At 35.9% G+C, this 144,179-nt stretch overlaps 2 protein-coding genes across 5 annotated transcripts; both read right to left on the bottom strand.

Moving 5' to 3' along the window:
• Positions 1–33,882: 33,882 nt before the first annotated feature.
• Positions 33,883–44,321, bottom strand: LOC150095972 (uncharacterized). Its single transcript, XM_090408984.1, has 2 exons — positions 44,195–44,321; positions 33,883–35,586 (listed from the first exon to the last, which is right to left on the bottom strand). The coding sequence occupies exon 2, from the start codon at positions 35,428–35,430 to the stop codon at positions 34,189–34,191; it is 1,242 nt and encodes a 413-aa protein (XP_090265110.1). The 5' UTR covers positions 35,431–35,586; positions 44,195–44,321; the 3' UTR covers positions 33,883–34,188.
• A 22,845-nt stretch (positions 44,322–67,166) lies between these two features.
• Positions 67,167–117,945, bottom strand: LOC150095971 (uncharacterized). 4 transcript variants are annotated; one of them, XM_090409142.1, is made up of 3 exons: positions 117,677–117,691; positions 94,564–94,861; positions 67,167–68,864 (listed from the first exon to the last, which is right to left on the bottom strand). In XM_090409142.1, the coding sequence occupies exon 3, from the start codon at positions 68,774–68,776 to the stop codon at positions 67,463–67,465; it is 1,314 nt and encodes a 437-aa protein (XP_090265268.1). In that variant the 5' UTR covers positions 68,777–68,864; positions 94,564–94,861; positions 117,677–117,691; the 3' UTR covers positions 67,167–67,462. The 4 variants fall into 4 exon arrangements, with proteins under 4 accessions (XP_090265268.1, XP_090265266.1, XP_090265269.1 ...); XM_090409140.1 differs by lacking the exon at positions 117,677–117,691 and adding an exon at positions 116,916–117,125; XM_090409143.1 differs by lacking the exons at positions 94,564–94,861; positions 117,677–117,691 and adding an exon at positions 117,786–117,945.
• Positions 117,946–144,179: the final 26,234 nt, after the last annotated feature.

Here is a 144,179-nt window from a genome sequence, read left to right as displayed (position 1 = left end):
TCAGCTTTTTTTAAAGTTCGTTCATTCAATCTTTCAAATCCTTTTCAAAGTTCAGTAATATGTCGATAAAAGAGCAAATTACCAAGACAATATCTTCATTCCACAACAAAAACACTGATCGAGTTTTAATTTATTAACTGCCTTGGAGTCTCCTTCAAATTGGAATAAGTTTCTACTCTTCCACTTCCCGTGTGAGTGTTCTAGTAGTGCTGAGACAAAGAATCTGGTCACAGATAATGCCAGTTCTCTCTCTCTCTATATATATATATATATATATTGACTCCCTAGTAATCTGCAAATATATTTAATGGCCCTCCTGCAATAAGTCTTTGAACTCTTTAGAGGTCTCAAATAATAATATAATACAATGTCAATCCTAATTCTCTGCCCACATCGAGATTTTGCAACATCCTGAGCATCAAGTTCCTCTACCTCTTGGCAACAGATCAGTTACTGGATCACTCAGTAATTCAGTTACTTCTTTTAGCTATTACTTTCCTGCTAAAGATGTACTGGAGGCACGACGTTTGCCCTTTGGTTGAAAAGCACTGGATTCGAATTCTAAGATGCAAAGAACCTTTATAAAATTCTTCAACATCCTATACTGCTAACCTATCTTCAAGTGGAGATAAGTTAGCCAGTCTCAGTATGATAATAATAAATGATAGTGCCAAAGTTCTTCATTCTGCAAATGGTCGAACAAACAATGCTCTTGCCTCATAGTTGTTTTAATTTCAACCAAGCCAACCTTTCTACCATCGGTATTCATTTAAGTCATCCTTCTATAATCTTTTCTTTTATTTGCTACTTAGCGAAAGGACTCTTCCCGATGAAATTCCATAGTTCTTTCGCTGTGTGGTAAAGAAAATCTGGCATTTCATCTACTTGACCAAGTCCCCTTCATAAATCGATTTCGGATTTCTTACCAAACCGCTCTCTTCTAGCTTGTGCTTTGCTGATTATGCGTTTATGCATAGCATATTTCTACCTATTACTACCATGTATATCTATGCAGCTAAGTCCTTGAAATGGTTTTGCTCCAATCTTGTCAAAACTATTTTCTCTGCGGTTTTACATATACTGCTTCTTAATAGAATACTCCAAAAATATATATAGAACAAAATTTCGGATGCAGCAAAGCACATATCTTCACCTATCTAAGAATAATTACAAAAGAAGATAGCATAAAGAACTCAAAACTCTTCTAAAAGTCATACTATCCTTACATAACTGGAAGGATAGTATACAAATGAAATTACAGGTTTATTGGCTGGGTTCCAAATTAAATGTCAAGCAAGTCGCAGCTGCATCACCTCTCTTGCCTAATATGAATATTTTGCAAGTTTAATTTGGGATTATTTTATTTCTCTCTAGTGGTAGGATTTTTTTGGCACCACAATATATCTCCGTACTTAATTCAAACGACAGAGAAATCATATCTCATTGTAATGTATGTTATTTTCCAAGAGTACCGATCATCAGATGTTCGATGAGTGGAGGGGAATTTATTCGTTTATAAATTCTCGTAATCCTAGCTAAAATAACCTTCTGGAAACTCGTTTTTTTTTTTTTTTACTCCCAAAATGAGCAAATTGCTATAACACATCCGATTAACAGACTGTTACTTGTCACATAGCCTTAATCGCTTTAGCCATAATTTAAGATAACCTAAATCCTGGGTTCATGTGTTTTACAAGAGCATGTTATTTACTTCTGGAGATTTCAACATGTTTCGGTGAGAGAAAAAAAAAGAAGTTCGAATTGGACAAGGAATAAAAATGGTTCCAGGCTTAGTTTCTGTGAAATTGTATACTGATAAATATAAGGTAAGCTTACGTGGTTGTCCTATTGTGTAATCTTGTTGGCATGGGGATAATTTTCTAACTTAATAGCATGGAGGTAGGCCATTCCCTTTTCTAACATGCATTGTTTTTTAGAGTAAAACTTAACGGAGCATTCCTCTTAGATTTAGTTGTTTCGTGCATTATTCAGTGTGAAGAAATCTGGCTTTCCACAAGAGTTCACATGATGCCTCTGCAAAGCAACTGAATATTCTAAGTGGAACATTTCCATCAAAATAGTGTTTGACTATTTTAATCAGGATGGAATGAATAGTTGTAATTAGTATTTATGGACTCGTGAAGTTCCTTATGCAACGATAGATCTTACAAGACATTTTTGGTAAATATACTGTGTGGACTTATTGTGAACTAGACTATGTATTCAAGACCATCTCAGTGGAGCAACATACGTTAATTTCTTCAACCACAAAATGAGCTGCCAAGCCTTTTGGAGGATGTTTCTTTATTAATACGATGGCATATTACCATCATGCTACAGATCTTTATCCCTTGCTAATCTTCAGGACTTTATCCTTGTGTCTGAGGTCACAGAAAGTATTATTTGGATAGCCTGTTACAATAGAGACAGTGCTATTTGATCAAAAATATCCACAGGCATGGCTCATACCAGGTATCAAAAGTAGCACGTAGTCTTGCAATCTTCATAAACATTAACAATAAAATGGACTGTGCCGAAGAGCTCGAATGTGTAGAAAGGCTTATGTGTTCACAGTACATGTTATTTATTTTCACGGTATTGATGACAACACAATGATAAATAATGTTTATAGATAAATGAAAAATATTTATTAACTTATTCATTCTGTGTTGTCATCAGTACTATAAAAATGAATAATTTTGAAGAGTTCGGTATGTCTTGACATGGCATTATCATCATATGCCATCTGTACAACTCAGCTCTCCCAGTCAAGTAGAAGCACCCATTCAGAATAACAATATTCGCAACCTGTTAGGCAACATAAAATCACAGAATGGGACCGCTGAGGGGGGCCAAAGCACGTCTTCGGATGAAACACTCACCACCAGTTCCAAAATGTCCTGTGAGCAATGCCAGCACCACAACTGTTTGTTGAGAGCTGAAGACTATGGATTTCCACAGCCACACAGAAGCCTAACATCAGCAGGGGCACCACCAAGTGTCAGGCAGAATGAAGTAAAGCTGCTGGAGTCTTGATCACGAATGAGTCTGGATTTGGCAGATGCAGAGATCATTACTGCCTGAATGTGTTGTGCCAACCATGAAGTTTAATGGAGGAGACATGGTCTGGAGCTCAGGCTGTAACCCCCCCCCCCTTAGTTCCAGTGATAGGGAATCACTTGCAATCTATTAATTTTTTCCAAGGATGAAACTCATTTGGATATCTACAGAAAACCAGACCAAAAATCAATGAAAACCAACATTTTAGAAATAGCTAACATTACAACATCAAAGAAAACCTAAAAAGAGGATATGCTGGAGGGGGGATTACAAAATGAACGCAGCAAAGTAAATGATGGTTGGAGCCTTAAAGCAAAGTATGGAAAGCAATGAGACTAGATCATATTGCTTTCCATACTTTGCTATGATCTAGTCTCTCATTAAGTTTTGAGTTATATGAAGATGAAACAGGTGCCATGATATGATAAAGTTTGTTTAAAGTTATGTTACATTGAAATTAAGTTAAACCTTAGGCAACAGGGGCAGCTATTCATTTGAATTTTCACCAGCAACAATAGTGCTGAGTGATCTCTCTGAAATCTCATGGTCATGAGAGTGGCGAGCTATGGAAATTTTAACAAAGGGCTCGCATCGTCGAGCAACAAAAAAAAAAAAAAAAAAAAAAAAAAAAACCTATCTTAGCCCTTATAATACTTATATTGCAACTTTGTAGAGTTTCTGACAGATGTGATAAATGCTGTAGGATATCAATCATTAATGCTAGATCTTTTAAAAATTCGAAATTGAGAAGTCAGTTTAAAAAGCCCTATTATTTATCGTTCGATGCAAAATGCTTGCATAAAGTTGGGTAATTTCTCCACAAAACAAGAGCCATTCATAAACTGCAAGCTGCCCATCATGGTCTAAACACATGGTCGATCTTTAAAATTTCGATACCAAGGTCTTTTGCAACCATATTTAATTCTAGTTGATTTTTTGGTGATTGATGATAAAAAGCATATAATTTATCCATAAATATTTCAAAATGATTTATTTCTTTAATGCTTTTTTTTTTTTTTTTATCGAATCATCTAATGCTAAGTGTGAACGATGAGTGCAATGCCAAATCACAACGTTGGGAAATTTTTGTAGAAGTTTGATTGCAATACCCGATTTGTTTCCTAACATTACACTGCTAATATAGCTCCATCAGAACAGAATGCAATGAGATGATTTTTTATATAGTTATCAGAAAATCCATACGAATTTAAAGTAGCAATTATAGTAGCATGTACACATTCCATGGTGGTATTTTCTAGTTCTACAAGATTATTAAAGAAGATGAACAAGGGGCTCGGCAAATTTGAGAAAAACTTAACAAAGGGCTTGCACGAGTCCCCTATAGCTCACCACTGGTCACGAGACATTCAGAACATGTGTTTATAAGATATTTCATCTAAAGGTGAATTAACTATCTGATATGAGCAGTTTTTCCTCTAGGAATCTAAGATTTTTTGAAGTGCATCTAGCATGCATTTTGAAAATAGCCAAAGAACAGATGTAATCTTCCAAGAAAAATACACTCCCCTCTTATATAGCAATGTGGAATAATGTAGAAAACCAACCGTGATGCAAAAGTAGGGAAAATGGCGAGATAAAAAAATGAATTTTTACCCCTGTGACAACTGTCAGCTTAGCATCTACTGGAATTGTAATTCCATCAGCATCTATGTATTTCTCATAATATTGTTGCCAGAAGTTCCATAAATTATGCAGTGCCTTGTTTATAGTTTGAAAATAAATTATGCATGCTTTTATATAGTTATATACACTCTTCTTCTTGCTCCTGGAAACAGGCAATATTCAGTAGTTGAAAAATGCATGTGATACTTAATTTAACATTTTAAACTCTGCAAGGTACATTTTGAGATAATGAAGTTAATATATAGCGATAATTTTATGGCCTATTGCATGTTTATAGCATGTTAAATATACTTTCAAAACTGGTGTGATAATCATTTATATTATTTTTTGATATGGTTTAAAGATTAAATTTATCACTTAAAAGCATAAATAATGCCTAAAAAATACTGGTAGTGCAAATTATTACCAGTGTCATTTCTAAACAGCATTTTTACTGCAGACTTATGACTATCAGATACATTTTTTTACAGTCTCAAACAAAGTTAGTTTACACAGCTTACTTTTAGCCATAGTTATTAACATACTGCAAATACAATCACTGGACTTCGGCTTATTTTTGATGGTTTAATTTTTAAAGGGCAAATAAAATATTCATATGTATAGAATAATCTTACTTGTACAAATCTCAAATGTGTCTCATGATGAAAACACTCAAACAGTGATAAACACCTTTATTGTTCTATTATTTACATGGCAATTCTCATGTGCTGAAAATCTGTCAAAATATTCACTAGCCATCTCCATTGCTACTATCTCCCTTGCCTGTGAAATAATGTCCCTTTACAAAATATTTTCCAGAAATTAAGTGCGTTCCATTCAAAAATTGGAAACCTAAAATACATCAGTACAGTGAATAGCCTAAGAATTAGATTTTAAACTCGTAAGCCACTTCAGGCTTCCAAGAGGCAGAGTAGTAGTGGTGGTGGTGGTTGGATGGGATTATGATCAAAGGAGATAAGACTGTAACAGTTATCTTAAACTGTTTTCTTTCTGTTTAGTATGCCTATTTTGCACAAACAACCCAGACATCTCTGGGTTGTTTGTGCAAAATAGGCATATCCCAGATAGTTCACATCCCAGATAGAATTTCAAACCACATCTTGTTGTGATCTCACACCACACAATGAAATTAATCAACCTTAAATTTAAATTTACTTATGGCAAATGTCTCTTTTCTACTCAACCTATACATACCATACGAATAAATTCTAAATTTCTGTTACATGGGATTGCTTGTTTCTCTCTCTTGTTTAAGAAAGCATTTTGGCTATGGATATACAGTGAATATTATTGATTTTGAATGATACATTGTTTGAAAATATAGAGTGGGGGGATGCCAATTTTTTGTTGTATGTTGGGTATTTGAAGACATTTCAGCACTTGTTATCCTCTTGACCAGGTCAATATGACAACAGCCAAATTTGTTCATGGATGCTATTATCCGCTCTTCTGACTTCAGAATTGGTTTCCATTTTCACAAAGTCTTTTCTTTGTGCCTCCCATCTCAACCAAATTACTTGGCTTCCTATAAATGCAGTGAATGCAAAAGAGGATGACTAATTCTATCTATGTCTGTCAGAGTGCATTTTTATGGCAGCACGTCTGTTTTGTAGGAAGAAAACCCTGTCATCTTTATGAGACTAGCTAACTTACCTTCAACTGAAAATCCCTTGGAAAATATTCTTTTCATCCTAGGAAGGATTCAAACCAAAAAAGGACATCACCAATACCAAGTGAGCTACAGGGACTATTTGATTTTTTGATGTTAGTAAAATGAAATGTAAATATTGTAATCAAATGAATGCATTCATGGTTTCTCTTTATAAACTTACATATGCAAAATTCTGTTACAGACTAAATCATGGAATGTAAAAGCAAATATCAAATAGTGTATCCAGTTGGCCAGGGTTCAAGAAACTATTTTTTTAAAGCACATGAAAAAAGCAGAAATTCTTGGAAATTTTAAGCTGGAAGTAATAACTTCTCATTTCTTTTCTAGCTGATGGAATTTTATTGTTATGAAGATATATATCTTGGTGTATACCAGCAGTGATCAAAAATAGTAAACATATACAAGTTACTTTGAATTTATCTCCCTTCAACATACAAATCTCCCAATGTTATGCAAATTATTCCATTGTTCAAATGCATTGCTGATAGATCTGTGCCTGCAACTATTTCATATTCAGCTGTATATCTTCAACATCTTGAAACCGTTTTTCCTCAGCAGCAAACTTTGCCATCACCAGTAAAGTTCATTTGAAACAATGTTTCTACAAAGAACCAAATCTAGTTAAGGCAAGAGATACTGTGCTGGTCCTGAACACTCATGACTGTGTAGCATGACATGTGATAGAAACTACATACTGGAAGACCACAAGACACTGAAGAAAATCTGTGCACAACTGGGTCTGCCTTGAAGAAAGAAGTTCTGATTCATCAGACCCTCCACATTATTTAGAAAAATAATAATAAATAAAAAAATCTACACTGCCCTGACTGGGCTTGCTTTCTTTGGCTAACATTTCTCAAAACAGCTACACTTCATGTTCAAATAAATTTACAGAACTTGACATTCATGTACACACACACACATACACATTCAATTTCACAGTGAAAGTAAAATATGAAGTCATGAGTGATCAAAGCTCACTCTTGAATTCATCAGTGCAATCACAAATGTCTTATTATTTCAACACTAACAGGACTGGGGGGGGGGGGAACTAGTGCATGTGGAATAATGACAAAATGCACCCTTCAATTGGAAGACCTAGGTTCAATTTTCATCATGTAGGCTGCTTTTCAAATAGCAAGATAGCCCATGTCATACATAGGTAGCAGGAGTTTTTCTCCTGCATACAAGCAAATCACCCAAAGAACACGTGCAATTAACAGGCAAAAATAGTTACTTGTGTGGTAGTGTAAGTGGTGGATTATGAGGTGTACTGTTGTGTGGAATGCCCACTCATGATGAGTCCTTAGACTCCATGGAAGTATCATGTAATAATAATGCAACCAACAATTTTTGAAGATTAAGAGCTAATGTGATGAAACACTGAACCATCCTCTAAAACCTATTTATTCCCCAAAGTGAGTTAAAGTAATGCCCCTTTTATGCTAACTATTGGAGATGTGTTTTGAATCTCCTTACTTTGCCATCACCAGTAAAGTTCATTTGAAGCAATGTTTCTAAGTAGGCAAGATGAGTGGAATGCAGTATACTACTACTACATCATATTCCTAATCCTAAACAGTATTACTGCATGAATGCTATGCAAGTTCTTCCATCAATATTTTTTTAATTCTGAGTTGTAAGAAACTCATTACCAGGGGAAAAAAAATAATTTTCCATGACAAAATCAACTAGCTATGGAATCAACTGAAGAAGGATCTAGGAAAAAATTCCTCTGGCCAAGAGAAGAAAACCTAGCATCATAGAAGTAACAAAGCTATGTAGATACCTTACTTCCAGCATTATAGTACTATGACAATTCATCCCACAGACAACCTGTTTTGAACCATCATCATTCTACTATACCTACATGCATAAAACACCTTAATACTGTGGCAGCATATGAAAACTGCATACAATTAACTGTTTTTAATGACTCTCCTCTTAATCCCAAAATGTAAACAGATTATTATGAAGCTCATCTCACTGATTATGAAGTCAGAAAGGAATTGACTAAGCAAATATTCAATCTCAGAGAGGGATTAGTCGCAAAAGACTTCAGTTTAAAAGTCTGAATGTATAATCTCTAAAAGAGCATACGACATTGGCAGCTTATAAATATAAATAAATAAAAAAAAAAAAGAAAAGTGAAATTTTAATTAAAAATCAAATGGGATGCTTACTATGGAATAGGAAAAATAACAGAATGCCCACTAGTACATTTATATGCTATTTAATAATTCTTAACATTGACGCTCAGGAAATGTGAGCATCAGTGCTCACATTTCTTGATGGTATCCTCTCCACTGAGATCAGAAAGATACTCTTTGGCAGCCAGCATGGATTTGTTAAAGGAAAATTGTGTTTCAGCAATCTACTAATCTTTTTATGATAAAGTGACAAATGCATTGGATAAGGATGTTGCACACACAGTGGTATATTTAGATTTTGCAAAGACCATTGATAAATTGCCACATGACAAGCTGGTAATTAAATTGGAATGGCTAAGGCTGAACAGCAGATTAGCTGTCTGATAGGTATCAGTGAGTTGTCTATGGAGGAGCGATATCCCAGAAAAGAAAGTACCCCAAGGATCTGTTTGGGGTCTATTGCTGTTTAATTAGTATGTAAATGATATTGGGAGAGGTCTGAATGGTGATATGCAGTTGTGTGTAGATTATGCAAAGTTGGGAAGAACTATCAAGAGTAGAGTGGATGCTGTGGCTTTGCAAGAGGACTCGAATACATTGGCCGAATGGGTAAATGAGTGAGGATATCAATTCAATGTGGCCAAGTGTAAGGTTTTGAAATTTGGGGAGAGATGGAATGTAGAGTACACAGTCGATGGAAATATCTTGGAAGAGGTATAGGAGAAGAGAGAAAAATTTTGGGGATATGTTGCTAAAATTATGAGAACAGCACAGCAGATAATGGGAATGAAGTGGCAGGCACTGACCTGTAGAAGTAAGGATGTTATGGTTCCCTTGTATAAGGCTTTGATCAGGCCACATGAATTACTGCACACAGATCTGGTCACCTGGTTTTCAAAAAGATGAAGATGTATTGGAAAAATTCAGAGACGATTGACTAAGGTGGTTTCTGGTCTCTGGAATGTTGAGTATGAAGACAGATTGACAAAATGCAATTTGCAGAAATTGGTGGATAGAAACAGGGGAGGGGAATATGATTGAGACATTAAAGCTGTTAAGAGGTTATTACCAAATTAATGTGGATCAGGTTTTGCATAGAATGGGTGAAGATGGGGAGAAAACAAGAGGTCACCCCTAGAAGCTGCATAAGGAAAGTATGAGGAAGGGGGAGTGAGGAACAGGTTTTTTGCATGGAGTGGTAATTGGAATGTATTGCCCTAAAGAGTGTGGCGAGCACAGAGACAGTGAACATATTCAAGGCGCAGTATGATAAATTGTGTAACAGTGGACCTCATGCAATGAGTCTTTTGACTCCATGGAGGTTTTAATAATAAGTGTGCTCCAAAACTAACACACATCTTATATCTTTTCTATGCTCCTACATGCCTGAGTATCTGCTAGAGCAGTGCTTCCCAAACTTCTGGATGTCAGGGCCCCCTTTGCAAAAATTAAAATCTTTCACGGCCCCCCTCGAAAAAAAAAAACGTAATAGAGAGATATATTATTATTTTATTCTCATCACGACGGGAGGAATCTTTATCTAGTCGATTTCAATAGAAGGCGAGTTAGCCGATCTCATACGGAGGTAGCAAGGTTTTTCATCCCGCATACATACAAATCAGCCCTTCAGAACACACGCAATTTACAGACAAAAATTACTAGTTGTGGTGGTGTTGGAGTTGGGTGGTAGATGGCGTTGATGGAGATGATTCATAGTAGAGGTTAGGTGTAGAGACAGTTGTAGATGTCCTCCCACGATGAGTCTTCGGACTCCTTGGAGGTATCAGGAATAATAATAATTATAATATTTATTGTATTTATATTCAATACAAAACATACACAGCGAATATTGCAAAAATCAAATACATATACAGGGTGTTCGGGATAAATTTGACATATTTATAATTAATTATATTTTTCTGTAAGTTACATGTATTAACACACACTTCTCTTCATTTAAAAGGTTGGACCCTTCTTCATTCATATACAAGATGTCAGAAAGGATGGATAGCTGGAACCCACCTGAATCATGGAAGAGAATAACTTGTATCATGATGATTCGTGCCCGCCATCAAAATAAGGATATTTCGACTGCTGCCCAATGCTCCCTGAATACAGTAAAAACAATCAGGCATGAACTAGAGACTTGCAATGGTGACTACGAGGATGTAGCAAGAAGAAAGATCCCTAGCAGACGATCTGATTGCGTTCGTACAGCAGAATTCCTCGCAAATCTGCAGGAACAGGTGTTGAAGATCCCTGGCATTGGAATTCGGGCTTTGTCACGTGAAATGAATGTTGCAGCCTCTACTATGAAGCTTGCACTCAATGAAGACCTCTGCTACTACTCATACAAGCGCCGCAAAGGTCAGCTGCTTACAGAAAAGGCCCGTGAAAAATGTTTGATAAACGCGAAGAAACTTCTAAGCAAAGTGAAACATCCTGCGGAACCACAAACAATCTGGTTCTTTTCCGATGAGAAAAACTTTTGCCAGGATCAAAAACACAACACGCAGAATAACAGATGGCTTGCATACAGTACAAAGGACATTCCTCGTGTAATGCAGACTAAATTTCCCCAAACTGTGATGGTTTTCGGATGTGTATCCTCTGAAGGCAATGTGATGCCTCCGCATTTTTTCCAAGAGGGCCTCAGGTTGACTTCAGATGGCTACGTGGAGTTGCTAAACACTGTAGTCAAGCCCTGGATAACAAGGGTAGCCAATGGTAGGCCGTATGTATGGCAGCAGGATTCGGCCCCTTGCCACACCTCTGGGAAAAGTCAAAAATGGTTGTCTGAAAATTTCTACGACTTCACCAGTCCAAATGTTTGGCCTCCAAACTCCCCAGACCTTAACCCCATGGATTATTTTGTATGGGGTGCAGTTGAAAAAGTCACCAATCGCACTTCCAGTAATACAAAAGCCCAGTTAATGGATAAAATTAAAACAGTTTTTGCGGCCCTTCCCAGGGAGACTGTAGCATCAGCTTGTTCGAGGTTCCGAAGCAGGATTGAAGCTGTGATCGATGCTAATGGTGGTTATTTTGAGTAAATCTTGTTGATAGTATTGTAATTAACTCTGCCTGTAATGTTTTTTGTCAATTCATTAAATTTAATAGATACAAAGAAGATTTTCTTTTTCCTTACGAAACTGTCAAATTTATCCCGAACACCCTGTATTACATTTTTTGCCTCTTACCGTTTGGTTCTGAAGACGATGTGGGCTGTTCTGGTAAAATATGAAATACTGTCCTTTTTTTTAGTGTTTCTTCTTCTTCTGATTGTTCGCGGGATTTTTTTTATCAGTCACTTATTCATCTCAGGGTTAAATTTTTTTAACGTAGAATAGATCAAATAACATCACCACTTACCGATACTGGCACACCACAGACTGATAACATGAAATTAGTGAATATTACCTGAATAAGGGAATCCCCCCCGGACCAGGAACATTTTTCACTTTTGTGACTTTTCTCCTTTTACGGTAATTAAGCCTAACGCGAAACAATCAGCAAAGGCAGTCTGTTTATTAAAACGTGCATATGATTGGTGCGGTATTAACAAAAGATCGTGCAACCGAAAGATAAAAGCATAGCTGAAAATTGAGTTGAAATGCTAACTCTCTTCAACCGAATTCCATATGTGAAACTGCCATAACATTCATTATATATATATATATATATTACTTAGTTTTAATACTTTTACGAATTTTAACACGTTCGGTTGAATTTTATTGCTGCCTTGGGAAATCGAACTCACATACATCTAATTAATAATGAATGAATTGTTTCATTCATTATTCACAATTAAATGAATTGTTGGAGGTAGCAAAAGAAAAGAGTGAGAGAGTTAGAATGATTAGTCTTTTGCCACGGTATGACAGTGAAATGTTTAAAAGGAGGGCTATAATTGCGAATGACTTTATGCGTGAGTTATGTATGACGCGTGGTGTGGAATTTGTGGATGTGTGGAGCGAGTTTGATGGGCGAAAGGATCTATATAAGATGGATGGCTTGCAATTGAATGGTTACGGTGTAAGAAGACTTGAGAAAGTGTTGCTGAATGTAGTGGATGTGCAAATTCAGGGAAACTAGATTTGTTAAGGGGGGGGGGGGGGAAGTAGAGATACAGTCCTTATGGAGGCAGTTGAATGTAAGAATGAATATAATATGCCAGAGCAAATAAGGACAACAAATCTGAGTGGGATAGTTAATATAAAGCATCAAGGTAGGGTTGGGGCTAATGGGGGTCTTAAATTCATGTACACTAATACTAGGAGTATTAGGAACAAGAAGGAAGAGTTTTTTGGCCATGGTTGGCACTTCCAGACCACAGGTTATAGGTATTAGTGAAACATGGCTGACTGTAGATGATATAACTAGTGGGATTGAATGTGATGGGTATAGTGTGTTCAGGAATGACAGAGAGAATAAAATGGGGGGAGGAGTATTGTTGATGATAGCTGATGAGCTCCAGCCAAGGAGAATAGAAGTTGAATTGCAGGATAGAGAAAAGAGCACATTTGAGGCCATTTGGTGCGAGATTGTGGCTAGCAGAACTAAATATACAATTGGGTGCTGCTATAGACCAGGTGATGGAAAAGATGGTGGTGACAGTATGCACAAGCAAATAGAAGAAATGGGTGGAAGGAGGATGATTATTATGGGAGATTTCAACTATGGTCGCATTGATTGGAGTGAGGAGAGGACACACGGGAGGAAGGAACTGGATTTTATGCGGTTATTAAGGGATAACTATCTGCGACAGCATGTAATGGAAAATACTAGGGTCAGAGAGTGCTTGACCTAGTAATTACATCTGAAGATTTGGCTGTAACAAATATGACCACATTGCCACCAATCGGTGAGAGTGATCATAGGGTCTTAACTTGGGAGGTGGCTAAAGGTGTAGAATTTTCAATTAAGACAGGGTACATGTGGAATTATCGGGCTGGAAAGTATGACAAGCTTAGGAGTTTGATTGGTTCAGTGCCATGGCATGTACAACTGCAAGGACTAGAAGTTGATAGTGCATGGGAGGTAGTTAAGAAGTGCTTGCATGAAGCAATGGCTGACTGTATACCTAGAGTCTGAATAATAAATCAAGTAGGGGTTAAATGGATGAATAACACCATTAAGCTTGAGTTGCAAAAAAAGAAACAACTATGGAGGGAATTTAAGGAGAAGGGTGACCGGCAGGCACATGAACGGTATAAAGCGCAGGCCAGAAGGGTGACGAGTGTGGTAAGAAAAGCAAAAAAGGATTACGAAAGAACATTGGCCATGCAGGCTAAAGAGAATCCTAAACAGTTTTTTAAATATGTAGCAAGTAAAAGGAAAAATGTACATGGCAGATTGATTTTAAAGAATGCCGATGGTAGGGAGGTAACTGAATCAGTTGAGATAGTTGAGTTACTGAGTGAGCACTTTGCAAAAGTATATCATCCAGGTGGTGACATTGCAGAAACGAATAAACCAGTAGATTATACGGGAATTGTGGTTAATGAAGTGGAGGTGAGTAGTCTATTGCATAACCTCAATGTCAATACATCTGTGGGATTGGATGGTATACCAGCTAGTGTTGTACGAGAAGCAGCTAAAGAACTGTCAGTACCCTTGACCATTTTGTTTAATTTGAGTCTCGGGTCTGGGTTAGTCCCGAGCGGGTGGAAAGAGGGAAAAATAGTTCCACTGCATAAAGGTGGTCGGTTGTAAATTACCGACCGATTAGCATATCAGGAATCATTGTCAAGGTCTTAGAGAAATTAGTCAAGAAAAGAATACAGGATTGGATAGATGAAAATGGGATATTGTATGGGGGACAACATGGTTTTGTGAAAGGTAGATCATGCCTCAGCAACTTGCTCACGTTTTATAACACAGTGATGGCTGAACTGGATAGGGGTAATGGGTTTACAGTGATACTACTGGACCTTGCCAAGGCCTTTGATAGGATACCACATAGAACCCTAATCAGTAAACTGGAGCAGATGGGTATAGATATAGGGTTGGTGAGATGGATAAGAGGGTGGTTGAAGGAGAGATATCAAAGAGTGGTTTATTCAGGAGTGGAGTCTAAAAGACGTCTTGTGACTAGTGGAGTGCCACAGGGCTCTGTTCTTGGACCACTGCTTTTCAATTTGTTCATCAATGATATTGGAAAGGATCCGAGAGGAAGTGTTCACTTGTTTGCTGATGATGCAAAGTTGGGTAGAGCAATTGTGAGTGCACAGGATGTCAAAATTTTACAGGATGATTTGGATAGTTTGGAGGACTGGGCTAGGAAAAATGGATGTCAATTTAATGTGGCAAAGTGTAAGGTTATGCACTTTGGGGTGAAAAGAATAGCAGCAGTATATCGCATTGGTGGAACCATACTCCAGGAGATTGATGAGGCCAGGGATTTGGGAGTGTTGGTGGATAGGGAATTGAAGTTTAGGGGGCACATCGCAAAAGTAACTAAAACAGCTCACCAAATCACTTGGCTTCTGAAAAATACTTTAACATGCAGAGATGAACAAGTTGTTCCTCTGTATCGAGCCTTGATAAAACCCCATCTGGACTTCTGTGCCCAGCTATGGGCACCAGGGTTTCTTCGTGATGGGGAGGAAGTGGAGAGGGTCCAGAGACGAGTGACCAAGATGATAGCAGGTCTGTGGAATGAACCTTATGAGAATAGGTTGAAGATTTGTGGGTTGCAGAAATTGGACGATAGGCGAAGGAGGGGTGATATGATTGAGACATTCAAATTACTGAAGGGTTTTTATAAGATTGATCCAGAAGATATTTTTGAAAATATGACTGGTGGTGGGAGGACTAGGGGCCATGCATGGAAGCTGGGCAAGAGCGTGGTTGACAAGGGTGTTAGAGCTAGGTTCTTTACTTGGAGAGTGGTAAATGAGTGGAATAAGCTTCCAGAGTCTGTTGTGGGTGCTACGACCGTGAATGAGTTCAAGGCAAGGTATGATAGATACTGTGTGAATGTTGAATAGTTGTTCTTGACATGATGTTAGGGGCTCCCTCGATGAGTCTGTCGACTCCTTGGAGTTTCCCAGAACAATAATAATAATAATAATTAATAACAATAGTTTTTAGTTAGATACTGTGTTTGTCCATGCAACATATGGTTTTGTTTCAGTCTATACAGCATAGTTTCTGTATAAGGGGACATGTGATTCATTAATTAGTGTGTTTTTATCCCAGTTGTCTCTAATTGCACTATTTGTTGAGAAATATATACCAAATATATTTTTATAAAGGTAGATATAGAACACACCATTTGTCTACCTTAGACTATAATAGAAGTATTATTGCCGATCCCAAAGTTGTTGCAGACACTTTGGAAGAAAATTTTGCCAGCATCTCAGCAGATTCATATCCTTCTGAATTTTTAATACTGAAAGAGCAGCAAAAGAAAGGCCAAATTTTTCTACCAATGGGCTTGAGCCAAACAATCAGCCATTTGTTGAGAAACTAAAAACAGCTCTTTTACTGTCTCACCCTAGTGCATGATGACACCCATTATGAAATGATAAAACATCTTTGATGGATCACCATCTCTTAATATACAATACTTGCAGAAGAAGACTTTCCAGATTCTTGGCATAAGTCAATTGTCATTGCTATCCCAACACAAGCAAATAATTATTGACCTATTGCTCTGACCAACTGTCTTTGTAAGATACTAGAGAAAATGGTTAATGCCAGACTTCTCTGGTATTTAAAAAGCAACAATCTTCTCTCCAATACACAACGTGGGTTCCGTAGACATCGCTCAACTTTGGACAATTTGGTTAGTTTAGAAACTTGTATAAGAGATGCATATCTGAAGCAAGAATATTTGGTTTCAGTTTTCTTCAACATGGAAAAAGCTTATGACACAGCCTGGAGATATGCCATATTAAATGACCTCTATAACCTAGGTCTCAGAAGACATCTTGTTTTTATTAAAAACTTTCTGCTCAGGCATAAGATTGGGAAGTAATCCATCTCTGCCATATCATGAAGAGCAGGGTTATCACTAAAGCTCCACCTTGAGTATGACACTTTTTGCTATCAAAGTTAACTCAATCACTGAAGAGCTTCCTCCCACTGTAGACAATGCCCTATATGTTGATGACCGAATTTACTGTCACTCTCGTAACATGAGGGTAATTAAAAGACAACTTCAGCAACTAATGGGTTCAACTTTTCAACCAAAAAAAAGTGTCTATGTACACTTCTGTTGAAATTGTATCTTTCACCCAGATCCTGAATTAAGAATGGAATGAACTGTTGCTCCAGCAACAACAGAAGCCTTGTACAAAATGAAAAGCCTTAATTTTGGTGTTCGGTTGCGATGAATTTCCAGCCACATTGAGATTAAAGGAAATGGGACTGCAGGTGCAGCTGCTAGATCAGCTCATACTTTCTTCATGTACTGTTTGATAGTACCATATACAGACTATGGACAGCTTATAAGATCAAAGCTAATTGCTCAATGGTACTCAATGAGAATGCAATACGTGTCTTACTATTTGTCACATTCTGGGAGTGCCAGTACTTTACACAAGACAAATGAAATTTTTACCTATCTAGACAAACCACATACATTCAGGCAGATGTTATCAGACTCCGAATTGCGTGATGTTTTTAACCTAAGAATTAATTTGTACATTTGACTGTAATTTTGTTTATATGTCGATACTGCATTGCTAAACTTAATTTTTGGGCATGCATATAGTTTACTAATTTCTCTTTGATCATTTATGTACTGCTGTAATTTTATTTGTGTGTTGCCTGGCTTGGTTTTTGTACATGCATGTTTACTAGTTAGTCTATGTATTGCTGTAACCTTTGACATTAAACCTGAAATTTTTGTGACCCTTCATTTGTGTATTTTGCGACCCAATACATAGTGTATTGCTGTAACCTTTCCTATGGTGCAGTAGGACCTTTGCTATTCTTGCACCAATAAATCAACCAACCTGGACTGTTGTGGGATGGACATCCCTTGTCAACCAATGTTCCAGTTCATTTTAAAGATGTTCATATCCAGAAAACACACAGTTATAGCAACAGTGTTATGACATGGTGCGTTGTACTTCTGAAAGAGACAATGGTCAATTCTGTAGAAATGACAAAAAGCAGGAATGATTGCATTGTCCAGAATGATACTTTTCAGGGTTAATTAATAAATTTATTTATTAATAGGGCATCTGCCACACCTTCACCTGTCCACCTGCTCGGTAGAGGGTGTAGCACGATTCATCGCACACAGCTTTCCAAGCTTCCATGCCCCACTGTACATGTTCTTTATACCATGGAAAACAATGATGCATGTTGATTCGGTTAATATGGGACTTGCATATTGCAGTCCTATCATAGAAGCCAATGTTCTGAATGTGCGTGTGCAGATTTGTGTTTGAGTCAATGCCCAGAACTCCACATTCAACACGTCGGCCAACGAATAGCAGTTTTTACATATCCTTCTTTTAGTGAGTGGTGGGCCCTCCACTGTGGGTAGCACTTAGTTGACTCCCTGCACTTTCATCTCAATATAGTATCACTGATTGTTGACCTGGGATGGCCCAAATTGTCAAAAATTTGCCAGATAGGCCTGCAACTTGGGAATCCTATCACAATGCCTCTTTCAAACTCAGTTCTTTTCTCACAGCCATTTCACCTGGACACAGATGCACTGACTTGGGAGCATCATATTCCTCCAATTTATACTGGCTAATACGACTTGTTACAGGACACGATGCACCTTGCCCGTGAGGATGTCCACTATTCTATTTCTTGTATAATGCATGTAGCATGTTATAAAGTTACTGATGCAAATATAGACCTTTGGTGCCTGCCAATAACATTTTCCATCAAAATTTTAAGGACTGGGACAATGCAGAGAAAGAAAAATGCAAATTAAAAATCATTTTAGTTTAGCTTAAAAAAATTCTTGAATAACTTAATACCGTTGTGATTGATATTAGCAGAAAATACTACATTGCTTTTCTGATTAAATCACTTTGCTTTGTCAGCCAAATCCTGAATTCTTTCAAACTATTTCCAGGCCCTAAGAGCAATGCAATGATCTCTCTCATTAGACCATGAAATTCATCTACCAATCAATCATGTTCTACTGATAGTGGGATTAAAACTCATATCTTGGTTGGAAAAGAAAGATGCAATCAACCATGCCAAGTGATTGTTAATCAGAGCTTTGTGCAATACAATTGAACTGAATTGCCATTTGCATGTAATGTTTACACGTAAATGGCAAAACAAAATTCATGCTGGCGAAGCTTTTCCAATACAGTATAATGCTGGCATTATACTGTAAATTTATATGATAAATTTGATAAGTGATTCTTGTTTTGCTACCAGAATAGAAGAATTTACAAACATAGCATGAAAGGAGAGAAAATGTGAAGTAAAGGAAGATTCAGGAAGTAGAAATTAATGAAAAAAGGAGTGACACATACACACACAACAATTCCATGTTTAGAGGCATACTTGAGGAGCCAAGATTCAGGATATAACTGAAGAATGTGCAAGCAAATTAAACATGTGAAAGGAGATAAGTATGAGAGAAGATATTCAAGAAGTGTAGAGTTAAGCAAAAAAGAAGAGCAAAGGAGTTAAGATTACATCTGTTGCTATGATGATAGGGTGACCGATGAGTCATAACTACAAATGATGCAAAGGTGGGCTGTGCAGGAGAAATGACATGCATTATGTTAATTATACAAGGTAAGTCCAATGGATAAAAAAAGGATTTGTATTTGCAAAATAGGTTGCACTTAAATGGTTAGTCTGATGATTAGAGAAATTATTGTTCAGTGAAAGAGCAAATGTAGTCAGGGAAACTAAATATGTTTGGGTTGGTGCATGAAAGCATGTATTAAATTAAGTGGTAGAAATTGTGGGTGTAATGATAAAGTGAGGAGAACAATAACTTGCTAGGGATGACACTGGGAAATACAAGACTAGTTCTTTCACAAAACTGTGGAAATAGAGAGAGGAGGATTTAGCTCCAGCTTCCTGTTTGAACTATTATAAGAGCTCTTTAAAGACTCACCAGGTAAATAATCAGCTATCATGTATAACCTGATAATGTATATCATGTATAACCTGTCAGAAATATCTGGAATAAAGATAGAAAGTTCTTAGCATTAGTAGATGTGGTGAAACTAAAATTATAAGCTTTAGTGAGACCTATCTGCAGTTCACTCCTAAAGAGGAATGATCTAGATAAATCTTATGAATGCAAAAGGACTACCATTTAGCATATAAGGTGAGGGAAAATGAATTTATCAATTAATATGTAATGAATGGAACTCTCTCGCAGTACAAGCACGTTGGATCTAGTAATAGTGCCTGTGATTCTGTATAATATAATAAATTTACTAAGCTGCATAAAAAGAATGTTGTGGGCCCATCATATTGTGAGAAGTGATGACAAAATTCAGAACTATAAAGAACAGCCTAGGAGAGTCTTAGTGAGGAAAGAGAAAATCTGATTTTGAAAAGTCACACCAAAAAGAAAATAAATTTTATTGTTGTGTACAGGGTTTAAAAATTGTTTTTCCAATCAGGAAAAATCTCACTAGTTTTTTTTTTTTTAAAAAAAAATTAATCCTGTAATAATTACCAATGCAGAAGCAGTTTGTTAACTTTTAGGTTGAAGATGAATTTCATTGCCTGGGTGACACCACGTTCCCACTTATGGAATGTATGGTAGAAAGAAAAAAATATGTAGACTACAGCTAAAACAAACAAACAAAAAAAAACAGTGTCAATCTTTGGGGAAAAAAAAAAAAACCTCATACATTTTATCAGATACATTAACATTACTTTTTTATTTATTAATGATAACTTGTTTTCAGTTCATTAACTTACAGTATGTTGTTCGTGAAAAAAAAGATGAAATATCATCTCTGCCAACATAAACAAATAATGAAGGTAAACACATTCAAAATCATAAAAACTGAATAAAATAAAATTATTAAGGCTACACAAACATTAACTATCCTAACGGGTTTCTTGAATTCAGAATGGTTCCAAAACATCGGCAGATGGATGGGATGAGTGATGTTGAATGATGCAACGGCAACTGAGGAAACAATGAAAAAACATTTAGGTACTATTTTTAAAATCAATATAAAGAAATTATATATTTTGGGAAAATAAAAATAAAACTGCAACAATTCTCTCTTTCTACAATTCCCGCAACAGGTACTGTGGTCAATAGCACATTTGTGGTTACTGCGTTCACATCTGGTTGGTTAGTATGCTTTGCTAGTTAGCAAAGTGGTTAGCATATCTGCAACTTGAACCAGCCTCTTGGCTGCACACTGTGCTTCCCCCTCAGTGAAACAGTTCAGAAACTTAGAAAAAATGTATCGAAAGCTTTCGGCAACACCTCACTACTATTGGCTAAACCTTCTCCCACAAAATCAAAATTGAAACCATGCTAGAACAGATCCATCAGCGATACCAACTAGCTCAACAGCCTCATCACATCACAGTGGATGACTTGCTCGAGGCCAAAACCAGAAAATATAAATGTCATTATCAACTTCTGTACCAAAAGTTATGATATACTGAAGGAAAACAAACTAATGGCAAATTCTGGTTTCAACTGCAGCAAAATCACCAGATACCACCACTTCAGACTTACAGAAAAAGAGACAGGATGACTTTTATGACTGGTGAAAGTAACCTGTGGCACACCTGCGAGTGCATCAGAACTAATGGCAGGTGTGAACAACCTTAGTTCTCCCCACTTGCATATACAAGTCAGGCCCGACCTTACCTTTACCCAGCATGAAGGTCAATGACTTTGTAAACAACTGGAAGAAAAATAACAGCACCAACGAACCATAGTACATTGATTACAAAAGAATTCTAGTGCAAAACTGAGCAGTGTTAACAGTCAACTGGAAAACCAAAGTACAAGTACTGCATAGGGAATGTGTATGACACTCAACTTAGAATCTCCTCATCACAATCTACTCTAGCTGAAAATCTCTTGGCCCAACTATGTCAAATGTATGTTGACTATATCGTTCTCCCAATGCCATCAATCACTTGGCACTCTTTGATTTCCTATCTTTGAAAGTTCTTCAATTCACCTTTCCCTGTAGTGAGGTTATCTTCCTCAGTGATATCAATGTATATAAACACCAATTGGCAACTGTACAGATCAAACAGGTAGAGATGCTATGACATTTGCTATCACAAATGACCTTGTGCAAATTGTTGACATGCCCACCAGATAATCCCAACCACTCTCCACCTCTTCCTCACCAGCAATCTCTCCAAATATATATTGAAGGCACAAGGTTGTGGTCTGAATTACCTATCTGTTCCCCAACCAAGCAACACCCAACACAGCCACTCGACCACAAGTAATATGGCATTGTAAGAACACCAAGTGGGATGACCTCTGAGATTTCTATGCCTCCTTCCAACCCAAGCATATGCACTGAACACATCACCGAAGTAATCCTCTCCAGAATGGAAGCACATATACCCCATTCTGCACTAAACTCCCATCTCCTGGTTCTCCTAAAGTTACACCAAAGCTGTACAAATGACAAGCATACTGCAACTGGCTATTATCAAGAACTCTGCCTTCTTTCACCACTTACACCAAAGGGAAACTTGCATCGAGCAGAAATGGCAGCTATGCATTTTGGTCTCTGGCCAAAGCAGTTGGCGATAACTTTTGTCCAACACTGCTCCTGCACCGTTCTCTTTGCTATCTAGGTCTAGTGCCTAGATGGCGAACCCATGGTATGCATGCCAGAAGTGGCACGTCAATGATTTACAGGTACTTGTATACACTTGTAAATTATTCAACTTTTATTTTTTTTTAATTATTACAATACTTATGTACAAGTTAAATTTTGTTTTATGAGAGAGCAGCTATGAAGACATGCATATGATTGGTGCGATATTAACAAAAGATCACGCGACCCAAAGACAACCAACAAGTGTTGAGTTGCAATGCTAATTCTCTTCAACCAAATTCCATAACATCTGAAACTGTCATAACAACATTCACTTAGTTTTAACACATTCATGACAGGGTGTAGTTTATCGTTCCAACAGAACTTCTCATTACTGGCAGGCTCAACTCACAAACTTTCAACCCTTGATTGAATTTTATATTTACTTGTTTGCATTTGAGCTGGCAGGCAAACTCACACATTATATGGCATGTTTCAATTCTTGGTAGAATTTTGTTTGAAGTTAGCCTTTGTGATTTGTCATAATGACATCGAGAATTTCAAATGCAATAAAACAAACGCTTATTTCATGTAATTTTGAAAATTGAGTCTATACAGCATAGCTTCTGTGGGAGGGGACATGTGATTCATTAGTTAGTGCTGTGTTTATTCAGTTGTCTCTAATTGCACTATTTGTTGAGAAATATATTACACAGACTGCAAAAGCCTCTGTACCTTATTCAGGGATACAATGAAACTAAATTTGTTTTTCTTGCATCTGCAGTATAATGGCTGTCAGAGAGGGTGTATTGTTACCGAGGGGAGCGAGTTACTATCGCCTCGACATGAACATGTTTAACATTTTTCGTATGCAAGGTAGATGCAAAACTTTTTAATGTCTTTTTTCATAAAGTAAAATCAGGGGTGTGAGTTACGGTAAGCATTTCGCCGACAAGTTGACATCCTTCTGCTGCTTCCCCTGCTCTGTTGACGTCTATGGTGAATTACAATGCATAAATATTTTTCTCACTGTTTTTTTCTTCCAAATCAACATCATTAAAATCAATTTTATGCCGAATAATATGATAAATTTATATATAAATAATTATAAATAAAATAAATTTATGAAATTATAAATTAATTAATTTTCTATTAATTTTTCCCCTATTAAAAACTGCCCAGCAAGTCAGCAACTTGATTTGTAAACGTTTGGCATGCGCACATAAAAAGATTCGCCACCACTGGTCTAGTGCATCATTACCCACAGAGAAAGTGTTTCCTTAAATGGCTGCATAGATGATTTCGGTATCCCCCCCAACCATTCCAAACACCCAACATTCAATACCTCTCTCTGACCCTTTGCAAAAAATGTAACAGAAAAATCCTATCCAAATTAGATATGAAAAGTCCTTGTCCTGATGACATTCCACCAATTGTCGTGAAGATTTGTGCACCTGTTGAACTCCTATGTTGCTTCTTAATGCTCTTACTCCACAGGCATCTACCGTACAACCTGGAAATTAGCCCATGTCCAACTTATTCCCAAGAGGGTAACAGACCATTGCCATCAAACTACTGCCCAATCTCTCACCTCAGTCCTCTCTAAAGTAATGGAAAGAATCAAATTCTTTGCTATCTTGAAAGTACTCAACTAATAAACGACTTATAAGTAAGCTTCCATTCGATCTGTCCTGTGACTTCTGCAACTGGGTTGCCAGTCTTCTCACTGGACGCACGTTGCATGTGACAGTTCCATCTTCAAAGTTCTGTCCCCTCACCCACCCTGTTTCTTCTATACCTCAATGACCTGCTCCAGTTGATCACCAGTCCAATACACAGTTTTGCCAATGACAGTACACTACATTCTTCCTTCTCACTTGACAAACCTTGCACGAAACAAACCACAATTCTAAGCGCAACAACCTCTGCAAGTCTAAATTCTTATCTCTAAACCATTCTTCAATGGGGACTTGGATAACCTTGTCAATTTCAAGGCCTGCAAAACAGTTCTGCCTTATTGCCAACAAAAAAGAACCATATTATACCTTGCCATTTAAACACTTGGCTTGAACACATTACTATCACTGCCTCCTCGGTATCAAAAAAATTAGGATTCTTCTTTCATTCAAGACATTATTTTACCCCATGAACAATTATTAATCCTGTACTGATTAATACACAATCACAAATCTGCCTATCCAGGGAGATGTCCCTAAGGGCTCTCTAAAAATACTCTATGCAATACAGAAGAGAGCAGTCCATGATTAACAACTGATTTCTTACCATAATAAATTAGACTTCAATAAAGGTTGAAACTGGTCTGGATAGTGGCCCTTCCCTTAATGCATAGCATTAGGCATGTCCACAAGGAGATGTGCTTTGCATTATGAGAGATACTAAGACAAGGCGGGATGAGAGCTTGGTTCACCTTTACCACGACTTGCCTCAGTCCTGAAGATACTTCAGGCAAACTTTGTTTACACTTGGATAAAGGATTAAACTAAATTTATTATAGTCTAACCAAGTGGGAAAAAACTATTAACATCTTTCTCTAAATCCACAGTAATTTAATAAGGTGAGACACCTTTTGACAACTCGTATAGGTAAAGATGACTTCTCCATTGCTCCACCTTAGTATCACCACCTCTGGGTCTGGCTCCCACTGACGAGTTCTGAATAAAGGTCGAAACCGGTCTGGGTTGTGGCCCTTCCCTTAATGCATAGCATTATGCATGTTTGCAAGGAGATGTGTTTTGCATTATGGGTAGGGATCCCAGACATCCCATAAAATACAGGATCGTCCTGTTTTTGGCTAATGCGTCCTGATAAAACTCTTCAGGACAGCTTTTTGTCCTGTATTTTAGATTTCATGACTGAATAACAAAATCGATGAGTTACAATTTCTATTCTATTACAAACATCGCTCTCCGACATTACAGGGAACTGTAGACGAGTTATTTTCTCAAGGCGAGTGATAGCAACACTGCAACGATGATAAATTCGTTAGAACAGTGCACATGTGCATTGACATTTGGGCATGTGCCGTGATATTGGCTTAGCTTTAAATAGCACGGAACAGTCCGCTTGGCCCAAACCATTTTAGAAGCTTGCTCTGAGGGAAACAGGTTGGTGCTTGCAGAGTATTAATTACTGTACAGCTGCTGTTCAAATGTATAGTTTTTCAATTCTCCTGTGGCCCTGTTGAATGTTGAAAATGCCGAAAAGGAAGTGTGATTATACAGACACTTTAAAAACTCAATTTCCATTTTTTAAAAAATCTACTAAATTGGGCGAGACAGATAAAGTGGAGTGTATGGTTTGTGGTGGCTTGTTTATCTGCAAGCATGGCAGAAAGTTCGACATTACCCAGCACATTGCTACGAAAAGACATAAATCTGCATCTTGAGCTAGTACAAGTGCAAGTCAGTGATTTCTTTACCAAGAAAGATGAGGGAAGAGGAAAAGAATCTTGCTGCAGAAGAAGCAACTTTTGCATATCACGTGTTTTCACAACCAGAGTTTTCGATCAATGGACTGTACATCTAAAATAATACACAAGTTATATGATAGAAAATTTACGTGTGGGCAAACAAAACACAAAGCATTAATTGTAAATGTTTTGGCTCCATTTGCAATTCAAACTGGAAATGGAGAAAGCAAATTATATATCTATCCTGATTGATGCTTCAAAATTAGTGCCATTCATAGTTCGATATTTTGTTCCAGAAAAAGGTGTTAAAACCACGATTCTAGAATTTACAGACCTTCCTAGTGAAAGCGCAGAACGACTTACATATGGGACGTGTTGAAATCTTGGAAGATTAAAAGATAAAGCCATAGCCTTGTCAGCGGACAATATTGATACTAACTTCGGTGGATGTTCGAGAAAGGGAAGAAACGTGTACCATAAATTGAGAACTAGGTTTGGCCAAAGACTGATTGGAGTTGGTTGCTCAGCTCATATTTTAAACAATGTTGTGCAAACTGCAGCTGATACATTGTCTGTAGACATTGAGGCTGTTATAGCTAAAATATTTCAACACATATTCTGTAAGAGTCCAGTCCCTAAAAGAATTTAGTGAATTTGTGGACAATGAGTATAAAAGTTCTAGGACACTCAAAGACAAGGTGGCTGTCATTGCATCCAGCTATCAAAGGTTGAATGAAATGTATGAAGGACTTAAAGCCTATTTTCTTTCAATATATAAATGTCCCACAATGTTGAAACTTTTTCCAGAACCCAGTGTCGAAGCTGTTTTCTACTTTTCTGGAGTTGCAATGTTAAATGTTCCATACTACTATCAGGAGCATAGAAGGCGAAATGATATATAACACAGTGACTGCTGAACTGGATAAGGGTAATGGGTTTACAGTGATTCTACTGGACCTTGCTAAGGCATTTGACAGGATACCATATGGAATTCTAATCAGTAAATTGCAGCATATGGGGATGGACATAGGGTTGGTGAGATGGATAGGAGGGTGGTTGACGGAGAGATATCAGAGTGGTTTACTCAGGAGTAGAGCCCACAAGACGGCCTGTGACCAGTGGTGTGCCACAAGGATCTGTTCTTGGACCACTGCTGTTTAATTTGTTCATTAATGATATAGGAAAGGATCTGAGAGGAACAGTTCATTTGTTTGCGGATGATGCGAAGTTGGGTAGGGCAATAGTGAATGCAGATGACGTCAAAATTTTGCAGGATGATTTGGATAGATTGGAGGTCTGGGCTACGGAGAATGGATGTCAATTTAATGTGGCAAAATGTAAGGTTATGCATTTTGGGGCAAAAAGATTGGCAGCAGTTTACTGGATTGGTGGAACTGTGCTCCAGGAAATTGATGAGGCACGAGATTTAGGAGTGTTGGTGGATAAGGAATTGAAATTTAGGGGACACATTACAAAAGTGGCCAAATCAGCTCATCAAATCACTTGGTTGTCGAAGAATACGTTGACAAGCAGGTTATTGTTCCTCTGTATCGAGCCTTGATAAGACCCCATCTCGACTACTGTGCCCAGATTTGGTCACCTAGGTTTCTTCTTGATGGGGAGGAGGTGGAGAGGATCCAGAGTCGAGTGACCAAGATGATAGCAGGTCTGTGGAATGAACCTTATGAGAACAGGTTGAGGATTTGTGGGTTGCAAAAATTGGTTGATAGGCAGAGGAGGGGAGATATGATTGAGACATTCAAATTACTGAAGGGTTTCTATAAAATTAATTCAGAAGATATTTTTGAGAACAGGGCTGGTTGTGGGAGGACTAGGGGATATCCATGGAAACTGGGCAAAAGTGTGGTTAGTAAAGGAGTTAGAGCTGGGTTCTTTACTTTTAGAGTAGTGAATGAGTGGAATGCGCTCCCTGAGTCTGTGGTGGATGCTGTGACAGTGAATGAGTTTAAGGCGAGGTATGATAGATACTGTATGAATGTTGAATAGTTGTAATGAATATGATTTGAGGCCTCCCTCGATGAGTCTAATGACTCCCTGGAGTTGCCCATAATAATAGTAATATCTTTTGTTGAAGCACAGTCAATTATACAGTCACTGGTTGGAAAAACTGAAATGAGAAGATGAAAATTTGACAGCTACCACCAAAAAGAAGCTACTTCTTGAGTTGCAAGAGGAAGGATTGATTAGTGAAAAGGCATTCTAATCTCATAAAATTGATTTCTACAACACGTGTCATATAAAAGAATGGTCTCAGTATATGCTGAAATTAGACGGTATGTCTTGGGTGAAACTGAGAACAGCATTATGTTGTGAAAATGTTCTTCAAACAATCCAAACTAGTAATCAGACGGCTGCCATATTAAACAATGTTGAATCTGATTTGTTTGATGAAGTAATGATAGTGAAAACAGCTCTGAAGTCCAAAGAAGATAGTGAAGTGAAGGACATGTTGAAATCCAAACATTCAGATGAAGTCTGGGTGGATTTCTTAAAAAATGTTAAGGAGAACTATCAAATTTAAAGAAAGTAGTGGAGTTCATTATGTGTATCCCTGGAACAAATGCGTGTGTCGAAAGATTATTTTCTTGCATGAACGCACTGTGGACTGATGAGGAAAACAAATTATCTGTAAAAATCAATCTTCAGTGAGGATTGTGTAGCTTTTCATGACATAATTCTTAAAAACAAACAATTGTTAAGTGAAATTCATTCTTCAGAAAAGTATTGCAAGAGTGAGCAAGGCTGATTGATTAATTATTATTATTATTATTTTCGGGCTACTCCAGGGAGTCCTTAGACTCATCGAGGGAGGCCCTAAACATCATGTCCACACAACTATACGACATTCTCACAGTATCTATCATACCTTGCCTTGAACTCGCTCACTGTCATAGCACCCACAACAGACTCTGGCAGCTTATTCCACTCATTTACCACTCTAAAAGTAAAGAGCCCAGCTCTAACACCCCTGCTAACCACTCTTGCCCAGCTTCCACAGGTGTCCCCTAGTTCTCCCACCACCAGTCCTGATCTCAAAAATATCCTCTGAATTAATCCTATAGAATCCCTTTAGCAATTTGAATGTCTCAATCATATCTCCCCTTTTCTGCCTATCAACTAGTTTCTGCAACCTACAAATCTTCAACCTCTTCTCATATGGTTCATTCCATAGACCTGCTATCATCTTAGTCACTCGCCTCTGGATCCTCTCCACCTCCTCCCCATCAAGAAGGAACAGAGGTGACCAAATCTGGGCACAGTAGTCAAGATGAGGTCTTATCAAGGCTCAGTACAGAGGTACAATAACTTGCTTGTCTCTGCTCGTTAAGGTATTTTTCAACAACCAAGTGAGTTGATGAGCTGATTTAGCTACTTTCACAATGTGCCCCCTAAACTTCATCTCCCTATCCACCAACACTCCCAAGTCCCTGGCCTCAATCTCTTGGAGTACAGTTCCACCTGTGTGGTATACTGCTGCTAATCTTTTCACCCCAAAATGCATAACCTTATATTTTGTCACATTAAATTGACATCCATTCTCCTTAGCCCAGAACTCCAATCTATCTAAGTCATCCTGCAAGATTTTGACATCTTCTGCATTCACTATCGCCCTCCCCAACTTTGCATCATCAGCGAACAAATGAACTGTTCCATTAGATCCTTCCCTATATCGTTAATGAACAGATTAAACAGCAGTGGTCCAAGAACAGAACCCTGCAGCACCCCACTAGTCACAGGCTGCCTTTTGGACTCCACTCCTGAATAAACCACTCTTTGATATCTCTCCGTCAACCACCCTCCTATCCATCTCACCAACCCTATATCCATTCCCATATGTTGTAGTTTACGGATTAGAATTCCATGTGGTATCCTGTCAAATGCCTTTGCCAGGTCCAGCAGTATCACTGTAAACCCATTTCCCTTATCCAGTTCAGCCGTCACCTTGTTATAAAACTTGAGCAAGTTACTCAGGCATGATCTACCCTTTACAAAGCCATGCTGTCCCCTGTACAGTATCTCATTTTCATAAATCCATTCCTGTATTTTTCTCTTGACTACTTTCTCCAAGACCTTGACAACAACTCCTGATATGCTGATCGGTCGGTAATTTGCAACCATAGTCTTGGATCCTCCTTTATGCAGTGAAACTATTTCCCCCTCTTTCCACGCCTTCGGGACTAAACCAGACCCAAGACTCAGATTAAACAACATGGTCAAGAATATTGTCAGGTGAGAAGAGCATTACTGTATTAACAATCTATTTTGTATCTATAATAGTAAGTAAAAAACCATTTGAAGGCGACTTAAAGTGGCTTAATGAAAATATGCAGACTAACAATTTGATTTACTCTTTGTTTACTTATACTTAATAAAGTGTGCATGCACACACTTGGAAAATCATTTTGTAAGACTGGCATATATGATGGATGCGCATACTAAACTTTCACCCTCAGTCATAAGTGTCCTATTTTTTTTCAATGTATCTGGGATCCCTAATTATGGGAAAATACTAAGACAAGGAGTGATGAGAGCTTGGTCCACCTTTACCACAAGTTGCCTCAGTCCTCAAGATACTTTAGGTGCAAACTTTGTTTTCTTATCAAATTTCAAATCTCATACCATCCCACTCCAACCACTGTCACACAGGTGCTCAGTATCTACTGCATGCATCTTCTATGCTATAAATATTACCATGGTAAATGGAAATCAGAACTATCCTCAATTCCATCTCCCAAGTCGATTGCGGCTACCACCCAACATCCCTTCAGTCAAACTCCATACTCATAGAACAAATTTCTCTTCCTCCTTCATTCCTACTGCTGTACTGTGGATTCCCTCATGTGTTTCCTAAGGAATATAATGCACGGGCCTTCAAATCCATTGTGAACAAAGTTTCTCATTTCCCAATTCTCTTCGCCCACTTGGTACTAATGTGCCACGGATGTATACAATTATCTTTAGATAGTAGATGAATTTCACTGCCTGGTGTGAGTTCACCACCCTGCTTGTTGAAGGCCTGATATAGCTTGAAAAAGTTCCATGTTTATTCTCTAAAGCAGGTTCAAAACCAAGTAAAATAAAGATAATATCACACGCACACACACCCTTACCTCACCAATGGTCCTAATGTATTATAGGTTTACAATCCTTTTGTCAGCGAGAATCACGTAAATGCTTGAGTTCACTTTCTTAAAGATAGAAAAATGTGTACCTATAACCTGCCTCTTATTGGATGCATTCAGTATTACAAAATCAATGATAGTTGATAAAACAAACATTTGTAATGATGGGCATGCCCTAAGAGATTCAACATAAGGTAAAAATAGAAAAACTAACTATAAAAAACAAACTCGGCATCAAGTAAATAAAATTAATGATTAAATTTTTTTACTTATATCAACCAACAATTCCAAGTCGCCACAGACTTTTCTTTATTTAAACCCAGGCTATGCGACAGGAAAAAGAATAACCTTTTAGTGAATGCAAATAGAAAAGTGACATACACAAGAAATGGCTGAGTTGTTAAGGCATATATTCTGTTTTAATAAGATAGATATTCCAGGCAGTTCTTAGCTCTCTGGATGCTGGAGAGAAACTGGACAAAAGAATAGAGGTAGACAAGTTAGAAATATTAAAGCTGTTGAAAGAGCTCGACCTGAATACAGCAGCTGGAATATATACAATATCAACATACTGCCAAAAGGAATATGCCAAAGTTAGCAATACCCTTTATATAGTTATCTTAGAATTTTAGCAGGCAAGATAATTTTATTATATGAGAGTAGAGCTAAGATGGATGCAGCAAATTATAGACTAATTGGTATGTCTGGTGTAATAAGGTACCAGAAAGTCCATGTAACAATCATAACCTAATAAGTAGGCATAATAATAAACTATAAATGGAAGAAAACTCACATTAAAACTTATTTGTAGAATTTTTTGGAAAGTTCCATAGGCATCTCAGTACATACATACACACACACAAAAAAAGCAATTAAACAGAAAATTCTAAAAAGCACCAGCTTAGTAGCTAATGAAAGATAACTAAAATAGTCAGTATTCTTCTAACTGGAAAAAAAATAATGTGTGTAAATTAGGAAAGATTAGCAAATTTAAAAAGTACTATCCCAAGGATTCCACTCTGAAGTGGAATCCTGTCATGTGCCTTGTAGAACTTAAGTTCTACAAACTTAAAAGGATGATTTTGCAAAATAAACCACAGACTGCAGAGTGGTTGACCAACAGGCATCACAAAGTGACGAGCCTAACAAAAGGAAAGTGACCAGTGATGTACCACATGGTTGTTAGGAGTGTGTACAATGGGTAGGTTAGGGTTATCAAACCACACTTGGTCACCTAGGTTCCAAGGAGGCAGTTGAAAAGATTCAGCATTGAGTAACCAAGATAGCCTATGGACATACAACTACAGCTTTATGGAATGCGGTCTCTTCAAAGTTTAGGAATAGACAGAAAGAACTGAAGGAATTTTACAGTGAAACAAGTGAGATTTTGCAGTTTATAGATGATGGAAATAGAACTCAGGATTTCAGAAGCTGACTAGGAGTGTGGTTGGGTAGCATACAAGGTCAAGGGTTCTTCTCATGACTAGTGTGGAATAGGCTACCATTAGATTGAGTTTATAAAAAAAAAAAAACTTACATAGTCGAATTTGAAAGTAACAAATACTACAATTACCTTTACCTTCAAGACTACTTGTTTTTTGGTGAATAATCTATTAACATTCAACGGTTATTTGGTCAATAGCCTGTTTTGCACTACTTTTAAAAAGGAGCAACTTAATTTTCAGAAATTAAAACGACTAATTTTCTGTTTTCAGAATCAAAGCAGCCAAGGACAATATTTTTCAACTGCTCTCTGAAACCTGTCCTGTCCAAGACTGCCAGCTTTGTATCAGTTAAAAAAAAAAGGCCAAGTAAATCTTGCATCTCTGACATAACTATAAGCATAGGTTGTTCCAAAAAGGTATCATATATTCTGAGTGCAACTATGGAAAGGATTGCTATTAGAATAAAGCAATATTATTCAACATAAATTTTAATATACATGATTAAGTTATCTTACTGAACAAAATTTTCAACATTTGGTTTTTAAACAGCACTGACCATTAGCAATAAACACTACAGGAGGTGAAGGGAAAAAAAGTATTAAAAATGTGATATTTCAATTGCAACCATGCACGTTGAGCATTATTTCTTCAAGGATATCTATGGAAGCATTCCAAACTGCAGATTTCAAGTCATACTAGATATTCCACTTAGCAGATCTCTCTCTCTCTCTCTCACACACACACACACACACAAAGGATACTTGCTTTTTGCTAAATTAAGTAGGTTTCATTAAATAATCAATACTGCATGTGGAAGATAACACACATTTAAAAAAATTGTGACAGGATTTGTAATCTTGACTGAAACATCTTATCTTATCAAACTTTCTATAATACAGTAAACCCTCAATTTAACGGACAAAATTTCCGGTTCTGTATGTCACGTGAAAATTAACACCCTGTTAATTTTAAAATGCTTTTAACCAAGATTTGTTTATGATTAAATTAACAGGTTATTTTTTATTAATTTCCTGTTATTTTTAACAAATTTTGCCAAATGGGCCATATGTTGGAAAAATGCTGTAGTAATTTAGCCGACATAAATGAGTCCCCACTCATAAAACATGTTCGACGAACAATTGGGAAGTGATCACACCAATCGCACTGTAATGGGTTCTTTTGTCGAGTGGCATGACCTTCTGCGGCAGTTTTATTATACATATTTTCGTAATTTTAGGGAGTTAATTATAACAAAGCAGAATTCAAAAGTTCAAAAAAACTTGATAGTTTTTTCAAAGCAGGATTAAACCAAGTGCCTCAACATCGAACATTAACTTATCTAAAATTGTGTAAAAAAAACTATTTTTTTGTTATCACAGCGCTAATATTGATAAAATTGCAGTATAACGTTAGATAATTTTATTTTAAAAAATTCGAGATTTAACAGACAACCCTTAGCCACTATTAGTCCATTAAATTGATGGTTTACTGTATATGATAAAAAATAAATATATCTGCATATGAATGGAAGCATCTGAGGTAGATCAACCAACAGGTGTCCAAATTCTACTTATGAAAAAAATTTTGGTAATTTGTTAATTTTTCCAAAATAAATTTGACCATTTTCTGAAAACAAAATCTTTTATTTCCTTTAAAGAACAAAGGTTTTACACTTAGCACGATTCATAGTTATGGGAATAATGACTGGAGAGTATACTTCAAGTAAAACAGTAAAGTGCGACATTATGGAAAATCTTAATACTACTAAAAAGAACAGAACAAAGGCTGCACACAATCACAACCTCCTTCAAACAATAAAATTTGTGATTATAATGTGAATGTGGAAAGTGAGGGAAAGTACATCTAGAATATCTAGCATACTACTTTCTTAGAACAGGCACATACAAATTTCTTCTTACGATTCACAATTATCCACTATACCAACCACCACCCTGCTGATAAAAAGGTCTTTTCCTATCAGCCCAAAAGGGATCCATGTCTTCGTATGGTCGTTTCTGTGGGCGACCTCGAAAATCATCTCTCTTTCTTGTAAAATAATCACCATCCATTCTCATTTCTTCTAATTTTAATCTTTCCCTTTCAATTTTCAATCGCTCCCTTTCAATTTCCAGACGATACATCTCTTCTCGATGTACACGCTCTGTCTGCCTATAATAATCTTGCATCTTCCGTGGATCGCTCGCTCTCATTTCTCGTTCACGTCGATATCTTAGTTCTTCAAATCTTCCTCTGAAACCAGGTCTGTCGAAGAAATCCCTTGCCGATCGCCTACTTCTTGCACCTCGACCACGTCCTCTAAATCCCATGAATCTGCCTTGTCTACCTCTAAATCTACCACCCTTTTTCTCTTCATCTGCATTCTTTTCCTTATTTTCACCATCCTCACCTGATTTCTGGGCATCTTCACCACCACTTTCCCCACTTTTTGATGATTTACCCTTCACTTTATCCTTTTTGTCACCAAATCTTGGCCTCCAAAATGGTACTTTCTGTCTTGCCCAATCAACAGATATCTGGGTTTCTTGGAATTCTGTATTATTGAGTTTCTCAATACACTGTGTTGCCTCTTCATTACTAGACATTGTAACAAAGCCATAGCAGCGGGCACTACGAGCATATTTAATAATTTTTGCTCTAACGACAGTACCATGTTTGGCAAAAAGTTCTTTCAAAGAATCTTCGGTTATTTTTTTTGGCAACCCACTAACCCAGAGTTTTTTCTTACTAACTATAACATACTTGCCATCTTTTCCCACTTCTTTTTGTACTTCATCATCATCGTCTTTTCCATCTGTTTTATTTGTGCCCTCTTCTGCTGCAGTTCCATCTTTTGTCTCTTCCTTCTCACCTTTATCTTCAGTTGCTATATCTGTTTCACCCTTATCTGTTGAAGTGTCTCCAGATTCTTTTGCTGTCTCATTGGACTCAGAGTGTTCTTTTTCCTGGTCATCTTCTGCTGGACCCTTAGTTTCCTGTTCATTGTTGGCTGTTTCAACATCACCATTACCCTGGGTCTCACTGTGCACTTCATTGTCATTGTTGCTGGCAGTAACAGTTGCTGTGGCAGTTTCCTGTTCTCCAGCTTCTTTTGGGTTTTGACTGTTTTCCATTTCTTGACTTTCAACACTGATCTGTGATTTATCCTTCATTTCACTTCAAACAAATATTTGTGAACATCCACACAACCTGCAGAAATTGGCAAGTGTTAATTTACTTAGCTACTATTAAGTCCCTCACAAGGTCTGGCAAAATTTCAGGCCATCTCCAAACAAAGCACAGTATGACCTCAATCAGTTGCTGTAGTCCTAAAAATAAATAACTCATTAGTCATATAATATTTAATCAAGTTAACAAGCAAAGTAAAACTTATGTCCAATAGCTTATTTGAATGAAATGCTATTTTAATATTTAACCTCCAATACAAAAACTTATATATTCTCATTAGCAAGAGAAATGCTGAGGACCAAAATGATCTCGCTCTATTCAAAAAACACTGATAGAATGACTTATTGAAAGTAATAAATTAGTGAAAAAGAGAGCCAAAAGGCTTCACTTCAGGCGATGCAAAATTATTCAAATTAAGTGGATATAATCCAACATTATTTCAAAGCCGAATATAGAAACTATAAGTTTCGGCAAATCCAAGCGTAAGCAAACCTTTCATGACAGGGACAACTCGTAGTAAAGGTGGATAAAGTTCTGATCACTATCCTTAGTATTTCCCATAATGTAAAACACATCTCCTAAGGATAGTGAACAGAGCTTACTCCACCTTTACTAAGAGTTGCCCCATGTCACAAAAGGTTTGCTTATGCTTGAATCCGTCAAAACTTTTATAGTTTCTATATTCGACATGAAACTCTTGTAGTTTCTCTATTCAGTTTTGAAATAATGTTGGATTCAATATCCACTGAATTTGATTAATAAATTAGTCCCAGATAGCCAACGTGTTCAAGGTTAAGAATCCATAACAAATGATAAAGTTTTTATTTATGGCATCTGATGTGGGCTTTATAAAAAAGTATGCAATAATTTAAGATCAAAACAGCTTGAAAACTCACTGTGCAGTAGGAGTTTTGACATTCATGACAAGAATTTTTTTTCTGGTGGGGGAGGGGTAGTATGTTGCAAGTAGTCTGAAGTTGAGGTTTACAAGATGATAGATCAGATTTATATGCTTGCACACCAAGAATATTTCACCAAAAGTGGGAAATATGTGAATTGAAATTAAAAATTAACAAAAAATATAGCATGTTAGCATTTCCCGCCTTGCACACACTTTAAATAAAATAACTGCTAATCAAGATATCTGCCAGTCTAATTCCATTGCAGCTACTTTCCTAAGTTCTCCTCCCTGAAAAGCTTGAAATCAAGTGCCCTTAAGTTACTAAATTGTAAAGATAACATCACTTGTGAATTCCTATTGTGCTAAGATAAAAACATTGAGAATTTTCTGATCAGACTTCTAATCAACACTAGTAGTATGGATTCTGTAACCCATCTCTACACAATGCTGTGCAGGTCTTGTTTGGTTAGAATTACAGCAAAAAACTGGAGAACAAGCGCTCCACCCACTGATGTCATCTGTTCACCCCCCCCCTAACATGATTCTCCTGTAACCAAAGAGAATAACAATATTGTGTCACTGCAAAAATTTATGAAAGGTGACAATAAGGGGAAGATCCAAGAGAAGAGCAGTATTGTTTTAGAAAAAGTTGATCAACTGTTGATTTGATTTTTGCTATGAAGGAAATTAAGAAACATTGGGAATTTGAAAGAGGCATAAGAAAAAAAATACTTATGATCAAGAATGCATATATGAAAAATTACGAATTGTGTGACTATATTTGGTAATTCTGAGTGGTTTATACTTGATAAAGTGTATTATCTCCATTTCTGTTTGCAATGAATAATGTTCTACAGTTAATAACCAGAAAGGAAAAACAGTTGTGTGCAAATGATGTTCCACTTCATTGGGACCTCACTGCCTCAAAGACAACTTAAACTCTTTACAAAAAAAAAAAAAAACTGTCTCAGTGAAATCCTCCTTGATTCACTATTTTTCAAGGCTTGCCTATTCAGTCTAACATTAATAACATGTAAATTTTCATCTACAACCACTTGCTCTCATGTTTATAGCAATAAGAGTGAGTGGTTGTAGATGAAATTTACATGTTATTAATGTTAGACTGAATAGGCAAGCCTTGAAAAATAGTGAATCAAGGAGGATTTCACTGAGATAGTTTTTTTTGTAAAGAGTGCAAGTAGTCTATTTTGAGGCAGTGAGGTCCCAACAAAGTGGGAGTTTTTGATCAACAGAAGTTACTTTTTGCCATTTTGTCTAATCCAGCAGCGACATCAAATTCCTAATGTGTACCCAAAAGGGGTTGTACAGGATATTATGATACTAATGATGTAACTTTTCATGCAGTGCTAACTTCCTATTGAAAATTTTCCTGCAAATTTGTCTGTCAAGACTCAATCTTATCTTTTGGTCTTCAAAGAAAAAGGATCCATAGGAAGAAGCACCTTTGTCCTGCCATCCTAGCAAAAAAAATACTTGTTTTGCTAACCTTTCCTCTCCTATTTAAGTAACTAGGCCATTTTAGATTAGCTTTACTCACATATTCCTGGATACCAACAATGTCGAGTTCCTTCCTATATCTTCCTTTTTAATGTGCATGCCATTGATGCCATCTGTTCACTTCCGTAATCTTTTTCAGAATTCCCATATCAGTGGTCTCCAGTCTCTGATCAAGTGTCTTAATTCTAACCCAACTCTCGCATCGTTGAACACCTGTTTTGTATACAGCTAGTTTAGTGTTTTGACTAATTTCTCTTATTCCATATAAATTTATTTAAATGGCTCCCTACCATATCAGCTATGCTAATTTTGTTTATTTCCATATTTTATTTGCCATCTTCACTAAAAATTATGCCTAAACAGCTGAAATATTTTAATTGTTCTATAGGTTCTCATGAGCCTCCGTAGCTGTCAGTATAGACAAAGCCCTTTGGTCGGAAAGACCTGGGTTCGATTCCCGTCCATGACATCAATAGTAGTCGAAAGAGATCATAAAGGGTCTCTTTTGACTAAAGGTGAGTTAGCCAGTCCCATACAGAGGTAGGGGCTGTTTCTCACTGGAAAAGAGTTTTTTGCCCTCAGAACTGGCAAACCAGCTCCATGAACACACATGATAAAATGTGGAAGAGACAGAGAGTCCTAAACACATGTCATAATGCCTGTAGTTAAATGAGTCAAATCATGGTAGTCACCCTCCTAGACAAGAGATGGCACTTGAATGGGAATGGGATAGGTTCTCCATTCAGGATGTAGTCAATGTTTTGCTCAAAGTGGTTTGTACTGATGAAAATGAATTTAGAAAAAATGCCAAGGAAGTAATGAAAATTGTGGGAAGACCAAGAGAAATACTACAGAAAAAATGAAGATCAAATAAGAGAAGATTTGAGAGGGGAGGGGTATCGACTGGAGCAGTACTTCATGAAGAAAGATTACTATCATATTCTTTCATTTCAAAATAAACAGAACTTTGATCTGTCCAAGCTGACAGTTTGTTGATAAAAAAACAAATGGTCTAACCAAAATGAAAATAGATGATTGAATTGTATATACATTTTAAATACTGAATTTGAATAAAATCTATCTGGCCAGAGTCTCTGAATGACTTGCATACAGATAGAAACCATAACTGATAAAACATGAAAGAACCTTAATTTAATGCATCTCTTAATGGGACTCATTACATCATTTTGCCACTAAAATTGGTTAACTTGAAACTAAAAGATGAATGTATGAAAAAGTGGAAATTTAGAAAAATTCCATTATTTAAATCATTTTGCCACTAAAACTTCTCAGAACTATAATCAAGAGGGTTCAAGTTTTAGTAAGGATCCCAAATACCACATAATCAAAATCTATCAATGCAGAAATAACATGCACGAGTAAAATAAATCTAATAGATGCTTATTACATATTTTTTAAACATACCTAATAATAAAGTGGCTTTTGCACTTTCTTTTAGTGGTACTATGAGCAGAAACCCACTTAAAGTACAGTACCAGTCAACTATAGGCAAAAAACTAGGAAGGAAATTAATAATTATTAACAGTATTTGAGCAACAAGTTGCCATCTCTGAAACAGTTGACAAGGAAAGCTGTTCAAGTAAGGATAGACCACATGATTACAGGTGTGAAAAATGGATAGTTGCCATTCATAAGTTTGAAGAAAATAGCAAAATTTATGCCAATGCAGTGCTTGATGAAATATATTTTTGCTTTAGAAGTATGGAAAGATTTCATGACAATTCTCAGCAATATGAAAATACAACGAGTAATGCACTCTTTGTTGGTCTGGTAAATATACTGCAGAAATGTAGTTAATACCTTGGTGTTTTGCTACAAAAAGTTGGAAAAACTATTTGCACAGCCTCCTTATATTTTTTGACAGCTGTTAAAAGAAAAGAAATGTTAATTTGGAATGAGACAAATGACCTACATCATTTTTCTTTAGTGGTGCAGAAAGCCAATCTTGAAAATTTTTTTTTCGCATGTTATGTTCACAATGTCTGGTTTGTGCCAATTGGCCTAGTTATCCAACTTAATGGTGACTTAGGCAATTAAATTATCCTATTTTGACCAAGCCATATGCATAAAAGGTTAACTGCATCTCTTGTAACTAGGATTCGCTAAACATTTTCTTGAAATGGATCATGTCTAAACATATTGTGTACTGTTATCTCAGATTGTAGCCATTTTATTAATCAACATTATTATTATTATTACGGGCAACTCCAGGGAGTCGACAGACTCGAGGGAGGCCCTAACATCATGTCAACAACTATTTGACATTTGCACAGTATCTATCATACCTCACCTTGAATTCATTCACAGTCATGGCACCCACAACAGATTCTGCCAGCTTATTCCACTCATTCACCACTCTCCAAGTAAAAAACCTAGCTCTAACGCCCTTGCTAACCACATTCTTGCCCAGCTTCCATGTATGGCCCCTAGTCCTCCCACCTCCAGTCCTATTCTCAAAAATATCTTCTGGATTAATCTTATAGAAACGCTTCAGTAATTTGAATGTCTCAATCATATCACCCCTTTTCTGCCTATCAACCAATTTCTACAACCCACAAATCTTCAATCTGTTCTCATAAGGTTCATTCCATAGACCTGCTATCATCTTGGTCACTCGTCTCTGGATCCTCCCCACCTCCTCCCAATCAAGAAGAAACCCTGGCACCCATATCTGGGCACAGTAGTCTAGATGGGGTCTTATCAAGGCTCGATACAGAGGAACAATAACCTGTTTGTCTCTGCTTGTCAAAGTATTTTTCAGCAACCAAGTGATTTGATGAGCTGATTTAGCCACTTTTGTGATGTGCCCCATAAACTTCAACTCCCTATCCACCAACACTCCCAAATCCCTGGCCTCGCCAATCTCCTGAAGTACAGTTCCACCAATGTGATATAATACTGCTAATCTTTTCACCCCTCACACTTTGCCACATTAAATTGACATCCATTCTCCTTAGTCCAGTCCTCCAAACTATCCTGCAAAATTTTGACGTCCTGTGCACTCACTATTGCTCTACCTTATCAAGGCTCGATACAGAGGAACAATAACCTGTTTGTCTCTGCTTGTCAAAGTATTTTTCAGCAACCAAGTGATTTGATGAGCTGATTTAGCCACTTTTGTGATGTGCCCCATAAACTTCAACTCCCTATCCACCAACACTCCCAAATCCCTGGCCTCGCCAATCTCCTGAAGTACAGTTCCACCAATGTGATATAATACTGCTAATCTTTTCACCCCTCACACTTTGCCACATTAAATTGACATCCATTCTCCTTAGTCCAGTCCTCCAAACTATCCTGCAAAATTTTGACGTCCTGTGCACTCACTATTGCTCTACCTAACTTTGCATCATCAGCAAACAAATGAACACTTCCTCTCAGATCCTTTCCTATATCGTTAATGAACAAACTGAACAGTAGTAGTCCAAGAACAGAACCCTGCAGCACACCACTAGTCACAGGCAGTCTTTTAGACTCTACTCCTGAATAAACCATTCTCTGATATCTCAACATCAACCACACTACTATCCATCCCCATATGCTACAGTTTACTGATTAGAATTCCATGTGGTATCTTGTCAAAGGCCTTAGCAAGATCCAATAGAATCACTGTAAACCCATCAACATATTTAAGATCCTGTTCGTTTACCATCACTTGGGATGTAACATACTGTCTTAAATGCTCTGTTCTGAGTCTTGTTTTTTGGAAGGATGGTACTGCAACATTGCATATTTTCTAATGTTAGTCTTCATAGGCAGATTTATTATTCTGAGAGATTGAGAGAACAATGAAAATGGGAAAGGTCACTTGATTCCCATTTCATGCAAACAAATTCAAGTAGTTCTGTTGAATCTAGAGTAGAAAAGCATATCACCAGATCATTTTGATATTTGTTCTTGAAATAGAAAAACATTGCTAATTACAATGGGAGTCTTGGAGCAGATACCGTTTTACTAACAATTAAATCTATGGATTCCAATACCAAGTGTTAGAATCTATTAATGAAAGTTTCTAGATTATGTCCCTTGTGACTCTACGGTGTGCCAGTAGTTCAGATAAGTATTTATCCAAATCACTGGCACTACTGACATACAAATTTAAGTAATTCTGCTGTGGAGTGGTCATGTGAGGATGCTAAGTGGGTCCTATAGCAGCTGTTCCATTTTTAATCTCTTGGTATCTATGACTACCAAGATATTAATCTGCTTCAAGCCACAATAGCTGATCGATAAGTTACTACTAAGTACTTCAGACGAAACTATCTACTTGCATTATATAACACAAGTATAGTTTAGCCTGAAGTAAGATAACAATTGTCTGTTTACAGATGATTTCATGTTTATTTCTTATGATATTACCAGAGATCTCCAGGAAGCCAGGGATATATCACCCACACCAGCTATCATGCCTTTCTTGAATTTGTTCATCCTACCTGCACTCACCACTTCCTAAGGCAAGCTACTCCAATCATGTACTGCTCTGAGAAACATTCCTTCTTAAGACCTTTTTAACGCTTGCAAAAATGAGCAAGAGTTGTGCCAAAAAATCTTACACATGAGGCACAATCCCAAACATGAGAAACGATATTTTAAAGGTTGGGAAATTTGGGATCTTAGTGTTAGGAGTTGTACAGATGAAAAATAATGTTTTGAACAGTGAAGTTTTTCCATCGTCAAATTTCCCAATATGTACCTTGAAGGAGTGTACAAACTACTATATGCACTAGATGATTAACTGTCATTTCTAATCTATCAACAATTTTTCTCCAAATTAGTCTATTATTTGTCAGCACTACAATATTGTCATATCTAACATTTCAGTCAGTCTTCTAAGGCAGTTCTGAAATTAATCCACCTGGATTTTGGTCTTCAAGTTTTTTAAAGTCAGGACAAGAAAAAATTATTTTTATTGGGAATCTGAATATCAAAAGTAAGTGAGAGTAAAGCAATATTTCTTTCAAGAAAAATGATTGTTTTGTCAGCACAGTCAACTAGATTATGGTCATTCCATACTGGAGAATGGCAAGATCAGTGTTTAAAGACACTGGTTATGGAAGGTCTTGAAGTCAGAATCATATGAATATCTGCAAGGTTTGCAGAATGAAAATGCTGATGTTAGTAAAGGGGAAGTTAGTAGCAAGTGATCACAGCTTAATTAGATTTCCACTAAGGATAACAGACCAGAGCCTGAAATTGATGTCACTGCTTATATATATATTTCGTCTGAGCAGAATATTAATCAACTGTTCCCCCCCCCCTCTATGTAAGAGCAAATATTTCATGCAAGTACATATGACTATCAGAGAAATTAATACAAACTGTTCTGCATGTGATATGTAATAAACATATTACCGAGCACAAATGAAAGCATTATTATTATTATTCGTGACACCTCCAAGGAGTCCGAAGACTCATCGCGGGAGGACACCTACTGTACAACTCTGTCTCCACTACTACACAGAACCTCATTCACCTACATCAACAAGCATATAAAATGTACTGACACTACAGGTTAAGCAACAAAACTACTTTGGAGACGGTCTAGTCTAACTACACTGACTAACCAATATATCAAGATAACTTAATACAATTCTTATCCAGTCTACAATGAAATTTGTGTAAAAATCGTTTGAAAATCTTCATAATAAGTTTAATACGAGATATTACAACTATTTTGAAATTACCATCAAGGAAATGAAGATTCTTTTACAATACTAAAAAAAAAAAATTTAAAAAAAATGCTCAATTTAATTTCGATGGGTTAAATTCAATTTTCTGGATATGTACCTAATGCTTTACTTGTATAAAGAACACTTAACCTCAAGAAAAATAGTTCGTGCTTTCATATAAACATTTATACCGAGGCACATTCTTTGTTTGTTTACACACACAAACACACGCACATACAGTATCATTTCAATTAAAAAAAAATTACACAAAGATGCCGGATCTGATAACCGCTTGAGACAATGCTCATGAATAACTTGCAACATGGCGGATTCAGTGGTTCACTCATACATTATCTAAAACATCAATGTATATTTCTAAAATAATACACATAATCTCAAAACAATGCATGTTATTTTTTTAAAAAAACCATAAAACTACTTCCAAATAAAGTTTTACACCATCGCTCAGATCCAGCATAAAAATATAAATCTAACAACCTGAAAATAAGAAATGGCTGCTACGGCGTCGCAAAGTACTTTCATTGAAGAAAGTGATAAAGTTTATAACACTGCTATATTTTCATTAAATTAACCATGCAAAACATTGAAAATAAAAGAAAGAATTACGTCAAATATTACCTTGAATCAGTTATTTTGAGCACAGAATACGAATAACAATGACAGAATTACGAAAATTGATAAAACAACAAGTAACAAAATTAGGCGCAAACTTTGCTTCTTTATGCACAACCTACCATCATCCTACAAAATATAGCGCCACCACACAATCCAAATAATAAGCTAGAATTTGTGGTGTTCAAACACGCATATTACTAAAAATGTCGAGAATGACAACGCCTAAATTTGCTTAAGGAATACAGTTTTATTTTTTTAAGAGTATATGTTTTAATCGTCTTTTGCCTAGTTAAAAATAACACTTTTAAAATATAACTTATGTAAGCCACAAAATTTCATGTAAAATTATACTGGATTTTTTTAGCCGGTATTAAATATAATGTTCAAATAGTCCTAACAATGGTGTCATCATGGTAAGGGTCACGAAGTCCTACCTCGTGACCCCCATTATTCAGCGAAGATAGCGTACTGGGTAGCCTGTATTTTTTTTTATTTATTTAGAAGATACAAAACCTATAACGCAATTAGTCTTGCGGATAGGCAATTAAAATTTGCGATAATGGGTTGCTTTCTAATTCAAAATTCGCAGAAAAATTTGGTGTAGACCTCGGAATAAAGAAACATCACTGATTGCATTAAACTCAAGTTTAATGAGTTCGTTATCACCATTCTCAAATTTAGTGATTGAAGATAATGAACGTTTCTGTTTTATTTTTCTTTCTTTCTTTCTTTCTTTTTTTTTTTTTGTTGTTGTTGTTAATCGCTGGAGATGGCATTTTGCTGACTGAGTAACGTTTTCCCTGATTCAGTGATTACTGCTTGAGTAACAAAAAAAATTTTGCAAAGAAAAATGTCTTTAGATAGATCCATCTACAAATGACACCATGAGGCATCGCCTCTGTGTCTTACCATTGTTCGTCCTTGACGTCCCTATAGTTTTCTGATGGAGTCGCTTCACTCTCTAGGTGCAGGAAAAGCTACACTTTCTTGTTTGATTATTTTATGTAACAGTGTACTTACATTTTTGATTTTGCCTTTTGGTAGCATTTTCATGACGGTTCAATAGGACGTTTTTGAAAAAGCTTCGACCATAAGCATTCAGAATTCCAGTGTCGCTAGTAATACCAGTTGTAATAATGATATTATTAACAATTGGAACTTGAGTTTCCGTGGTGTTCTAGGATTCATCATAGAAAACCCATTTTATCTTATATAAGGTTTATTGTATAGGCTAAAAACGTCCTCGCCTCCTCCCTATATATACGGGAACAAAAAAGGCGTTAGCTGATATATATTTTTTTTTAATATCTTCAAGATCATTTGCACAGAGGCATTGGAATGCTGTGGCACTGAGAGAGTTGCCAAAAGCACAGATGCCAGTGATAAAATATATTAAGTTATCAAAATTGTCATGCTGAAAAAAAAGAAAGATAGCTAAAAATTTTGTCAAAGGTGTTAATTAACATAGTTAGATTTCTGTATCCACTTGGTGCACTAACTACTTCGTCCAGCAATATAATCGGCTCATTCGTATACTGGATAGAAGAAAAATGTTCTCCTTAATCTTTCACCTACCAAACATATATTCATCTTCGAATGATAATTCTTCATTCTTTCCTCTGTACTGTGTGCTGGAATATCTTTCTTATAAACGCCTTTCTCCAATTTATTCCTTTCCACCCTTGCGTACAACATCTCTTTTTAGTGCCAATTTGCACCCTCATGTTCAAATTCCCATCATCTTTATTATCTGGTGTTTTGCTGATGCGCTTATCTCATGGCCATCATTATTACAAATAAACAATGGATTTTATGTTGTTCGTGATATTTTCCATAGAGCAATTATCCCCACATGATCATCACCACCTTTTCAGTATATCCACTTGAGCATACGTCCACAAATACAGTGCAATTGCTTAGTCCAAAATTGCAAACTTTACATTTAGTAACGTTAAACAGGCATCCATTTCTTCTTCAAGTACCAATCTATTCGAGTAGTCTTGAATCCAGATACTAAGCCATATCACTCTAATTCATCTTCTATGTACTAGTGTTTATTCTTTTAGTTAATGACCTACAGTTTTCCATATTGATTACCCTTTTCACTTTGGAGTTAAATGAATTTTTCAATTAGTATCACATTAATTCTCTTCTGTATCCTCCTTACCTGAAACGACATACCTTCATATATTTTTTCTTGTACTTACCACCATATGCTAAACATGTTTCAAACTGGATTTCCCAAATTAATTAAGTCTCTCTTCCCTTATCACCAGGACTTTAGCTATAGCTTCACCCTCCATGTCTTCTGTTTATTATTATTCGTAATGGTAGGAGTAGTTATAGTACACCCTCCGTGGAAACGACAGACACATCGTCGGAGGTTCATTCAACTGACAATATATTTATTATACTTAATCTTAAAATCTGCAATACTCGTTACATTAACCACCTCACCGGCCATTATGGATCAAATACGCAGCCTCATATGCTTCGTATCCATCATTTATTTCAATGTAATATCAATGGTATTACAATTTTAATATGCACTTAGCATCCATGAAAATCTTGACGTCTATAGACGTCTTGGGTAGTGTGGTTTTAACATCATATTTCCGTTATGCGATCGACTAACCTCTTCACCAGACTCTTACGTAATTTTCAGGGACAACATTGGAGGTATCAGGAATAATAATAATAATAATAATAATAATAATAATAATAATAATAACATCTGGTTCCTCCCCTCTCGCTTTCTATTCTTTTCATAATCTACTTTCGATTAATTAATCCGATAAAATCCCCACACTGACTTAAGTGTGTGTAACATATCATCTCTCTTATTCCTATCCACCAAACTTTGCAAACCACATTTCTTCAAACTGTCTCAATAGTATTCAATCCAAAGTCTTGATATTGTCTTAGTCACTCGTCTGGACCTTCTCCAATTTTTCTATATCACATTGAAAACTAGATAACGAAATCCGAGCACAATAATCCAAGTGTGATCTCACCAGTGCTTTATACAATCGCAGAAATATCTCCTTATCCCTACATGTTTAGAGTAGTTACTATCATCGCTGCACTGCGATGGTCGGTCTTTGCAAAATGAGCAATGTGTCCTGTAAACTTTGGTCTACTGTCAATCGTTACTTCCAAATCTGGAATTTCTTACTATTCCTGAGGTACGATACCATCAGTATAGTACACAGCTTATAATTCAGTACTGCTAAATGCAACAGCTTGCACTTATTAAAAATAAAACTATAACCCACTCCTTTGTCGAAATCAAAAGTCTATTCAAATCTTCCTGAAAGGAATTGATATCAGGTGCTACTTATAATTCTCTCCAATTCTGCATTATCAGCAAACAATTGAATATTCCCAGTCAGTCCACATGATATAATATTTGCAATCAAGTTAAATATCAGGGACCCAAGAACAGAATCCTGGAATAGGCCACTGGTTATCCTCCTTATTGGGGGTGGGAAATGCTCCATCATGCACAACTTGCAGGTATCGTCCAGAGCCAACCCATTTAAAACATATCATCTGTTCCCATCCTTTGCAGCTTCTAAACTAACAACTTATTATGTGCTAATCTATCAAACGCTTTTGAAAAATCCAAGAATATCACTGCATACGAATCTCACTCATCTAATACACTCGTTACCTTCTCATAAAATCCAAGTAAATTGCTAAAACAAAAACTACCCTTTTCAAATCCATGCTGGCCATCATAAGGAATATCATGTCCATCAACCCAATCTTGTATTCAATTCCAAAATAATCTCTCCAACAACTTCACTACAACTGTATAACGGTTGTACAGTTATGCAGACTGGTCTATAATTGGAAATTTCTGTCCAGGAACCATGCTTGCGGTGTGGTACTATGTTGCCTTCTTTCCACTCCTTAGGAAACTTACCCACTACATGACTTCGTTAAATAATCAGGTCAAGGGCATTGCTAACTATTGTGCACATTCCTTAAGAATACGCGGGGGTATATCGTTCATTCCCAAGCATTATTAATTTCTAAACAATCAACACCTGATGCACTTCTGATTCTGTCACTTTCAATTCTCCTGGTAGTTACTTCCATTCTACTGCGTATATTGCATGGTATCATTTACACCAGAATGGCATATGCTGATAAAATGCCCATTCAGTAATTCCAGCATATCCTTTACAATGGTCACTCTGGTGCCCTGACTGTCCAACAGTGTTAACCTGCCATAATTATTCTTTCTCTTGCTTGTAGTATAGCCGAAGAATTCGCTGGAATTAATCTTGGCCTGACTAGCCAATATGCTCTCATAGTACACCTTTCACCTTTTTCTTTCTTTACCATGCTCGTCATTTTCCTAGCCTTCAGTTTATACTCTGCATTGACCAGATGTAATATACCTTAACACTTTCATTGCCAAGCTGAAAATTGGAATTTCGTGTGGTGGCCAATTTTTTTTTTTTTTTATTTAGTTAGCGACGTCAACGCGATAACGCGTGATCAGCCGTTTGGTGAGAACTCGCACCGCGTGATATCGTTCATTGCCAAGCTGAAAATTGGAATTTCGTGTGGTGGCCAAATTTTTTTTATTTTTTTATTTAGTTAGCGACGTCAACGCGATAACGCGTGATCGGCCGTTTGGTGAGAACTCGCATCGCGTGATTTGCAATGAACGTGTTAAAGCGACTTCCTTCCACCTTTAGGCTCATTTGCTAACGACGATTCACCTTTGCGTATAACTGAGTCCAAATTCTGACTAGCATGCAAAGAACCTTTAAACCACGGCTTATCAACGGAAGATTTGGTGGAAAAAAAACAGAAAGTAAAGATTTTTAAAGAAAGATATGACTTTAGTAATGTAGTACTTTTCTAGTCAAGTGAAGAGAGCACTATGTAAAGAATAAGGTTACCTTGTAATACGAGGGTGGTCTGAAAAGTTCTCGACCTAACCATGAAGCAACGAATTTATAAATTCAAAATTATTTTTATTTTTCAACATAATCTCTCTTAAGACTAATACATTTATTCTAGTGATGCTTCAGTGCCATTATCCTGTCCATGTAGTGGTTCTCAATAATATCTGCAAAATACCCTAAGCTGCAATCACCTCTTAATTCGAAGAAAAATGCTCACCAACGAAGAAGAGTTTCAGTTTTCGGAAGAGATTAGAAGTCAAAGGGAGCCAAATCTGAGGAATAGGGTGGATGCTGCAACAATTCATAGTGCAAATCCCTTAATTTTTCCGATTGACAAAACATATTTGTAAGCAGGTGCATTGTCCTGATGAAAGATGATTTTTTTCTTCTGCAAACTAGGTCTTTTCTCACGATTTTTTTCGTCCAGTCTGGTTAAAAGATCTGAATAATATTCCCCAGTTATTGTTTTATCCTCCTAAAGATAATTAATAAACAATAGCATCCCAAAACACTGATGAAACCGACTTTGTCTTCTTTGGTACTGAACAACTTGTTTCTGTTCACTGTTTTGAGAGCTATTTGGATTCTGGTGTGTAATGGTGAATCCTAGTCTCATCCATAGTAATAAATTGACGCATAAAATCAGTTTTATTCTTGTTAAAACACTCCAAGCACTGTTCAGAGATTTTCATGCGAGTGCGTTTTTGATCTGCTGTGAGCAAGCGAGGCACCCATCTTGCGCAAAGCTTTTTCATTTGCAATTCTTCACGCAAAATATATCCTACACGTTCTTTTGAAATGCCTGTAGTCTCAGCAATATTACGCAGTTTGACTCGCCGGTCATCCAATATCATATCGTGCACTTGATCAATGGTTTTCTGGTGTTACACGTTTTGGACGTCATTCACGTGGATCATCTTCAAGGCGGTCCAGCCACGTATAAACTCGGCAGCCCATTTCTTAATTGTCTAAAACAAAGGAGAACAGTGCCCAGAAACTTTTATGAACTGTAAATGAATTTCTTTTGGCGTTAAACCTTCTTTTATAAGGAATATTATAACCGCATGATACTCAATTTGATCCATTTCGAGGGTTACAGACATCCCTTTTCAGATAGCTGTATAAAACAAACTACTTGATAGAATGACTTGCAATTTCACGTGGATGCTTATGACAGATGTACCAACATAGAGAAAAAAAAAATGTTGCCGATAGTGTTGCCATGTAAGGTGGAGGCCGAGAACATTTCAGACACCCTCGTATTTTCGAAAGTCACTTGTTGAAGGTCTGCACAGTGATTTGGTATTTAAACTGAGGTGCAAGGACTGATAACAGATCTGTGACAACTGGCTAAATGATAGATGTCAGCTTGATGCATATGTAGAAAAGTGATCTCTCTCTCTCTCTCTCTCTGTATAACACAGAGTCCTTTTCTAGGGGTAAGTACTATTTAACATATATATTCATAACATACAGGAGTATAGATTAAATGGAGACAGTCATTTCCCATTGCTTTGCAGGTGGCGCAGTTGAAAAAACTGTGATATATCTGTTAGTGATTTAGAGCGATTGTATCTTTAGATAGGAGAGTAGAGAGTTTCATTAATATTGCATTCGTTGCTTATTTTGAAATTACGGCCAAAAGCAATTAAGTCTATGATGGTAGTAGACTACATCTGTAAACTGCAGGTATTGTGTAGTTTGAAATCCACGTTTCCTGGAGGGATAGCTCATCTAGATAACTCAACTTCAGTTGAAGAACCCTTATAAGGGTTCTTACTTACTAGAGAGACTTTCAATGGGGTTAGTTATAAGTTTTTTTGTTTTCTTTTCATTCAAGATACCTCAAAAAGCAGAGATATGAGAGTGATGATCTTGGACAGAATGTTGAAATTCAAGAAATACATAGTAAAGATTATATATGACACACTGGATTGGATTTATTGAAAGAGCACCTGTAAGTTGCAGCATTTTGAAAGTAATTTCTTTCTTGAAAGAAGAAGAAGATGATGATGATGCAATCGCTTTAGGAATAGATTCTGGAGAGGAAAGTGAAATACGACGGGGTGCTGAAAAGTTGCAATTGAGGTAGAACGATGTAACTGACACATTATTCTACATATTTCCACGAAGTGTTATACAATTGCTACAAAGCTGCTGCATCATTTTCAATCTTCTGAGAAAAAAAGAGCCTGTACCTTGATTCAAAACCAGGGAAATATGACTTCATCATCTGAGGTAAATTTTGTTCCTTTCATGTGCTTTAAATTTGGGATAGGAAATAGTCATATGGGACAGGTCTGGCGAAAAGGTGGAAAAAAACGCACCTACTCACACTGCTTAACGCACTTACTCACGCAACAGTTAGTAAGTACGTTGTCCTGCAAAAGCATCATGTCTCTGCTTAGTTTCCCCATGCCATATTTCTTTCAGTACCTCCTTCAATTCCTCCAGAGCTGTTGAATAAACTGCTGCTGTACGTTTCACATTTTTTGAGGTACTTGGTAAGGATTATGCCATCCATATCCCTAAAAACAAAGGCAAGAACCTTCTCTGCTGACTTTCTGGGTTCGGAACTTCTTTGGCTGTGGAGAACCTTTGTTTGTCCACTCCATTCATTGTTTGGTCTTTAGGTGATAGTGATGAAGCCAATTCAATAACAGTCACAATGCGAGCCAAAAATATGGACCTGATTTCTCAAATTGACCAGAATGCTTTGAGATGACAGCACACGTTCTCTCTTTTGGTCGGCATTTAAACATTAGTGGATCCACTTCACTGAGAGCTTCTGCATTTCCAGATGTTGGTGAATAATGACCCCAACTCGTTCCCAGTCTTCGAAACGGTTTTTAGCTGTATTCGTCTATCATCAAAGATCATAGAATGCACTGCTTCGATGTTTTCAGGTGTGATCTCTGTGATAGGTCATACTGAGCTGGAGTGTCTGTTATCTCAGGATGCTTACTTTTAAACTTTGACACCCATCTGGCAACTGTTGTATATCCTGGGATACAGTTCCCTAAAGTCTCACCCAAACTTTGGGATCTCAGTTGCGGAGTTTTCTAGCAGCACGAAAAACTTGATGACGGCCTGCTTCTCTGTCTTCGAATTTCTTCAAAACCTTTATATATGTCTTCTTATATATCCTAAAATATATCCTAAAATAAAACTGATATGATTACAATTTGATGAAACATCAGCGTTTTAAGATACGTTCTTTCTTATAGTTATATCAGTTGCTTTAATATCATTTTTGTTCTTGATTTTTATCAGAACATTTCAGTCCTCTCTCATGTGGCCAAGAAGGCAGATGATGTGAATGATTCAGATGCATTACTGTCATTGTGATATTTCATCCTGGTACTTCCACCAGTTTCTTCCAAGGCTGTAAGAGAGTTACTAGTTAACATTTAATTACTGTTTAGCTTGAAGAGTGCTGAAATAATTTTCTTCCTCTTTCATTCCATGTAATTCTATCCTTATAACAACCTCAAACGAAACTCAAGACCTTTTCATTTACCCGCTTTGGTCCCTAACTTTCGGAAATTAGTAGATTTCAGTTTCATGCTTTCTTCATCACTGCAATTCGATGCATTTCTTCACGTGCTGGCCGAAAAAAAAAAAAAAAAAAAAATATATATATATATATATATATATATATATCGTGTGATACTGCCATTGAGATATTTATTTATCATTTGCATATTTATAAATGAAATAAATTCACTAATGCATTTTATTCTTCAAAGATTGTGGGTAAGGCCATTTTAGCACTAACTTTCTGAAGGTTGTGGGAGTAGGAGGAGGGGAAGCCAATCCTAACCTGTACCTGAATCTCGTGTAAGTTTAGTGGTCGGTCCTTAACACTAAAACAATATATCACTGTATATAAAGTGCAGGTTCTATTGTCAGTTTGCTTGAATTGTGAGTTAAAAGACCAAGTTTAGAGTTTCTTGAAGGAAAATCCTATGAACCTCTTTCAGAGATCGATTGACTCGAGAACTAGTTGAAAAAAGGCATTGAAAAACTTCCTGTAGTACGCTACTAGGATCGAACTTTTAATGCTGTTTCTTCTTGCAGTCTAGTGCTATGGAAGCAAGCACCATATCTATAGGACTGCAAATGCGCCACTGAATTGATGATTTCTATAAAATGTACTTACGTTTTCACTTTCCACAATTCAGGAAGGCTTCTTTGCAGTTTTTAACTGGTTTATTTATTTATATTGCTATTTTGGAAATTTCACCAATACCCATCCGATGACCTTTTCTAATCAATTCTTGCACTTTAGTTAGCAATGTGAATAACAAAAGCATTTATAACTTTATATCTAAACCAGTAATATTTATATTTTAGTCAGGTTACTGTCTTTACTTTTTACTCCCAATGCCATTCAGACTAGCTTTTATTTCATACTGTATCACATCACCTCACATTATAGTAAAAACAATTTACAGCATGTTTTCTCTCATCTTTCGAAAAATATCAGAGAAGTTCTAATACCTCAGATAAAACAAGTTTTAATCGTGATGACATCAATCCCTCCATGCTCCAGCATTAACTCTTATCCTATATCATCTTATAATCGTTCATACTCACCTAGCATCATCCTCATATATCCTTCTTTCTTCTTTGAGTGCCATCTCCTATCGGAGGTCAGCGACCACTTTGGCAAATTTTGAGCGATACTCAGCCACTGTAAACAATCTCTCAGAGCTCATGCCGGTCCACTGTCTGATGTCTGCCAGCCAAGATTTTCTTCATCTTCCTTGTCCTCTTCTTCCATTTATCTTCCCCTTTATAAGCAATTCAAGTATTTTATATTTTTCATTACGAAGTAGGTGACCAAGATATGCAGTTTTCCTTCTTTTTATGGTATCTAAAAGTTCATGTGATTTCCCCATTTGTTCCAGTACTTCCTGATTGGACGTTTTTTTTTTTATTGATGTCTTCAAGGTCCAAGTTTCTGCACCGTGCAGCAGTATAGACCATACATAGCATTTAACCATGCGTTCTCTAAGCTCTTAATTTAAGTTGCGGTTACAGTGTTGATTTCATCAGGAGAAAAGGTTTTCTTGCCATTTCAATTCTAACTTTTATTTCCATTTCTCGATTGCATTCTTCATTTAACCAGCATGCGAGATATTTAAACGTTGTCACTCTTTCTATTCGTTTCCCATTTAAAGAAAGTGATGATTTAAGAATTGGTTTCTTGCTTATGACCATGAATTTAGTTTTGGTGATATTTATTTTTAATCCCATTTTTTTCACTCTCTTTGTTCATTAGTTCCAGAAGATTTTGAAGAACCTGAATATTGTCAGCCAGGAGAGCTGTGTCATCAACGTATCGGATGTTACTGGTGATTTCACCATTTATATTAATCCCTTCCTCTTACGATTTTTCGAATTATGGCTTCTGAGTATATGTTAAAAAGAAGAGGTGAAAGCACACATCATAGCTTTCCTCCTCGTTTGATATTAATGGGGTCTGTAATAATGTCATCAACTTGAACAGATGCCTTTTGGTTTCAATATAAGTTTTGAATGATCCTGATGTCTTTACCAGCTAATCCAATTCTCTTTAATAGTGCAATCATTTTAGTATGTTAGACTTTATCAAATGCTTTCTCAAAGTCAATGAAGCAAGTGAATACTTCCTTGTTTTGATCAATACATTTTTGGAATAAGATTTGAGAGCAGAAAACAGCCTCTATTGTTCCCAAACCGTTTCTAAAGCCAAACTGGGTATCACTGATGGTGTCTTCACATTTTCTGTATATTCTTTTTTGAATTATTTTCAGGAACATTTTGAGAACATGACTCATTAGGCTAATCATTCTATGTCATTACAATTTTTCGTATTTGCATATTTAGGTAGCATGATGGTTGATTGTAACCAGTCTTGTGGGAATATGCCTGTATCGTAAACCTTATTAAATAGTTTTACTAATATAGCAATGTTGTCACCTTCTAATAACTTTACTATTTCTGCTGGCATTCTATCAGGGCCTAAGGCTTTACCATTTTTAGCTGAGTTCAGTGCACATTGTACCTCTGATCTTAGAATGCATGGACCGTCCATCTGTTCATAAGTATTTTCTGGGTTCTGTCTGTTATTTTGTCATCTTTTTCGGATATTATTTCTTCCTTTTTTTGTTTCGAAGGGCACATAGTTGTTTTTTCTTATATGTACCTGAGGTCTCTTTCATCTTTTTATGTAGATTAAAACTGTCATGCTTTTCTTGTAGAAGTTCAATTTCTCTACATTTTTCATTCATCCAGATTTCTTTTGCTTCTTTGATCTTGCCTTTAATAATTTTTTGAACCTCTGTATATTTTGTACGACTGTGATTTTTATATGATCCATGAGAGAAAGAATTTCGTCAGTTATCCAATCTTTTCTTTTTTACTGCTATATCAGGACACAAGGTATTGGTACATTTCTCTATGAAGACAGATTTTAATTTGTCCCATGATTCATCAACCCTGATGACGTCATCATTCTTGATAAGTGCTATCTCTTGATTCAGATCTTGACTCAATTTGTTTATCTCTGGGTTTTTTAACTTTCCTAAGTTAAACCTTTTTTGTTGATGTTTCTGAAGTATAGCTTTCAGTCTAATTTTTAAGTCACCAGTAGATTATGATCAGAAGCAATATCCGCACTAGGATAGGTTTTTGTGCTCTTTATGGAACTGCGAAATCGTTAATTAGCAAGTAATCAATTTGGTTTCTGACTATTTTTGTATTATTATCTTGTGGTGATCGCCAAGTATATAGCCTTCAGGATAGTAGATTAAACCATGTGTTTGTGACTATTAGCTCCTCTTCTTGGCAGAATTGAATAAGACAATCTCCTCTCATTTCTTGTTCCCAGCCACTGTTTGCCAACTATATCTCCACTTCTACCTTTCCCAACTTTAGCATTGAAATCATCCATGACGACATTAATATCATGTTTTTTTTTTGTTTTTCATTAGTCCTTTTAATTGGTCATAAAATTCTTCAATCTAGGCATCACTCTTCTCAGCAGTAGGCACATAGACCTGTATCAGATTAATATCTAGTGGTTGACCTTTTAGTTTTAATAACATCATCCTATCTGAGTAGTGGACGAAGCTCAACAGTGACTTATTGACATCTTTGTTTAATATTATTCCAACTCCATTTTGATGGTTGTTTTTACTACTTCCGGAGTGGTACATTGTCATGTTATTAACTTGAGTTTTGCCTGATCCTGGCCACCTAACTTCACTCATTCCTAAAATCTCAATTTCAAGTCTTTTCATTTCCTGAATAGCATTTCTTAGCTTACCTGCTCCATACAGGGCTCTGACATTCCAAGTTCATAGTTTTAGTGAACACACCATTTTGAGTCCAGAGATTCTTCGCACCTCTGTCCCATTTAAGGGACGCCAGGAACTCGGGGCAATTCGTGTAGATTTGCTCGCAATGATGGTTAGTCTGGTGAGAACAGCACAGTAGTTTCTCCATTTGCTTTCTGCTCCACAGTATTAGATGTACGCAATAAATTGCATTGCCATCTGCAATTTTCTAATCACAAGCTTTACAGTCATCATGAGACTGTAGTCATTACTTCCACCTTGCATCATTACTGACAAAGCTGCTTCCATTTGTCAGAGGACTGAATCCCTTAATTTTCCTTGTAACTCTAGGTAGGGGCCCTAACCAGGTAGACAGCTGGAGCCAGCTGAGCTTGGGTTGTTTATAGAGGTCTGCTCCTCTGAAGATTCTTCTGCAATTTCATCGTTGGGATATGAATCCTCCTCCGCTGATTTGTCCATTGTTCTTCACAGAGGTCCGTTAGCATCCTTATAGGGAATGTACCCTACAGGCCACAGGGAGCACGACGAGATGTGGGCTTGCCTCACTCCCCAGCATATATCCAGTCCATCTAAAAAATAGTATCACCAAGCTATTGTACCTCTGCCATTTTCTCGTCCAGATATAATGGAGGAGCTGTACAATAAACTTCTTCACCACATGGAAGCCCACCATTTACTTAATGATCACCAACAGATTCTATCATTGTTGATCCAGATCTTCTGAGCAATATTACCTATTTTAGACAATCTATGAAAATGATTATGGAAATTTTTATGATGACTCTTGATTGGATCTGACATACAGGTTTACTTACCAGGGTCTGCTTCTGCTCTTTGCAACTGGGTCATCAATTACCGATACTTTAAACACATTCTGCCATTCTCCAGCATGGTGTCAACAGCCTAGTGAACTTCACTGCCATCAAAAGATAACCCATATTTCTTATTGACAACACTCACATTTCCAGTAAAGATAACACTTCCTTTGTTAGGCTGATACACATCTAGCCTTTCCTGGGATTAATATCCATAAGTTAGCCTTCAAACACCATGCTGATATTTCCATTCAAGACGCTTCATTCCTGAACAATTTCTACAACAATATGAGTTCGAAATTCTCTCAATCTTATATTATTCTCATACTTATGGTGGAATGAAAAACTCCCCCAAAATGCTTAGATATCCAGAAGAGATCACTTACATGAACTCTTCCTGCCTTTCCCTCACACATTTCCAATTGCTTTAATAAAAACTCAATGTTCACTTTATGCCTTTCCTATAGGTATCAAAACTCGCTGTTCTTCTGAACTGACAGTCACTTCTACTTTCCTTGAAGAATGTGTACATCGATACAAAGGCCAGCTTCAAACTTCCAAAGATGAATATCGAAATACGCCAACATATAGTGTCTGCTATTTATTTAAACTTCCTACCTCCACTAAAATGTGTTCCTAAATTGCTAAAATATATGTACTCCGTGTGTGTGTGTGTGGGGGGGGGAATTTTGTCAAGGCTTTGTATACAAGCTCAGTATAGTGAGCCAAACATAACAAACAGCCAAATCTTCAGGTAAAAGTATTACGGGAACTTACTGTTACAGGACTGGAGAAAAAATCCTCTGCTTTTCCATTCCCTATAGGAAGTGTGCAACATGCTCTTAGCCCTAATTTCATTACTTAACACAACTTAAAAGAAAGTAAGTAAAGCACTTGAGGTAATTTGAAAATCAGAATTTAGTGCTTGAGGTGCATTTTCAGAGTATCGATCATTACAAATCCAAACAAAATTTCTTGATGAAAACAGTCATTGAAGGCTTCAAGGATTGTATAAGTTAAAAATAATCTATTTTAAAGCTACAGAACAGTTGCATACAATTCATGGTTATGGGTTTAAACCTATTTAAAATCATCTATTTATATATCTGTTGTCCTGGTTGGTCAAGTAGTTAACTAACAAGCCTCAGATCTGAATTCTGCCTGCAAATAGATGTTTGTTAATGTCTTTTAGGTGGATGATGAAGTTCAAAACCCAGTATAAGATCACTACCCTGCTAATTAAAGGCCTAAAAAAAAATTTGTTTCAACTCTAAAGAAGGGTTTCTGGTTTATGTAAAAGAAGTAAAAAATAAACTCTTAACCTGCATATGGAACTAATTAGTATCATAGGTTTAATCTTCTGTGGTGGGAGTCACAAAAAAAATAAATAAATACCCCCCCCCCACACACAAACCCATAATTGTATATAACTGTTTAACAGAGCGATAAACATATGCTAATCAATGAAACATCTGATAGCCAATGAAATGTTTATTTTAATTCAAATTTCTATTGCATCATTGTCACATATACTGAATAACACCTCCATATGAAATGCACCCATTTAAAACTAAATCAAAAAAGAATCTTCAGCAAATTAACGTATTTTTCATAATTCAGTAATTTCTGAAGTACCCAAACTGCCTTCTGAAATAAATGTGCTGGTCAATTAGCTGAGGGTACAGTAGGCACTCTAATCCATTTTAGGATTGGTTAAATGAGGGTTGAGTCAGATAACTGATTGATCACTGTAATTACTTTTTAGTTAAGTCTGTTATCTTTTAGTGGAACTTTTCAAATTAATTACTCCCCACACACACAAACACACATCTTTAACCATTTTATATTCAGTTTTCTTCAGCTACATACCTCACTTAACCTCAATTTTTGAATTAGGATGATACAGAAAATTTGGACCTAATGTCAGGAATAGTACGTCTATAATTCGCCTACATATTCATAAATAATTTTCTGCCTAGCACTATATCACTTTTATAGGGTTTAAGTACAATTCAAAGCCTTATATGAAAATTATCACCCTGACCTGTATTCTTAATGAGAGCAACGTCTGTGATTTAAGACTAACAGAATGCTAAATTCATATCAGTACTGTCCTCTTCCAGTGCAAGGCAAACTGTCGCATAATAAAACTGGCATACAAAAAAGAATAATAAATTTTTCATGCTTAATCTCTAGAACAGTCTTTCCAGATTATCTACCACTTAACTCATACAATCTAATGTACTATAGGTTTACATTTCATGGATACTTGGGCAGCAAGAGGATGGAAATCAATATTAGATTATTTTATATTAAATGAAAAGACATCAAAATTTTCACTAGATGTTAGAGTTCACAGAGGATACGAAATAAGCAGTGACCACTTCCTTCCTTAAAATAAAATTAAGATTACCACCTAAATGGCTACAAGTAACAAGAACAGAAAGAAAATTTGAAACATTTGTTTATAAAACTAGACTATTGAATGACACAAATATACAATGCTATATGAACAAAGAATTAACCAATATCTAATAAAATAAAACAAAATGAAGAAATAGAATGGCTTAATATAAAAACAATACTAAATGCAGCAGCAAATGAAAGCTTAGGAAAGACCAAAAAATTCAATAAAAGGAAAAAACTGAAGATCTGGGATGATACAATCAAAGAAATAATCAAAAAGAAAAAAAGAAGCCTATCACAAATGGTTAAGCAGTAAAAGATTAGAAGATGAAATGAAACGTTTTGAAACTCAGGGGCTACCCTGAGTGTCGACTCTTCAAAATTCGAGTCATCAGAATTCAAGAACTGGCCTACCAGTCTGAAACTCGGGCGGTGGGCGCCATAGACACCAGGGGGAGAATCCCCCCTCGAGTTTTCAAAATTCGAGTCATCTGAATTCAAGGAGAACCGGCCTACCAGTCCGCAACTCGGGGGGTTGAGCACCGGGGGAAGGAGGGTTAGAGTTTTCAAAATTCGAGTCATCAGAATTCATGGAGAACCGGCCTACCAGTCCGTAATTCGGGGGGGGGGGGGCGTAGAGGCATCAGAGGGAAGAGCCCCCTAGTAGAATATAAAAGAATAAGAGCCATAGCTAAAAGAGAAGTCAGAAAAAGACAGAGAATCATGGAACAAATTTGTTTCTAATTTAGAACATGATTTATATAAAATAAGACCCAATGTATATAAGATTTTGAAACACTTAAATGCAGATGCCAAAGAAAACATATTACTACACAGAATTGTGAACATACAAGTATTTAAAAAAAAAACAACTAGCAAACAATTAACAAAAATGAAAAGGAAATAACTAAAGAAGAATTAGAAATCAGCCTAAAAGAAACAAGAAACGGAAAATCATCTGGAGAAGATAAGCTAGGTCCAGAACTATATAAACACGCAGGAACAAGACCCAAAGAAAGTCTTATTATTTTTAAATAAAATTTATTCAACTGGTATCCCTCCAATAGAGTGGAAAAAAGCAATTGTGATTCTTATCTTTAAAAGAGGTAATAGAGATGACCCTAAAAACTATAGAGGTATCAGTATACTAAATTCCTGTTACAAAATATATAGCAGAATAATAATAATATCTTAAATAGCAAACTAATGAAATATTCCGAAAACTTTATTTTAGAAGTACAGAATGGATTTAGAAAAGGACGATCATGTATAGACCCGGCCTTTTGCCTAAAATTAATAATAGAGAAAAGAAGAGAATACAATTTAGAAACACATATTGCATTTATTGACTTCGAAAACGCATTTGACAAAGTTAAAAGAAACATATTATTTAACATATTAAAAGAAAGACAAATACCAAATAATATCCTAAAAGCTATCACAAGCATATATGAAAATAATCAAATACAAATAAGATTAAATCACAAGCTATCATATATGAGAGAGAGATAAACCAAGAGTTCCGACAGGGATGTCCCCTCTCAGCAACTCTTTTAATATTTATTTAAATGAAATAATAATAAAATGGAATAAAAATTTACATCAAGGAATTAAACTTTCTCCTACAGTGAACTTAAACACTCTCCTTTTTGCCGACGACCAAATAATAATTACAAATTCTGAAGATAACTTACAGAAAGCTATTGTACATCTAAATGAGATAGTCAAAGGTTATGGTATGATAATATCAACAGAAACATCAAAAACTATGGCCTTTAAAAGGACACAATCCAGCAAGAACTAAAATAGTAATAGATAACAAGATATTAGAACAGGTGAATTCATTTAACTACCTAGGATGTATGATCACATATGAAAATGAAAAAGATATAAATCTAAAAACTGCAAAATATTTAAAAATAACAGGTGTAATTAACTCTATATTTAAACCAAACCAGACTAAAAGTATACAATACATTAGTCCTACCAGTCTTAATGTATGGAAGCGAAATCTGGATAATAATAATAAAAAAAAAAAAAAAAAGAAAAAAAGATTAATAACAGCAGAAATGAAGTTTATGAGAAAAACTGCAAAGTATACCCTATTTGACCACAAAAGAAACTAAGAAATTATGAAAGAATTAAACCAAGAACCAGTAATAGAAAAAATTAAAAAATATAAACAAATGGATGGAACACATTCAAAGAATGAAAACAGAAAGATTACCAAAACAAGCCTTAAAGTACAAGCCATTAGGAAAAAGAAAACTAGGACATCCTCTTAAACGATGACTTATAAGGCCAGAACAGGCCATGCTAGGCCTAAATCCTTGATATGCATGATGATGACATTTCGTGGATGGGATCACATAAAAAGTGCTGGGCACACATGCCTAAAAAAAGTATTATAGATAGCAAAGTATTTTTTCCCACAAGAATGAATGTAACAGAAATGGACTTGTGTAGATTCCCAATCTATTCAGTACCATCCAAGTATGACTGATCTCAACTAAAACAAATTTTTGGCTATAGAAAAAAAGTCTGTGCGGTTAGCCAAGTGGCTATGCACTTCGCAACCATATGCCTGGGAAAGGAGTGTCCTGGGTTCAATTCCCATCACTGACGTGAGGAGCTTAGGATCTTTCTCAGATATAGCCAAGTTAGCAGGCCCTGGGAGTGGACAGCAGGGTTTTTCTCCCCAGTTTTTCATCCCACAAACAGGCAAACCAGCTTTGAGAACTCCACGCCTCTACAGACACAGGATACACTGGGAGGCATAAGGCTAACCACCTTATTTTGTGTACAGTTGCAGTTAAATGAATAGAAAACTCTCAAAAGAGGGAAAAAGGAAGAAGAAGAAAAGAAAAAAAAAAAAACCACATATTCTAACTATGTAACCATACAGACCATCTTAGATTATAAGGTAACTGAAATAAAACATAACTTGTTTACAATTCTTAAACAAGTTGCAATTTAAAACAATATTTTAAATACTGCATCAACAATTTGTAAATCACACCACACTGCAAAAATCTACTTGGAAAGTTCTGATAAACACCAAGAACAAAAGTGCTATTAAAGTAACTGATATAACCACATACAAGGATATAAGAACATAAGTTACTTTCATAACTTTGCTACTAGTATGTTCTTTCTTGTGGTTATATCAGTTGCTGTATTATCATTTTATTCTAGGTGTTTATCAAATCTTTCTAGACCTCCCTCGTAAGGTCCATGGTCTTGTATTGCACTTGTTTTGAAAACCTTATAAAATAGCATCTGAATGTATTTTATTTATTTATTTTGAGTCCTCTTTTCCTAGACTAAGTGGGCATGTTCAGGTCGTCTCAAACCCATTGCTTTCTTGGTCTAACAATTTTTTTTTTTGCCATTTATACAGTCATTTTGGTAATCTACTATTGATTTAAATGTTCTATTTCATTTTAGTTTATTACTTATGTAATAATTCACTGGTATATTCAGCAACTGCAAAATTTCTTTATCTGTTTTATGGTTCCGCATGTATCCAAGCTGTTTTTTTAAGAAATTTTATTGCTGCTAGTTGAATTTGTTTCTCATCTTTTTTTTTTATGGTAATTTATTTTGAGTAAATATTTTTATGCATTATTATGCCATTAAGATACTGATTACATCTAATAAAACAATAAGTATCAGTTTTAATTCCAGAAAGAATTTACACCACTATGAGTGGTTCACAAATCCATAGTACATTAGATATCACTCAAACGTGCTGTCTGTATTTTTTCATCATCATCAAATTCTCAATATGAATCCTAAAGGATATCTTATGACATAAGATATACAGGATACTATGATAATATATTTAATTTGCCATCTTTACTATAAATTGTACCCAATCAGTGGGAATGTTTTTGCTGTTCTATATATTATCCATTGAGAATGTAGTTCCTGTTTTCCACATTTCTGCCTATTTTCAGATTTTGAATTTTTTTATTATTATTATAGATTTCTATATACCAAATTATTACAGAAGTTATCCATGTGGTGAGTAGGATTTGGCATAATCTTCCTGTAATAACAGTGAAGATAAATATGTCTTCTTAAGTCTTATGCCAATTTTACATAAAAATCCCATCTTCCTTTAACTGTAATTTCTGACTTACAGCTAGCCAGAACACTCAATAGGATAATTCCTCTAGATTCAAAAAAAATTTTTTTTTTTTTACTTCTCTTTTTAAAAATAATCACTACGAGATCTTTACTCTAATTATTCCGAATTTAATAACCATGCCTTTTTAATTAAGCATAAGAGCAACTCCAAACTGCATTCCTTCAGAACATTTTTTACCACTTCATACTTGATACGAAATTATAATCTTGTTTTAATTCTTTAGCGAAGCAAAAGTTGACAAAGTGTTTTCATGACTAGGCTTATATACATATAGAGGCTGTTGACTTCTCATCAAATTTCTTAAATATTCCACTTCATTTTCCTAAATTTCTTAAATATTCCTTCATTCAAGTAGCAAAATGGAAAACACCATATTAATAAAACACTCCAGACAAGAGATAGTTGTAGCAAGTATTTTTTCACTTGGTCAGAAAACAAATTATATACACAACAAGAAACTGCACTCTTGTTTTTATCCAAGCATGAGCAAACAAAAGTTTGCATGCAAAGTACCTCTATATAGAGGCTGTTGACTTCTCATCAAACTGCCTCACAGTAGTTCAGCTGGACTACCAGTCTGGATAGTAACTTCCATAATGCATAGCAACATATATCTAAAAGTGAAATTAAAACAAATGTAACTTCTTGTCAATTATAATTAGGTGTCTGATCAATTAAAAAAAATTGCTACAATATTTTTCACACTATCACTGCTATCTCATTTAATAACCTCCAGAACAGTTCTATACTCATCTCAAAGTTTTCATACGAGGTTATGCACTTCTGAGCTACATATCCTACCTTCACACATACCCTTCTTATATTTGTTATTATTCTGTCAATGTACTGCTGCCTTACTTGCTAGGAACTTTTGATATGACGATATCATTCCAAGATTGATAGTTGAACTTTTCGAGTCAAACTATCAAATTCTGATTTTTCTGCCTAGCAAAAAAAAAAAAAAAAAAAAAAAAAAAAAAAAAAAAAAAAAAGAGAGAGAGAGACTTCAGTGAATGCTTATTTGGTGGAAACAATCAGCATTTTGCTTATTGGTCTGCAATATCTGATTGTTTGTAATTTTTTTTTTTTTTCACCCCAGTAATATTTGTATATTTGGATTTATTTGTTACAGTTCACTGCTGAAAGCTGCTCAACCTTTTGAGCAGCTTTCAGCAGATTCTTTCAACAAATTCTTTTTAAAACTTTTGTACATATTTTTCTTCTCAACATGATACTTATTTTTATCCTGCTCAAAACAAAATGATGGTTACTTCCTATATGAAATCTCCTGTATACAATTATACGAGGGTGGTCTGAAAAGTTATCGGCCTCAACCATAGATGGCAAAGCTATCAGCAAGATTTTTTTTTTTTTCTAAGTTGGTACATCTGTCATAAGCATCCATGTAAAATTGCAAGTCATTCTATCAAGTAGTTTGTTCTATACAGCTGTCTGAAACAAAAGTGTTGTCAGTATCCCTTGAAATGGATAAAATTGAGTATTGTGAGGTTATAAAATTCTTTGTAAAAGAAGGTTTAACACCAAAAGAAATTCATTCGAAGTTCATAAAAGTTTATGGGCACTCTTCAACTTCGTTTTCGACAATTAAGAAATGGGCTGCCAAGTTTAAATGTGGCCGAACCAGCCTTGAAGATGATCTAGGAGAAGGATGTCCAAAAAGTGTAACACCACCAGAAATCATTGATTGCACGATATGGTATTGGATGACCGACAAGTCAAAGTGTGTGAAATTGCTGAGGCGATAGGCATTTCAAAAGAACATGTAGAATATATTTTGCATGAAGAATTGCAAATGAAAAAGCTTTGTGCAAGATGGGTGCCATGCTTGCTCACAGCAGATCAAAAACACACTTGCATGAAAATCTATGAACAGTGCTTGGAGCGTTTTAACAAGAATAAAACTGATTTTGTGCATCGATTTATTACTATGGATTAGACTTGGATTCACCATTACACACCAGAATCCAATCAGCAGTCAAAACAGTGGACAGAAGCCAGTTGTTCAGCACAAAAGAAGACAAAGTCTGTTCCATTAGCAGAAAAGGTCATGGCATCAGTGTTTTGGGATGTTAAAGGCATTTTGTTTATTAATTATCTTGAAAAGGGTAAAACAATAACCGGGGAATATTATTCCGATCTTTTAACTAAACTACATGAAAAAAATTGTGAGAAAAGACCCGGTTTGCAGAAGAAAGAAATAATATTTCATCAGGACAATGCACCTGCCCACAAAGGTGGCAATGGGAAAATTAAGGGATGTGCACTATGAATTGTTGGAACATCTACTCTATTCACCAGATTTGACTCCCTCTGACTTCTATCTCTTCCCAAAACTAAAACTCTTCCTCACTGGTCAGAGATTTTCTTCGAATCAAGAGGTGATTGCAGCTGTAGAGGGGTATTTTGCAGATCTTACTGAGAACCGCTACAGGAACAGGATAATGGTGCTGAGTATTGCTGGAATAAATGTATTAGTCTTAAGGGAGATTATGTTGAAAAATAAAAATAATTTTGAAATTATATATTCGTTTTTTCATTGTTAGGCTGAGAACTTTTCAGACCCCACCCTCATATCTCGAACAAACACTATAAACAGTACATAGCCAATAAGACTTTTTTTTGTGTTTCTCCATCTGAATTTATGCACATTTTTATGGTGGAACATAGTGATAGTAATCAACTATTTAATGTTCTAAAGAGAAATTCACATTAATATTAATATACTTCAATCATTATTATTAGCTTTGCCACTTTTTGTCTGGTATTCATTTCCCACTGTTTAGATTACCAACAATTTCTTTTTTTTTTCTTCTGAATTCTTGTTTAATGTACTCATTAACAACCTAAAAAATTCCTCCATCTCTTTCATGTTGGAAATTTCTTGTGGAATCACATACCCGAATAAGTCTGAATAATTTTCCATTTTGAAATTTGGCAACATCACTCGTCTCTATTTGAAATTACATACCATTCAAGAAGTTTATCTTTGTGTTTTGTGGTGAATAAATACTATAACTATTTCTTACTTTCATGATCACCACAGCTAGAATATAACTTTTTATAATTATTAAACAGTATCTCACTTGTTTTAACCATCTTCCTCTCAGTTACCAATACCAATTATGCCAACATGATACTTCTCTAATTCTTCTCCTAGTTCCATTACTTTTCCAGGTTTTTGATATAAAGTGATTAATGATAACTTCAAATAAGACAAATAATAGGATGTATATGTATTTCTATTTCAATATGTAGAATAAATATTACTTATTATTCATACAATAATGTTATTAATGCACAAGAAACAAATTAACCATTTAAGATAGTTTATTATTATGCAATCAGAATAGGGGGAAAAAAGTCTGACAAGCTACATACTGTATACTTACAATAAAATAATGGCGACAAAGTTGCATATTATAAGAACCACTGATGCAACACTGATAAATGACAGCTGTATTCACAGAACATACATGGGTAGCTTATAGAACAAAACTTCAAATTTGATATGAAACTGAAATTACCATGTGAAACATATTCAAGTCTAATGAATTCCATGTAATAAGACAATCTGCTTTTGGTCACTATTTCATCATTTCTGCAAATTAATCAAACCAAGTAAACAAGAATTGTGGTTCAGCAATCGAAGTATTTTTCTTAGTAAACTGATTTGCAGAACTAATATTTCCTTCTTGCTGCTGTTGTGGCTGCTGCTGTTGCGGCTGAGGACGCTGAGGACGTGGTTTCTGCTGGCGTCTTGCAAAAGGTGGCCTTCTCATTTTCTGTTGATCTCTCATTTTCTGTTGGTATCGAATTTTTTCCTGGAACCTCATATTTTCCTCTCTGAACTGTTCGCATTCTATTTTTAAGGATTTTAACGTTTCTAGTCTTTGCTGCTCAGATATCAACCATTCTCTTTCTCTCTGAAGACAATAGAGCTCTTCACGGTATTTAAGCTCACTCTGTTCATAAAAACCAGGTGACCTACGCATATCAGCTCTCATTCGATCAACATAACGATCTCTTTCATCATCAACATATGGTCCAACAGATCGGTCAAAAGAATTTCTGGAGTCCCTGAAATTTCTGTCATTCACACGATTTCCTCTTCCTCGCATTTGACCCCGAAATCCACGAGGCCCTCTGTTCTGCTGCCTTGAAGAAAATCTAAAATTCTGGCGTTTTGAACGTAATCTTCCTTTGTTTACACCATCACTTGCTTCTTTCTGAGATTTATCTTTATCATCATTGTCATCCTTGGTAGCATTTTCATCATCTTTACCACTTTCTTCAATTAACTCTTTATCACCTGATTTCATCATCTTGGCAGCTTTGGCAACAGATATCTTTTTTCTAACATAGTCAACAGATATTTTACGACCATAGTGTTCAGATTGATTAAGTTTCTCAATGCAAAGTGAAGCATCTTTACTACTTGCCATCGTAACTACTGCATACCATGGTGAACGACGGTTAGTTAGATTTCTCCCAAACCTTGCCTGTACAACCTTTCCATAATCATTAAAAATTGCCTTCAGATAATTTAATTTTACTGTTCTTGGAAATCCAGCAACAAAAAGCTTTTTATTGTTAGATATCACACTTATAATTTTGTCACCCCTTTTATTGTAATAAGGAGCTTGACCACTAGTGGCTATTTCATCATTTATTTCAGATGTATTATCATCTTCGTTTTCTTTCTTCTCAGCAGATTTTTCTTCTGTGTCTGCAGGTCCTTCGGTATGTTCTTCCTCACCATTTGGAGTGGACTTATTCATTTCACTGTCTACTGCTCCTTCACTTGGTATATTTTCAACATTTTCAATATTTTCATTTGTCTGCTTGTCAGACTGAACTGTAGCTGACACATCTTCCGACTGACTAGGACTATTATCCTGGGTTATTACTTCACTCTCCATTGATCAATTAACACTAACTGTTGAAAGTTAAAGTAACTTCTACTTCAAAGAAATATTCAGATGAGCATTACCTTTTTTTTTGTGATCTCTAAAAGAAAAAGAAATCTGTTATTTTAACTTCGTTAAAGTAAATAAGTGAACAAGAAAAAAAACTTGCTTCCATATAGATTTAACTATATTTTTAATGTTTTGCCAGTAAACATTTTCAATGAATTAACTGTAATTTATTCAATTTAATTATATAAGAATATTGGTCAACAACAGGACTTGACAAATATGTTTCTAATTTTTTTCTACCTGGCAAGTATTTGTAGAATGGACAAAATAGTTTTTATCAGCAGTACAGAACTATTGACTTATTGAGACATATCATTAATATCATTGATCATATCATGAGACATATCATGGGGGGTAGTTTAACAAAATTTATCAGGCCCTTGTTATCAAACTTTGGAAAAATAAAAAACAAAGATGGCTGTAAATACAAAATATGTTTATTACACCATGTGAATGTATTGATAACATGCAAAAAACCACAGGCAAGATATCCACCATCCACCATGATGCAGAGTGACTGAATAGACAGAAAAGTGACAGTTGCAGAAAGTGGAAGACTGACCAAACGATAGCAATTTACTGAGCAGCCCTTGATCCCACACATGATCAAATGCTCTGCAAATTTCAAAAGCAATAGTTCAGGTTTCTTCAAACCTTTCCATGTCACATGTCGAGAGCCAGGTGATGGAGGCTAGACCTGATCTAGAGTGACTGAATCCATATTGGTGGACAGTGATTAACTGATGGGCCTTGGGGTAGTGAAAAAGAAAGCTTAACTGTTACCCTTCACCACTATTATATTACAGGATTAAGGCTAGAACGATGGTTGGTAAGTTTGATGGCAGTTTTTTTTATTTCCCTCTTTTGTGGAATACACTGAACATATGGTAGATAATTACAAAAGAATGTAGAGACAATATAGGGTGATAGTTCTGAAACAACTGGGGGAGATAAAGTCAGGACCAGAGATATAGTCGACTGTTTCTGGTATGGTAAGTGCAGAAGTTAGAGAAGTGGAATAAAATAATGACAGAAGGTCAGCTTTATCTTGAGAGTGGAGAGGGTATTTGCTGTTTTTGTGGCAGACAATTGGTAACACATCAATGCTTACAGCAAATACTTCAACATTTCTCTTCTAGTTTGATCAGTGGAACTGGGAAAAAGAAGCCAGATGGAGTTATGGTCATCTAAGAAGACGACTTTTCTGTTTGGGTAGTTTTACTTCAGAAAATTAGGCTTCAGAGATAATAAGTAAAAGAAGGAAGTAGAGTGCTTTTCAGACTTTGGAGAGCAGTAAAGACAGCAGATGATTGTTACTGAATTGGGATAAGCCAGAGAAAGTCAAAAATTATGGGATTATCATTCTTCGGCATTCTATGCCAGATCTTAAGTACAAGGGTTACTTGTGCCTCATATCTGCCAAAGAATCACAAGTTATCAACATCCCAACATCTCTGAGGTTTGGTAAAAATTAAATCAGGTCTGGATGCCTGTAAGTGGTAATGTACATCATGTTGAAATGATTTTTTTTTAGGAGGAGGGTTCTCATTTCTTAATTGCTGTTTTCAAATACAAGACTGATTTCATTAAGGCACTGTTTTCCATTAAAAAAAAAAAAAAGCTTATCTCTACTAAATTGAAATCCTTCACAATCAGACCGAATGAATGAAGAATGGAAAATAGGAACATTTTAAGCAAGGTTGATAAATAGAAAGTCACAAGCTCTAGAAAATTATGTTATAATAGCCTTAGCATGATATCCTGGAGTTCTGATGCCTCTGAGTTTCCAACCGCTGTTATATACTATAATCAATTAGCAGGTCTACATCACAATCAAGTGCACATGACATTAATTATGGATCGAATAGTTCTGATATCTCAGAAAATCAATAAAGATACATTACCTTTATGAATTAGATGTAGTATCTTTTTTTTTAACATGCTCATGTTGGTTTGTTTGTGTGTGGCATCAGATGAGCACATTTATTTTTTTACAAATTTTTCAATATCTAATGCAAATATTCAAAATGAAATATATATTTTTTAGGACTTCAAATAAAATACCATTACATTTGTGATGTGCACGCACACCTACTAATAATTGTCTGGACACCACTGTTACTTGAAGCTATAGAACATTCCAGGTTTACTGATAACATAAAAACTGGTGTACAGACAGTAGGAAGCAGTATTTCATCGTAGCAGTTGAATATAGGTGGTATGGCAACATGGCACAAACTAAGTGACTTCGAGAGAGGTGTCATGTCCATATGTGCCATTGCCGCTCGACCAAAGCATCCAAAATCAATGGTTGGTGATGTGATCAATAAATTGAGATGTTCTGGCCTCACTGTGCAGGAAAACACCCAGGGTGGATGCCGAAAATGACTGACAGGGACAGGAGGGTGTTAAAACAGGTGGCACAGACCATCTGTGATGAATTCCAGAGAATCAATAACACCATGGTGAGCGCTAATACTGTATGAAAAGAACTCCATTTACTGCATTTCCAGGGAAGGGCAGTGGCACAGAAGCCGAACATCACAACAACGAATAAGGTGGGTCATATGGCCTGATGCAAAGAGCATGTGAATGGACAATTGACCAGTGGAAAACAGTACTGGTCAACTGGACCACTTGGAAACCGATGAATCAAGGTTCACCTGTTTCCAGTCTGATGGTAGGGCATGGAGGTAGCCTGGTTAATGCTTGTTACCACAGTGAGTTGTGCCTACAGTGAAGTTTGGTGGCAGAGGAGTAATGGTATGGGGTGCATTCAGCTGGTTTGGAGTGGGACCAGTGGTCATTGTTCGTGGTTCCATTAAGGCAGCTCAGTACCTTGATATTACGGAAATCGGGTGCTGCCTACACTGTGGAGTTTTTATGGACTGGATCCATGTTACTATCAAGAAGACAACGTTCCATGCCACAAAGCTGCAGTTATTATGGAATGGTATGAAGAGATGGGTGTTAAATGACTGCCCTGGCCTGTGCAGAGTCCTCACCAAAACCCCATCAAACACCTAAGGGAAAAATTGGAGCATTGATTGCGGTCCAGAGCAGCAAGTCCTCAATCTGTCACTGAACTCAGTGCTGCTTTGATGGAGGAATGGAGATAAGTTCCACCTGATGTCTGCCCCACATTGGTGGAAAGCCTCCCTCAAAGGGTGTAGGAGGTGATTAAAGTCAAAGGTGGACATACTCAATATTAAGGTTTGCCTGCTGGTATCAACTGTAAATTGCTAAAGTGCCCAGACAACTACTGGCGCGTGCGCGTGCACACACACACACAGAGTAATCTATCACTTATCCAACCTCCAAAACAACAACCATCGAATGGCAACTGACTTCTGGTAAAGCACTATGTAATCTTCAATTATCTTTGACTCTTCGTTTAAAAGAATTTGCTGTTCTCATAATCAAAGTGTCAGATAAATGGTAGAATAACTGTGTGTGTGTGTGTGTGTATAAATATATAATGTGTCAATTTCTTGTTAGAATTTTATTTGTAGAACTGGAATTTATAACCTATATTAATTGTATAGAAAATCACAAATGTAATGTTATCTTAATGAAGTCCTAAAAAATATATATTTCATTTTGAATATTTGCATTAGATAAATCTGTTGGTTTTTACAACTGGTAAAGTATATATGAATATCTAGCAATTTTATATCATTCTACATCATCTTTTATGTGCCTCCCATCATAAAAGGTTGTAAACTTAGCATGGGCAGACTAAACAAATTTTTTATATAATTTATTTTATTTATTTATTATTGTATCTTTTTATTTATTTTTACATGGCCCAGAAACCCTGCACTAGAGACCAAACAGAACTTTTTCCAATAAGAAGGGCAGTGATCTAGCACCAGACAATGAAATTCATCTCTCAAATAAAGACAATCAATAAAACATCCCTGTTAACCACAGGATTCAAATCCACAGTCTGGTGGGTTGGAGAATGGATATATCAACTGCTCAGCCAACTAGTTCAGCAAAGGCAATTGCTAAAATCAGAAGTTCTTCCCTTACCCTCTTAACTTTAGAAATATCAAGATCTCATTGCATTACGAAGTGAATGACCAGATATTTTTTTCTACAGTTGAAGATTTTTCCTCCTTTAAATTTAAAACTGCCTTGTGTGTGTGTGTGTGTGTGTGTGTGTGTGTGTGTGTGTGTGTGTGTGTGTGTGTGTGTGTGTGAGTGAGTGAGTGAGTGAGAGAGAGAGAGAGAGAGAGAGAGAGAGAGAGAGAGATGAATTTCTTATCTCCCTTACAGTCACTGAATATGCAATTAAATATTGTATATGTATAGACAAGTTGGAAAAAAAAAAAAGAAAAGAAAATCCCATTGACTTTGGTACCTTTCCAGTTACAATTTGAATTATTTCTACAACAATCTAATTGACTGCTGTGTATTTTACCACAATTGTAATTTGTGATATGAAGTTGCTAGTTAGAAATCCAGTGAAATATTATTAAGTTTAATAAATTAATTAGTTTCTTCTGATGTTGTTTATATCATGGAGCACAGTCATGAATGCACTGTGTAAAAAATACATGACACCAAAGTCATTTATTTTTGAAAATTAATCATATACAGTAATCTACCATTTATTTGACTACACTGAGAAGGCAATTTGCCATTGTAATAACTGAAGGGTTGGCTTGTTACTAAATTGTAGATAACAGGATTCTTTCTTAAATTTTTTTTTTTTTTAGTTTGGTTTTGGAAATATTTTGCTACTAGTGATTATAATTAGCCTCCATAGCTCACTCGGTATAGACGAAGCCCTTTGGTTGGAAAGACCTGGGTGCGAATCCTGTCAGTGATGTGAGGAACCTTTATATGGACTCTTTCAATGAAAGGTGAGTTAGCCGGTCTCATATGGATGTAGAGGGTTTTTTCCACCTGGAAACTCAGGTTTTTTTTTTGTCCCCCAGAAAGGCAAACTGGCCCTGTGAACACATGCATCTCAGACATAGGACATACCGGGAAGCATAAGGGTAACCACCTTATCCCTGAGTTACAGTTGTGAAGCCCAAGAATACTTGGAAAGGTCATGGGCACTCAAGTGCCTGTTAGGACCACTGATAGGGGTAGGATTATAATTTTTTTAAAGACAACTTTGATCAGATCATTTTCTAATTTTGTTTGAGCTTTAATAATATATTCTTCTTTTATGAAAATTTACAGGGACAAGGAACTGCAAACTTTAAATCTTTATTTAGCCTTTCTCTTCCAACTAGAGAAAGTACACATTTGATCTAACTGCTTCTGCATTCAATAATTCCCAAATTTGCAGTGGTGCTCCATCCCACTGAGAAAAAGAGGAATCCTAATTTTTCAGATGTTAAGAAGGCAATAGTTGTAATGTGTTTATGCCAAGAGAGAGAGCGAGAGAGAGAGAGATTTGATTAATGACTTCACATTAATTGCCTTGTGTATCCCATAATGCAAAGCACATCCTTTTGAACATTAAGCAATTAATGTAAAGTCATTTGCCTCTACATACAAGTAGGCTAGTCATGAAGATACTTCACACAAAAGCTTTGTTTGCCTTACACTTGGATAAAGGATCAAACAAAAATATAATTTCTTCGCCAATTTAATGTAATTTATAACCAAGTGGTATTGCCAGCCTGGTTAGCATACCTGCTCTCCAACCAACAGGCTGTAGGTTTGATTCCCGCTGTGAGCATGGATGTTTGTGATTGTCTTTAGGTGGAAGATGAATTTCATTGCCCAGTGTGAGACCACCACCCTACTTATTGGAGGCCTGAAGTGGCTTGAAAAAAAGTTCCATGTTTGGACTCTAGAGCAGGATTTCTGGAATATATAAATATAATAAAAAAACACCAAAAAAATATATATAAAACTGATAAAAAATAGAAAAATCCTTAGCCCACTCACAGTACAAAATGTACTGTAGGTCTGTAAATAACTGTTCATGGGTGGGAGCAACATAAAAAAGTAAAAAATCTTTCTAAAACATTAAAACCAAATGTTCTCATATCAGGAATGCGTCTCTTACAAGTTTCTAAATAGACCCAACCAAATGGTGCCAAGTTGAACAATGTCTACGAAAGTCACATTGTATACTGGAAAGAAGACTGTTGATTTCTAAATACCAGAGAAGTCTAACATTAACCATTTTCTCTAAAATTTTATAAAGACAGCTTGGTCAGAACAATTGTTTGCCTGCAGTGGACCCTTTCCTGGTTCTGGGTAAGCAATGACAACTGACTTATGCCAAGAATCTGAAACACTTCCTTTGTTGTAAGTTATTCTATTGTATATTAAGAGAAGTAGTTTTATCATTTCAGAATGGATGCTGTCATCAGAATCTCGTGCACTGGGATGAGACAACAGAAGAGTTCTTTTTACTTCCTCCTTAACAAATAGCTGATTGTATGGCTCTAGCCCATTAGTAGAAAAATTTATTCACTATTTCTCTCATTGCTCTTTCAATATTAAAAATTCAGAAGAATATGAAACTGTTGCAGAGATTCTGGTAAAATTTTCTCCCAAAGCATTTGCAACAGCTTTCAGATCAGCAACAACATATCCTTTATGGCTAAAGTAAACAAACAGTGTATCCTGTATCTAACTTTCATTTTCCAGATTTTATCCTTTACAATTTTCTCACTGGTTGTTTCATTAATTGATGATGTAAACTAGATCCAAGATTGTTTTTGACTCTGACATCTCACATAATGTGGTTTGGCTTGAGCACATTTAAGAGTTATTAAGTTTGATTAATTAATTTGGGGTTTTCTGGTGCAAGAACAGCAAAAGTCATACTGCCCAGGACATGGCTTACAGCAGTACACAGGGTATTGGTAAGTAAATAAATAGTGACCAGGGGAGGATAACATAGTGAATAGTATAAAATATATGTACAAAGTTATTAGAACGTAAATCAGTTTAAAAAAAATGTATGTATGAAGTTTGGTATTTAAACACAGCATCTACATATATACAAATCCATAATCAAATGTCTTTGAATAAATTAATGTTTATTAAAAATCTAAAAAAATTGTGAATTCTGTCCAAGTCTGATAACATCTGACTTGGATAGAATTTGGCTGAGTGTACAGGGCTCGGCTAGATAAGTGAAAATGTAATTTCTCTTGTGTGAAGTGCTTGCACTCCACCAGAATATGTCTAATGATAAGATGGGTGTTGCATTTCCCATATATAGGTAGGTCATCACCCTCAATAAATAAGAATGTGTGAGATGACTGTGACCTATGCAGAGCCTAGCAAGAACAACCTCCTCTTTTCTGTTTCTACATTGATAGACTGCTAATGGTTATTGTGCAGCTTAATTTAAAATTTAAAGAGTTTCTCATGTAATTTGTCAGTGCTTTCTGCCATGAGTATTCCTATCGTGTAATTAACTGTGATTTTATAACCGGAGAGTAGTCAGTGAAAGGCACTGTTGAATAGTAGGTTGAGAAAGTATGAGCTGATCTAGCAGCTGCAATGTCATTTCCCTTAATTCCAGTGTGGCTGGAAATCCAACACAACCAAACATCAAAATTAAGGGTCTTTATTTTGTGCAAGAGTTGAAGAACTTCATTAAGCACTGGATGTGGATTATACATCAGAGAGAAGATATCCTGCAAAGAACTCAAAGAGTCTGTATAAATTATACACTTCTGATAGGAATTTTCTTTGATATGCACAAGGAGCTGAATGGCATACAATTCCGCTGTATAGTTACTCGGTGGGATCTGATTAGAGATTGTAATGTTAGGGAACAGCAGCACAGCCAACAGAGATCTCTGATCTTGAGCCATCACTACAGATGGACAAGAAATCAGAGTGGGCTGCTCTTTGTGCATTGAATAATTGAAGGTAGAAAGATGAGGGTGTACGAGACTTGTAGTTGACAAAGTGAGAAATTACAGGTTGGGATACAAGCCTATCATGGAGGATCGTTGTTTTGTTTGATGTAGTTAATTGTCAGCACTCATGCTAGTAGCTTCCATAGCCTCTTTAACATGCATGCCAAAAGGAAGGATGGCAATCTGGCATGTATTGATTCCAACGCACAGAAAAGAGACTAGTCCATGTAGGATGATCTAGAAGAGAATTTATTTTTAGGGCATAATTAAGAGACACGTGTTTTCATCTAAGTGATAGAATTCAACATAAAGGCTCTGAATGGGTGATGTACTAAAAGCACCGGTGGCTACTTGGATACCCTGATGATGGACCGGGTACAACAGCTGGAGCATGCTCTCCCTTGCAGAACTGTAAACCCAGGTCCCACAATCAAGCTTTGAATGTACAAAGTGCACAATAAATGGAGAGCAAGGAACATCAATCAGCATCCCTTCGGTTAGCTTATCCCATGCTGTCAGGAACAGGGTGGAGAGTGCATTTCTAACAGAAGTGTACACAGATGGTTTACAGCTCCCCACCCAACACTAAGCCACACATGGACACTGACTGACTACACTTGGGAGTGGAATGCTAGGGCTGCATTGGACGATATACTGGCACTGCAGAAAGTCATGAACCTAATCTCCATACCAGCGTTTTTCCAAACTTTTCCGACGATGGAACACTTCACAAATCCTGAAAATTTTATGGAACACGTTGGTTATTTAGTAATGTATTAATTATTAATTAATTGTTAATTTAGCTGATTTTTATTAATAATCAATTAAACATAAACATCATTAAATTAATTTGTGCTGATTTTCATTGACATATCCCATTCTGATCACCAAAAATTTATAATATTATTATAAGTACTTACAAGTGAATGCAGACTTTTTCTCCTGTGTGCTGGTAGTTTTACCCTCCTTTTGTACATCCTGAAGATCGCTTTGTAGGCTGGTGGTGGATGACTCACTATCTGTTGCGTCACAAACACCTTCAATAAGAGATATCTTAATACCAAAATTAAACAAAGTCCCTTGTCTCTTATCATATTAAAATTTAAATCTGCAGGCCTATTACTTTTAAAAAATCACAGTTTCAAAACTTTCACCCTACAATAAACTTGCGAAGAAAGTATTCAGTATTACTAGATTTGAGAACCGGATACAGATTCCTTTGATCTTCAATTTTTCTTTATACTTCCTTGCCGATTGGTCACTAACATTTGCAACACAGATGTATTTCTTTTAGTTTTGAGAACAGAGGATATGCCACCCATTGTAATCGGCTTGCAGGCAATTTTTATGACCGTTCATAAACTGCGGTATTCTCTTTCCCGATGGTTGAAAGATTTCGATGTGTGAAAATTAATGATAATTCATGAATACATCCACATTTAAAAATACATGGCATGGTCACTAACATTTGCTAAACAGATGTTATTAGATGTTCTGGGTCTGAGCTTTTCAACATATTGACGAATATTATTATCCTCAGAATATTTCCACTATAAAATATTTATTCCTGAAAAATGCTTAGAAAACTAAAATGACAAATTCCAGAGAATTTCTTGCAGAACACAGTTTGGGAAACCCTGCTCTATACCATGAAGTAGAAGACTCAACACAACACCACTGACCCTTGCAAACCCTAATACTTTGAGATACCAGTTTACATCATAAGCCACTAACAAGTGCTCACAGAGGACATCCCGACCTAATTAGGATGAGTCTTTTGTCCACATGTTTCACTTAGTTTTGTGTTGTCATTATGTGTGTGTTACAAGTCTCATATTGTACTTGTATTCCCTGATGATGTCTCACAGACTGAGACAAAATATTGGAAGAATTAAATGTTATTTTAAATCCTTTCTCAGTGCTATTTCATTCCATTAAGCCTCTAAGAGTTTCTCCCGGCACTTAAACTTCAACACGCAGAGCCTTGCAAGCAAGCACACTAGCCAATTTATCCTGGCTTGCTGAAGCAGAGGCCAAATTAGTGCAAAACTACCAGGATCCCCCTTTCTAGATGTCCACGGTTCACAGTGGCAAGGCACTGGATCCCATTGATGGTGATCTGGAAGAAAGGTTAATCGAAATGACTCGGGAGAAGTAGAATGAAGAATACAGGAAGAAAAGTAATGAAAAAGAAGAATGAAAGAGGCTAGTACCATCAATGGGAAGTCCCCTCCACCATAAATAGGTGCCCCCCCACCCCACCCCACCCACAGAGGGATATGCTTCTGTTATATACTTATAGTAATATCAAGTATAAGAGTTCTTTCATATTTAAGTAAAATTAATTTAAAAAATTTACAAGTACGTGTTAAAATGTAACATTTTAGAATTTATTGATCTTGGGGTTAAGCGACACTGGGTCACTCTATGATCCATTAAGCCTTGATTTCATGAATCTCTTCAAACATTCTAAATTATTTTACATATATATATATATATATATATAAAGATATCTCCAATGAGCTTGAGTTCATTAGCATAATTCAGAGCATTTTCACAAAAGTGCCTTATGTCATATTAAAAACCTACAACCTATTTCACTAAATAAGCAGCAGCATTTACCACTAGATTACAAGTTGAGATAAATTGCTATTGAGCGACTGTTGTATTTTTACAACTTATCATTACTGCTATAAATCTATTTATAGCAGTAATGATATTTATAAACAATTATAAAGATGAAAACTCATATGTTTGAAATGGAACAATCAGCACAGCAATATGTTACCTGTCTTTAATCAGTTATTCTGGGGAAGTTCTTGTAGATATAATTTTAGCATGTGAAGATAAGATAAGAGCCTAAAGGCTCACAGGATAGTGTTATCTGCACATAGTCCATTCTTTTTCAAATTATTTATTGACATTTCTTGTAATCATCACATTGTGATCCTCAAGTACATAAAATACATATGTCCGAAAGTGATGGCGAATTTCGTGTATAAGGGTGAAGTGAGCATCTCGCAGGGCCAGCTATCTACACCTCTTAGTGTTGCTGATAGTTTAAATATAAAAGATTTTAAACAGGTGCAGGTGAACTCCTGTACAATAGATCATGTATCTGTATCTACCAATAACTTGTACCAAGATGCTGTATTAATTCCAGCAACAAATGAACTATCCAGTCTTAACTGGTGCTATATTAGTTGACAGTCAATCTAATCTTCAGGAGGAATGTCATCTTTGCCTTGCTTCTTACTGAGCCACAACAAAACAAACTGGGGAAGATTTGCCATAGTTAAGGCAGACAGAAAAGAGGGAGACCTCAGAGAAGACTTCTTCATGATTCAAATAAATGTATAAAGGAACAGGTGAAGTCAACAACCCTACAGATGGTATCACTGAAGATATTAATGAGGCAGTGTTGATGACAAGAGAAGAAAGACTCAAGTTCTCACCATTTAATCATCCTTCAACTCAAATCTCTTTCTCATTCATATATAAACACTAGTGTGACTCAGAAATCATTCTCTAATGGTCAGTGTTCTGTAATGGTGGATGGGGTCACCATTTGGAAAAGATACAGTAATTGAAAGAGTTACCACCATTAACACAGATACTAACAAATGGTGTATCTTCTGATGAATATCATCATCAAGGGGTTATGTTAATTCCAGATAACAAGCAGCCAGTACTTACCACTTCTTAATAATCTGACACTCAAGCCCATCTTAATTAAATTATCAGGGGCATGTGAAGATTATCAAGCATTAGTCCATTGATACTCCCTGAGTTTTTCACATCAACTAAGATTGCTCATGATATAATTCAAGATTTAGAAAAACCTCATTTTGTTGATAATTTATATCAAGATAACAGTAGATTATTTCCACAATGATACATAAGGATGTGTCTGGGGTGGCTGCTAACACTCAGCAAAGTAGCAATCAGATATCTTATAGGAATGTTTCCCCTGTCAATCTACAATTCAAAATAACACCTTTGGTAGTGGGATTGTCATTTCCTTAACCTCCTATCATTTCTTTCTGGCCCTACATTGTCTACTCTTCATTCAGTGGAAAAACAAATAGAAGTATTCAGAAAGGAAGTAGAAGATATGAAGACTCAGATGAATACAGTGTAGAAGACTGAAGCATATGATTGATCATTCAGTCACACAATAATTATGTGACTGAAGCAGACGAAATAGTTGAATTATGAATTGATCATTTTGCATGGGTGCATTATAACCAGGCGATATTCACCTGGGTGTATCACCCAAGGTGAATAATACAGTAATAGATATGACAAGAGTTATGTGGAATCAGAGGTAGATGAAGTTGAGATATGCAAGATATTACAGAATCTACAGCTATGGGTTTGGACGAGATATCAACTTGCATATTATGAGAATGTGCTAAAGAATTGGTAGTGCCTTTGACCAGACTGTTTAATCTGAATTGCAGCTCTATCAGAGTCTGAAGGGAATGGAAGATGGAAGAAGGGGAAAACAATTCTATTGCATAAAGGAGGTTCCAATACAGAAGTAGCATATTACTGACCAATTAGAATTTCAGAAGTGGTTGTCAAGGTATTGGAGAAGTTGGTTAAAGACAAAATTTGGGAATGAGTGGATAGGAATGGAATACTATAGGTGAAGCAGGATGGTTTTGTGAAGGGTAGGTCAAGCTTCAGTAACATACTTTTTATAATAAAGTGAGACCTGAGTTGGATAAAAGTATTGTGCGACTACAGATGTGAGAACCCTTGACACTTCTGTGCATGGCAGAAGGCGGCAAATCCATTCCGATAATAGGGTAATCAACGTATTTCATGAATATTATTATACGCTGTTTCATGTATTATTTCATGGGATGAGTGTTTATTATTATGCGTTGGAAAATTAACTTTTACGAAAATTCTAGTTTTTAAAGTGGTAACTATTTTGCTTGTATAACTGTTGGAAAATTTTACATATAATGCATCTGATTTCACGTGTTGGTGACAAATTCATATATCGCCTTATTCCTATCTCCCCTCCAACATGAATCGACTCTTCTTGGCACATTGAAAGCTGAGGATCTCGCATCTGTGGTCGGACAGTAATGGCTACAAAGGCTTTTAACAGGATACTGCATGGAATTCTAATGATAAATGACAGCAAGAGGGGTATGGATGTGAAGTTAGTGATGTAGATAAGAGGGTTGTCATGAGAGAAAAATACCATATAGCAGTTTATTCAGGAGCAGCGTCATGTAAAATGCCTGCGACTAGTGACATACCACAAGCCACTGCTATTTACTTTGTACATTAATGATATAGATGATCTGAGGGGAAATATCAAATATTTGAAGATGATACAAAACTGGGTAGGGCAATAGTTAATAAAGATGATGTAGATATTTTACAAGATGATTTAAATAGACTGGCAGTATGGGCAAAAGGAGAATGAATGTCAATTTAATGTGACAAAGTGTAAGGTCATACATTATTATTATTACGTGACACCTCCAAAGTCTAAGAACTCATTGCCGGAGGGCACTCTACTCCACCCCGCTTACTGACATCTAACCCTACTACTACTACTACTACAACACACACCCAGTGCTTTTTTTCTGGCAGTACGCAACAGTACTCATCGCGAACAATTAACAACATTGATTGTTAATTGTTTGCATAGTTCTTCCTGAACTTTCGGCTCCCATGAGTCTTTTCCTACATTTGATCGAATTATTAGATGTAACTGCTAGAGGAATTCTAAACTCTTTAATTAGTCATCTTGAGTGTTTAGGATTATCTGAAGATTACTTAAAGGAGTATTTATTGTCTGTAACTTGTGATGGTGCAGCCGTGTTGTTTGGTGTGCATAATGGTGTAAGGAGGCTAATGCAAGAGAAGTTTCCTAGTGTTATTTTCTGGCATTGTGCTAGCCATTGTCTTGAATTGTCTGTTAGTGACACAGTGTGGCAGGAGTGAATCGCTTTAAGAGTTTCATGGACAAACTTTATGTGACTTACCATGCTTCACCTAAGAATGCTAGGGAACTACAGGAATATGCAGCAACGCTAGAACTTCAACTTCTTAAAATTGGCAGAATTTTAAGCACTCACTGGGTTGCATCTAGCTTATGCACTGTTTCTGCAGTGTGGTAAGATTTTGAAGCCCTCATCCATCCTTTCTGGAGGCAAAAGAAGACAGCAGAAGAAGCAAAACAGATCGCTTTTTTATGAGGGCCTTTTAAGAAAAACAACGTCATGTGAGTTTGTTCTTGATTTGGGCATTATGTGTGATGCTCTCCATGAACTTAGTGAACTAAGTCTAGATTTACAAGAGAGAAATATTGACGTGTACAAAGCAGACATGAAGATAAAGCATACAGTTCAACTTTTTGAAGAAAGAATTGAAAATCCTAGTCCGTACCACAGTATTTCTCTTCAAAGTCAGGAGAACATGAAGTTCAAAGGGATTGAGCTCCACAAAAATGAAAGACGCAGTCCTGCAATAAGTTCATCTGCTTTCTATAAAAGCATCTGCTTGAAGGAGATGATGCTGATTTGCCTGAATGTGCTAAGATTTTAGATTCCAAGTATTGGCCAGAAAATCCTGGGAAGCAGCATCTGACATTTGGTGAAGCTGAAATTAAAAAGTTAGCATGCAAATTTTGCTTAAATGAAGGAGAAGCAGTTCGTGGTTTCCGTGAATCTTATCTTCAAGAAAGTCCCAGACATACCACTTCCTCTAAAGCACACTTTGGGCATAATTGCAATATCTTCCAGTGAATGTGAAAGGGGTTGCTCTCAGATGAATCTTATGGTAACTTCATCTAGGTCATCTCTGCTTTTACGGAAAACTTCTGCACTGATGTTCATCAGGAGAGTAGGACCTCCTCTTACTCAGTTCAACCCTAGCAAATATGTGGACTCATGGCTGCTCTGAGGTTATCATTCTGCAGTTGATACCAAAAGCAAGAAGCGATCTAGAGACAACGAAGGTATATCGGAGATATGTTAAAAGTGTGGAAGTTACTGTAATAACATCTTCATGGTGAGTACCAGCAACTTTTTTTTCCAGAAAAAAAGCACTGCATACAACTACCATCAATGCCATCTACCACCACCAACAACAACAATATTTTTGTCTGGAAATTGCATGTGTTCTGAAGGTTGATTTGCCTGTATGTGGGATGAAAAATCTAAGTTTCCAGGAGAAAAAACCTTGCTACCAATGTATGAAATCAGCTAGCTCACCTTCAAATGAAAAGCCCATATAAAGATTCCTCTTGTAATGACAAGAATCACACTTAACCCTTTTCCAATCAAAGGGCACAATGTACCATTATTCTTCCAATTATGCTATGGAGGCACTTAGAGGAAAAAGATTACCAGTTGTGCACCTCGTGGATGGAACTGTACTCCAGAAATTTGAGGGTGTTATAGATAGGGAGATAGGCATATGACTAAAACAGCGAAGAGAATTACCTGGTTAATGAAGAACATCCTCACATGTGGAGATAAGCACATTATTATTATTCCTCTCTATAAGGCTTTAATAAGGCCTCACTGGATTACTTACACACAGATCTAGTTGCCCGGATTTCTTGGAGATGTGGATGAGGTGGAGCAGAATTAGAGACAGGTGTCCAAGATGGTAGGAGGTCTGCATGATGCTTCCCATGAGAGAGAGAGAGAGAGAGAGAGATATTGAAGATTTGTGGGTTACAGAAGCGTGAGTAGTGGATAAGAGGGAATTATAATTAGAGACATAAGATGCTTGGGAGAGAAGGTTATAGGATTGATGTAGAGGAAATATTTCAATGTATGAATACTGTGGGGAAAACCAGGGGTCATCCATGGAAATTGGGTAAGAGTGTGGATGGCATGAGGATTAGGTTTTTTTTTTTTTTTTTTTTTTTTTTTTCCCCCCTTGGAGAGTGGCAAATGAGAATGGATTGCCAGAGTCAGTAGTATGTGCTTTGTCAGTGAATGATTTCAAAGCAAAATATGACAGGTGCTGATGGTTAATGGACATGCCATGGAGATGCCCATATATAACAGTAATAATAATATATAGTAATAACTATCCAGAATGAACTATTCAGAATTAATTTTTTGAATATTTTGAAGCATCAACTATATACAGGTTATAATAACTGGTTTCAAGCTTTAACTATTTAAATAAAAAATTAAATCTCATTTCCTCAGTGTTAAAATGTCATCATCATCATCATCATCAAATTCCTGCCATGTACCCTCAAGGGGTGTACAGGATATGACAGTACTACATGAAAAATTTACATCATTACTAACTTCCTATCTACAATTTTCCTCCAAATCAGTCTGTTACTTGTCAAGACTCCAACATTATCAGATCTTATATTTCTATCGTCTAAGGCACTTTGTACCGTATCACTCCACCTATATCTTGGTCTTCCTCTGGGTTGTTTTCCCGCCAACCTGGCAGAGAACACTTGTTTTGCTAATCTTTCCTCTCCCATTCTATTTAAGTGACCATACCACCTGAGATTAGCTCCTAATGCATTCCTGGATGCTGAAAATGTCAAGTTCTTTCCTAATATCCTCATTTTTAATATGATATTGCCATTGATGCATCTGTTCACGCCTCTAATCTTTCTCAGGACTCTCATATCTGCGGTCTCTACTCTTTGGTCAAGTGTTTTACTTCTAACCCAGCTCTCAGATCCATAAGTTAAAACTGGTTTGAACACTGTCTTGTATACAGCTAATTTAGTGTTCCGACTAATTTCTCTCTTATTCCATATGAATTTATTCAATTGACTTCCCACCATACCAGCTTTGCGGATTCTGTTGTCTATTTCTATATTTAATTTACCATCTTCAGTAAAAATCGTGCCTAAGTAACTGAAATGTTTTACTTGTTCCACAGGCTCTCCATTCACAACACAGTTGACATTTTCAATGATTCTGCCTATTTTCATTGTCTTTGTCTTTTTATTGCTGACCTTCATACCATATCTATTACAAGAGCTATTCAATTTAGTCAGAGAAGATTGCAGACTTGTAGCGGATTTATTTAGAAGTATAACATCATCCGCATAAAGCAAAGAGCTGACATTAACATCTCCAATTGTGATATCAGATTTAATACCACTTTCCTTCATAATGTGATCCATATAGATAATGAATAACAGAGGGGATAACATACATCCTTGTCTCACACCAGATTTAACATTAAACCATCTTCCTGTACTTCCTTCAATTCTAACTGCTGACTTACAACTCAAATAAAGACTAAGTATTGCTTGATATAATGCCCCATTGACACCATATAACTACAGCGTATTGAATAGCTTCTCTCTTGGCACCTTGTCATATGCCTTTTCCAAATCGACAAAACTTAAATACAGATCTTTGTTATATTCCCATGCTTTCTCGACTATTTGTTGTAAAGTGAAGATCTGATCCTGACAGCCTCTATTTGGCCTGAATCCAGCTTGTTCTTCACCAAGCTTTTCTTCCACAATTCTTCTCAACCGTTTCTCAAGTATACTTGCATAGATCTTGCCAGGAACACTCAGTAGGGAAATACCTCTGTAATTCTCACATTCAGTTTTATTTCCCTTTTTATATATGGGTACTATGAGAGCTCTACTCCAATCATCGGGAATTCGTCCCTCTGTCCAGGCTTTCTGAACTATGCAGTGCAGCCACTGTAAGACTTTTATACCACCATACTTCAGCATTTCTGGTCGAATATCACCTACTCCTGCTGCCGTTCCACATTTCAAGCCTTTGATGGCTTTTTCTACTTCAAGTATGGATATGTATTCCTGACTGCATGCCTGGTCAGTGTTTTTTATCACTGTGCTGTCATCACTGCTTGTTTCATTTAGCAGTTTTTCAAATTAATTACTCCATACTTCAAGGATATCTTTTTCTCCTGTTTTCATGTCACCTTTATCATCTCTAACTCCTTTTACAGCACTCTTTCCTCCATTCCTAAGCTTCTTCAACAACCTCCAGAATATTTTGCCACCTTCTTGATATTTATTTTCTATATTCTTGCCAAAGTCCTTCCATGACTTTTGTTTAGCTAGTTTTACACACTGTTTAGCTTTCTTACATTTGTCTCTGTATTCTGTAAGAGTAAAAGTTGACTTATTTGCCAGGAACTTTTGATATGCTTTCTTCTTTTTCTTCACTGCCTCTTTAACTTCCTGTGTCCACCAGGGAGTTCTGATTTTTTTATCCTTGCACACAACCTCACCACATGCCTCTCTGGCAGAATCAATCAATGTTTTCTTCAGAGTTTGCCACTGAATCTCCAAGGTTTGATTCCTGTTCTCAAACTCTTTCATTTTCTTTTCAATAATCTTTCTGTAGTTCAGTCTACAGTTCACATCTGAGAGCTGCTCAACTTTTATTCGCTTTAAAACTTTCTTACATGTTATTCTTTTCAATATGAAATTCAATTTTATCCTGCTCAAGACTAAATAGTGATCACTTCCAATTTCAAATCCTCTGTACACTCTGGTGTCCTGCACCAGGGAGAAAACATCACTATCAACAATAACATAGTCAATGAGACTTTTCTTATTCCTAGCCTCTTCTCTCCATGTGAATTTGTGCACATTTTTATGTTGGAACATGGTGTTAGTAATAACCAGTCCATGTCCTGAACAGAAATCCAACAGATATTTGCCATTATTATTAGCTTTGCTCTTTTCTCCAAATTTTCCCAAAATATTTTTATATGTCTCACAATCATTTCCTACTCTGCTATTTAGATCCCCAACAAGGACCAACTTTTCCTTTTTCATTGTGTGAGTTGCTTTTTCTAAAGCATCAAAAAATTCTTCCGCTTCTACCTTACTAGAACCTTCTGTGGGACCATAGGCACAAATAAGTCTCATTGTCCAGTTCCCCATTCTCATATTTGCCCACATTACTCTACTTGAGACTGACTGCCATTCAAGAAGATTAGCCTCATATTTTGTGTTGAATACTATGGCTACTCCTTCTTTTCCTTGATTGTCATTGCCTGAATATAACATTTTGTATTTATTGCTCAGAAAGATCTCACCAGTTTTGGTCTTTTTTGTTTCAGTCACCCCTATTATGTCGATCTGGTACTTATCTAATTCCTCAGCTAGCTCCATTTCTTTGCCATTCAGGCTTCTTAGGTTGATAGTACCGATCTTTAACTCTGGTGATGTTGAGTTGGGGTTTGTTTTCAGATTTGTTCCAGTAGCTGACTTTTCGCTGTTCGCCCTGGTTCCCTGGCGAAAACAACGGGGGCCTTGTTTAACTGGGCGACGCCCCAGCCGGCATGAAATTTTGTCATGTTGTACCATCATTTTTTATTTTGGTTTAACCAATAAGAATACAATTTGGTCGGCTAAATCCCAAATTGCCAGCCCATCCTCGTTGTTTCAGTATCAAAGTAGATACCCAACAGGGTGCACCACGAGAAGGTGAGGATTGGACATTAGGTCAGAAGCCCTGGTCGGTTCTCCGCATTCCTTTAAAGGCTATGTGGAGGTCTCCTCTCAGTTATACAGCTTTGACCCTTAAGCACCCCTTATGATACTCAAATGCTGTAATTACAATGACTGATATAGTCATTAATCTGAAAGGCAGCCTTGCCCATGAATATTGTCCATTTTAAGTAAATTTCACTCTTAACATGAAACTGGTGACTTGACTTGTTTTAGACAATAAGTAAGTTAATTTCATTTCTCATTTTGTCATTAGGTGCTTCTGTCCTACACATACATTAAAATGGCATTGTGCAGCTATAACACACCTGAATTCAGCATATCAAAACATACTTTGCCCTCTGGCAAATAATATATAACACTAACCATGTGCTTTCACTGACAGGTGTCTTCAACACTATGCCAAAGTTATGTAGGGGGGGGGATAAAATTTAGAAAGCTATCAACAAACGCTATTTTGTCTTGATAAAATGCTGGAGGTCTTTGTCAACATCTTTATATACAGCATATACGTATAGACTAACCAAGGTATATAAACAGCTTGCTTGGAAAATGTTTTCTATAACAAAACAGTTAAACAGAATACTATAAACAAAAAGAATTAAGTACAAGAGTAATTACCATTAATCAAGAAAATCTCGCCATTTGCAGAAATGACAAGAGAGAGCAATGGAATAAATCTACATGGTTAAGAACATCTTATCAGTGGCATAATTTAATAACTTTCATAACTAAGTTATAATATGTGACTAGAAACTATCATCAAAGATTGACACGAAATCACTTTCCATATAAATTCTTGCATGGCATATGTTTATTGCAGAGATATGAAATATTGATATAGTTATAAAATTGGGCATAATGAAAACTTCAACTATTTTCACTACCAACTACAACAATCCATCTCTGCTATCCAACTGCTAGCTATGACACTGGGGTGAATCCAGACCTTATATTTTATAGGTGCTGCAAAAATGAACAAGGTTGCCCCCATGCTGCAAAATATTAAGAAAGCTAAAATTTCAGAAACTGAATTATCAATATAAAAAAAACAAAGATAATAAAAAAAACTCTTACAAATGGAAATCATACTCTGCACCCAGAAAATAATTCTCCCTGCATACAAATTAACAGCCAGTTAGCTTGTTTTCAGGAAAGAAGAAAATCATTACTCCATATGAAACAATAGTATCAATATTATGCCGATCTATAAAACAAGTCTCCACGGTTGGAACTATCTTAGTAGGCATCCTGGATTTGTCAAGGCCTTATTAACCACCCAAAATGGCTAATGCAGTGAGAATTTTCTTTAATTAAATTGATTTTTTTATCATTAACATAAAAGTCCATTTCATGGGGGTAACAATGGCATTTTAGAGAACAAGAGTGCCTACTAATTGAAGAAGGTAAAGATTCTGGCCTACATTTAAATGCAAAAAAGACTAAATTTATGAGAATCTCAAAGGAAAATAGATCCGAGCCAGAAATATTCACAAACAATATAAAAATTAAGCATACAACAGAATACAAATATTTAGGAACCTACTTTACTGCAGATAGAAAACAAGATAAAAAAATAAAAATAAGATATAGATAAAGATGCTTTCTGGAAAAATAAAGATCTGCTCAGAAGGTCTATGGGTTTTCACATATGGAAGTGAGACCTAGGTATTCAAGAGAGTAAGACAACAGATAATGGCTTTTGAAATGTGGAAGTACAGAAGAGCCCTGAAAATCTCATGGACAGAGCATGTGACAAATGCAGAGGTACTACAGAGAATGAAAACACAGAAATCTTTATTGTAAGAAATGATCTACCATATTTCCCCGAAAATAAGACCTAGCAAGGTTTTTCAGGATGCTCGTAACATAAGCCCTATCCCCAAAATAAGCACCAGTTAAGATCGTCAGCCAGATGGACGCATTTAGTACGTCTGTTGCAACACACGATGGATGTATTGAATTATAAAATAATAATATTATTGACAATAATACTTAAAATAAATGATAATATAAATTATAATTAAGTATTTGTAAATACCCAAGTGGGCGCCTTTGGACGAGAGGTAAAAGCCTATGTAAACAGATGAACTCGAGACTTATTGCCAAATGACCAATCAGAGTACAGACACAATGCATGAATAACGTGCGCACTTGATAACGAACAGATGTGGTTGTGTCTAATATGAATCTTCATAATTCGATATGCCGTATGTTGTAACAGACGTACTTAATGCACTCGCGTGAAATAAAGAAACATTTTCTGAATTTTGGTGCCTGCAATTTTTTGTCGTTTTTGTGTGGACCATCATTCTTAACTGTCATCTTTTTTGTTGTCACTCCTGTCTCGTAAGTCTTCAATTAACACTTGATTTAATGGTAGATTTAAAGGGAATAATATTTTGATCCCCAGACAAGATGAGTGCAAAAAGAAAGACCTATTCCATCGAGTACAAGAAAGGAATCGTGGAGGACTCCCAAGGCAAGAATCTTACAGCTTTCTGCAAAGAGAAGAAGTTGGATCTCCGAATGGTCCAAAAATGGTGAGCAGAGTACGATAACCTCAGTCAACAGGTGGACGAGGGAAATGCTAAGAAGCACAAGTGTGAATCAGGTCAGCAAACCATTATTTCCTGATCTGGAAGACATTATCTGTGAATGGATTGCTGACAGGGGAGCAAAGGCTTTGGTAGTGCGCAGGGCTGATATTCAAGCATTTGCCCTTGCAATGGCACCACAGTTAGAAATATCCCCAGAAGAATTCAAAGCATCACAACACTGGCTGGATGGCTTCCTTCAGCGATATGAACTGTCTCGAAGATCGACAACACTGTTCAAGCTGGAAGATACTAAAGTTATTAAACGTGCACTTGCATTCAAGTCCTTTGTTGATGGCATCGACTTTTCTACCAATATGATTGCTATGGATGAAACTGCAGTGTTTATGGGCCAAGGATCTCAAACGACAATTGATCAGAGGGGTGCCTTGTCAATCTACATTCCCTGACACGAAGAAATTAAAATTCAGGCATTTATGTTCTTGAAACCAAAAAAGCCTGGTGCACACAAGCAGTTATAAGGAAGTGGGTCAATTTAATGTTGCCACTTTTTTTGCGAGGTGGCCAAAGAGGTCTGCTAGTCTGGGATTCAGCCAGCACTCACTGTGCTAAAGACATGAAGAACTTCCTTGCAGAGAGAAGAATAGATCAAATAATGATTCCCACAGGAATGACTGACTATCTCCAGACTCTTGATATTGCAATAAACAAGCCATTCAAGGACCATTTGCACATGGAAATCAATGACTACATTGAAAATAGAATGGAGAGAAATCAGCGTGGAAACTTTGTGAAGTCTAGCCTGCAAGAGGTCGTGACTTGGGTGAAGAATTCATGGGATAAAATCACTGACAGTTGTGTTGCCAATGCACTACGAGCAGGCTACATGGACAAGAAGTGCTCATTTAAGGAGAACTCTATTGCTGGACATAAGAGATTGTGGCCAATAGTTCTACAGGAAATGGAGTTGCAAGAAATTCAGGCCAAAATTTGGAGTTTGGAGAGTTATGACGATGTTTCAGAAGAAGATATCGTGACTGTATTTGAATAAATGTATTGTTGTACATGAAAAAATAAGACATCCCCTGAAAATAAGCCCTAATGCATCTTTCGGAGCAAAAATTAATATAAGACCCGGTCTTATTTTCTGGGAAATACGGTAGAAAAAGATAAGACTAGTAGGGCATGTATTAAGGGGATCAGCAGGACACTAACAGCTTTAGAAGGAAAGGCTATGGGAAGAGGTAATAAAAAAAGAAGGACATGGTTTGATGATATAAGATCATGGACAGGATCATGTGACTATGCTGAAACAAAAAGAAGAGCTGCCAACAGAGAGGACTGGAAGGACATGGTGCTGCACCCTCACATTGAGGAAGCTACATGAAGAAATTAAAATAGACTTTTTTCTTTTCAAATGCTACTGCTAAAATTGTTCCAATATAAAAATAAGATTTTTTTTTAAAATAGGTTTTCAGATCCATTATTAAACAAATAAAATCAGTTAATCAAGCTCAGGTTAGTATGTAAAAACATGATTTCGTAAAAATTTACACACAGGATTGTTCTTCACAATCTTCACTGGACAGACCACTCAGGTGGTTAAACAGCAAATGAAGGATGCAGATTGAAAATAATTTTTAAAGTTATCTGCTTAAGACACCTATGAAACCATTCCTAATTCAATTTATGTTCTGAAAGAGAGAGATATTATGTGTCTTCATTTGTCAACAGATGTTATACAAATATTATAATAATCCATATAATTTCATTTGATTTGATAATCATTTTTCTCTTCTTAAATGTTAGCATTTAGCATCATCTAGATAAATATTCATATATGTGTGATGGAGCTAATAAAAACTTTATGTGATCATTCTAAATAGCTCTCTGTTGAGCTCAAATCAAAAACCAGATTTTTTTTTTCTCCCCTAAAAGAAATAGTTCATTTAACTACAACTTTCACTATTCCTTCGAATAAAAAGAAAATGCAATAATTTGCCACTGCGCATTGTTTCCTAACTTACTTGCTGTCTGATTATAAAAGGGGAGATCTGTAACATTATTAATACTTTTAAAATTCAATATCAAACTCTCTGACTTCATACTATACCACTGTTTATCTAAGGTGAAGAAACAACTATCATAACAAGCTGCACCTGACACAGTATAAAATTAATTTAGTTATGCAATAAACTTCTGACAGTTGGTATCAGTGACTATTTTAAGTGCAATTTCTTTTTTTTTTTCTTTTGAAGTTTTTAAATACAGTACCATGATAATCAAGCATACATTTGGTGCTACTTTTATTCCCATATCATACTACAGATAATCATTTGATCTTTATGGAAAATTTGCATGCAAGTATTTTTTAAATGGGAAGTGACTTTAGCAACTTTGTTAATTAATTTTTTATAATTTAATGTAATAAGACATTTCTGTATAAATAAAACAGGCAAAATAAAAAAAAAAAAAAAGAAAGAAGAAAATGTGGATACACACATGTTTATTACTGCATCCAAAAAAAGTACAACGGTATTGAATGAAAACTTGCATACATCTTCATTTTTTTTTTTTTTTTTAATTTATACAATTTGTCTTATTTCAATAAAGACAAAAGTTCAAATTCTAAGCCTGTGACCTCAATCTACTAGGCTGTTTTTGATATAACCACAGCCTTATAAACATTCATACAGTATCAATGAAATTAATAGATGTGCCCTATCACATGACATTTATTGTTGATTATAAATACCATGGCAGGTCACAATCTCAACATGTTTAAAGTGATGGCACAACAAAAGATACAAAACAATTAACTGATTTCCCAATATGCTTTAAAAAGGGCAGTGAGAAAAGTCAACTATCATATAACTTATTTCACTGTCTACTATAAATAGTATGACAATCTAGTTCAAGAGTGCTCAGAGCAAAAGGTTGCTGCACATCTTTAGATATCAAGATTGTCCACAGCTAATATAAATTACACTGCCAGCTTAGCAGCAGCGAATCATGATAAGAAAATATGCTAGACGTTTTCTAAACATTCAAAGAATCAAAAATAATGCAAGGCTGCTTAAAAGCTATTTAGCATTCTTTGAAGTGTCCTGGAGTAATTCCAGTTCTGAGTGGTTATATATTGAAGTGGTGCATTTGATAAGTTATTTTTCAAACATGTCACAATTACTTGGATAAGTGCAACAAGTGCAACACATCACAATGTGGGACCACATATGACTGTTTTCTTAGGAAAAGGACTGAAACACAGCCCACCATACATTACATGCTTAAAATTATCTTCCTGTACAACTTATGATCAAAAGACTGCTAGTACTTTGGTTCACCTACTGCACACATCATGAAGACAGTACATACGATACTATTCATTTAACTGGACAAAAATGGATTCCTGATGCTATGACTTAATTACAAACAAATCAAAGCATCTGTGGCAATCCTTAAAAATTTCTCAAATAAAAATGAAAGAAAGAGCACAGAACATGATAACCCAACTTTAGGTTTCTCCATCGGGAGTAAGCAGCAACCTTGCAGTCAGAATATTAGTCTGTACATTATTTTAAACACATCCACTCACTATAGCACATACAGGACAATCCTGATGAGTCAGATTACTAATCTGGACCATGGTTCATATTTCAATCAATGTAATACTTACATGGGTATTCACATATCTTTGGGCATGGCAACATTTCCAAGTTGAACTACATATCCATACTGAGTGCAATTATCAAAATATTTGTGTATATCCATTCACTTTCTCAAATGGGACCTTATACTGTTTCAGGAAGGGTAATTTTATTTTTAAGAAACTGTTTTACTTACTTTCTTTGTGAATTTAGCTTTCATCTGAGAGATCTTAACGTATGCGATTCTCAAAGCGGTTTTGTGCAATACTGCATGGACATCATCTTTTCAAGCAATGTGTCTTGAAGATGGAACTAGCAAAAACTTTTAAAACAATTGCACTAAACTCTGTTGAAAACATTGGAATTTTAATAACACAATATTTCAGCAGCATTAGTGCTGCTACTGACATAGGGATATAAATCAAATGTTGCACTAACAATGAATTTGAAAACTCCCAAATATACTGCATAATCTTTTGTTGGTCTTGCAAACACTGTTAAATATATAAATAAAGGATTACTAACTACAGAAAACTTTTTTTTTTAAAAAAAAAAAAGACTTGATATATATATACATTTTTTTAAAATGCTAAGCTTTAAGCAGTGGCCAGTCTATGGAGAAAGATAATATATGGACAAAGATCTACAACAAGTCCTTTCATCCTTACACAGATAATAAAAAAAAAGAAGTCAATAAAGATACATTAAAAAATATCATAAGTGCATTAATTTTTTTTTTTAACCAAAGATTGATAGTCATTTATTTCTTTATACTAAAGGAATACACTTAAGATATACGAAAGTTCACAAGGTCTATATAGAAAACTAAAATCCATTATAGTCAAATAATTAGAGTTCAGAAATTCACACTCTTTGAAGCTAATTTAGCAAACTGATTTTTCAATTACTGAAGGTTTATGTTTCAGTTTACTAAGAATAATCACAGTACCATTTTTTAATGTCTGTTCCGAACACTGTCCAAATATCTTTGAAATATATATTCATAATTTTGAATATGTATTTTCCATAAGGAAAATTTAATAAAAAAAAAGAACTAGGAATTCTTGCATACACAGACATTTTAATGATCTGTAATAAATTCTACAGCCAGGTGAAAAATAACTAATTGTTGCTATTGAACAAGATTAAAGCAACTCACACAAACTTAACCCACAAGAAATGAGCCACCACTTGAAATTAGCAACATCACAATCTTTGTTTGCTCACATTTGGGTAAAGTGCTAAAACAAAATATAATATAATAGTCTAGTATCATTTACTTCATTTAAGGTTGGTTTGTCTAATTCTGCATTCTAATTCATGTTCACTCAGTTCAAGAATTGAAGCCATTGGATAAGGAAAAACATGTGTACTGTAGGTGGTTTTATCATTTGTTGAAGAAACCAAAATATCCCAGTTGTTCCTCAGGGAAAGGGACTTTCCCTGAGAAATAACTAGAAAAAATAGTTAAATATCTTCTTTATAAATGCAAAACTTATTATGGATGTGAAGAATATTATTAATCCACTGTTACAGAAAGATAAACTGAAAGTTACAAATGGAGAACCAACACCTGGAAAAAGCTATTCAAATCCAGTGAAACACTAATAAAATGAGAATATATGGGTTCCTGGGCAGAGTCCTTGTCTTTAACAATGTAAGCCAACTCTGATGCTGAAAGTTATATTCTAGTAAGCTTTCTGGTGAATTCTGAAAAACATTTTAAGTTTCAGTTTTATCAGGCTATAACAACAATGGATTAATAATATTCATTATATCTATAATTAAAATTACCTGACTCTATACTGACAATGTAGTCTTTTAGACTATATTGTCAAGAAGTTCTGACATGATGTTGCTGCAAGAGGATTTGAATAGGTTGGTGCTCTAGGCTGGAAAATGGGAATACCACTTCAACATTGAAGTATAAAGTTATGCATTTTGACTAGAGAAGAAAGAATGAGGTTTATCACACTAGAGGAACTTAGATTCAGGTGGAAGAAGAGAGGAATGTGGAGATCTTAGTGGACAGGAAACCAAAGTTTGAGGGGGAGGGGGACACAAAATTGCTGCTATAATGCAAAGAACCCTAACGAGTACAAATAAGATGGTGTAATTCCACTGCATAAGGCACTAATCAGGGCACATTTAGATTTCTGTGCACATATCTAGTCATGTGGCTATATTTCCAATAAGGAACACTAGAGAGAGTGCTTAGGAGAATAACTAAGATTGTGTCCAGAACTTTGGAATGGTAAGAAGATAGACTGAGGGAATGCACTCTGCAGAGTTTGGGCAATAGGAGGAAGAGAGATGATTTGACTGAGATAGCTGATGAGAGGAGCCTATCAGATACAAGAATTACTGCATTTAACATATTAACAGAAATAGGGAATTTCTATTTGGTTTCATTGGCCTCGGATGTTTAGAACTGTTAGTTCTCATCAGAGATATGACAGAAATCTTAAGAGAATAAAAACTGTTTAATTCCATAGCAAAGCTATGTCAAAGACTTGTATTTTTCATTAGTGAACACTAGCTCAGTGCATTTTTGTAATTATTAATTTGTATTTACAATATCCCTTATTTCTACTAATTTACTTAAGTGAAATGAAGCCTTTTTTGGCACTCTTTTTCAATAATCAAAATTTATTATTTATTCTGAAATTAAATGTAACATGTAATATAACGTTATAATACAGATCCTGGATTGCTTAAGGATAGATGATTGGAAGGAAACTTCCAAATAGCTTGTATGAAATGCAAAGAGATGATCAACTTCTGAGCTCATGTCCAACCCTGACTTTCTCGTAGTGCACCACTATTAGTAGCTTCACCTGAATTCTCGCCTAGTTGACATTGTGAGATTTAACCAACCAAACTCTATTCTGTATTGGCTTAAACCAAAAGAAAATGATAGCACATGATGAAATGTCAAATGTTGGCTTGAGCGCTGTCCAGCTAAAAAAAGTCCCACCCACCCTGCTGTTTTCACCAAGGAACCAGGGCAAACCAGGTGAAGATATGACACATCAGTGAAACAAATATCAATGGAAAAGCACTGCCAGAAGAATTAGAAACAAAGAAGACAAAAACAGTTAATTCCAAATAACAATTGTGAGATGTTATATTTGATCGGAGAAAGGAGGAGTAGCTATAGTATTCAACACAACATAATCTTGAATGGTAGGCAATTTCAAGAAAAGTGATGTGGGCAAACATCAAAATACGGAACTGAACAATGAGACTTCTTTGTGCCTAGAGAAGGTTCTAATAAGGAAGAGGTAGAGGAATTATTAGGAATTGGAAGAGTTATTAGAGAAGGCAGTAACATAAAGAAGAAAATTTCAGATATTCAGACAATTTTGGGAAATAGAGAAAAACCTAATACTAATATGGTAAGTGCTTGTTGGATTTTGGCTCAAGAGAAAGACTAGTCATTACTAATACCACATTCCAACATAAAGATGTGTGTATAAATTCACAAAGAGAAGATATAAGTCTCATAAACTATGTTATTATTGATAGTGACATCTTCTGTTTACTTTCTTGTTTCCTAGTACAGGTAGTCGTCGACTTACGACCATGTTAGGTTCCAATCGACCAGTCGTAAAGCGATCTGGATGTAAGTTGGACCAATTTAGGTAAATCAGACACTGTGTACAACACAATCAGTTTACTATTTACAAAAATAAAAAATATTATGAAAAAGATATTGAATACTGTATAAAACCTAAAAAATATTTTATCTTAAAGAATTAAACAAAACATATGTAGAAAATAGATAAGAAATGTTTTACTGGCCACTCATGCTTGGCTGCAGGTCATCAATGCCGCCACTTGATGTAGTGGGAGTTGTTTTTCTCATAAACATGTTGATTTTTGTTTGAATTGTTTGTTTCCTTTTCTGCTCGTAAATTTCACGGTATGGCCAAAAAGCATCGTGTACCATTCGTTCAATGTTTGGGTCCATTTCCGCAAAATGTGTAAGAAGTTTATTTAGTGGAGAAAAATCTTCAGATAATCTTCTAGTGGTGAATTTTCTTTCTGGTTCTTCCTCATCTTTGTTTTTCTCTTCTTCCATCCTTTCTTCTTCCAAAGCGATAAGTTCTTCATTTGTAAGTTCTCCAGATTCTTGCTCTAGCAGCTCCTCAACATCTTCTGCTTCAATGTCTAAAGAAAGTCATTTGCCAGTGTTACAATATTTTCTGTAACCATTTCAAGTTCATGTTCACTATCAAATTAATCATTAACAAAATGCTGGACAGTTTTTTCAGATTCCATTCATGCATTTCTTTGTCACAGCCTCCCAAGCAGCCGCAATATTTTTGATGCATTTATAAATATCATACTGTTTCAAAAACTCTCGCAAAGATAGTTCTGGGTCGACGTTTGTTGTGGCTATAGCTTGGGCGAAAGTGGTTCGAAGATAGTGTGCCTTAAATGTGACAATCACCCCTTGGTCCATAGACTGAATGAGTGGAGTTGTATTTGGCAGCAAATAAAAAAACTTTTACATCTGGATGGAGGTGGTCTAGGTGAGGTGGATGGCCAGGTGCATTATCCAAGATTAATACAATTTTGAAAGGAATTTCTTTCTCGAAGCAATATTCAGGAACTTGAGGTACAAAACAATTTAGAAACCAGTCTTCGAACAATGTTTGAGTCATCCAGGCTTTTCGGTTTGAACAGAAGTATACAGGCAGAGTGTGCTTGTTTACATACTTGAATGCACGGGGATTTTCAGAATGATACATTAAAAAAGGCTTCAGTTTAAAACCTGCGATGTTCCCGCCAAGGAGCAAAGTCAGCCTATCTTTAAGCGCCTTAAAACCAAGTATGCTTTTGGTTTCTTGGCAGCATGTAAGTGCGTTCTGGCATTCTTTTTCCACAACAATCCAGTCTCATCCACATTGAAAAGCTGCTCTGGTTGATACCCTCCTTCCGTAATTATTTCATCCAGCCTTTTAACAAACTCTCGAGCCCCTTCCACATCCGCACTTGCTGATTCTCCAGTGACTCGAACCTATGACGGTTCGAGCCATTGGAGAATCTTCTTCTCTTTTTTCTCTTCTTTGGAGAATCAATCTTCTTCTCTTTTTTCTCTTCTTTGGAGAATCAATCTTCTTTTGAATCTTTTGAACCATCCTGTACTTGCTATAAATGTCTGAGTGTAATCTTTACCGGCACATTCCTTCAGCATCTGAAAGAGACTTCTAGCCTTCGACTGCACTGTAAGAAGGCTTGAGGGTGTTCGCTTCTGTATCTGATCTTCTATCCAAAGAAACAATAAGTTTTCCATTTCATGGATGGGCCCTGTACATTGTTTCGTTATCACTGTTGCTCGCATGGGTGCTGAACCTTTAACAACTTCACGAATCCTTTCTTTGTCTTTCAAAATCGAAACTGTAGAATGAGATAACTTAAAATCACATGCGATCGCATTCACCTTCTTCATGCTGCTTGATCACTTTCAATTTTGTGTCTAAATCAATAGGCAAAAGCACTTTCCTCTTGGTTGACATGTTTAGGGGTTTTAAAAAAATGCTAATTGTAACACAAATTATAACTGAACCAAAAATAGTGAATGTAATATGTATGCGAACAGAGATCAAGACGCATGAATCGTGCCAAACACACGTTACTGGGCAGTGGGCTGACGCTACACGCACAACCGTTCCCATTAGGCTTCAGGGACCACACAGATAGGGCGCACGAGTGTAGTAGAAAAATCTGTTAAAGTAGTTCATAATGAAACGCGGTGCGAGATGCAGTAGCAGTCGTAAGTCGATCAGTAGTAAAGCACGTAGGTCGTAAGTCGACGACTTCCTGTACAGTATACAAAAATATACAAGAGATTTGAAATGGGGAGTGATAATTTAGTTGACATGATAAAAATGACTATCACACTGAAAAGTTAAACATGTACAAAAGTTAAAAAAATAAAAAAAAGAGGGGGGGGGGGAGACAATCATGCATCTTTAAGAGATGAACTGTAAACTCAAATATAAAAATACAGAACGATCCAAAAGTTGTGCACATTAAAGTTGAAGCTAAGCTGCATCAAAGTGTTTCAATTCTAATTATTCATTTTGCTTATGGATGGCACCCTAGGACTACTGGCCGCTATTGTGTAATCCATCCACTGCATGCCAGATATTGGGCACTGATTGCATAGTTTTGTTTAAGAAAGCAAAATGGTACTTTCCCAGGAGCAATAAGTTTGATATTTTGGAATGTTATTTTGCATGTCATTCTTATGCAAATATCATGGAGGTGTTTTGTTGGAAGTATCCTGACTTTGTTGTTCCTCAAAATTCAACGATTATGAGATTAATAAAATGCTTTAGAGCAGGGGTCGACAACGTTTTCAAACTCGCGGGCCACATTCAACTTTTATTTTTAATAATCAGGCTGCACACATTTAATTAAGCGAAAATAGTGAGTGAAAAAAATACTTAATTATCAATTTTTATTATATCAATCTTAAAAAACATACAAAACACGGTTGACTTCAGCCAAGTTGCACAGCGATATCACGAAGTATAGATATAAAATTATTTTTAATTTATTATTAATATTATAAAATGCATTATTTAAATAATTCAACATACGAGCCACATGCTATGTAAGTATGGTCAACCTGTTATGGACCACCAAAAATACAAGTTTGGGCCGCATGCGGCCCACGGGCCCACTGGTTGTCCCCCTGCTTTAGAGAAACTGGATCAGTTGCAGACAAACAGCGGCATAGAGGACCTTCCATTTTGACTGAAGTTAAAGTGACTGTGGTACACAACATGTTGCAACGATCACTTTCAAAGAGTCTTGACATCACCTAGTTTGTGGCTCTCCTTGAGATTGAAAAACATGCTTGCTGTTTTCAGCAGGACGGTGTCACTTGCCATACATCAAATGAAACAATCCAATTTTTGCAAGAGTTTTTTGGTGTCAGACTGATTTCAAAAGGGCTCTGGTCCCCAAGGTTACTAGATTTGTCACCTCCAGATTTCTTGTTATGGGAATATCTGAAAGGTAAAGTGTATAAAAATAAACCTCACACAACTGATGAACATCACTGGAATAATCAGAGCAGTCAGTAATTCCGTGCTTCGAAGAGGTGCCTCCAATTTGGTAAAAAGATCACGCACCTGAGTTCAAGAATGAGGAGGTTATTTTGAACATTTGCTTTACTAATGTTATTTATTTTTGACTTTGATTATAACTGATATGATTATAAGCTTTGTTTGTAGAAATTTATTTCTATAAAGTTTATCACTAATACTGAAGAATTCAAGTTTATTTTATGATGTGCACAACTTTTGGAACATCCTGTATTATTCAAGAAAAAACATGAAAGCGTCTGAAAAGAAGAATGCATTGACATTTCAGAAGAAAATGTTGACCAATTCAGTCAGAAAGGTATGTGGTGAAGCTGTTTAATGAGAAAAATCTGAACTTCATGGTGAACTCGACAAGTTAGAGACAGTGTATTGGAAAAGAAAGTTCCTAACAAGTAAATCAAAGAGAACAGAGAAAAACACCACAAAGTTAAGCTATGTGTAAACTAAAAACTAATTAAACACAAGTCTTTGGACATCATCACATCATAATGCTAATTATGGATATAGACCATACTGGTCTATTCTGGTCTCATTATTCATCTAATATCCTCTTTTGAGGTCTATCCGGCCTTCTCTTTCCAATTGGTTTATATTTCATTTTACATATTACTTTCAAGTCTCAAAAAAATCCAAACCAGACGAAAATTGAAAAAGGTTGTCTTTGGTGAGAATATTTTATTATCTTTGTGGAAAGCTAGACGTTAGTTATGCATTCTTACTAAATAGCTTAAGGAAATTACAACGTACAATAGAAAATATATTAAAATAAATTTTAATACACTTCCAATATTTCGGCAATGTCACGTTGCCATTATCACAGGAACCTAAAAAACAAGACGCGCACACAAGCACAACACACAGTAAATGAGGAACAAAGCAGGAAGCTATTCTTTCTCCTAAAAGTCCTGATGGTATCCCCTACTGGCAATGTTGGTATTCTTGGCCGATTGGGCTGAAGGTTTTCTGATGTAAACTTCCCAAATTTCAGGCAGTCTCATGCAACCAAATTTGTTGAGGTTTGGATTGTTTCTTAGGGCTGAGGCTGATTCCATGAATAGCCTTTCGTATTTGAATTTACTACGGTGCATTATCGTGCCTTTCTTCCTCCGTATTCTATGACAGGTATCCAGTGCATGGTCTGCAAGACCGAGTGGCTGTATTGGTGAAACTGGATGTAGTCCTTGAGTTCTGAAATTCTGATATTAGCTGTCCTGCCTGTCTGGCCAAAGTAGGACAGCTTACAGCTGCAAGGGACTTGGTATACACCAGGTAGGTCTAGGAGGGGGAGGGGAGAAGTTGGTCTTTAGTGGGGAGGATAATTGATGCCAATTTTTCATAAGGTCTGTAACAAGAAGTTAAGTCATGTTTTTTTTAGGATTTTTGTAATTTTTTCCGAGGTGCCTCGGATATAGGGAATGGTGATGGATTTAGAGTAATCCTTGTTATGAGTGTGTGTGTGGGGGGGGGGGGGTAGCCATTGGCTGAGAAAGTGTTGAGAATGTAATTTAGTTCTGTGGTTAGGCCATTGTCATTTGAACAGATAAGTTTAGCCCTGTTGTGTAGTGTCTTAACGACTCCATATTGTTGTGAGGGGAGGGGGATTGTTGGTGAATGTATCTGCCTTTATAGGTGGGTTTTCTATAAACTGAGAAAACCAAGGTTCCATCAGGCTGGCAGGTGACTAGCATGTCTAAGAAAGGAAGGCAGTTGTTTTTTTCTTCTTCCAGGATGAACTTGATTCTGGGGGTGTTGGTTGTTTAAGTGTGTTAGGAAGGAGAGGAGTGCATCGAAGCCATGTGGCCAAATAGCGAACACATCAACATAGCAAAGCCATATGGTTGGTTTTTATGGTGCAGAGTTTAAGGCTTTCTCTTCAAAAGTCTCCATATAAATTTTGAGGGGAGTCCATAAATACGGGGGGGGGGGGGGTATGGAGTTAAATGGTTTTAATTTGTTTGTGACTTCTACAGGTCAAGAAGTGACCTTCTTAAGGAGCCTGTGGAGTGTTCTAATTTGTGAGTTGGTGGGATTGTACTTGATAAGGAGGTAAGTAGCCTGATCTAATAATAGAGCATTCAGCTTACTTGTGTAATCCTTTTGGTTAAGCAATACTGTGGCATTCCCTTTATCCACTTTGGTGATTATTATTTTCTTGTTTTCTTTAATTCTAGTAGAGATTTAATTTCCTTACTGGGCATGTTAGTTTTTGGTGGTTTTGCTTTGGTCAGAACACAAGCCACATAATCTAATATAAGTCTAAGTCTAATATCGTTGGGGACGTGGTTTGGAAGATGTCGTATCCCGCGTTCAATTCGTATCATAATATCTTCAACCAAATCTGAGTACAATAGTCCAAGTGTGGTCTGACCAGTGCTTTATGCAGTGGCACAACCACCTTCTTATCCCTACGTGTCAGAGTACCCTGTATCATGGCGGCATTACAATGTGCAGTCTTTGCAACACTTGCAATATATATCCTCTAACTTCAGTCTACTGTCAACCACCACTCCAAAATCTAAAATCACATACATTTTCGGCAGTACAACACCATCAATATAGTACACAGCCTTATATTTCTGCACTCCAATATGCAACACCTTGCACTTATTAATATTAAAACTAATAAATTGAAAGTCTATTCAAATCTTTCTGAAGGGAACTGATATCAGTGGTGCTACTTATAATTCTCTCCAACTTTGCATCATCAGCAAACATTTGAAGATCCCCAGTCAGTCCACATGACATATGATTTACAAACATGTAAACAGCAGAGGCACAAGAACATAATCCTGGAGCATGCCACTGGTTACCCTCCTTTTTTTTCAAGACACTGCTCATTAATACACTTGCTGGTATTGTTCAGAGAGCTAAGCTCTGATGCATCTAACTGATATACTATCTATTCCCATCATCAGCAACTTGTACACCAATTTATCAAATGCTTTTGCAAGATACAAGAATATCACTGTATGTGATTCTCCCTTATCTAACACACTCGTCATCTTATCATAAAATGGAAGTAAATTGCTAAAACAAGACCTGTCCTTTATAAATCCATGATGACCATTATAAAGAATACTGCAACCATCAACCCAATATTGTATTCTATTTCTAACTGCTCTCTCCAACACTTTGACAACTGCAGTTATACAGATTGGTCTATAATTGGAAACTTTTTTCCTAGACCATGCTTGTGGAGTGGTAATATTTTGCATTCTTTCCACTCATTATTTATCTTATCCACTGCAACACTTTTGTTAAATAACCAGGTCAAGGGCATAGCAACTGTTTTCCACATTTCTTAAGAATATGTGGCGATATGTCATCCATTCCTAATCCTTATTAACTTTTAACTCAATCGACACCTGATACACTTCTGATCGAATTCTCCTAATACCTGCCTCCCTTCTATATATGGCTTAGCATCATTTACACCAGTATGGCATACACTGATAAAGTGCCCATTCAACAATTTTCACTATATCAGTCTGCAGCCCTCACTATCTACCAGTGTAGATAGCCAGTAGAATCCCACTGCTGGGTAAAGCCCCCCCCCCCCACCATGTTATTCCATTTGGCTCTATTATGGGCTGTTCTCAACCAGGTTGGTTCCTGTTAGAGTAAGTTCATCTCTCCATCTGGTCTTCTGTCTACCTCTACTTCTCTTTCCTTCTCCAAGTATCCAGTAAGTGGCGAGTTTATCCCATATATCAGGGGTGTTCAACCTGTCGATCGCGGAGCGATTTTTGGTCAATCTCTTGGGTATTCCTCCTTACTTACAAATTTAATTAAAACTGAAAACATAATATTTTATTTATCATTATTTTGTATTATTTTTAATTCGTTTAAGTGTATTGCTATTGTTTATTTCTTTTCCATTAAAATTGTCAAATCAGTAATTTTCTTATAAGTCCGGGTAAATGAATTAATTTGGATCAGTGGAAGTCAAACAGTGAGCCGAGTGAATATGATTATAAGCAAAGTGTAAAAACTCGATTGTAGCTTAGATATTCCAAAGCACATTACATCGATTTTTTACTTAGGTTAAGTCCCATGTGAATATTGTAAAAAAATAAACTTTGTTTGTCTCGGTATAGTTTGTATTAGATGTTTTTATAAATAACTCTTTTGAAGCTAACTGTACATACTGCTTTAATAAGAATATATTAGAGTGTTAAAAACAAAAGCAATGTTTTTGTCACTGAAGCTCTACATGGCAGCATTAGAAAGATTGTTATTGAAACTTGTATGTATGAGAAAGGCTTGCAGGCTCTAAGTGTAAACATCTCCGAAGTCAGTCAGAAAGAGTTCAAACAACTTTCCGATGGCCGGCAACTTACAATCAAAAGAAAGTGGAGGATAACCAAAGGTGTGCCAAACTTGAAACTTAAGATAAAAGACTCATATCGATTCTTTGGGGGTTGCTAAACTTCATGCGAGGTCTCAGAGGAGGCCTAATAAAAAGGGACTGAAGAAAGCAGAAGGGGTCCTGGTTCCAGAATTGCTGTCAGAGAGGAGACCGCCTGGTCCAGAGTCGCCGTCAGAGAGACAGAGAGGCTGCCTGGATCCACGTTGCTTGAGAGAGGAGTTTCCCACTTCCAGAAAGGAGCTTCTCGGTTCAAGACGTTGCTAGAGAGAGACTACTTCTAGGCTGCAGACAGGGTTTCAAATTACCAAAAGGAAGAGTTCCAATTGCTGGAGAAAAGTTTCCAGGCCAGAGAGAGGGATCCAGTTAACAGCAGTTCTAGCTGTTGAAACGGCAGAAAAAGAAGGCAGTCGTCCAGGCATTTTCGGCGAGCCCAAGCAGAGGAGAAAAGGTAAAGCAAATTTCCTGAAGCACCATCGCTCGTAAGTTTTTCTTTTCACCGAGGGAGAGTAACCTTTTGCCAGAGCTGAATGAGTCCACAGCCCGCTACGTTCCTGATGACATGCAGCCGAGCCAAAATTTCCTGAAGAAGATCTGAGACTAAAGAATTGCCACAGAACTTTAAGTGAAAGACTTTTGACTGAATGTGAGATACAGAGCCTTTGTAAGTTCAAAACTTTTATATAATTCCTATTATAGTTGAAAAAAAAAAAGACTTTTAAGATATAGTGTTAAGAAATGTCCATAAGAGAATCAATTGGCATGTTAGAGGTTGATATCAAATGTGTAAAGATAACCTAACACAGATTTAGGTAACCTCTATACGAGTAAGCTTAGAGATTAATAAGTAAAAATTTGTAAACTGAGAGTATGTAACTTTATGTGTTAAAGAAAGTATTAAATGTTGAAGAAAGAAGGTTTTCTAATTTTTGCTCAAGAGTTTTTATAGATGGATAGAGAAAGCAATCTCCCTAACGTTAAAATTGTGTACATTTCATAGTAATGTAAATAACTGCCATTTGACTTTCTTGTTAAAAGAGTGCTGCCTATTTGTTTATTTACAACTGCACTGTTTCTAAAATAAATCGGACTTGTTGAGCGGGAATCTAAGTGAGTTGGCCAAAGCGTGAAATTAAGAAAAAGAATAGACCACGACTGTTTGTGAAAGTTTTAATGTAGGAATTTGTGTTAGAGAAATAGAGAAATCTACTAGCCGTATATTCGAGTTCTTTTTGTTAATCAAAGATATTAGTGGCGAAGTCTCATTTTAAATAAATTTTCTAATATCTTAGGCATAAGATTTGTAATGCAAAAGGTAGATAAACATAGCACGTAATAAGATAAACAAGAGAGATTCTGAGAGAGAGAAAGAGCGCACAGCAAATTAGAATAATGGAGAATAAAGTATAGAGTAAAAGACATCACAAGGAATTAATAGAAATTACAAGTATGCAAAGTTAAATAATAATAAAAGTTTACAATGTGGCAGTAACGACTGGATAGTAAAAGTAGACGTATAACAAAAGCACATCGTATGCATTTCGTTTAATTTGAGGATAATCATGAATGTATCAAAGAAATTGAAGACGTATCATTTTCACAAGGCATGGGAAACAGATTTTTTCTTTACAATGGTAAATGGAAAGTGTTGTTGTTTGATTTGCAATTCATCTGTACAATTCCAAAAAAGGGAATTGAGAGACATTTTTGATCGCAACATGCAAAATATGATGAAGATTTTCCCCAAAATTCCGAAATACGTAAATCAAAAATTATAAATTTAAAGGTAGGACTTTCTGGACAACAAAATATGATTTCGAAAGTAATAAATAAACCAATATCAGTCACTATTGCATCTTTGAAAGTGTGTCATTTATTAGCAAAAGCAAAAAAGCCTTTTACTGATGGAGAGTTAATAAAAGAATCGTTTCTTGCAGCAGCAGAATCTTTATTTTCTGATTTTAAAAATAAAAATGAAACCATTTCGAATATTAAAGATTTACAACTTTCCAGAACAACGGTTATGAGAAGAGTTGAAATTTTAAGTGCTGATCTGAATACTCAGTTAATGTCAGACATTCGCCAGTGTGTTGAGTTTTCATTACAATTTGATGAATCAAACGACTTCACTGATATTGCTCAGTTAATGGTATTTATTCACATGGTATTTCAAGATTATTCAAGTAAAGAAAAACTTTTGAAAATTATACCATTATTGGGAAGGACTAGGGGAGAAGTCATTTTTTCGGCATTTGATGAATTTGTGAAACAACACAAACTTTCGCTTTTTAAACTTGTGTCTAATACTACTGATGATGCTCCTGCAATGATAGGTAATAAATCGGGCTTCATTTCATTATGTAAAAACAATGACAAATATCCAGATTTTTTTAACGTACCACTGTATTATTCACCAACAAGTACTGTGTAGTAAAAGATTAAACAGAAAAGATGTTTTGGATATTACATTTAAAATTGTAAATTCTGTTCAAGGAAAAGCCCTGCAACAGCAGTTATTTAAATTACAGGCAGATGATAGGGAACTTCTGTTGCATAATAATGTTCGCTGGCTCAGCAGAAGTTAATTTTTAGAAAGATTTCTTGTATTAATTAACGATATAAAAATTTTTCTTGATGTAAAAGGGGATATTTATCCACAATTGAGTGATAAAAGATGGTTATTACACTTATCATTTTAGTAGATTTCTGTATGAAATTAAGCAATTTAAATTTAGAGTTACAAGGTAGAGATAAAAATTTAATTGACATGTTAAGTTCAATAAAAACTTTCCAACAATACTTACTTTTATTAAAGAAAAATATAAATGACTGCAAATTTAGACATCTCCCATATTTATTAAAATTTTTTGAACAAATATTTCAGACCGAAATATTTGGCAATTAAACATTATTCTTGTGCAAACGTGTATATATTTGTAATCATTATGTCACAAGTATCGTTAAAAATTCAAATTTTTTGAACAAAATCAAGAAATGCTTCACTATGATTTAAAAGAATTTATTCGTGAAATAGAATTAGTTGAGGAAGAAATAAATTCAAGATTCAAAGATTTTAATAAAACTTAAATGCTTGTATCTTTTATCAATAATCCATTTCAAGAAAACTTGAACATCAAAGAAATTTCAAATAAACTTAGTGGGCTGTTTGATATACACCAAACTGAAGTAGAACCTGAGATAATAAACATTCAGAATAGTTTACATTTAAAATCAATAAACAATGAAGTCATTTGGAAGTATGCACATGAAAAATTCCCAATATTAACTGATATTGCGTGAAAAATTCTGTCGTGTTTCGGATCGACATACTTGTCAGAAATATGAACGTCATAAAAAATCAATAAAGAAAACAAATTACAAATGATCATTTGGATGATCGTCTGCGATTGGCTACTTCTTCATATCAACTTGACTATGAAAATATTGCGAGTCCCAAACAATGGCAAATTTCACATTAACTTTTTTTTTTAATTAACCAGCATTTCCTGTAACTTGTGAGTTTGTAATCAATCTGTTGTTTTTTCTAACTTTGGTTTTCCAAAATAGAGAAATAAATATTTTATTCCAATATATTTGTTTGTTTGTTTTTTTGTTGTATTAAAATAATTAAAAGTGATAAATTAATTTTTAAATACACAAATAAAGTTTTTAGTTGTGTAATTTTTTTTTAGTTGTTTATTCGTGCATAATCAGATATCAGGTTGGGGGAAGGTGATTTACATAAGAGAGTAGATCGCTGAATAACTTTTTATAGAAAAGTAGCTCGCGTAGTAAAAAAGGTTGAACACCACTGCCATATATCATCTTGTCTTCTCATCAAGTGTCCTGCCCATTTCCAATTTAGGGATTTTACTGTTCTTATGACGTCAGTAACTTTTGTGTTCTGTCTTATTTCTATCTACCAATGTTAACCTGCTATAATTATTCTTTCTCTTACTTATGATATATTGGAAGAATTCGCTGGAATTAACCTTGGCCTGACCAGCCAATCTCTCATACTGCAGGTTTTCTTTCTTTACCATGTTCCTCATCTTCCTAGTCTGCAGTTTATATTCATGGATCCAACTGCCACCAACTGTCTTGTACCTCCTTGATAGCATTTTCTTTTCCAACAAAGCTTGCTTGATTTCACGGTTCATCAGTTTTACTCCTTCTCTATTTACTCGCTTAACTCAAAATGAATCAGAGATGAGAAAAAAATGACATGAAACTGAAAAGAAAGATATTTGGGATGGCTAGAGTCACCCCCCCCCCCAACATTTGCAGGCCCAAGGCAAGAGTGCAAATGGAGGCCCACATAGTCTGACCACAGATGCGAGACTCCCTTGACACTTCTGTGCATGGCAGAAGGCAAATCCATTCCGACAATAGAGTAATCAGCATGTTTCATGGGATGGGTGTTTATCATTACATGTCAGAAAATTAGCTTTTCTTTTATGAAAATTCTAGTTTTTAAAGTGGTAACTATTTTGCTTGTATACCAGTTGGAAAATTTTACGTATATAAAGCATGTGATTTTGCGTGTTAGTGACGAATTCATACATCATCTTATTCCTTTCTCCCCTTCAACATGAATTGACTCTTCTTGGCACTGTACCAGCTAGGGTTCTTGCAACTGTGAGCAGACTATACCATATATCTGAATATTTAAGTTACAAATCAAGCTAACAAACTGTTAAATACCTTCATAACAAAAATCAAAAAATATAGGTACGATATGGTTTCTTTAAATCAGCAAAACCTACCAAAGCACTACCAGCCCTGTTGCACATTCCCATAGTACACATGGTGATGTCCCACAGCGTTATTAGCATTAGGTTCTAAATATTCTAAACACTTCCCATTTTTGAAACTGTCAGTCTTCTGTTCTCCTTCCTATTCAACCACTCTTAACCCCCCCCACAATACACACGCACAAAATACTCACTGAACATTTCCACTGTATACAAGAAATTTCTACTATATCTTCAGCAGATGTGATTTGTGTTCTGTCTCCGGCAACTAAAGTCAGTCTTCCACATTCAGTCTTTCTTCTACTAGCAACATAACTGTAAAATTCTCTGAAGTTTTGCATTACTGTTTTGGCCAATCTCTTTACATATGCCAATTTCTCTTTTCTTGCTACATTCATCACATTCCTAGCCTGCACCATATACCCACCAAATCCTCTTTCTCAGAGGCACCTGCATAATTTCATGATTCATCCATTTTACTCCTACTTCATTCATCTTCCCAACCTTAGAAACATACAATTTAATATTTTTTTCCTCTTCCTTTTATTCTGCATAACAAATAACACATGTTGTTGTTTCAGGAAAGTGACAACATGAACCAATTTCTATTAGAAAATCATGTACAACAATCAACCTATAACCTCAAACATTAGCATGACAAATAAATTTATTTTATTATACACAGAATCTGCATCACCATGTTCATTACATATACACATTTTTATTGCTACTATTGTCTTCACTGAAATAAATGAAGACAATATATACATATTAAAAATTATATTAAAATAAAAAATGTGCATATTAAAAATGTTATTGAAAATTGTTAAATGTTAAATAATAAACTATATTTATATATATTTAAAAAATTAAAATTAAATATATTAAAATGTTATTAAAATGATATAATTTTTAATAACAGAACTGGTGATAACTGTAAACAAGTTTAAAAGAATTTTTAGTCTTGTTAACCAAAACTAAACTAAAGCACACTGACAAATTTTAGTAAAGAAAGAATGATTATGGAAGGATGACATTGATTGGACAAAATGGTATAAAGACAGCTGTTGAGGAAAGTGTGGTGGAGATACTTAATGAGCAGTTCATAAAGGTCTTTCAATCTTGTGAATGTGACTTCATGGAGAGATTGAGAGCAGTTGATGATGGGGAAGAGAGACTGACTGTAAATGAGCAAGAGGTGTATAGGGAGTTGAGTAAACTAGATGTTAATAAGGCTGTGGGACATGATAATATATCACCACGTATACTGAAGAAATGTGCCAGGAAGTTGACACCTGCCTTGACATATTTTTTTAATATGAGTCTTGCACTCGGTCAAGTTCCTAAGGAGTGGAAGGAGGGCAAGATTGTGCCACTTCATAAAGGAGGTGATCAAACTCAAGCATCAAACTATAGGCCTATATGTGTGTCAGGTGTTGCGGTTAAGTTGTTAGAGAAGCTTGTGAGAACTAGGATCCAGAGTTGGGTTGACAACAATGGTATTATCTTTGATGGACAGCATGGATTTGCTAAAGGGAGATCATGTTTTAGTAATCTACTTACTTATTATAATAAAGTGACTGCTTCCTTGGACAGAGGAGAAGGATACACAGTAATATACTTGGATTTTGCAAAGGCTTTTGATAGAGTACCTCATGATAAGTTAACAGTCAAACTAGAGCAGATGGGGTTGGATATTAGAATAGTGCATTGGATTGGAGACTGGCTATCTGATAGGTATCAACAAGTTGTGTATGGGGGAGCAATATCAAGGAAAGGGAAAGTCACTAGTGGAGCACCTCAGGGGTCTGTTTTAGGGTCATTACTGTTTAACTTGTATATTAATGATATTGGTGAAGATTTGGATGGAAATATTCAGTTGTTTGCAGATGATGCAAAGTTGGGACGAGCCATTAACAGTAGTGAAGATGTAGTGGCCTTACAAGAAGACTTGAATAAATTGAATGATTGGGCACGGAAATGGGGATGTAAGGTTTTAAAATTTGGAAAACAAAGATGGGATGCAGAATTTATGCTTGGTGAGGATATATTGTTAGAGGTGAAGGAAATAAGAGATCTGGGGGGGGGGTGATAGTGGATAACGATCTAAAATTTTAGGGGGGGCACAGCCAAAATTGTGAAGACAACACAGGCTTCTGGGAATGATGCGGAGGACACCGACACGTAGAAGTAGGGAGATTCTTGTTCCGTTCGCTTTGATAAGCCACACATGGACTATTGTGCCCAGATTTGGTCACCTGGTTTTCAGAAGGATGAAGAGATGTTGGAGAGGGTCCAAAGACGACTGACTAAAGTAGTTTCTGACCTCTAGAATGTTGAGTATGAGGAAAGATTGAATGTAATTTGCAGAGTCTGGTGAACAGGAGGAAGAGGGGAGATATGATAGAGACCTACAAGTTGGTAAGGGGTTGTTATACGATCAATGTTGGAGTAGTTCTACAGAAAATAGTGGGAGATCAGGGGAGAACCAGAGGTCATCCCTGGAAACTGTATAAAGAGGGTGTGAGTAGGGGAGTGAGAGGCAGGTTTTTTTTCGTGCAGAGTTGTAAATGATTGGAATGCCTTGCGTGAGAGTGTGGTGTCTGCAAGGAGTTTGAGTGTGTTTAAGACATGGTATGATGAGCTGTGTGTGATAAAGGGACCTCCCAGATGAGTCTTTGACTCCATGAGGTCTTGGGGATGATAATAATAATAATAATAATAATAATAATAAAGAGTTCAACTAATAAGTTAATACTAATTTGCCACAAATAGTATTATTAAGATTTTGAAAGTTGACTGGTCTTCTGCTGCCTATGAGAAAACTAACAATAATTCATAAGCAAGCAACTGATATCCTGCTATTTATATACATTAAAAGTACAAAAGGTTACTGAAAATTTTTCTCTTAAGTTTTCAGTAACCTTTTGTACTTCTGTATCGTGTCTAATTAATGATGAGACACGATGTTCAGATATAACATAGATCCTATGCATATTTCAAAAAAACACAGCATTTGTTTGCTATAGGCTCTTCCATCTTTTGCATGTGGGAGTAATAGAAAAAAAGAATATTTCTTGCATATCCTAATAACAACCTCTAACTATGATGAAAAGGCATATTGGGATTATTCTATACAAAAAAATTGTCACATAACATCTTTAAAATTAACAGAGCTGCATGCTATCTTAAATTGGTGTCACAAATCCAAATGAATCACATTTTTCCACTTTTGTCACCCTGAATATTTGAAGGATATTACTATCAATAATACCCTTTAAATGGAACCTAATTATGGTGCTACAACAGCCACTGTAAATTTTCAATTGCCTTACAAGAACAGTGTTAGCAATTTCTGTTTACTATCACAATAAATTTCAAGTTTTAGATTTCTACCTTCACACTGAGATTATCAGCTTTATTAATAATTATTAGCAGCTGAGACATTTTTGTATGTTGGTAAATGCATTAAAATTCCTTCCAGATGGCTGGGAAATCTTGCAAATTTTTGGCTGGAAAGCCAAAAATCTCGCAGTGCATGAACTCACCATACTTATGTGAGCATAGGGAAAATTTATGTCAAATATATCAAATTTTACTTGATAACAATTTAGATTTATAAACATATCTAGTGATCTCTCAATTATCCAATCTTCAATTAGCTAATCCTTGACTGAATTAGTAAGCCAGCTAACTTCTACAACAGCATCATGTAATTACATCTTCAGTTTTCCAATCCTTGAATTACCTAAGTAAACTCCCCCCCCACACAGGGTCAAATAATCAAGATTACTTGGAGGGGGGGGGAATAAACTGAAGATTTTATAAAAGCTGTATGACAAAACTTTTTAACTGTAATTTTCATATGCCTAACATAAAGTACCGTGGGTACTTTATGTTAGGCATATCTACTTTACCATTCCAAAGTTGGATCTGATCGGAGAAATTTTAAAACTCCACCAAGAAACTAAATGCATCTTCAGATATCAACTTACCTTCTAAAAGGAAAATATGTTCCACTATTATGTGACACCTCCAGAGTCCAAAGACTCAATGAGGGAGAGTGTGCCAACCCAGTGGGAGCAAGACCCAGAGGTGATACCAAGGTCGAAGCAATGCAGAACTCATATTTCCATATGCCAGTTGCCAAAAGGTGTCACACCTTATTATTAAATTACTCTGGATTAGAGAAAGATGTTGGGAGATTTTTCAGTTGGTTAGACTATAAATTATATATTTAGTTTAATCCTTCACTGAAGAGACCTCAATAAAGGTCTAAACCGGTCTGGGTAGTGACCCTTCCCATAATGCATAGCATTATACATGTCCACAAGGAGATGTGGTTTGCATTATGCGAGATACTAAGGAAAGTGATGAGAACTTAGTCCACCTTTGCCACAAGTTGCCCCAGTCCTGAAGATACTTCAGGCGCAAACTTTGTTTGCTTACACTTGGATAAAGGATTAAACTAAATATATAATTTATAGTCTAACCAAGTGAAAAAAACTTCCAACAGCTTCTGCTGAATATTGTGCACCTGTGTGGCTGAACAGTACAGACACCTCTAAGATCAATACCAACTCAACACAGCATAAGAATCATGACAGGAACAATCAAACCAATCTCACTACACTGGCTCTCAGTTTTGAGCAATACTGTATTGTGCAATCACATCTACACAGGAATTACTTCCTTCACAAACAATATACAAAAATCACAAACAATCCCAACTCCCAATCTACAATGATCTGGAAGCAGCAGGAAACTGCAAAACAGCTGATCGACAAGAGATTTAATATTCTCAATGCTTGGAAAGAAAAGTGGAACAACATGTCAATGCTGTTCAACAAAGAAATTACAAAGGATCCAACTAATCGACCATCCAGCTTTGATCTCCCTCGTCGCTACTGGCAAACACTTAACCATCTTTGAACTAGACAAAATATGGGTGTGGCATGCTTGTACTCCTGGGGCATCAATCCAACTCTAGCTTGAGACTGTGGTGCATCAGTTCAATGATTCACATTATGTATGAATGAAGCTTACGAGCCTCACTGGTAGCCCATCAGACCTAGTGACAGTATCAACAAAGGCAGCTGAGTGGATGAACTTGGATATAAATTTATGATAAACTGGTGTTCAAGCCAATTTTTAACTTAGGGATCTAACAGCTGAGTTAGAAATGGGATATGGTCACTTAAACAGAATAGGAGAGGAAAGGTTAGCAAAACAAGTGTTCTTTGCCCAGATGGCAGGAAAAAGACCCAGAGGAAGACCATGTGGGTGGATTGATACAGTAAAAAGAACCTTGGAAGAGAAAAATATAATAATAATATTGGAGTCTTGACAGATGGCAGATTAATTTGGAAGAAAATTGAATATAGGAAGTTGTAACAATATTAAGAGATATCATTAGGGTACTCATGGTGTACAGGATAGATAATATCCGCGACACCCCGAGGGTAAATGACAGGAATTTGATGATGATGATCAATGTAAAAATGATACTCAGTTTGGATAATGGCTTACTCTTGTATTTTATATACTGTGTTCTTCAAGACTGTTTTTAATTTCAATTAAACCTGCTCCATACCCATAAAATAAATAAATATAAACAAGTTTGAAAGAGTTCGCAGGACAGTTACTTCAACAAAAGCATTAATCAAAGTTGAATATACGAGATCCTGTGCACAGTTTCATCTTTTGATACTGCATGTGTTAAGACAATTTTTGCGCTGATTATTGCTTTTTTTTAATAAGTTCTCAGCAAGTTTCAAAAGGGAAACATTGTTTTGTGGTTCAGCTATAAAATAGTGATTATTTATTATCCTTTCTTTTAATAGTGTGTGCAAAAATAGCTCAGATGAAAGAGCAGGCTGAAGATCTAAAGGTCTCTGGTTCAATTCAGTTTTTCAGCAAAACTAGAAGAATGATAAGACATTTGCCTTTTAACTTGAAAGACCCAAATCTTTCCCAATTGAAGGACAAAAAAAATTTTATGATTTTTTTTTTTCAACTGAAGGTGAGTTAGCAGATCTCATATAGAGGTTGCAGGTTTCTTCATCCTGCATACAGGCAAATCAGCCATAGAACACACAAAATATAGAGATAAAAAAATACTAATGGCAGGCAGCAGACTGCATGTAGATGGAGAATTAAGTAGTAAAATTAGAGAGTTGTGTGGAGTGCCCTCATGAAATGAGACATTGTAGGAGTCCCATTATAATACCTGGCTAACAATTAAAGATCTATAAAATGTCTGAGCACAGTATATAACTTTTGATGGGAAAAATTAATGACTTACATGATGATTAGCTAAAAAGATAGAAATTAACTGATGACATAACTTGTGACTGATGCATGGAGTGGGGGGTACTTGCATCCAGAATTAACAGAAAAATAATATTCTGAAGAGACTACTTATAAGATTTTTCTTTTCTTTTCAAATCATATACTCTTATTTTGGACACATTATTGAGAAAATATATTAATTAAAATGTGCTGTCCTGAGTCAAGTACCACTGATCAGGTATTTAGAAAGAACGAAACCCATAACTGTGCCCCATTTTAAAATACCAGCAGGTTACCTCATCTCAAACCATCCGGAGCTATCCAACAAAAATGATATATAAAATGTTTCAAGTTCACATGTATATGCGCCACGATGAAGAGGAAGGAGGAATTGCAATATTTTCTACTTGAGTGAGAGAAAAAAACAAACAACACAAAAAAAAAAAAAAAAAAAAAAAAAAAACAGTATATATATCACGTGACAAACAAAATACTGAATGTTTCTGTAAAATAGGGGTAAGTGCGCAGAAATGAAGCAAGCAAATTCATAATAATTCCGAAATAATGATTTTTAATAATTCGTTGTTTTTTCATTACCAAATACTTCACACAGAAACATCTAACCGGATGATAATTTTATTATGCACTATTCTCAGAATGCGCCTATATACTTTCCATATCTGCATTTGCTAGTTCCATTATCAAACAAAAGGAAAAATTTACTCGATTATTATTTGACACATACAAGATGCATAAATAAATATATATACATACAGGAGGTTATTGTGCACACTTAATGAAAAGTTAAATGGCACATGGAAAAAAGTATAAATAATATGTTAACTATTTTTCTTTATTTCAAATTACTACGAAAATTCCATACCTGCGATTATTGTTACATACAGGAACGCTGAAGTTCGTCCAATATTCCGAATTTTAGTTAATAAAAGAGGACTACATAAAAATTGAAATAATTTCTGTTAAAATAGAAATAAAATTCTTATATATTTAAAAATTGAGGTAATGCAAAATTGATATAACTTAATTTAATGAAATACGAAACAAGTGCACAATAACGTTATTACAAAGATATCTTATTTTTTTGTTTTTTTTTTTCGGTATAGTTACCGCTACGCCTCCTATAACAGTTTATAACTATATAAACACCTATAACTGAACGAATGCAGTAAAGGCGAAGATTGAAAAGATCTGTAACGATAGCAAATGCCGATTGTACAGAAATAAAGAAGAAACGGTGGACCATCTAATTAGTTGCAGCAAGATTGCCGATACAGACTAACAATATTGGATTCTTATTAGTTTGCTACCCGATTGCCCAAACAAAGGCATGACTGGGTAGCAAAAACTGGTTTCCCAACTTACAAAATTCATTGGGAACACACTGTTGAAAAAGTTATTGAAAATGAAAATGCCAAGATATTATGAGACATCTTGAATATAATATGCCAGACATCACTGTAGTCGAACATGTGCCGTTTACTGATGTGGCAATACCAGGGTATAGTAAAGTAGAAGAAAAAAGTGCACGAGAAAATGACCACGTATAAGAATAGGAAAATTGAAATTCAAGGACTTTGGAGCAAGAAACCAAAAGCAGTTCCAGTTGTCATAGGAGCGCTAGGAGCAATTCCAGGGGCGAATTCTCCATGCTTGCTGCACAAGCTCATTAATTGAGAAAGAAGTAATATTTATTTGTTAATAAATGCATGCATTTATAAGCATTCCATTTAGGCTTTTATTTTTGTAGACAGAAGACGTCTTAAGCTTGCGCGGCAGTAATTGAGCTTTTCGTTGTGTACCGAAGGCCGATACTTGCTCGTCTAGTCAAAGCTACCTTGGTTTGCTCAGTTGTAGGAGCTTCCAGGTCCTCGCTGCAGCACTGTGATTTCATGCGCGCGCATAGCCATTTCCGCCTCCTTCACGGCGTCTTAAACACAAGGCCATACACAGTCAAAGTAGCTCTAGCTAGTGAGTTTCAGCCAACTGTTACAAGTGTGCGTGTTGCTTGGGAAAACTAAGTTACAACCAACTTTTTATGACGATGATTGAGCAGTTCATAAAGAAGAACTGCAGGGTAGAATTTGTATTCAAGTAGCTAAATTGAAAAAGATAGAATATCATTTGTAAAATAAATGTTTTATTTGTATGATTAAATATACATAAATTTCTAAACATATAGTTTTAAATGGTCAGTAATTCATTATTCCGCTAATCAGACTTCAATCACACCTCTCACTCCCTGAATGATATCAAGAGCAAGCGTGAATTTCAAGACCAGCATTCGCCCCTGAGCAATGCTAAGAACATTTATAAATCATCCGGAAAAGTTGAGCCTCCCAGATATAACACCATATCAAAACCAGAAACTGCACTGTTAGGGATATCTCACATTTTACGATGATATCTAGTCGATTCCTAGGCCTCTCTATAAGGCCCGAATTGGACTCATTGGTCAGTCGAAGTTCAATAGTTTCATCATTCTATTTCATTTTTCTTGTTACTCTTTGACTATGAACTCTGTTAAACGAATATAATAATAATAAACAGAAGACGCCATCCTTGGTAAAAACAATTTTTCATCCGTTATTACAGCTATTAATCAGAGGAATAAAATATCAATATTTTTGAACGAAGCAGCTAATAAGCTAACGTTTCTAGAAGTTATGTCATTCTTATAGTATATGAAGCTTGCATCGCCACCCCTGCCATGTATTGTCTTGGTCTACTATTTTCAAATATGGTCCTGAAGAGGACTATATTTTGTCTGTTACTGGAGCTTATTCGGTGTTGAATGTACTGCAGTAGTTTCGTTAGTGGTTAATTCTATCCAGAAAAGGTGAAAAGAAAGCAAAATAACTTCTGTTGAAAACATTAATTTCTCTGCAAGTTTTTTCTTTAATTATTTCAATCAAAAATCTAGAAATTATTTAATTTCGCTTGACATGAAAAAAGTAATAAAATGAGAACAATAAAATACTATTCTTCAAACACTCATTGTTAAAATTTCGCCATTATTTTCATAATAAATTGACTTTTATATGCGAATAATGATTTTACTTTCATTGAAATAATTTCAATCGAAGGACAAAATCCTTTGCAACTTTCCTCAGCTATCTTTATTTTTATAATAAAATGATCTGATTAGGGATTACTTAAACGAAATTACCTATTCCTAATGAAATAACTTTTCCATTAATTAGTAGCCTGTCAAGTTGAAGTCTCTAAAGTATGAAACAGCTACTTGTTTTGGCAGAAATCATTTGAAAGGTGAAAAATATAGAATAAGAGAAGGTATGAAGGCATTAATGAAAGAAACGTTAATAAAAGTGAGATAATCAATGAATGCGAGTCTCTTGGCTACATGTGACATGATAATTTGAGAAGAAGGACCATGAATGCAAACGAGTCAATGCTAACACTGCAAATGAATGATATACAGTTTGAAGTGAATCTAATGGCCGGACTTATATGAGTGATGGGATGCATTTGAAATTAGATGCTTGAAGAATGTGTTATTCAGTGAGCGATTGGAAATGCAAAATAAAGCAAACCGTGGGTATTAATGGGGGGGGGGGACATTGGCAAACATATACCCAGTTTTTGCAGAGTCGAAATCAGTGTGAAAAAGAAAAAAGACCAAATAATGCTGAATGCAGTTTCTCTGATCGCGAATTTGAAACGGACAGTCGCTACAAGATGCAAGTGAATAGTAACAGAATGTTACTATTAATATAAATTAACCCCTGAGAATTACCAGGAATTGAGCAAAGAATGTTTGGCATTTTTCGTACGAGTTGGCCAGAATATAACGGCACTAATGAGATTAGACTTGTCTGATGAAAGATGATAAAGGGATAGAATGCAATATATTATATTTTCAAGAATTGACGAAGTAGGTTGAATAATATTGCTGATGATAGCTGAAGAATTGTGACCAACAGAAGCAGAAGATAAGTATAGGATTGTGAAAACAGTTTATTTAAGGATATCTGGTGCGAAATACAGAACATGAGGACGAATATGAGCAGATTGTTTGTATTACCATGAAGATACAAAGGTAATCCGCCTATACAAGTTGAATACCATGCATAGGCAGATTAGTACAATGAGTTCAGATACAGTAATTATATTATCAGATTTTGAGGTAGAAGTATTGATCCTGAATTGTGATCATAATCATTCTTGAATATATTACAGGTAGAATTGCTAGGATTTTTGGTGGATTGAGGAGATTGATTGGTGGTTTGATGATCGTGATTAGGTAAAATTATTAATGATAGTATTGCAAAAATATAAGGCATCAATGAAGAGGATGTAACCTCGTTGAGCCACCATCAGGAGCAGACCCAACAAAAGCAAAAACATGACAGCTAAAGAAACAGCAAGAAACACACAAACAAAAAAAGAACCTCAGAAAAACACAAACAACAAAAGAACCTCAGAAAAAGATCACACTTAAGACTTGTCAGCGTTATTTTTATTATTATTATTCGTGACACCTCCAAGGAGTCCGAAGACTCATCGCGGGAGGACACCTACAACTGTCTCAACCACTACACCGAACCTATACTACGAATCATCTCCATCAACGCCATCTACCGCCCACCTCCACCACTACCACAACTAGTATTTTTTGTCTGTAAATTGCGTGTGTTCTGAAGGGCCGATTTGTCTGTATGCGGGATGAAAACCCGAGTTTCCGGGAAAGAAAACTCTGCTACTTCCGTATGAGATCGGCTAACTCACCTTCGATTGAAATCGTACAGATAAAGATTCTTCCCGTCGCGACGAGAATCGAACCTATTCCAATCGAAGGGCGCAATGTACCGTTGTTCTTCCAATTGCGCAACGGAGGCACTTGTATAAGAAATAGCAATACATCAGTTATGTAAATTCCAATGAACATATCAAAATTCGACGAAGTACGTGAGTAATTTATAAGGCTAGGGAACCTACTGAATCATAACTGACCGAGGAGAATAAAACTATATGAGACATCCCCCCCCACACACACACACAGTCGTCACAGACGACCACCTGGAAGACCCAAGTTACAAGAACATGACACAACCAAGCAACAGACAACAAAACCCAGAACAACCACCAAACCCTGAAGATGCGGCAAACCTCCAACACAGCACCCACCAGATATCGAACACGTCAGAAACACAAGAAGAAGAATTTCAAAAAATCAAAAAAAGGGAAACTCTCCATCTCTAGGGACACACCCAAACCAACGGAGATGGAAACAGACAACGAAGCAAAGAAACAAATACCCTCAGTCATCATAAGGGCCAAAGAACACTGGACATCCGTTGCCACAATACTTAAAACATCAGACATTACATTTACAAAAGCCACCAATTCAGAAGACAGAATGCGCATCCAGCCGAAAACCTCTGCTATCTACCACAAGAAACTAACCAAATTCCTAAACGAAAACATCAACCTACCCTACTACACATTCACGCTCAATAGTGAAAAGAACATCAGAATAGTGCTCAGTGGCCTCACTGAAACGATATCAACAGAAAAAGTCGCATCAGACCTCCGAAAGAAAGCATTCAATTCAGTAAAAAGTCAGTCACGTGCATAGAGCCAACAAAACACTATAACCCTAATTCGGGTAAAAATCAGCAAAGACCAAAGATACATCTACGAGCTCCAGACCATCTGCGATTTGGTAATAAAAACCGAATCACTAAAGCCCAAATCACGAACGATTCAATGTCACCGATGCCAAAAGTTCAGCAACCACAACGCTGTTGCTAAGCTGAATATCGGTGAGCAAAATGTGAGGGTACGCAACATTAAACAGCAGAATGCCAGAAACCATGCGCACAACAAGCAAATGTGCCAACTGCGAGGAGTCGCACTCCGCAAACTAAAGAGACTGTATAGCATTTCCTCAAAATAAAAAAAAAATTTTAAAAAAAAAACCTACAGATCAGCAAATCTCCACAAGAGCACAGAGCCACCCCACAAGACACGGTCCCCACAACGTATGCATAGGCTGACCATATTTCCTTGAGACAAAAACGGGACATTAGGATGGGAAAAACGGGACGGGGGTTTTATGATATTCTGTATTCATGAAAAAGTAAAACGATAAAAAAAATGTTTTATTACATAAACATATTGAGCTTACTATTATTCTTTAGTGACAGAACCAAGACAAAGATTTAGGTAGACGTAGAGGGGAGAACTGTATTTCACCACGATCGTACCATGAATATTTCTCCTATGAAGTGATCTTACACGGCAAATTTCGGTCTTTCAATACCTTATCATAAAACTTCTCACACTCTATGACACAATTTTATCTTACAACTAACATAGCCCTCATTGTCTCAACACTTAATCTAGATTTCTCCTTTGACCACATCCTGCTCATAACAGGAAATATTCTCTCAACAGGTGCTGTACTTCCTGGAAGACAAGGAATAAACTCTACAACATCACAAAAGTCTTGAAAGTCTAGGAGTTTTTCGCTCATTTCATAAAAAAATCTGTGCTCATCTATCTATCAGATACTGGAATGTTTTCTTTATTCCATCTATCCAACTGCCTCACAATTATAGATTTTATGAGGTTCCACTGATCGAATACACGAGTTTCTTCTGTTTCTATGCCTGTGATGAGTTTCTTGTTCAGGCTGTCTTGTATTTCTTTCCATTCAAGTATGTTTCTTAGTAGCACTCACTTGAACTTCTCAGTGTTTCCGAAGTTGCACTTCCACTTGTTGACATATTCTAAGTTGGTTTCTCATAGAAATTCTCAACTACCACAAAAAACTTAGCCTCATTAATTTCTCTTGAATGTACTAACATTTTCAGTTGTTTTTTGACATGAGTAGTTACAAACATTTCACTTTTTCCGGACTCTAAATTGTTTACGAAATTTTCAGTGTTTGTTCATGGCTACTTCTGTAGTTGAAATATTATCTTTTTCAATTAAGCTAATTTATGCTTGGAACGCAGACACGTGATCTCTTGCAAATGACAACCGTAGTTTCAATTAGCGATCTTCAAACATTTTTTGCAACATAACAGGGCATTTTTCTTGAGAAAGAAAATAAGAATGAAGCCCATAAAACAAGCTTAAAATTCTGTCAATTGATGGACCCAAGGACAAAAATCTTGTATTTCCATGCTCTAATAATTTAGCGTAATTGTTTCTTGCAAAGTCACAAAAGTTTTTCAGTTCTTCAACTCTCTCTCTCTCTCTCTCTCTCTCTCTCTCTCTCTCTCTCTCTCTCTCTCTATATATATATATATATATATATATATATATATATATATATATATATATATATATATATATATATATATATATATATGGGAATAAATTTTTAACTTGGGTATATTGTATATTAGGATAACCAAGCAATTTTATATGCTTGGTTATTTTAGCACCTAATCCCAAGTATGCAAACAATTAAGTTTGCGCCTGAAACAATCTTTAGACTTGAACTTTGTTTCAGGCGCAAACTTAATTGTTTGCATACTTGGGATTAGGTGCTAAAATAACCAAGCATATAAAATTGCTTGGTTATCCTAATATATATATATAAAAAAAAAAAAAAAAAAAAAAAATCAGCTAACGCCTTTTTATTCCCGTATACGGAGAGTAGGCGAGGCCATTTAGCCCTATCTAACTTTTGGAGACTGAGTGGGCAGTTCAATCTCCACTGGTACCAATCAGAGATAGATGGCCCAAGGCTATCACTAATTAAGCGGTACGCAGTGAAGAGAGACGGCTCAAATGTGCCGCCATCTCGTGGTCCCTAACCCTAACACAATATATTTAATGTCTGAAATAATGTGGGTTCTACGGTCGATTTTCTTGAGTTTACGGAACGAAAAGCCCGAGTTTCCGGGAGGAAAAACCTGCTTGCCCGTGCCAGAGATCGACTAACTCGGGAACCGGTCGAAAAAAGGCTTAGAAAAATTTCTTCTAGTCGCCGACTAGACTCGAAACCAAGTCTTCCTTCGCATATATATATATATATATATATATATAGTTTCAAGTTTTTGCCAAGTCTTTTGTAACCACCAAAATTGGTGTTCGTGTTATCTGCACATAAAGCAACATTTTGTTTTGTAAGGCAAATTTGTCACTTACTTCTTTCAACTTAGTACACTGTAGGTCGAATGGTTCACCAGGTAAGGAAATAAAGTCTATAATTTTGAATTGAACACCTCGATTTGGCAAAAAAGTGCGGCACAACGATTGGAAAAAGTTTTATGTCTTTTTTGTTTTCTGCATCTAAACTGGCTGTAATGTTTTTTGTTTTATTCAAATCCTATATTATTCGCCCAATATGTATTGTGATAAAATATTGGTAATTTTTGCTTACGTGCTGAAGAAAATTTTGGTTGATAAATTTTATTTATCAATGTTGACAAGCAGTCATTTGAGCAAAAGCTTTGGCCATGACGCACAGTATGATAAACAACAAGCGCTTCACTTGCTGCAATTTTATCGCTTTCAATATCACCATCACTTCTCACCTAAAGTTAAAAACATCATGAGCTGATGTTTTTAACTGAAGCCAGTCTTTTCAGCATCCTTATGTTTCTGGCTACGTAGATGTTGGTCGATGTCACTTCTGCCTCCATGAGCAACGGAAAAATGGACATTACATTTGTTGGCATACCACTTTTGTTCACTTTTGCTTGTTCAGTTTAATAAATCTGAATTCTTTCTGGAGATCGTCATTAAAACTGCAGTTTCGCCTCTTTGACATTGCAGGGATAGACTTAAATCTTTAAAAAAATATGAAATTTAAACCATCGGCATTGAAAAAAGCCACCAGTTAGCATACAGGCAAAACAAAAACTAACGCTACAGCAGAACAGACGCCGACTCTGAGACGCGCAAGTGTTGCAAACATGTATTTTTATTTTCTCTGAATAAATCACTGCAGATATCGATATTTAGTATCGAACAATGGGCTCCATGGTTATACAAATTACTGGTCTACGATATTGATATACGATTATAGATTATGAATAATAATTTATGATTGACCAATATTAAAGTATAGTTATAGTTTTTATTAACCACTTTACCGGCCATTATGGATCAAATGCGCTTCGTATTCATCATATATTTCAAAGTAATATCAATGGTATTACAAGTTTAATATGCACTTCGCATCCATGATAACCTTGACGTCTATAGATGACTTGGCTGGTAGCATGTTAAAAACAGGACAAAATTGAGATTTTTATTAAAACGACGGGACGGCCAAAAAAAAAACGGTACCGTCCCGTTCAAAACGATACGTATGGTCAGCTTACGTATGGAAGAACTTATGCAGATTAGCAAAGCCAAAAACAACCTACCCTCAAAACATCAGCAGACCAAAATTGACAAGCGGTACCAGAGAACGGCCAGAAGAACCCTAAAAAAACTACCCCACTCAAGAAGCCATGACATCATCCTAAGGCACACCTAAATATTGTTCTCTACAATCCTCCATGGATTAACCCAATAAGAAACCAATCTCACTACAGACAGTCAGCTGGAACACCAAGATTGTCCAACAAAACACTAAAACTAGAGAAATTCGCGGAAGCGACCCAAGCCGACATCTTCGTAATGAACGAAACACAGTAGAACAAGACCAAATTGATTGCATATCTAATTATAAGAATAGGCTAGGTGGTACTTTATTATCTATACACAAATGCTAGGAGCATCAGAAACAAGGGGATTAAGTTCGTTGCCTTATTGAATACGATATAACCTAGGATTGTTAATATTATTGAAACCCAGCTATCAGAATCGGATATGGTAACTGGGATCGAGTGTAATAGGTATATAGTTTTTAGGAATGACAGAAGAGATAGGAGAGAAGGAAGAGTACTACTAATGTTATCAGATGACTTATGTTCAGTTAGGGTAGAAATACAAGAAATCAATGATGGTAACAATGTCCCACGTAGCGGTGAGTCTGAGTCTGAGTCTGAGTCTGGTGTGAAATAGAAGCTAGCAGAATGAAATATATGGGGGTATTGCTACAGACTTGGCGGCTCCGTTGCAGGGTACGAAGAAATGCGTCGCAAATTTAGCCTTATGAGTACCAAACGTGTGATCATTATGGATGACTAATTTTTCAAACATTGAAGAAGAGAAATTTATTGAATTATTGCGAGACAACTTTCACAAGCAGCATGTGAAAGGGGGAACTTGAGGTCAAAGAGTGTTGCATTTGCTCACAGATTCAGGAGTCTCTGTTAAGAATATGCCTATTTTATCACCAATTGGTGACAGTGATCATTCTGTGCTTTCTTAAGAAGTATCTAATTGTATTGATGCTCCGATTAGAACGGTTGCATGATGCATTACAAAAATAGCTGAAAATTATGATCAACTTAGGAGAATACTATCTTTGGTCCCATGGTATCAGTTAATAAATGGAAAAAATGTCTGCAATGGATGGGTATCTTTGATAAAGTACTTAAACAAGGCGGAATCTGAATGTATCGCTAGTGTTCGAAGAATAAATAGGTTGGAAGTGAAATGGATGTGCAACCTTATTAAGCAAGAGATCCACAAGAATAAGCCGATGTGGAAAGAATATCGTGAGAATAAGAGTGAGAGGAGTTATGAAATATATAAAGCTCAGGCCAGAAAAGTAACGAGTATTGTGCGGAAATCTAAATCAAAGTATGAAACGAAATTGGCCATGCAAGTTAAAGACAATTCAGAAGAATTCTATAGTTCTGCTGCAAGCAAAAGAAAAAAAAAAAAGAATGTGAAAGAATAACTTTATTGAATGCAGATGGTACTCGAGTGTCGGAAGTTAACGAGTTGGTTCAGTTAATGAGTGCTCACCCTGCTAAGATATATCAACCAGGTGTATGTAGCATGGTGCATTGTGCTACTGCTATGCAATAATAGCTATGTTGGATGAAGAGTTAGAGGTTCGTGAAAATGAGGTTGAAGAGCTGTTGCATAAGCTGGATAAGAATTTGTCTATAGGGACAGATGGAATATCAGCCCGCTTGCTAAAGAAATGTTCAGACGAATTGGCTAGGCCTTTCACATGTTTGTATAACTTGAGTCTCAGCTCAGGAATGATACCACAGGAATGGCATAGAAGGAATGTACGATAGTTCCATTGTATAAGGGTGGTGCAAAAACTGATGTGTGTAACTACAGGCTCTTTTTTTAGATTTTGGAGAAACCTCACAGATTTAGGTAGACAAACAGACAATACTCTGCAAGGAGCAGCATGGGTTTACTAAAGGAAGGGCCTGTTTTAGCAATTTGCTTATATTTTATAACATACGACCAATGATGTTATGGTTATGTTATTTGATTTTGATAAATATGCATGTATTTTAACCTCAGGTCAAAGTCAATAACAGTCGAATCATTAATTGCCCTGCCTATCTTCGCATTATTTGGAATGCTACTGTTATTTATCACAAAATTATTTGAAAATGCTGGAAATTTGGGCAAACGAAAATGGCTATCAGTTTAATGTTAGTCAATGTAAAGTTATACTCTTTTGCGTGATTAGATTTCCAGCAGGGTTATGTTACAAGAAACTGAGGAAGGAATCGTGGCATATTGGTGGATACAGCGCCGGCTCTACCTATGGTGCAACACGTGCATTTGCACGGGCTAGCATATTTGACCTACACTATCCAAAAAAAATAAATCAAAAAAGTAGTTTATTCCTTCTGTTGAAACCAGACGTTTGGATGTCGTTAGTTAAATTTTTATATAATAAAACTTCATTGTACTGTATATTTTATAAAAATAATAATCATTTAAAATAATGTAGTATTATGTTGCGTTTGCTATCTCACTGTCAGTGTTAATGTCAGACGATGTGACAATAGCAGAACACCTTCTATCTTGCATTTATTTCCAATTCCATTGTTGTCGGTGAGTTGACTTTGACCTGAGGTTAAAATACATGCATATTTATCAAAATCAAATAACATAACCATAACATCATTGATCAGAAGGGTGAAGCAAGATGATTTTTTTTATTCCCCGTTGTCTAACGGGGACGAATTGAGGAGGAAAAATTTATGAGTTATAAGCTCACCCTGGTGGTGGTGGTGGGGGGGGGGCAGGAAGATTACTCGTCGTTGTTAGCATTTAGGATGGCTTTTGGCCTCTTGTGTTTGAAGAGGTCTGTTTCGTCATAGCTTGCAGCATGTTTCACTAGTTCGTTAGGGGGGGGTAGAGATCTTTAAGAAGAATTTTTCCGCTGTAGATTGCAAGGAGTAGATGTAAGGGATGTTTGTATTTCTATTCCGTTGGACGTTTCTTACAAACCATGGTGCTTCTAGGATCATATACAAACACTTATTTTGCACTCTCTGTAGCTTGAAGATGTTGGTGTTGAATGCGTTTATGGGGCAGATGATCAGTTGGTAGAGGAGTACTTTGATTCTAGTATTAGCTTGCTGTTCCTGTTTATTAAAGGGTAAAGTTGTGCGATGGCATTAGATGCCTTAGAGCATGAGGCTTTGATGTGTATTGTTGAAAATTATCAAAATCAAATCAAATCAGCTAACACCTTTTATTTTTATACGAATAACATATCTGGCTAGGTGGGTGAAATTGCTTTTCATATTCCCCTTTGTCTGTAATGAAAGAACTTTGTGTGGAGTGTTTGTGAGCTATATGCTCGCCCATTGAGGGCAGTGAAATTAGCTGTGTTCAGCTGAATTTAAGATAGATTTTGGTCTTTTATATTTGTAACTTTCTGCTTCATTATATTCCGAAGCTTCCTTGATTAACGGGTTTGGATGGTTACTTGTCTTGGTAAAGAACTTCTCAGCTAGATCTAGGAGAAGGGAAGATACATAAGGGATATTAACTTCTCTATGGATCTGGGAGTTTCTAATAAACCAAGGGGAATCCAGAATCATCCTCAGGTACTTATTGTGTAATCTCTGAAGTTTCAGAATGTTTGTATTCGCGGTGTGGCTCTGTGCGGGGGATGCGTAAGTGATGACCTGTCGAATTACCATTTCGTAAATTGTTAATTTTGTTTGTGTGTCCAGTTTACTTTGTCTGTTGTTCATAGGGTAGAGCTGTGCTAAGACTATGGATGTCTTCGAGGTAATGTAACTTATATGTTTGCTGAATAGGAGTTTACTATCAAGAATCACTCCAAGATATTTAACTTCAGTCTGCCATGGAATCTTTACTCCCAATAAATAAATGTCTTCCATGCTATGGATTTTCTTTCTAGTAAACAGTATGGCTGAGCTTTTCTGGGGTTAACTTGGATCCTCCAGTCTGCCATCAACTTTTCTAAAATGTGTGTGCTGGTTTGGAGTCTTCAAGTTGCCAGTTTTGGGCTCAGTGATCTTGCCATCAGTGCAGTATCATTCAGCATATAATGCAGTGAATGTTGGTCTCCGGTTCAGAGGGATGTTCGCTACGCAGATTGAGAACAGGAGAGGGGCCAGAAGAGATCCCTGAGGTACGACTGCCGAGAACCTGCGTCTTGTCGAAACCGTTTCGATGACCCTGACCTGCATATATCTGTCTCTCAGGTAAGAATATAGTATTTTTTATTAACTTGACTGGCAAGTTGAATTTTATCAGTTTGTAGAGAAGGCCTTGATGCCATACTTTGTCAAATGCCTTCTCTGCGTCGATGAAGATGGCAGCTGTATTGAATTTACAGTTATAGCCTTTAGTAATGATTTCTACCAGCCGGTGCACTTGTTGAACTGTACTATGGGCCTTACGGAAGCCAAACTGTTAATTAGGCAAAATTGCTAACTTATCTATATCTACTTGGAATCTTGAGAGGATCACTTTCTCTGTCACTTTTCCGAGGATGGACAACAGGCTTATGGGTCTGTAGCTTTCGGGAGGGTGAGGATTTTTCAATGGTATGATGGTGGCTGTTTTCCATGTAGTAGGGAAATGCTGAAATCTAAAAATAGCATTTGTAATATTGACAAAATGGATTATGGCCTTCCTTGGGAGTAGTTTCACTATTCTCTTAGTTATGCCATCTGGTCCTGGAGCTTTTTTACTGTTTAGATGGGTGATGATAGTTATCATTTCTGCCGGATTTGTAGGAATGATATGTTCAGAGTTAACAGTGTTCTCTCGTACGTTTGTCATAACATGACGGTGAATCTTGTATATAAGGTTGATATTTAGATTTGTATAAGATGGACTGCACTGAGATTCAAGGTTATCTACTAGTGCTTCAGCTTTCTCTTCATCTTTGTGAACTGTCCCTTTGTTGGTTTGTATAGAGATATGAGTTGCTCTGGTGTGGATCGCTCTTAAGAATTTACAGAGAGAATGATCTTCAGTATTGATGCTAGCCAATTTGGTTTCCCACTGATGATTTCAGTGTTTTTGAAGAGCTTCCTGGACCTGTCTGTTTAGGTTGTTCAATACTGTTTTGTCTTATGCTGCTCTTGTATTATGGTATCTCTTTTTGGCTCTATTTTTTGCTCTGATTAGCTCCATGATTTCTTCTGGGATACGGTCAGTTGGATGGAAAATAGTGGATTGCCTGACTGATTCTATTGTTTTCTGAATTTGTAGAGTTAGGTTATTTACTGCTCAGTCTATCTCTTCCTTTTTACTGATGTTGGGCACCAGACCAATATGATCGGGAAGAACCTTGGCTAACTTGTCCCATGGTATGAATGCGTGCGGAGGAGAGAATTGATCTGATGAACCTAGATTAAGCACTATGGACTGTGGTGAGAAGATAATTCGTTAACTGATTCCAATTTGAATTGGTATCTTATATTTTTTAAAGATGACGATGTCTAGTACATCCGGGCTACCTGAAGGGCTGAAGTGAGTGGGCACGGTAGACCACCAGAACAGCAGAGTTGAGCATTGCACAGTTGAATAGTGTGTGGCCTTTGGTGTTAATTGAAGATCTGCACCAAGCTGTGTATTTTGAGTTGAGGTCTCCTGTTATTATTATGGAGTCATTTGGACCAAGTATGGAGTCCAGATCTGTTGTTAGCAGAGGAATGCCTGGAGGATTATAAGCAGCATAGATCTTGAGACTGCCAGCATTGCAGGTATGTACCTCCACACCAGTCACCTCCAGGTTTACTTTTTGGGGCTTGGCTATTGTGTTATGATTCAAGTAACTCTTAATATATCTGGCTGTGCCTCCACCTCTTGTGCCAATTCTGTCGTTTCTGTACATAGTGTATCCACAGATTTTTGGGTTATTAGCTGGTCTTAGGTTTGTTTCACCAATTAAATGATATCAGCATTGAGACGAGTCGCAAATTATTGAAGTTCCAAGACCTTTTTCATCAAACCATTTGCATTCCATGCCATTATCTTCAGAGCTTTTGGTTTGAATTTTTTATTCATGGACAGATGGCTGTTGTAATGGTTTGAGTGTCTTACAGGAATCTCTTTCTGGAAGATGGTGAGGGGCATGTCTTGCTGAATTCCTGAAGCATGGCAGCAAGCGAGGTTGTTAAAACTGGTGTTATGTTGGAGCTTTCTAGCTCGAGAGATGTAGGCTTAGTTCTTGCAGCTTCAGCATGTTTTGGTCATGGTTGTTCCTTCCTGTGCGGTTGAAGGTGATGTGTTTCAGACTCGGGGATGACCTGCTTGGTTGCTGATACTCGATTTTTTTGGATTGGAATGGCATCCCTTGTAGTTGGTGGTGTGAGGTCCTCTGCACTTTGCACAGCAGGCTAGAGTTGAGCATGGCTTGGTGCATGTGATGGACTGGTGTCCCTCGTTGAACTTCAAGCATCTGAAGGCTGTCTTACATAATTTTTGGGCATGCCCAAACCTTTGGCGTCTATGACACTGTCCTGCAGATGCTCTTTTCCTAAGCGGCTCAGTTGATATTTTGAGTCTGCATACTACTGTCAGTTCATAGATCTGCTTTTGTGTATTGCTGATTTCCACCAGCACCAAAGATATTGGTCTTTTATCCACCTGAGCATCCTGCTGACTTTAACCAGGGACAGGCCCTGTCTTGTGAGGTCAGTGATCACTTCTTCAGGAGTGATACCTTAAGTTTCTTTTCGCTGGGTAAAGTGAAGGTGTGGTATGGAAGATTGGTATTGTCCATAAATTCGGTCATCCGTCTGTAATCCATGACTGTAGTAGGTTGAATTTTAACTCCCTCATGGGAATTTTTGGCCCATGAGAATGTGATGTTTTGTTCCCTGAAGGCTGATGAGACAGGAATCCAGTTATCCTTATCCCTTAAAATAACTGGTGGTATCTTTTCTTTAGGTACATTGAGTACTTATATCCCTGATGTTTCAGGTTTTTCGGTGTTGGTGGAGATTTTCCTCTTCTTCTTGACTGTTTGGAATTCTATATTTGTTTCCAAGGTCTGATAGATGCTGTCTTGGGATGTGTATTCTGCTAAATTTGGAGAGTGCACATAGTTTGATTGCGTCTGAGTAGTGTCTTCGTCACTTAAAACATCCATTTTGTCTTCTGTGACTGCTGTGGGGGGAAACGTATCAAAAAACGTAACTTTCCCTGGCCAGTTGTCACTCAGCAGCTTTCCCAATCTGAGGAATTCCTTGTAGACCTCCTCAAATTATGGCCTCATTCAGTGGTTTTGCCGTGACAACAATAGGTGAAAATGTATAAAGGCACAGACAGAGAAAGAATTGAGATTGCTCAGTTGTCCCGAGTAGGTTACAGATAATTCTGTCAACTTTTGAGGGTCCACTAGCAAATCCCGTAGATACAGGTGTCTACCAGCAAAAAAATATTATAGATAACTGCCCTAAAATAGGGGAAAGGAGTGTCAAGAATCTACTTGGCTACAGATTGAGATCTTACCTCTCTATAATACCATAAATCCACCACTGGTCCTCATAGCAGGTGGGGCCTGCCAGCCATTAGCCCTCTTGCATGTTTCATGCATGGGAGACAGTAGGAATCAAACTGTATCGGAGCCAGTGGAATGTGTGATTCCAGAAAAACATTATATGCAATCTAATCAGGATCAATCTAAAATGCGTCCGTTCTCGTCAAAGTCAATAACTCCTTAACCCTCTATCTTTTATTTTTATAGGGAGTAGGAGAAGCCTTTATACCCAATCTAGCTTTTGGAGACTGAGTGGGCAGTTCAATCTCCACCGGTAGCCAATCAGAGATAGCTGGCCCATGCTATCACTAATTATAGGCAGACACCGATGAAGAGGCTGGCATATTTATCGAAATTGCTTAATGAAAGTTCAGTAACATATTCCTAATGAATATAGAATTACAAGATTAGATTATATATGAAATTACAGAATGATTGAATTAATTAGAAATTTTGTACGACATCAGAAATCATGTGCATATTAGTTCGTGCTTCGGTCACAGCTGAAGTATATCATATTAAAGTTCAGAGCAACTATTGTAGAAAATAGCATAGATAAAAAATAATTTAAATATAAATTAAACTAATTTATCTTAATTAATTATTTCATTTTTGAAATGACTTAATTTTTTTAAATGAAGCGCTAGAGAACTGTGATATTGGAGTGACATAGGAGGAAGGAGGAAAAAAAACAATAAAATTTGCTGATCTTCTAGCGAAAAACAAATCTGATCTTCAGGAAATCACCTCAAAATTAACTCATACTCTTAAAAAATATACCATAAGTACCCCAAAATCAAAAAAACAATGACAAATATCTGTGCTTCTGACCAAGCAGGAATGTTATAGCAGAAACTTAAAAAAAAACCTACTTGAGGACACACTCATAGAAGAAGTTGATCAGTTTAAATACCTATTAAATATCTTTAATAAATAAGCAAGATTAAGACAGAATATACTGGAACAAATATTGTCAAAACAACAACAGCACTCCAAAAATTGAAACCACTATGGACAGATAACAAGCTTACAATTACAAACAGATGACTCTTTATTGACAAAGTAGTTTATTCAGTACTATACCAAAATGAAACTTGGACCATCTTAAAAAGAAAATGAAAGGAGAAAATGAAAATAAATGGTCTGTCTCCCTGACGATGTCCATGTAACGTTGGATGAAATATATTGGATTGTTTGAATGTAATATTTGTTCCATGTGTAAGCCGTGAAAGTTACTTTCATAAATTTTATTGATGTAATTAAAAGAGATAAAATTTGTTATTTTTGAAATGTTTTGCTGAATTTTACACAGAAATGAATTTAAACCACATTTCAGGCGGAACGACACATTTTAGTAATAATACCAGATACAACAACGGGTCAGAGCAGAGTTGTTATTCGTTTCATCTGCAGTAGCTAGAAATTTATATCCCGAAAAATTTTGAGTTATAATAGCAACTTAAACTATATTACTGATTACCTCACCTCAGTACCAGCGGAATGGAACTAACTGGTGAATAATTGCTATCTGAATTATCCCCGGAAGATACAGTTTCAATGAGTGGCCCACTCAGGATTTAATATTCGGGGAAGCCCAAGCACTCACGATTTAATCTTGGGGGGGGGGGGGGGGTTGAGTAGACGATTTATGAATACACACTAGGCATTGCATACGACCTATGACTGAGCATCTGCAGTGATCGCCAATACATAAGTGGTATAGAAATAGAAGACCCAACATAAATAAAAAAATGAATTTTAATTAGGAAAAGATTTTTGGAAATTTTTCTAGTGTTTATTTCCTTTTTCTTTTGGGAGGGGCCAGGGCCCCATTAGCCCCCTCCCTGGGTTCGCCACTTGTAGTTGTAACAGGAAATGAAATGCTTGCTATATCATATTTTGGTCGAATTGAGATGTACGATAATTTTAAGTGACAAATAGGTACATTTTGATCTTGTGTTCGATATCAAGAATTTTCTGGATAAAATAATTTAGTGCATATCAAACCAACAATAAGAGTAAACGATTATGTTGTCGGCTTCGAGTGAAAATGCTAATAAATTTTACTGCTAATACTTACTTTAAATATGATATATATCAGTGTTTCTCAAACAGTGTGCCTCGTCACATTGGAATGCAGCGAGGGAGTCCGAAGTTTGCCGCCAAAATTTGGCGGCAAACTTCGTATAATATAACGTTGGTTTATTTTGCTGCAAATGTTAAACTAAAGCGCCACCAATCGATCACCAGTAATACGACAATGATTACGTCATCAGATACATTTCACATTATAAACAAGGCAGTTACATAATAAAATTTAAAATCACTTTCTCATTTTTTTTATATTAGTCATTCATCATCACGAATCATGGGCTCACTGCTCGTTGATGTCTGTTGCCTGTTTCACTATCTTCTTCCACCTTTCTTTGTCCAGTGCATAGTGTCGCAGTTTTCGTACACCCATTCCACACCAGTCTTTTATATCGTCTATCCATTCTCTGTATGGTCTACCTCTTCTGTTCTGTCTTATTAGTCATTGTCTTACTATAAATACAGTGCCGACGCTAGGGGTCTTTGCAGCCCGCATGATATTTCTATCTAAGCGCCTCTGTAACTATCCGGGCGTATATGGTTCTTTTACGATAATAAAAATTTTAATTATTTGAAATTTCTTAAATAAATTTTGACAGAACAGCCACACGTTGGTTCGCTAAATGTAACGAACAAGGGGGGTGTTGACTAGGCAGAATAATCGTTAAAAACCCGAATATTCAAAAAAATTCTCAAAATTTACAGTAAATTTTGATAAAGCCACTTCACTTTAATCGTTGAATATAATGATACAGGGATTACAACCTTCTCACCGATCCGAATCGCTAACAAAATTCAAATGAATTTTAATTAAAGTTTATTTGAACTAAAGTTTAAAAATTTGTTTGCATTTTACAAGTTACTAAATTCTTAGTAATTTGTAAAAAGTTTTTAATAATTTTTATAAGTAGAACTATCTTTTAGGAAAATAAAAGAAACTCAAGATAGATGAGAAAATAATTCAGAAATAATTAGAACATTTAATATAAGTATTTGAAAAATAAAACCTTCACAGAATAACAGAAAATAAATTAAATTACATAAATATACTTGAAATTTTTTTAATTAAAATTTTAGGGTTTTTGATTTCATATTCACAAAATTAGAAATAATGGTCTTAACGTCTAATTCCGCAAATATATCATTTTCAATAGCTATTAACGCCAAACTAACAAGCCTATTTTGGGACATACGTGTTCTTAATCAATTGTAGGTTTTAATCAATTTCAATTTGGAAAAGGAACGTTCTCCTCTCGCTACACTAACAGATTAATAGTATTCTTAAAGCAATTGAAAAGTTAGGGTAAGATAAATTATTGGACACAATAAAATTAAGAATATCGAAAGAGCTTTGAATATTTAAATTATCCTTCAGAAAAATATCCCGGAAAGCACATAACTCGTCATACAGTTCTATTGCATTTACGTCTTTATTGTCGCCGTCCTTCAAGAGAGTCTCTAAATCGTCACAATTTTTTCGTAAATCTTCGTTGTTAATTTGTAGTAATCTATACAAGAAATTAAAATTATCATAATATGTTTTTAGTTGTTCAAAACGTTCTATTAACGAACACATTGCAACGTCTAGAAGAGTGTAAAACACATTCGCTCTAAATTTATCTCCTGGCGATTGTAATGAAGCTCGTAGTCAAATTGTTGTGTCTTCTTTCGTCGTCGAACTTCCTTACCAGTTTTAAATTCTTGTTCTCCAAACACCTCTTCACTCAGTTCTTTTGCCGTTTTTAGGACTTCTTTAAAATTTGTATCTGATATATTCTTGTAAGAATATTTTTAAGTTTTCGATAGATTCTAAAGCAAGTGTAATGTTCATATTTTTGTCTTGAAGCATTTTACTCACACGGTTTATTCTGTTAAATCATGCCAAGTTATAAGAGAGCAAATAAATTTGGAGTTCTTTATTTTAGCAAATAATGCTTGTGCTTCATGCTGAGTTTATTAAAATTTTCATTATTTAAAATTTCAAAAAGTGCATCGTAAATTTCTCCTAATTGATATCATAGAGGGCGAATTGCATAAATTTTACTTTCCAATCGCGTTTCTGATGGCTGTTTCAATGTTAAATTTTTTACGAACTTTAAAAGGATTGCCCAACATTTGTAAGAGAATGAAAAGAAATTGTATATTTCTTGAATAATTGCAAAGAAACTAATTGTATCTGCATTCACTTTGGCTGCATCGTTAATGATTAAATTTAGAGTATGTGCAGCACATGGCATGTAAAAAGCTTGAGGATTTTTGTTCAAAAGCAAATTTTGGAGCCCATATTTTTTCCCTTTCATATTTGCCCCATTGTCATACCCTTGACCTCGCATGCCTTCAATGGGAATGTTCCATTATTGTTGCACATAAACCACGTCCTGTGGAATCTGATATATCTGCAAAACCTAAAACGTTTTCTCTGATCTTGACAATTCCATTGTCACAGGAAACAAAGCGAATAATAATGGTCATTTGTTCTGTTTTACTTGCATCAGGTGTGCAGTCTAAAATTATGGAATAATATTTAGATTTTCGAATTGTTACTAAAATTGTATTCCTGATTCCATTACTTAAAGTTTCCAATATTTAATTTTGACTGACTTGACTCAAATAATGTATTCTATTGTTTCGTTGTAGGGCCCTTTCAACATGATTTTCCATAACGAAATCAAACTTCGCAAACAGTTCGACTAATTTTAAAAAAATTGCAGTTATTCCTTTTATATAATTTATCAGGTGATCCGCGAAAAGCTAAATTTTGACTACCAAGGAATTTTTTAATTTCAATCAAGCGTTCTGAAACACTCGTCCAATGTTTCTTTTCCATTTCATACATGCTTTGAGTCTGGCAATCGATAGTAGTTTCGTTTTTTAAATTTTTATCAAGTTCCTTCCATTTTAAGAAAATTTTCATGCGAGTTAAACTAGTCTCATGTCTATGCAAAGTTGTACTTACATTTCTCCAATCGTTAGAATCTTCTACAAGACTACTTGATTCAGTAGGTGCGTAAAGTTTGCAACAAAAGCAAAAAAGAATTTAAAGTTTTGGAATAATGAGCCATGTTCTTGGCACGAGCTCCCCGTTTTCCATTTTTCTATTATAATACGTGTCGCCAAATTTACGACTATATGTATCTCTGGGATATATTATATTTTTCTTTTGAACAGGCTCCATTTCAATTAAAACAACTCGTAATTTTACATCAATATTTCCCCATTCACCTGGATCTTCTAAATTTACAGACTAACAATGTGTTAGTTTCGAGGTCAACTACAACTAAATCTTCTTCTAACTGTTTTTCACTTAAAACATGCGTCTTGTTATCTTGTTCAATAGTTGCAATAGTACTTTTATGCAAACTGGATGATGTGCACGGTTCGTCAACTTTGATTTCTGATGTGAGTTGGTTACAATCTGCATCAGAATATTTTAACAAATTTATTAAGAGCCGCAGTTTGTTTCATGACATCTGCTTCTTTCGCAGCATGACGCTTACGATTTTGTGCACCGGATAACTTTTTTTTTTTAATTTTTGATTCCATTTCTATTTTATACCCACAAGAAATTATTACACAACACGACACAGAGACGAAATAATAGTCCGCACTGCTCTACTGTCAGTAGCCTACTGAGATGCGTACCATATGACTGGTTTATCTAGCAACAAATGTTTTGTACGAAAATTAATTTCTGCGCATGTTCACCGTTTCACTTCAGATAGACTGCAGAAGACAACATTCTGCAGGCAGGCGTCTGCTCTCGCTGCAATATTTATTTTAATATTGATCATTCTAAGGATTTTTTGTTTTTATGATAAAAATTTTGTTTCTTAAAAATTAACTTATGAACCGTTATTGTTCCTCTATACCGAGCCTTGATAAGACCTCATCTCAACTACTGTGCCCAGATTTGGTCACCTAGGTTTCTTCTTGATGGGGAGGAGGTGGTGAAGAGGATCCAGAGGTGAGTGACCAAGACGATAGCAGGTCTATGGAATTAACCTTATGAGAACAGGTTGAAGATTTGTGGGTTGCAGAAACTGGTTGATATGCGGAAAAGGGGAGATATGATTGAGGCATTCAAATTGCTGAAGGGTTTCTATAGAATTAATTCAGAGGATATTTTTGAGATCAGGACTTGTGGTGGGAGCACTAGGAGACATCTATGGAAGGTGGGCAAGAGTGTGGTTAGCAGGGGTGTTAGTGCTGGGTTCTTTACTTTTAGAGTGGTAAATGAGTGGAATAAGCTACCAGAGTGTTGTGGGTGCTATGACAGTGAGTTAGTTCAAGGCAAGGTATGATAGACACTGTAAGAATGTCGAATAGTTGCGTGGACATGATGATTACGGCCTCCCTCGATGAGTCTAAGGACTCTCTGGAGACGCCCGTAACAATAATAGTGATAGTAATAAATGTGGTAATTTACATCGTCAAGACCTTTAAAAGCACGCCTTTTTTAAAAAAAAAACTTTGCATATATAGGGAAGCCAAGTACGAATCTTTGCTTTTTCACACTGAAATAAGATGATTATCCAGGGGTGAAGTGCTATTCCGAACTTGATAACTTAAGAGTGAATTATTGGCCTTTTTTCAAAATGAAGGTTCAGATGCTTTTGTAAAATATCTTCAAAATGATATTTGGTGTGCTAAAATGGCGTATTTAGCCGATATTTTTAATTAATTAAATAGCATTAATACAAGTGTCCAAGGGAAAAATGAAAATATTTTGACATCCACACAAATTGTTAGCTTTTCAGAAAAAAAAATCTCTTTGGAAAAACCGCATATAAAAAAAAAAATACAGTAGATATGTTTCTTCGCTCCATAATAAAAATCGAGGGAATTATTTCCGTTATAACAGAACATTTAATAATATTGGAAGAAAAGATTTCAAGGTACTTTCCTTCTTTAAATCGCACAATGATGACTGAATACAAAATCCATTTGGCACAGTTAATACATCGAGTTGTGACTTTTCGTTTAAAGAAGAACAATTAGTTACCTTGTCAATGGATCGTACTCTAAAAATGAAACTCTCTGAAATAACTCTTGAAGAGTTTCGAATTTTTGTCCAAGCCTAATACCCAGTTCTCTCCACAAGGGCACTGAAAATTTTGTTACTTTTCAACATCATATATCTGTAAGCTCAATTTCTCAATATTAACCAATATAAAAACTAAAAAGCGTGAAAGACTGACTAATATAGACGAAGGGATAAGGGTAGCTATATCACATATTAGACCTGATATTGCTGAATTCTGCAAAAGCCGACAAGCTCAAGTATCTCATTAAAATAAGTTCCATTTTTATAAAAGGTAAGTCCATGCATATTTTTACTTTACTGTTAGTTTTATGACCGTAATGCTTTTGGCGTTCCCCAAATTTTTTTATAATCAAAAGTGTTCCGTGACTTTGAAAAGGTTAAGAACCACTGTTATGGACAAATACGAGTTTACATCTAAAACATAACGTTTTTCACATTTCATGTTTCTAGGAATTTTGGTAACATTATATTTATTTATTTTATATACTGAAAGGCAATATTGAATAACTATAATTGAAATATCAAGGAAAGTCTTAAAAAATCCAAGATCCAGAAAATCATATTTGAGACAAGTTCAATGGTTTAATGAAATATCTTTCATTTCGAACACGCAGACGTACATACATTAGGAAAGTAGTCAAAGGATATAATATTTATATTATCTTATACAGTGCCGTAACGAGGACGTGGCGAAAGAGGCGCCCGCCACGGGCGCAACTAGGTTTGGGGGGGCGCAAAACGTAAAAAATAAAAATAAATAGATATAAAAGTCCGATATTTTACATTTTATTTCGGCAATACACCGCTTTAGACATACAAATTCTGCAACACAGAGGAATTCCGCTACATTTGGTAACACCGGTGAGTTCTGATTCATCTCGAATTAGATGGCAACGACAGCGCCTAATATCACGACTTGAACAAAACATTCCTTTGCAATTGTTCCGTCGCACCATAAACTATTAATGAGTGTATTTTTCTATTTTATGATTTTGTAGAATTTTGCATCTCCAAATTCCCGTCTAATCCTAAACATTTGCATAGATAATCTAATACATTCTTCCGTTATCCTCCTCATGTGCCTATCTGCCCATCCCAAGTTTATTACCTTCCATATTATAATTTTAATCCCTTTATGACATCCTTCGATATCATTCCATCTACCTGAATCCCTCGTTTCATGACCCACCCACAAAAATTATTCGCCAGCCCTTATTTACACCCCTCAAACCCAGGATCCAATGAAAATCACAATCTTCCCACCCTCAATATTTCTATTCGTCTCTACTTTTTGTAGAGAAGAGAATTTCAAAAATCATATAATTATTATTAGTCTTGTTGTCATTCACGAGATCAGTTGTGTTGTTGCTGTGACGTAATTATTGTTAGATATTTTCGCTCTTTTGTGGAACAAAACATACTGGAAAAGACAGATAATTTTGTTTATATACAACACACTGGCATACTGAGTAAGTACTATAAATAATTATATTAAAAACACAAATTTAAATTAAAAAACACTTCTAGGGTAATATGCCACCAAAAAAAGCTTCCGGTGCACGGTTTAAAAAAATAAGAGAACAGAAGATTGAAAATATAAAGAAAAATATAACTCCAGTTGATATTTTTATTAAACAATCATCTACCCCTCTAGTTAATTAAATCTGCCTTCTACAAGTAGTGATGTTTCATGTGAAATTGAAACAGAAGAGAAAAGTGCAATTGAACATCAAAACCAGGAAATCGAGAAGCAATGGAATAATGATAATTAAATGGTGGATGTTAAATTAGAAAATATTAATAATGCAAAAATAATAGATTTTAATGATCCCACAACGTGGCACACAATCAATAGTAACACAAATAACAGGCTATAATAGCCGTAATTATACAAATATTTGTTCTACATGGACCCGAGCTGTGCAATAATATAAGTTTATCCTGATACAAAAAATCGGCATTTTGATAAAAAAAAAATGGTTTGTAAAAACCATGTCAAACGGAGAACAAGCACTCAGAAATTGGTTGATATATTGCAAGCGAAAAGATGCACTGTTCTGTTTTTTTTTCATGTATTCTTTTTGGAAAAAAAACAGAATGTATGGACCACTGCGAGGTTTCGAGACTGGCAGTATTTGAATCCCGTGTTACCACGTCATGAAAATTCATTATATCATAAAAAAAAATTACGTCGAATGGAAAACTTTCGAATCAAAAATTAAGAAAGGTGGTTTTATGGACGATCAATTACAAGAAGCAATTTTAAAAGAAAAAGAAAATCGGAGACATATTTTAATAGTTATTTTGGATGACATTCTGCACTGTGCAAAAAATAATGACGCTTTGAGAGGAACTTGTGAAAAAATTGGTCATCCCGAATGTGGAAAATTTTTGAACACGAGAGAATTAGTCATTACGATCCTATTACTGCGCAACATATTGAAAGTCATAAGAAAAATCAAGTTAATTATTTCTCTCCTATAATACAAAATGATATAATTAATATAGTTGCTTCTAAAATTAGACAGCATATTATTTCAAATATTCAGAAAGCAAAATATTTTTCTATTTTATTTGATAGCACACCTGACACTTCTCACCAGGAACAGATAACTCAAATTTTACGCTCTGTTAACATTGCTCCTAACACGAATAAATGTAGCATTGAAGAAGCCTTCATAGATTTTATTGTGACACATGAAAAAACTGGCGAAGCACTTGCGAATAACATCGAAAAAAAGTTAATATTAGACGGATTAAATATTAGAAATGTGAGAGGACAGTCATATGATAATGGAGCGAATATGGTAGGTAAATACAAGGGGGGGGGGGTACAAGCCTTAATTTAATAGGCATTCATGCTGCACAAACATCTGTTCAAATGAAATCATGTTTTGGAACAATTCAACAATTGTTTAACTTTTTTGTAAATTCTACTAGTTGATGAGATCTTTTAAAGGAAAAATTATCTGTTCGTCTTAAAGGTTTAAGTGACACGGGTGGTCCGCAAAAGCTAACGCGGTAAGCCTTACGAAATCAAATGCCTTTAATAATACAACTTCTTAATGAAATGTGTGATGGACAAAGACAAGTTACAGTAGACTTTGTAACAAATGCTCGAATGTTGCTAAAATTATTAACAAAATTTAATTTTGTTAATAATTTTAGCAACATTCGATGTTAATAATTTTGTAAAATCAACAGTACCGAAATGATTTTTTCGATTCGCTTCACAATTCGGCAAAAAGTTTAGCCGAAATAATAAATATTGAAACTTACATTCCAGAAAA

This window comes from Typopeltis vanoorti, chromosome 19, assembly GCF_054136105.1.
Source record: "Typopeltis vanoorti isolate ZY-2024b chromosome 19, IOZ_Tvanoo_1.0, whole genome shotgun sequence".
Taxonomy (NCBI): Eukaryota; Metazoa; Arthropoda; class Arachnida; order Uropygi; family Thelyphonidae; genus Typopeltis; species Typopeltis vanoorti.
This window is presented reverse-complemented; position numbering and strand designations above follow the sequence as displayed.

Bases quoted from the DNA above. Each gene is read 5' to 3' on its own strand.
- LOC150095972 (XM_090408984.1), bottom strand. From the start codon at position 35,430: ATGAAGGATAAATCACAGATCAGTGTTGAAAGTCAAGAAATGGAAAAC.
- LOC150095971 (XM_090409143.1), bottom strand. From the start codon at position 68,776: ATGGAGAGTGAAGTAATAACCCAGGATAATAGTCCTAGTCAGTCGGAA.